The following is a 144,179-nucleotide window of genomic DNA, read 5'->3' as shown; positions in this document are numbered from 1 at the left end:
TAACCTCATTTGGGGGCTGGGGGGAGTAAAAGGTTTTCAGCTGAGGAGTTGGTAGATGGCTGCTCCATAGTTTAAAGCTGTTTTCCTCTCTCTCTTTGGAGCAAAACAGAGTGCTGAACTGTACTGTTTTGAGCTTGTTTTCCACTTTGGGGGAATTTCTGAAACTCGGTTGTTTTTCTGAGTAACACAGAGAGCACGAGCACCTTCTGTGTCTACCTTAGGCAAAGCCCTGGGTGCAGTTTCTCCACCGTGACCCTCAGGATTCTTTTCTGTCCTTTTCTTTTCCATTAATCAATCAATCATATTTATTGAGTACTTATTGTGTGCAGAGCACTGTACTAAGCATTTGGGAAAGTACAATATAACAATTTCACAGAGTTTGTCAGCACTTTCCCAGCCCCCAACAAGCAAGCCATGAAAAAATCTCTCCTGCTCTGCTCTGTTGCCCTTAACATTTTCTTATGCTTGAAGAGCACACAGAAACAACTAAGGACCAAACCACTGTATTCCAGTCTTATTTTTTGAGTATTCATACTTATCGAACCCAAGCGCCACCAATCCCAATACTTCTGTGTTAACAGAGAGATGGAAGAAATAGATGGGTTGATCCAAATAGTTCCCCCATCCCACCACATGTCTTTTCTATTATTCGAGAATAGTATGCCTATAGTTCACCATCCCATTCTCATCTTCACCTCCGAATTGTGACGTGATCTTAGGAAGACCCCATCTTCTCTGAGCCTTGGTTTTCCCAGTTATCAGTCAATTCATCAGTACTATTTATTGAGCACCTACCATGCACACTGCATCAAGTGTTTGGGAAAGTATAATAGAGATTAAAGACGCAGTCTTTGCCCTCTTGACTTTATAATCTAACAGAGGAGAGAGACCCCAAATAATTTACAAAGAAGAGGAAGAGGAGCAGGGAAAGATGGATATGTGGAAAAGTGAGGATATAAATAGTAGAATATAAAAATCAATGTGTACAGAAATGCTTCAGGTGATTTGAGTGTGTAACTGCTGAAATAGTAGTTGGGAGGATATGACCTAGGGAGAAGAAAAATTAATTAGGGAAAGTCTATTGGAGGAGGTGGAATTTCAGGAGGACTTTGAAGATAGGGAGATCTGGTGGATCGTGGACTTTAAAGGTGCTGGATTTGAAGCGGGAGGAAATTCCAGACAGGAGGAAGGACATGAGCAAGGAGTTAGAAGCAGAAGAGTCTAAAATGAAGCACTCGGAGCATGTTAGCTTGAATGGAGCAAAGAGTGCAAGCTGGAATATATAGTGGGATAACAGAATGGTTAGATGAGAGAGAATGCTGATGGAATGTTTTAGAACCAATGGTCAGGACATTCTGCTCGACATGGAGAGGAATGGGCAACCATTGGAAATTTCTGAGGAAAGGAAAAACATTTCCAGAACGATATTTTAGAAAAATGAGCCTGGCAGCAGAGTGAAGGATAGACAGGAGAGGAGAGAGGTTGGTAGGGAGGAGATTGATATAGAAGCCTAGCACAGCGATAACGAGCAATGGAACCAAGATGGTGACATTTGGATGGAGAAGGGGAGGATCCAAGAAATTTTGTGCAGGAAAATCAGGCAGGAGTTAGAAAAAGACTAAATGTGGGAAATGAAAAAGAGGAAGGAAGGTGGAGATGTGAGGGGAAATTCAGGCAAAGGTGTGCATTTAGTGGGGAAGACAAGGAGTTCAGTTGTAGACATATTGAGCTTAGTGTGCTGGCAAGACATGTTTGTGGAGGAAAAAGAACATTAGATTGCAGAGGAGTTGAGGGCTAGTGCAATAGATTTAGGAGTCACCTGCACAGAAGTAGCAGCTGAAGCTATGGGAGAGGATTAACTCCTCAAGGGAGTAAATGCAAGGAGAGGAGAGAAGGGGACCCAGAACAGAGCCTTGAGGGACAGCCACGGTGAGGGAGAGAGAAACAGAAGAATGAGGCTGAGAAAGAACATCCAGAAATGTAGGAGGAGAATCAGGAAAGGACATTGCCAATAAAACCAAGGTTAGATAGCATTTCCCACAGATCTGAAGTGTCAGAGGTGAAGGAGCATCAGGATAGAGTGCAGTTCATTAGATTCAGCAAGGAGGAGGTCATGGATAAGTTTGTAAAGCTGAGTTTCTCATTGATCTCTTTCTTATTTACTCCCAACCTTCCTCTGGCCTAGAACTCCCTCCACTCTCTTGTACAACAGACCACCGCTCTCCCCACCTTCAAAACCTTATTAAAATCACATCTCTTCCAAGAGACCCTCCCTGACAAAGTCTTCATTTCCCTATTCTCCCCCCGTTCTGGGTCACCCTTCTACTTGTTTAAGAACTGGACAGTCACCTCACCCTCAGCCCCACAGCACTTAAATACATAGCCGTAATTTATTGTAATGTTTGTCTCCCCCTCTAGTAATAAAAATTGTTAAGCACTTAGTGTATGGAAAGTGCTGTTCTAAGCACTGGGGTAGATACATGTTAATCAGGTTGGAAACAATCCCTGTCATTCAATCTTATTTATTGAGCGCTTCCTGTGTGCAAAGCACTGTATTAAACACTTGGGAAAGTACAATATAACAACAAACAGACACATTCCTGCCCACATGGGGCTCACACTCTTAATGCCCATTTTACAGATTAAGGAATTGAGGCCTAGAGAAGTTAATAATAATAAGAATTATTATGATATTTGTTAAGCACTTACTACGTGCCAAGCACTGTTCTAAGCGCTTGGGTAATTACAAGGTAATCAGGTTGTCCCACGTGGGACTCACAGTCTCAATCCCCATTTTACAGATGAGGTAACTGAGACACAGAGAAGTTAAGTGACTTGCCCAGAGTCACACAGCAGACAAGTGGCAGAGCAGGGATTAGAACTCATGACCTCTGACTCCCAAGCCCTTGCTCTTGCCACTAAGCCATGCTACTTAAGTTACACAGCAGACAAGTGGCAGAGCTGAAAACAGGACCCATGTCCTTATAACTTACAGGCCCATCCTTTATCCACTAAACCTTTCTGTAGGCAGGGAATTTATAATAATAATGTTGGCATTTGTTAAGCGCATACTATGTGCAGAGCACTGTTCTAAGTGCTGGGGTAGATACAGGGTGATCAGCTTGTCCCACGTGGGGCTCACAGTTTTAATCCCCATTTTACAGGTGAGGTAACTGAGGCACAAAGAAGTGAAATGACTTGCCCACAGTCACACAGCTGACAAGTGGCAGAGCCGGGATTTGAACCCATGACCTCTGACTCCCAAGCCCGTGCTCTTTCCACTGAGTCACGCTGCTTCCCATAACTTATCTCCCAACTCGGTTGTATTATACTATTCCAAGCACTTAGTACTGTTCACAGTAAGAGTTTAATAAATACTATTGATTGATTATTATTTTGGTACTTGTACCAAGTCCTGGGGGAGATATATGATAAGCAAGCGGATTGGTCGCAGACCCTGTCTCAGATCAGGCTTCAGACTAAACAGGTACTTAACCCCCACTGTACAAATGAGGAAACCGAGGCATAGAACTGTTAAGTAACTTGCCCCAGGCCACACAGTTAAAACCCAGGACTCCTGAAATCCAGTTTGATGCTCTTTCCACTAGATCTTCTAGACCATAAGCTCACTGTGTGCGGGGAATGTGTCTACCAACCCTGTTGTACTGTACTCTCCCAAGCTCTTAGTGCAGTTTTCTGCATAGATTAAGCACTCAATAAATACCACCGATTGATCAGACCTTACTGCTTCTCTTTCCAACAAACATTGTCCTCAACAAAACCTATCCTTGAAGCTTGTGAGGCTTAAGAACTTTGTAGCTCTCTACTGAGTGGCAGAGCCTATCCTTGAAGCTTGCATCAAAACTTAGATATAAAGAGGCTTAAGAACTTTATAACTTTCTACTGAGTGGCAGAACCAGATGCATTTTCCCTTGCTTTTGGCTTGGACACCCATCCAAGAAGCATAAGCATAAACTTTGCTATCGCTTTTCTACACTTCCATAATCTCTGGTTTTCCCAAGGGATTTATATTCATTTACTCATCTCCCCTCACTAAATTCCGGAAAAGTGACGGCACTCATCCTAGGAAACTAAAGCCCAGAGAACTTCAGTTCAGTTCCCCTTGGGTTCAGCCAGCCAATCAGGAGACTTTCTGCTCCTTCAGCCATAACCCCCTCTGTGCCTGGCCTAATGGGGAGGTTAGATGGGGCCTCTGACACGTTTTCATGCTGTTTTTATCCTACTGAATAATGTCGCCTTGGGCTGCTTTTTAGAATTTCAATTAATTGCATTTTAATTGAGCTTCGCCTCTGGGGTTCTGGGAGCAGGGGTTACAATTTTAAATCTTGAAGAACAAAAATAAATCCAGACCTGCCTCCTAGGAATTCTCCACCAATGAGATCCCGGTTGATCTGGAAGGTAACTCTGGCCAGGTATTTGGGTGAACATTCCAGCCAAGGGGAGGAAATTTTTTGCTGTGATAGGCTTAGTGACAAGGCCAGTTTCCCTTGTTCTGGTCACTCTGTCCTGGGGGTCTGTTACTTTACTTTGCAGAGAGCTTTCCTTGGATCTCAGAATAAGCAGCCTTACTGTCCTTTCTCCATTCTGATTTATGTTTCTGTTTACATCCCCCAGTGCATTAGTTGCTATTGAATTTCATCTTGTTTTTGTCAGTCAGGTCTTTTGCCTTTTTTTTCCTCCTTCTCTATCTTCCGCTTCATCCACCTCTCACTCTTCCCTGTTTTCTTCCTCCTTCTCAGTCAGTGAATTAATCAATCAGCAATATTGAGGGCACTCCATGTGCAGACCACTGTACTAAGCACTTGGAGAATACACTAGAGGAGGGAGGAGGTAGACATGATCCCATTCCTCAAAGATTTCTCCTTCTCATGTTGCTTCTTCTTCTCTTTCTTCTCTTTCTCTGCCTCCTTTTTTCCCTCCTTCTCTTTCCTCTCCTCCTGGTACATACCAGAATCCATCTTCAGCCAGAATCCATTCCTACTTCCTCCTTTAACTCAAAAAGTCCCTCCTATCTTTCCTTTTTCTCCCCCATACAACCACGCTCACAGAAGTAACCAATTTAGGTGCCTTACTAGAGGTTAAGAATGAGTGGATAGCTTGGTAGGAAACTGAAGGGCCAGAGTTGCTTTGCCTAGAGGAAAGAGTGATTACCTGGGATTCACCCTGGCTGGATGTAATCCAGTCCTGGCTGACACTTAAAGAAGTGTGACCTTGGACAAGTCACTTAACCGCTCTGAGGCTCAACTTCCGCATTTGAAAAATGTGGGTGACCCTTTCCCCTTTTTTTAGATGAGATATATAAGATCATATTTATGAAATGCCTTGAACTCTTTAGAAGAAGCTGCCTGTACCTAAAGGTAGAGCTCGGGATGTTACTGTGGTAGCCCATTTAACCCCATTTTTACTGCCAGTTCACTTTTAAATGTTGGGTTAAAGCCTTCCAGAAAAGCACAAAATTTCAATCATTTAATTTTGTTACCTTTTTTTTATTACTTCCTCTTCCTAAATAGAGCTATGCAGATTTACAAATCCATCCTAATTCTGTTGTGTTTGAAAAGTGAATTGAGTGCATTTGTGACTACTTTTACTCTCATTAATTGGACCAACAAGTATTTGGCATGTGATGTCTGAAATGTTTGAACTTTTGAAAGTGAATCCTATTCTTTTTCCCCCTGGGGCATTTCCCTTCTTTGTGCTCTGTAAAGATTCTGGGCTGTCCTTGGATAACTGACAGCAGTGGTCAGAGAAACAGCGTGTTCTAGAATAAAGAGCACAAGGGACCTTGGTTATACTCCTGGCTCTGCCACTTGGCTCCTGTGAGACCTTAGTGAGTCTCTAAACTTCTGCATTTCTCCATTTCCTTATTTGTAACATGGAGATGAAATATCTGTTGACCCTCCTTCTTACACTGTGAGCCATAATAATTATAATAATAATTGTTAAGCTTTTACTAGGAGCCAAGCGCTGTAATAATAAGAATAATTATGGTATTTGTTAAGTGCTTACTATGTGCCAAGCACTGTTCACCCAGCTGAACCAGGGTTAGAACCCACATCCTCTGACTCCCAAGTTTGTGTTCTTGCCAACAGACCATGCTGTTGTACTAAGCACTTGGATAGGTACAAGGTAATCAAGTAAAACACAGTCACTATCCAACAAGAAGCAGCCATGTGTGGGTCCAATACGATGATCTAATATCTACCCCGGTGTTTATTACAGTGATTGGCATAGGGTAAGTGCTCAGCAAATATGATTAAAATTAATGGTTTTTGCTTATTTCTTGGGTGATCGTCATCATTCCTTTTGCTCCAATATACAGCAGTACCACCCTCATGTCTCTTAGTACAGTTCTCTGCACATAGTAAATGCTCAATAAGTACCACTGATTGATTGGGTTTTGGATTGATTAAGGAATCAGAACCCAAATTACACCATGAAGTCTTAACCTTGCCATTTGGGCCAGCAGGGAGCTATGATGCTGAGCATTTGTTTAGCCATTTGTGTCATTTGGAAAAGAGTAATATCCTAAATAAAGTACACATAGTATACACTCACTTAATTGAAAAACACTTGCCTTGAAGATGTTCTTATATGTGCATCATAAAAGTAAGAGCTAAAATGAAATTTTGGCAATACAAAAGCCAATTTTTGTCCATATTTAAAATAATAATAATGTCATTTGTTAAGCATATGCTATGTGCAAATCACTGTTCTAAGCCCTGGAGAGGATACAAGGAGACACAAAGTCACACAAAGTCATACAGCTGATAAGGATTTGAACCCATGACCTCTGACTCCCCAGCCCATGCTCTTTCTACTGAGTCACGCTGCTTCTCTAAGTAATAAAATACAACCTGAAATATCAACCCAAAACAATCAATCAGTGGTATTTATTGAGCATGATCTGTTGTGCACAGCACTGTACTAAGCACTTGAGAGAGTACAATTACCACAGAGTAGTACAATACAACAGAGTTGGTAGACATGTTCCCTGTCTATGAGGAGTGTACAGTCTAGAGGGGACAATAGGCAAAAAAATATAAATAAATAATGTTCATAAGTGCTATAGGGCCGAGGGCAAATATCAAGTGATTAAAGGGACAGATCCAGGTGTTTAGGCAATGCAGATGGGAGAGGCAGTAGGCAGAAAGAGAACTTAATTGGGGAATAATAATATATGTGTGGTATTTGTTAAGTGGCTATTATGTGCCAGCGCTATATTAAACACTTGGGAGAAATCTTGTAGATCAAGAAAACTCCCAGCCTCCACCTTTATTAAGTTATGGACTAGTTTTCCCTTGGTAATTTTTTATTTATAGCATTTGTTAAGCACTTACTATGTGCCAGGAACTGTACCAAGTACTGGGGTAAATACAAAGTGATTGAGTTGGACACAGTCCATGATCCACATGGGGTTCACAGTCTTAATCTCCATTTTAAACATAGGATAACTGAAGCACAGTGAATTGAAGTGACTTGCTCAAGGTCACACAGCAAACAGATGGCAGAGCCAGCTTTAAAATCCAGGCCCTCTGACTCCCAGGCCTGTGCTCTTTCCAGTAGGTTTTACGGCTTCCCAAATTAAGCCGTTCTAATCTGCTGTTTTAGAAAGTCCCTGAGAATGTGAGGCAATAATCTAGTCTAGCCTAGGTGGTCCCACAGAGGGGAGGGAGGCAGCCATATTTGGACAGTGTTGTGGTTGGGTGGACAATCAAACTACGCCATGGCCCTGCCCTTCTCTCAATGGGTCCACATGGATGGTGAGTTTATTTCTGTTGAATGACCACCATCCTCATTCCTCTTTCTCCCCTCTTCCCCATCTCACCATCCATCCACGGGAGAGAAGAAACTCAAACACAATCCTAGAAATGTATTTTCCAACCTCCCTCATTTTTGACTGTCTATCGTGAGTATGGGTCAGCTTTTCCAACTGCCCCCCATGTTTGATTTTCTATCATGGGGGTGGGTCAGCTTTTCCAACACCCCACCCCATTTTTGACTTTCTATCATGAGGGTGGGTCTGAGGCTTAGTTTTTGGAATAAAATTCCCACCAAACATCTTTCCAGAGAGCTTGTGAGAGCTTGTGACAGGGAGGAGGTCTTTTGGCCATGTATTTCCAGCCCCTCACCCCACCCCCCCAAGTTTGCTGTTGCTGAGTTTCATGGTGACTGGCCTAGAAAGATAAAAAAAGCAGCGCAACCTTGTGAGGGAGAACCCCGCTGACCAAGATAGCCGTTGCCGGGGCAACAGTCACACAATTTCGGTCAATGCGCCCGCTTTTTGGGGAACCGAGACCAGAACCTGCAGCGCACCTGCCCGTGGTCTGGACAGCACACTCCACACCCTCTCGACAACTTCCATTTCAGAGCCGAAATACGGCACTGGGCTCGGCCACCTGCTCCCACTTTGCTCTCAGTCCTTTCCTGGCTCCACCCAGGTGCGATCTTGCCCCAAGACAGGGGGCCGGTTGCATTCAGATGTCAATAGGCACGGATTCCTTTCATCTCCAGGGCATTTGGCCAACATTAATTAATTTTTCCCTCTCAGTGCCCCTGCAGTCTGGCCCAGATAGGGCTGCTCAAACTCAGAGAAGTCAAAACTGCCTAAATTGCCTGAAATAACAGAAGCAGGGATGTGTGTTAGATAGAAGAATTTCCTGAGTGTGAAGGTTATCAAATATTGTGGCAAAATAGTAAGATAAATGGTGGTATCTCCACCCATGAGAGGATTCTGTGAAGAGGTAGGTATAATCCTCTCTGTCGGCATGGTGTAGGTTTGATGACACCCAAGTCCTAACAGTGTTGGAGGTTTCTGATCCCAATCAGAATTGGAAATAGAGCCCAGGAGTTCCTGTCTCCCAGGCTCAGGCTCAGTGGGTAAACACTGGAATCTATTTCTGATTAATAAAACAGTTATTCCTTCAGATCTATAACAGCTTACATTTTTCCGCTCTGTTATATTGTGCTCTCCCAAGCACTTAGTACAGTGAACTGTACACAGTAAGTGCTCAATAAATACAATTGAATGAATGAATATAACCTGGAGAATGAATGTCAGGGAGGGCAACCATGATGCAGTCCCTCTCATCGTCTGGAGACAGACCTCTTGACTGGATTGACTATAGGTTCGACCCAGGGTGGGACGGCTTAGGGTCCCAAGTTCCTATCTGCCTTCTACCCATGTGACACGTGGAGTCAACCAAATTATGGCTAAAAGATGAAAACACATGTAGTCTTCAGGTGTATATAACACTAATCAAAAAGCTTTAAAAATCTCCAAGTGGCATATAGATGGCAAACTGAGTCAGAAAGGTGAAATGGCTTGACCAAAGTCCAGCAGCATATCAGTGGCAGGAGCAAAATCGATCTCTCCAAGAATCCATTGTCCCTGGTGGTCTCGGTGTCTGACTCCAGCCCCCTCTACTGCATACCCTGATAGAATAAAGAGAAGTTCAAGTTCTTCAGGACTCAGATTCTGGTAGTTGGAAGAAACATTAGTGCTAATTGAGCTCCGGAGTAGTGTCATTTAGGGTCACCTAGCCTGAGACACCAGCACTACATTAGTGCTGTGTCTTACTTAGAAGTAGAAGGGACATGGGCCTAGGAGTCAGAGAAACTGGGTTCTAATCCTGACTCTGCCACATGCCTGCTGCATGACATTGGGCAAGTCACATAACTTCTCTGTGCCTCAGTGTCCTCATCGCAAAATGGGGATTCAATGCCTATTTTCCCTGCCCCTTAGACTATGGTCCCATGGGGGGACAGAGACAGTATCCAACTTGTGGCATTAAAATGAAATAAATCTCTCATCTTCTTCCCATGAGTTATAACAAACTGAAGCTTACTGTGTGCTGTTCCAAGAGAAATACTCTGAAATCTTCACAAATGTATCAGAAATCTGTCCCCATCAATTGGAACCAATTACAAAACCCTATCACTCTCTTCAACTCATGGGCATAAACGCTGCCTGTTTTTAAACGTGCATTTGTGCATTGGGCATTTGTGCTAAGTTCATTTATTCAATCGTATTTATTGAGTGGTATAATGTGCAGAGCACTGTACTAAGTGCTTGGGAAAGCACAATATAACCATAAGCAGACACATTCCCCGCCCATAATGAGCTTACAGTCTACGGTCTACAACCTAGTGTCTAGAGTTCCTTGTTCTGAGATAAACCAGCTCCCTCACTTACTAAGCCAACAAATACCATTTAAAAGAAACGAAACATGCCCATGTTGCTCCAGATTTCCACAGGGCACAGAATGAGGGAAAGGGGCCATATGTAAGAGAATGGCTCTCTCTACTCCCCATTCCCCTCCTGCCCAGGTTAACTGAATAATCGTGGTACTTGTGTCCTTACTATGTGTCAAGCACTGTCCTAAGCACCGGGGTAGATACAAGTTAATCAGGTTGGACAGAGTCCCTGTCCCGCATGGGACTCATATCTCAACCCCCATTTTACAGATGAGGGAACTGAAGCCCAGAGAAGTGAAGCGACTTGCCCAGCAGACAAGGGGCAGAACAGGATTAGAACTCATGACCGTCTGACTTCCTGGCCACGAAGCCATGAAGTATGCAGCAGCAGTTGAAGCTGGTCTGACCCACCCTGGATCCTGAACTCCTAAGGGTACCACTGCCCCTCAGCCCCCACACCTCCCCAAAGCTCTGGCCCAGGAACAGGAAACCCCCGGGCTGTCCTGATCCTGGAATTAAAGACAAGGCTGGGAGTCCTTTTCACTTCTGAGATCACTGAATATAAACAAATACTTATTTTTTGTGTGATATTTGTTAAGCGCTTAATAGGACAGCTTGGCCTAGTGGGTAGAGCCCGTGCCTGGGAATCAGAAGGAATTGGGTTGTAATCCTGGCTCTGCCACTCCTCTACAGGGTGACCTCGAGCAAGTCATTTCACTTCTCTGTGCCTAGGTTACCTCAACAAAAAATGGGGATTCAGACTATGAGCCATGAACTATGTCCAACCTGATTAGCTTGTATTTACCCCAGTGGGTTAGAGATAAGGAAATCAGGTTGTACACAATCCCTATTTCACAGGGGGCTCACAGTCTCAATCCCCATTTTACAGATGAGGTGACTGAGGCACAGAAAAGGGAAAGCCTTGACCAAGGTCACACAGCAGACAAATGGCAGAGCCAGGGTTATTCATTCATTCAATCGTATTTATTGAACATTTACTCTGTGCAGAGCACTGTACTAAACGCTTGGAAAGTACAATTCGGCAACAGATAGAGACAATCCCCACCCAACAACGGGCTCACAGTCTAGAAGGGGGAGACAGACAACGAAACAAAACCAGTAGATGGGCATCAATACCATCAAAATAGAACTATAGATATATAAACAGTTAGAACCTAGGTCCTTCTAACTCCCAGACCAGTGCTATTTCCATGAGGCCATGCTGCTTGTATCTACCCCACAGTTTAGTACAGTACTTGTCACACAGTAAGCGCGCTTAACAAATTCATTCATTCATTCAATAATATTGATTGAGTGCTTACTATACCATCATTATTATGTGCCAGGCAGTGTACTAAGCTCTGGGGTAGATACAAGATAATCAGGTTGGGTGCAGTCCCTGTCCCAACTTGTAGTCCCTGTCGCATTTTATCAGGAGTAATAATAATTATTATTATGGTATTTATTAAGCGCTTACTATGTATCATGTATTGTTCTAAGTGCTGGAGTAGATACTAGGTAATCAGGTTGGACACAGTCCATGACCACATGGAGCTCACAGTCTTAATTCCCATTTTACAGATGTGGTAACTGAGGCACAGAGAAGCTAAATGTCTTACCCGAGGTCACACAGAAGACAAGTGGCAGAGTCTGGACTAGAACTCAGGTCCTTCTGACTCTACAACCCATGCTTTATCCACTAGGCCACGCTACTTCTTAGCTTGTAAGTATACTAGAAAAGGTGAAACAGTGAAAACACTAAAACAACATAAGACAACAAATATATGCTGAAAAATAGCTGCCCAGAGTCCATGGTTGACAAAAACTGCATATGCCCCATCTGTCGACTTCTGGGGCTGACTTGTCAATTTCCCTCCACTCAATTGATAATATTTATTGAGCACTTACTCTATGCAGAGCACTGAACTGAGTGCTTTGGAGAATATATCTTGTACCTGTTCCAGTGCTTAGTACAATGCTTGACACAAAATAGTCAGCAAATGCCACAATAATGAGTAGTAGTAGCAGATACCTCCTCTGCTCTGAACACTCCAAAACACCACAGGATATTCTTAAAACGGCAGGGAAGATGTCCATGGAGTTAGGAGTCAATGTTGTGTGGGAAGAGAGGAAGGTAGCCACTAAGTCACATCATCCAGCAATGTCTTAAGCTGGCCTTGGTTATTAAAGCCCTGAAAATATTCCCAAAACTATATCTATTCACCTGACTTATTACTCCATCAGATAATCTCTCTCAAGGCAGAGCTCAAGCACCCCTCTAGGTTGTAAGCTCATTTTGGACAGGTAATGGGTCTGTTTATTATTGAACTGTACTCTCCCAAATGCTTAATACAGTGCTCCACACATAGTAAGCGCTCAAAAATACGGATGAATGAATCAAAGGAGTAGCGAAGTATCACGGCCTAATTGAAAGAGCACTAGCCTGGGAACCAGAGGACCTGGATTCTAATCCAGCTCTGCCACTTGTCTGCTGTGTGATCTTGGGCAACTCACTTACTTCTCTGTGCCTCAGTTTCGTCATCTATAAAATAGGAATTCAATACCAGTTCTTCCTCCTACTCAGAGTGTGAGCCCCATGTGGGACAGGGACTACTTCTGACCTGATTATCTTGTAATAATAATAATGATAATACCTGTGGTATTTGTTAAGCTCTTACTAAGTGCCAGGCACTGTATTAAGTGATGGGGAAGATACAAGCAAATTGGATTGGACCCAATCCATGTCCTGCATGGGGATCACATTCTCAATGCCCATTGTATAGATGAGGTAACTGAGGCACAGAGAAGTGAAATGACTTGCCCATGGTCACTCAGCAGACAAATGACAGAGCTGGGATTAAAACCTAGGTTGTTTTGACTCCCTAGCCCACGCTCTTTCCACTAGGCCATGCTGCTTGAATCGACCCTAGCTTTTAATACAGTGTTTGGGACATAGTAAGTTCTTAACAAATGCTATTATTATTATCATGTGCTGTGCGTGCTCACAAAATATATGTATATATTGATTAGTGGTCTGACTGATTGACTGAGAGGTGGAAATGCCAGTGGTGAAACAGGGCGGCTGAACCGAAGAGCCATTTGCCAGAAAGGTGATGCTTTTGGGATAGATGACGAACTCCAAATTCTGAATATAAACAAGGAACCGCCAACACGAATGGACAGAGACGTAGGGGATTTCCACCCATGCCACCTCTCGTGGAACAAGTCTTTCTATTTTAAGACCTGGGCCCTGCACCTGCTCCAGCTGGGCCTGGCGAAAAGAGAAACGAGAAAGGGTTTTCTCGTGGAGGCCTGGCATTGGCGATTGCTCACGGTCTGCTCTGTAGTGATGAATCACTGAATCTAACCCATCTGTGGAAGAGTTTTTCTTTAATATCTTCCTGATTTTCTTTAATATCTTCCTGATCTAACAATTCTGAATGCCATTGTCAGTAAGGTCTATTCCGGTAGTCAGTTTGTGAAAGGAGGGCAAGACTGTGAAACGAGGGCCATGTCAGAAATGCAATCCACGATCTTTGACTGACCTATGCTCAACCAACCCTCCCCACATTCCCTTCCACTCCAATTCCTCCTCTACCCGCACCCAATTTGTAGTTCATTTTAGGAAGAACTTCATAACAGTGAGGAAAGATGCCAAAATGAATTTTCCATGGAAAATATCAAATTTGATCTTCTTTCTTGAAGATGCTTTAGGATAGACAGCCATAAGCATACTGGTAGCAATAAGGATTATCATTTAGATATTACATCTATAAAACACTTGTTCTTCCATGAAACCAGGTCACTAACTTCAGCTACAGCTTCAGACCACCCTTCTTAACCAGTTCTAGTGATACAGTCTCTGCTGTGAATGGCTCTGGCCCACAACCCCCGTTTTTTCAAATTATACTCTACAGAGATAAGGGCCTGGCACTACTCAAAAAGTAGTCAGCAATTGGTTTTTGATTCCAGGACCTCAGGAGCTAATCAGCAGTTCCTGGGTAGAAGAGGAATAAACATCAAATACAAAATCTGATTTTGTAGTCAGTGCCTTCCCTGGGCCTCTCTGAAAACATCTCCAATCAAATGACGCTACCTGGTACACACAAAAAGCACTACAACACATCATAAAACCAATTGATAGGTGAGGGGATGGAGAATTTGAGGCGATTCAAATCAGAAAAAGAACTTTTATCCCTAGATTACAGTCTTACTAATTAAAAAAATATTCTGAAGCACCCTACTTAAAAATAAGCCTGCTTTGGGTTCTGGGATTAAAATAAAAGCAGCCAGACTAAAATGCTAGAAAAAGAACTGGAGTGAAAGCATGACAGCTCCTTTTCTTTGATCAGCATTTCAACAGATTTGGAGGGATTCTTAATGACACATTGTAAAATAGTACATTTATACTCAAAGAAAGATGCCATTTCAGGAATGAAAGAGAGTCTACCCTCTGAGGAAAACAAATCTATTTTCAACGATAATGCTAGCTTGCAAACTCCTTCCCTAGACTGTATATTACTTGTGAGCAGGTATGTCTACCAACTCTTTTGAACCGTACTCTCCTAAGTGATGATGATGATGGTATTTGTTACGCACTTACTTTGCGCCAAGCACTGTTCTAGGTGCTGGAGTGTTTAGTACAGTGCTCTAAACACAGTAAATGCTCAATAAATACCTTTGATTGATTGATTTCATTCTTTATGATAAACGAATGTTCTGCTTATTTCTGGTCCAGCAACTCTAATATACATTATTGAGTATCTGCTCTACTAAGTGGATTTACTATTAGCTTTAAGGCACTAAATCAGCTCACCCCTTCCTACCTAACCTCACTTATTTCCCACTGCAATCAATGCAAACACTTCATTCCTCCAACACCAACATGCTTGCTTATACCTCGAAATCGTCTGTCTTGCTGAAAGCCCCTTGCTCATGTCCTCCCTCTGAACAGGGAACTCCTTCCCCTTTCATATCTGACAGACCACCATTCTCCCCATCTTCAAAGCCATACTAAAATCACAGCTCATCCAAGGGACCTTCCTTGACTAATGTCTCATTTCCCCACAGAATTAGATGAAAAGTTCCCTGCCCATAACGAGCTTACAGTCTAGACATTAATATGAATAAATCATTTATAATATATAATTGAAAGATATGTACATGAGTCCTGTGGAGTTTGTGATGGGGAGAATATCAAATGTCCAAAGACCCCAGAATGAAAATACAAACTCATTAGTAGCAAGTACTTGTAGACAAGTTCATTTCTTAATGCTTTTTGGTGGTGTTGGGAAAAGGTTTAAAGCTATATGCTCAAAATTCATTCAGAATTAATTGACAGAGTGAAGTATTAGAGTTATGATGAGAATAAAACCCTGTCTGGGGCATAATTTGGCAAAAAGGGGTTTTTTTTACCATAATAAAAAATGAGCATAGCTTTTTCCAGCATGCTATTCAGCTACAGATAAAAGTTAATTGCCCTTCAAATCAGTTTGAAAATCTTATTCTGTAATTCTGAACTAGTCTCCCAATATACATTCGCTTGATGAATATAACATTATTGATTATAATTACATATGACTGATTGCTGTCCAAAGCAAAGAGCAAAATAAGTTCAAATGAGAATCCAGAGGACAACTAGCCATCTTTCTCTACATGTCCCTCTGGTCAAATTTATGGGGATGATTAAAATTCAGTTAAAAACTTGTTCAATATAAAAATTAGAGTAAACAAATGTTTGAATTAGTTAATTTAAAAATATTTTGAAAATGAAATTAAAAAGGAAAGTGAATCCTTTTAACACATACTAAAATGGAAAATCAAGTGGTGCTGTCAACAGCTTCTAAAGATGTATTTAATACTGATTAATATAAAAGCATGCAAAATTGTCATGGTTGATGAATTTTGAGCTACAAGAAATTATGTAGACTTAATTCTCTGAATTAGATGTTTTTGAACGGTCTTAAAAATGTTACTTGAAGTCCAAAGCAAAGATTTAACATTAGAAATGTTCAATCATTTCAAGATGATTATTTCTGTAAAGATTAAATTGTAAGAGAGTTCAATTTAATTTTTTTAAAAAAACTTCTGATTCCTGTGCTCTCTGAATTCAATCATTTCTTTGAATAAACATTTATAACTCTTTTTTTAATCTGAAAGGTGAATTAGGCTATAGCAAATTTTAGAAAGAAAGGACTGGTTTTAAAAAGCTCTGTGCATTAAAATCAAAGAATATCAATAATAAACATTTTATAATTACCCTATAGTTTGTTGATTGTCAAAATGTAATTAAGTCTTGTTTCTTGACTATAATGGTATGAAAATAATGATTTGATTGAATAGTAATAAATGAATGCTATAATTGAATTAAAGTTGACATTATTATCAAAGGCATTTGAAAAGAATGATGAATACTGAAATAATGTGTCATTTCCAATTCACTGTATTTATTGAAATGTAAACTGCTACATTTAAATGATAGCATTCTAACCTCCATATCAAAAAGTTCCAAAAATAATATTCAGGACAGAAGCAGTACAGTAAGGTCATCAATATGTTCATTCGCATGAACTTTGCAAAAAATTTATGGTATTTATTGTGCTCTCCACAAAAGGTAAACATGGGGTTCTAGAGTAGATATAGAACTACATTACTTTTTAATTCAGAGCAACGTAATTTCTTATTAAAGTCACGGATGCTCAATTCAATTTACTCAATTCAAGAGGAATTTTAATTCATCATAATTTTTTATAAAGCCAAAACAATATATATCATGCTCCCCTTGGGAAACAAGTACTTCATTTTTTCCTCCTCAGAATCTTTCAGGACTGAATAAGCATACTTTTGCCCACACAAATATTCACATACTCATATAACACAAAGCACAAAAGACACAGAACACAGAGATACAAAATTCCAATAATCAAAATACCAAAGAAAAGTGAATTTAGCTGAGAAAGAAGCAACACAAAGACAACAAAGTTAGCAGCTCAGTAAATTTCCCTATTTCCTTTGTTATTTCCAAATATCTCAACCAGTATTCTGAAGTACAAACTCTTTCCCGGGGTTCATGTTAAAAATAATACGTCTGGGTTTAATCGATTCTTCGTGCTTGTTGTAAAAAACCATTCATAGTAATCTTTCTAATGAATTCCATTATGGAACCTTTTTTTCTAACTACTTAATGCCTTACTTTATTTTTCATCTTAGTGATCTATTCGGCTATGTAGCCTAAACCAAGTTCCCCAAAAGACGTTGAAGTCAGATAGCTCTCTGCTTTTCAAATAGACTCAGAGTTCAGCAAAACAATCCCACAAGAAACCACTTTATTATATATTTGATCCTTTTCATCCTTGCCTTGGATGAAAAAAAATAGCTTCCTCCTGAAGTCCAACTATTCTAAATTTTTAAAGAGTCTTTAAAACCCAATCAGGACAGACATCACAGGCAAGATTCTTACCCCTGGGTTTCTGTAGAGGCAGTAAGTTGACAAGACTCACTGTGGGGCTTCCCAAGAGAACTACCAACAGCAGCACACTGCAGAAATTAGCTATTTTAAAATAAACACTCGTCATTCTAGCCCATTACTCTTTCCTTGGGACACTTGAGATTGAGAACCCTACTCCCTTCTGGAAAACTTCACTCACTGATAGAATGATTTCCCAGAGAACATATGCAGAAAGTATTCTGGAAGAGGATTTGGGGGGACAATGTGGTTAGCCATCAAGCATGTCACCTTCGGCTAACATAGAAGCATGGGTTTCCTCACAAACTTTCAATGTTTTTCAGATTAAATGAGGCCCACATATGGCAAACCTCACTCATTGGTGGAATACTTTCCCAAAGAACATATGCAGAACGTATGCTGCAAGAGAGTTTTGAGAAAAATGCTGTTAGTGACCCAAGTATGTCACCTTCGGGCCTGAAGAGAAGCATAGGGTTCCTCAGGAATTTTCAGTGTTTTTCAAATTAAAAGAGGCCCGCTTCTGGCACATCCTGTACCTGGGAAAGACGAGGCTCGAAAGAGTATCTGAATCAGAGGATTCTGTCAGCAGTGGGTGCCTGGGGGAAGCCAAAATGGATCAGTAAAAACCTTTCCTTTTTACTATGAGAATTACCAACAAATTCTAAACTAGGAATGATTCCAAGTTCAGAGGGGACATGATCTCCAAATATTTGTTCTTCAACCGCGGGCAACTCAGTACCGGTCCTTAGAAGTCTCTTTAGGCTAACGATGACGGTACCATCAGCTTAGACCACTGGCAACTGGCAGCCGCCACAAAGACCAGCTGTCTTCCCAGTGGAAATTCTGATTCAGCCCAGGCAAGTGTCCATTCTAAGGCAATGCCCAGGTGTGGGACTCAGTGGATTTCCCCTCCATTTTTCTCCACAAACGAATCGGAAACCAAGAGGCAGCTGATCAAGAAAGGATCCCCCTGGGGAGAAGCCACCTGGCTGACCCTATGGCCTGAATTCCCTCTGCCAAATCCTCCCCCCCGGTTCAGAGGGTCCCTGGCAGGACTCCCCCTGCTCTTGCTGAAGGAGCTTGGAGTTTATAGGTTGGGGCCAGAGGAAGCCCCCATATGCTGGTCTGGAGCACCCCCAGCTGGCTGCCAGGGGGTCGTGTGCCATTTTGAAGGGGGATTCTGTTCTTTTCGGGCTTTGAACCTGCCTTTGATAGGGGACTTTTTTCTGGTCAAAGTAATAAGGAGCCACTGCTTCAGACTGCAGAAGACAAGCCCTACATTCCATAAGTAACTTCTGGTCAGAGGAGGTAGTCCATCCTTCTCCAGGATCCGATCCTAAACATCCCCTCCACAGAAGGGGGAGAGGCGAGAGGGGCTGAACATGGGTCAGGCCCTCTGAATGGGTCGCTGGCCACTTAGCATCAGTTCCCACAGTACCTGCTCTAGACTCAGAAGTCAATTCTTTCCTAACACAGTTTTGTAAGCTCACTGTGGGCAGAGAAATCATCTGTTTACTGTTATATTGTACTCTCCCAAGTACTTAGCACAGTGTTCTGCACATAGTAAGCACTCAAATGAATGAATGAATAGACTTAGAATGGCTAGTCCCAGCTGCACCCCAGGCTGGGGCCATCTGAGAATCTGGAATCTCTGTGGCACCCCCAGCCTTACCAAAGCTAAAGAGATCTAGGAGGTGGTGTGTCTTCCCAAGGTGACTAAAAGCTGCAGAATAATAATAATAATAATAATGATAATACTCTCCCCAAGTGCTTAGTACAGCACTCTGTACACAGTAAGCTCAATAAATTGAATGAATGAACGAAAGAATGAATTAATAACAATAATAGTATTTGGTAAGTGCTTACTATATGGCAATCAAGCATATTTATTGAGTGCTTACTGTGTGCACAGCACTCTACCAAGTGCTTGGGAGAGTACAATAAGACAATAGAGCAGCCACATTTCCTGCTTACAATCTTACAGTCTAGAGGGGGATACAGACATTGATAATATAAATAAATAAATTACAGATATGTACATAAGTGCTGTGGGGCTGGGAGAGGGGATAAATAAAGGGAGAGTGTCAGGGCGACCCAGAAGAGAGTGGAAGAAAAGGAAAAGAGGGCTTAGGAATGACTTCTTTGAGGAGATGAGCCTTCTTCAATAAAGTTTTGAAGCAGGGAGTAGTAATTTTCTCAAGGATATGAAGAGGGAGGGCATTTCAGGCCAGAGGCAGAATATGGGAGAGGTTGGAGGGGTGATAGAGGAGATCAAGGTAAGATGAGTAGGTTGGCATTAGAGAACTGAGTAGGTTGGCATTAGAGGATTGAAGTGTGCTGGTAATTCCTAAGCCTCCACAGCTTCTTTATGGCTCTAGAATGCCTGATCTGAATGATCTGAACGATCCCCTCTAGGCTCCTTGTGGGCAGGGAACATATCTACCAAATCTGTTATATTGTATTCCCCCAAGAACTTAGTATGGTACTCTGCATACAGTAAATGCTCAATAAATACTATTGATTGACTGATAGATTGATAGAGGTGCTCTTGGCTAAGGTTCTGATCCAAGAGATCCAGGTATCCCAGCCCAAACAAGACTTAAAGTAGAAAGGAAAGCACACCACCTCCAAGAGGCACTCCTTAACTAAGCCCTCATTTCCCCTACTCCCTCTTGGATCTGTACCCTTTAAGCACTTGATATTCATCCCATCCTCACTTATGTACAGCACTCATGTACATATTCGTATTTTATGTTACTACCTGTCCCCACTCTAGACTGTAAGCTTCTTGTGAGTAGGGTACATACACATCAACCAACTCTTTTGTATTATACTCTCCCAAGTGCTTAGTACAGTGCTCTGCATACAGTAAGTACTCAATAAATATCACTGATCGATTGACTGGCGGAGGAGTCTTGAAACTGACACAATAGGTAGCCCAGAGTTACTCCAGCTTGGACCTGAACCCTCAAAGTTACTCCAAGGGCTTAACCCACACCAGTGAATGCCAGTTATCAATTAAGCCTGTTGTTGGGTAGGGATTATCTCTCTCTGTTGCCAAACTGTACTTTCCAAGCACTTAGTACAGTGCCTTGCACACAATAAGCACTCAATAAATAAAAATGAATTAAGGGGGTTCCCAGCTCCCCCAGGAAGTAAGAATCAGGCCATAACCTCTAGACTGTATGCTCATTATGGGCAGGGTGCATGTCTACCAACTCTGTGATATACTGTCATAGCATATTCTCCCAAGCAATTAGTATAGTGAAGCAAATGAGGAGAATGAGTGACTGAAGGATACTTAAATTACTGCTGTATATTGAGCTGAAATGGGGAAACTGAAAATAAAGAGCAGAGAGGAAACATTTAAAGGAACAAGTAAAACAAAGCCCCAAACAATGCAGCATTTCAGCTGAAAACTGGGAGACCACTGTCATAACTAGATGAGCATGGCACATTGCAGTCAAGAAGGTAGCAGCTCTGTTAGACTTGAAGCTTCATAAGGGTCACAGGACAGGGAGATATCAAAAAACACTGAGAAGCAGTGTGGCCTAATGGAAAGAGCATGGGTCTGGGAGTCAGCAACACCTAATCTGGGTTCTAATCCCGGCTCTGCCACTTGCCTGCTGGCGACTTTGAGCGAGTCACTTTACTTCTTTGTGCCTCAGTTACCTCAGCTGTAAAATGGGGATTTAGACTGTGAGCCCCATGTGTTCAACCTGATTAGCTTGTATCTACCCCAGTGCTTAGTACAGAGCTTAAGGCATACCATGGGGAAAAAAAACAAGCTTCTAGCACAACGAACAACAAACATAACAGCAAAGCAAGAGAAAGTCACTATGTGGACTAGGTATTCCACACTGTCCTTTTCAGTCACACATACACCCACAGATATATTTTGCCATCAGTGGCCTCTTTGGGCATGTTCAGACCATTCAGATGTGCCCTGGGAGAGGCCAGCTGAAATTAGGAAACCCCAGAATTGCTTAGGGAGTCCTGGCTTGGTGATGAGGCCTTAGAAGAAAAAAAACCTGTTCCCTTGTGGTTCAGTACCTGGATCCAGATCTCTGGTTCTTTCTTCTGGAAAGTTTTAAGTTTAAGTTGAAGCTGAGCCCAGCTGGGAAATTCCCAGGGCCTCCTGCCCACCCTGCATTTTCTGCTTCCTCATGATTCCCTGACAACTATCCAGGGAGCCCATTTCCAGCAGAGCTCAGGTTAGAGAAGCTAAACAGCTGGTTCATCTGTGCTCTCAGAGTGACTGTCTACTCTTTTTTTTAAATGGTATTTGTGAAGCTCTTACTATTCATTCATTCGATAGTATCTATTGAGCACTTACTATGTGCAGAGCACTGTACTAAGTGCTTGGAATGTACAATTCGGCAACAGATAGACACAATCTCTGCCCACTGATGGGCTCACAGTCTAATGAGGGGAGACAGACAGCAGAGCGAAGCAGAACAAAACAGAAACAAGACAACATTAACACGATAATCTTACTGTGTCAAGAACTGTTCTAATCACTGAAGTTGATAGATGTTTATCAGGGTGGACACAGTCTCTGTCCTACTTGGGGCTCAAAGACTAAATTGGAAGGAGAATAGGTATTTCATTCTCTTTTTACAGATGAGGTAGCTGAGGCACGGAGAAGTTGTGACTTGCCTAAGGTCACACAGCAGACAAATGGTAAATCTGGGATTAGAACCCAGGTCCTCTGGCTGCCAGGCCTGGGCTCTTTCCACTAGGCCATGCTGCTTCTGATACCACACAAACGCTTAGCAGCAAAGCTTCATTAAACTGTATACTCCTTTTAGGCAGGGAACATAATAATAATTATGGTGGTATGCACTTACTATGTGCAAAGCACTGTTCTAAGTGCTGGGGGGATGGAAGCTGATCAGGTTGTCCCACTTGGGGCTCACAGTTTTAATCCCCATTTTACAGATGAGGTAAATGAAGCCCAGAGAAGTTAAGTGACTTGCCCAAAGTTACACAGCTGGCAAGCGGCAGAGCCAGGATTAGAACCCATGACCTCTGACTCCCAACCCCGGGCTCTTTCCACTGAGCCGTGCTGCTTCTCTACATGTCACAAGCAAGGTGGTCTAGTGGAAAGAGTGTAGTGCTAGGAATCAGGAGACCTGGACTCTAATCTCTGACACCTGCTGTAGGACTTTGGGTAAATCACTTAACTTCTCTGAACTTCAGATCCTCATCTGGGGATTCAATTCCTGTTCTCCTTTTCCCTTAGACTGTGGGCCCCAAGTGGGACTCGGAGTGTGTTCAATCTGATCATTTTGCACCTACCCCAGTGTTTAGAGCAGTACCTGGCACACAGTAAGCACTTAATAAATATTACAATCATTATTATTGTTTTGTACCTCCCAGGAACCTACTGCAGTCCACTGCTCCAAGTGGGGGTCAGCAAATACTATTACTACTTAATGCTCTCGATATCAGAATCTTACATTGGAATTTCTTTTTCCACCATGCTGTTCACACCAGCACTGAACAGTGCTTGACACATAGTAGGTGCTTAACAAATCCTTTAATTAATTCACTAATTAACCTGCTAATTTTGCTGGCCTTCTAAGAGTTTCCTGCCATTTTTCTCACCTTTAGCCTCTTCTTCCGACCCCATGACCCATGTTAGGAAAATTAGTTTCATTTCCTAACTTTTTAAGTTGTGTTTGAGTGTCTTTATAATCAATCAATGGTATTTATTGAGTGTTTTCTATGTGCAGAGCACTGATCTAAGTACTTAGGAGAGTACAATAGAGTAAGTAGACATAAACCCTGCCCTTAGGAAGTTTACAGTCCAGTAGGAAACAAGAACACTTGTCTTCTTAGAGCTCTTTCATGTATATTGTCTTAATTTGTTAATCACCCCAGTTTCCTAAATCTACAGTTGGGGAAACTGATGCACAGAGAGATTACATTTAGTAATCCACACTAAGTACTCAGGATATTACTACTACCCCTACTAATAATAATAATTATGGTATTTGTTAAGGACTTACTATGTCCTAAACACAGTTCTAAGCACTGGGGTAGAGACAAAGTGATCAGGTTGTCCCACATGGGGCTCAAAGTCTTAATCCCCATTATATAGATGAGGTGACCATAGAGAAGTTAAGTGACCTGCCCAAGGTGGGGCAGTGGACAAGTGGCAGACTGGGGATTAGAACCCACATCCTCTGACTCCTAAGCCTATGCTCTTGCCACTAAGCCATCCTGTTGCTGCTACTATTCTACTACTATCAAGTGACTTGCCCAAGGAACAACAGCAGGTCAATGGCAGATCTAGGCCTTGAGTTAGGACTCCTGACTCAAAAACCTCTGCTGCCCTAAAGTGATATTTACTTACTGAGGTAAACAGAGACTCATTTGAATTCTGAGCTATATCTGCATGTTTTGCTGCCTTGCACAACAAAGTGGCTACAAGAGACATAGAAAATAAACATTAAAAACATCATCTGCTAAAGCTGACATACGAAGTTAGTGGAGGGTGAAGACTGACACAGCCCTTAAATCGGCTGCTTTGATTGCCGACAGGAAGTTAGCAAGGCTAAGTACCCAGGGCAGGTGACATCGTGACAGACGTTATCGGATTCTGGATGCCAAGGTATCTTCCAGGCTATGGGGGATGAGCTAGAAACAGGGAGCATCTTCCTCTCCTTTGTATCCTTTGCCGTTCTTCCAAAGAACACAGAATGCAGCGGCAGTTTAAGATCAAAACAATAGTCTATAATAAATACAAGTCTTGGATTTAATTTTATCAGTTCGGTTGCATGCTTCATAAATCTCTCAAGACACCCCAGGCTGTCCCCAAATCTCTTTGCTAACAGATAAAGCTCTAATCTTGGCTCTGCCACTTACCTGCTGTGTGACCTTGGGCAAGGTACTTAACTTCCCTCAGCTTCTGTTGTTCGTAAATAGGATAAAAATACTTTTTCTCCCTCTTTTCGTGAGCCCCATATGGGAAAGGAACTGTGTTCCAACTGCTTAGGCTGTATCTACCCGCTGTATGGCACAAAGTAAATGCCTAAATAGATTATTTTTAGTATATATATTTAAAATGGTATAATAGCGTGTGTTAAGGGCTTACTATGTGCCAAGCACTGTTTGAAGCACTGGGATAGATTCAAGTCAATCAGGTCAGACACAGTCCCTCTCCCACATGGGGTTCATAATCTAAATAGGAGGGAGAAAAAGTACTGAATCCCCATTTCACAGATGAGGAAACTGAGGCTCAGAGAAGTGAAGTGACTTACCCAAGGTCATACAGCAGGTAGGTGGCAGAGTCGGGATTAGAACCCAGATCCTTCTGACTCCCAGGTCCAGGTCTTTTCCACTGGGGCCATGTAGTAGTAGTAATTGTTGTTGTTAGTTTTAATTTCCTATGGGAAGACACACCATGAAACAAGAGTCTCTCTCATGGTTGCTAGCTACTTGATTTTTACTTGACATCCTAAAATGACATGCAAGTCAATGTCATGTGGTTAAAGTCACTGCTATGGAGGAAACCATAAAAAGATACTTCTCTGAAGCATGAAATATGCTCCAGCTGAAATCACCCAATTATTTTTTATTTTCTTTATGAAGAGATGGAATGTTTTGTTCAGCAAGTTAGATTTGGAAACACCACATAATATTCAGCCGGTCACTTGAACTTCTAAACTAGATTTAGTTTATACCATTCTGACTAATCAATCAGTTGTATCTACTGAACACTTACTCTGTGCAGGGTATTATATTAAGCACTTGAGAGAGTACAACAGAATTAGCAGACACATAACAAGCTTGCAGTCTAGAAGGGGAAGCAGACAATATGAGAAAAGTAATTTATAATCTATAATTTTAAAGTATGTACATAAGTGCTGGGTGGAACATATCCAAAGGTCACAGACTGAAGTGCATAGATGATGCAGCAGGGAGAGGGAGCCGGGGTAAAGTGGGATTAACTGGGGAAGGCCTCTTGAAGAAAATGTGACCTTAATAATGTTTTGAAGGTGGTAGAGTGGTGGTCTGGAGTAGATGGAGAGAGAGGGAGTCCCAGGATAGGGGAAAGACATGGGGAAGGGGTCGGCGGTGAGAGAGATGAAATCGGGACACAGTGAGCAAGCTGGCGCTAGAGGAGTGGAGTGTGCGGGCTGAGCTGTAGTAGATCAGTAAGGTGAGATAGGATGGGGCAAGCTGATTGAGTACCCTAAAGACTAAACTGCCTATTGAACTAATCAATAAATCTCTACTGAGACCATGAGACGCAGCGTGGCCTAATGGAAAGAACACGGGACTGGGAGTCAGAAGGACCCGGGTTCCAACACGGCTCTGCCATGAGCCTGCTGGGACCTTGGGAGAGTCACTTAGATTCGCTGGTTCTCAGTTACCTCATCTATGAGGTGGGAGTCCCATGAGGGACAGGGATTATGTCCAACCTGATTAACCTGTATCTACCCCAGAGCTTAGAACAGTGCTTGGCACACAGAAAACACAAGTACCACAGTTACTGAATAAGAAGACCTAGGTTCTAAGCCCAGCTTTGCCAGTTGCTTGCTGTGTGACCATGGGCAAGTCACTTAACTCCTCTGTGCTTCAGTTTCCTCAACTGTAAAATGGGAATTCAATACCTCTTCTCCCTCCTAGATTGTGAGCCCCATGTGGGACAGGGTCTCTGTCCAACCTAATTAACTTGTACTTACCCCCGCGTTTAGAAGGGTCTGACACATAGTAAGCCATTAATATCATAAAAAAAATCTATTTTATCAAGACACACTCATTACAGGTCTGTTAGTACACGTGTACAACAGCCTGTTCTGAAGTTGACAGGATGTGGTCAAGGCTTTTTTTTTTTCAGGTAATTAGACTAAAACCTTCATTTAACATTGAAAGGAACTGTAGCTCAGTCTTTCATGCAAATAGTGGTGAAGCCTAACCAATTGCATGTAAAGTGGTAACAACCACCAGCTGTTTTTCTATAGCTCTGATTAAAGGGAAAACAAAACTAAAATTTCTGAAGATTGTAAAACTTTCATCTGCAATTCTGCATAGTGCAGCCTAAAACACTAAAATAATACAACTGAAACGTGAAATACTTTGGGTACAGTGCTAACTTCCTGATTTATCGGTGGAATGAGCCATCTAAATTCCCCACTGACTGATCAGTGAGAATGGGGAACAGTGGAAAAACCTAGCGGAAAAAGCTCAGGCCCAGGAGTCAGAAGACCTAGGTTCTTACCTCCGCCACTTACCTCCTGTGTGACCTTGGGTGAGTCTAACTCCGTACCTCAATTCCCTCAACTACAAAGCGGGGATTTAATACCTGTTCTCTGTCCTCTTAGACTTGGGACCTGATTACATCTACCCCAGTGCTCAGTAATGCTCGGCGCACAGTGAGCACTTAACCAATACCCATTATGATGCTTGAATCACGGAAGCTTCCCTTTCCTGGGAAAGTCCAGCTGTGGAGAATAGTTTCTTTAGGAAGCACTCTCTGGGGATGGCAAACATGATCCCAAGAGGTCCCCGCAATTTACCTAAAAGTCCAGGTAACGCACAGTTATTCCAGACCTTGCAGTGGATTTTCCGTTTGCCTTCATCTCACAAAATACTTTTGTGACACTCTGCTTAGCAGCACCAAAGTGGGCAAAGGAAGGGACGTTAGTTTCAGGCCGTTAGAAGAATGGTGGAAGAAGAGTAATACCATTTGTTTAAACTGAACTGATTTAGATTTGTTGATTTCCTTTATTTCAGACTCCAATTCCCACTGATGATTAAGAGGGGGCAGTACTATAAGCGCTTAGTACAGTGCTCTGCACACAGTAAGCGCTCCATAAATACGACTGATTGAATAAATGCCTTGGACAAAGTGGATCCAAACAGAGGGCAATCTGTACCCACGTACAGATTCTCATGTGCCCATGACGTCCAACCAGACATTGCCTAGCAACTGGAAAAGCAGTGTGGCCTACTGGGTAAGACACGGGCCCGGGAGTCAGAAGAACCTGGGTTCTAATAACAGCTCTGCTGCTTATCTGCTGTGTGACCTTGGGCAAGTCACACCTTCTCTGGGCCTCAGCTACCTCACCTGTAAGAAGGGGATTAAGATTGTGATAGGGACCGAATCCAAGCTGATTACCTTCTATTTACTCCAGCACTTACTCTGGAGTCTGGCACATACTAAGGGCACAGACACCATAATTATTATTACTACTATAATTGGCCCAAATTTTCTTTGCATATTCAACTTCTTTCGAGTGATCCTTTGGAGCTGTTAGTGAGTGGAGGTAAAACCAATTATTCCTCTTTTTATGCCCCATGTTGCTCTCCTCCTCCGAGAATAAAAATGATCTCTGTTTCAGTGAAACACTGAATAAAGGAGAAAGACCAAAGTGGCACCAAGTTGCTTTATTCCAACATTCAGAATACAAATAGATGACTTGATTCCCGGGGTTGGAGACTGTGCAAGCCCGAGAAAGTTGTGTGGCAAAACAATGACATTGCTTAAAAGGAAAAGAAGGTTTTAAAAGTCTCTCAGCTGTGCTCTGCTACTCTGCAGTCATTCTAGGCAGGAAGACGGCAACGGTCTTTGACTTGATCATCTCAGACTCATGGTCTCATCTCCCAGTTGTTGCTGTTTCGAAGCAACTGCGGGTTACGTCACTTTGCTCCAAGAACTTTTGAAGCTCTAGATATTGTGCTCCATTAAAACATGATAAAATGTAAAAACCGAAAGCACAGAGAGAGGAAAGGTGAAAAGAGTAAAAGAACCTAAAAGGTCCCAATAAGGCATCAGGTTATAATCCTGGTTGTGCCCTCGGTGTACTTAGACTGTGAGATGGGGGTTGGATTTTTATGCCCCCTGCCAAAAAGACAAACTCTCCATCAAGTCTAAAAAGCCACCAGGAGATTCAAGTCATGTTTTTAAAAAGTGGTTTTTTTGGTAATGTTTCATATAAAACATGAAATCAAGCTCTACCTAATGGATATCTTTAAAAAAAAAAAAAAAAAGAAAAAGACAGCATTCTTGATAGAAAAAATATATAAATATACACTTGTATAATTTTCTTTTAAAAAAAACGATATTTGACATCATTCCAAGACCCCCAAAAATTTAACTTCCCAGGGGCTGACTGGTCACCTAGTCACAAACACGTTAAGGCAACGGCTTCTTCAAATGGCTCCTCCACGGCGAGGGTCTGAAGGCCAAGTTGGGCCCGAGGTCCCGCCAGCATCAGGGGCTCGTTCTCTCGCGCATGCTCACAGAGCCATCTTCCATCCCGAAGTAGACTCTCTCGGCCATGTCGATGAACAGGCCCGTGTCCACCACTCCTGCAGAGGGGCAAGATCCACAAGCCTGTTGAGTTCCCTCTAGCTAGTAGAGGAGCTCAAAGTCACACTCACGAACGGATCAGGAGTCCACTTTGTCAACTGTGGAGCCTTCAGTTTCTTCCAATCAATCAACGGTATTTACCGATCGATCGATCAGTGGTATTTATTCATTCAATAGTATTTATTGAGAGCTTACTACGTGCAGAGCACTGTACTAAGTGCTTGGGAGAAGACCATACTGAAGATTTGATAGACACGATCCCTACCCACAAGGAGTTTACAGATTAGAGGAATTAAAGGGGTTGGGGGCTCACGGTCAAAATTAGCGCAACAAATTCAGAGAAGGCAAGTGACTTTTTTGTAACTAGAGTCAGCCAGAACTGAACCCAAGTCTCCCAACCCCGCTGCCCCAGTTTCCGGCAGCATCTCCAGAACTATCTCGATCTGGATTCAGCCAGGTCAATAAGCGGCTGACAGGCCCGGCCTAAAAGGTTACAACTAGAAGTAGAGGAGGGGGGAGAAGGACGGGGGAACAGGTTTAGAGTCAGGGACCGACCGAGACCACAGACTAAGTCCTGTATATAGCAGAGTCAGAGTTCAAACTCATTGGCCATCTCCCCTTCTGAAAGTAGGCCCATCTTCCTGCTCCTGATCCATCTGGCCTCACAACTCATGCTGTCCATCTATCAATCATATTCAGTGACCACTTACGGTATGCAGAGCACTGTTCTAAGCACTCTACAAATAACATCCGACAAGTGTTTACAAAAAGTTATTTGTTTTTGCTCAAAAAGGGGAACTGAAGATAAGATGGGGTTGGGGGGGTATCATTTTGGTTTAGATAAAACATTTTACAATCCTCACAAACAAGGAGCCAGAAGTGATTCTCCTGAGCAATAATGGGATCACCATCATAGGCTGAGCCAACCCAAATTAAAGAGTAAATTGGTATCCAGTCCTCCTTGGGTGACCACCTGTTATATACAGTACTGCAACATCCTTCTTTTCCCCCACATAGACTATAAACTCGTTGTGTCCTCTACTCTCCCGAGTGCTTAGTATAGCACTCAAAAAATAACACTGATTGATTGCTCCAAAGTTGCTGAACTGGTAATGAGTTGATGATTGACACGGTCAAGGGTGTATTGGACTCTAAGCACTACGGAGAGCCCAAGGTATTCGCATTAGCAGCAGACGGTAAAAGTCGGTTCAGGTGAGCTAGCGACCACCTCCAGGCTCCAGTGGAATGGGAACTCTGTTTCCACCCTAGTGACCACACACAGCAGAATGCACGAGTACAAAGTGGACTGCACCAAGATGGCTCCCGACTCATGGCCCGGGACCCGGGAGATCTATGTTCTAATCCTGGCTCTGCCACTTGCCTGTTGGATGACCTTGGACAAGTCACTAAGCTGCTTTAGGCCTCAGTTTCCTCATCTGTAAAATGAGGGTTCTGTTCTTTAGAACTTGACTTTGTGCCCTCTTTGGGTCCCTGACCTGTGTCCTACCTGATTACCTTGTATCTTCCCCAGTTCTTTGTACAGTGCTTGGAATACAGTAAGTGCTCAACAAATGTCAATACATTCTGTCAGTCTGAAAACACCTTGGGATTTCATCCACCAACTCAGGTGTATTATACTGCGCCAAGCGTTTAGTGCAGTGCTCTGCACACAGCGAGCGCTCAATCTCCTTGACTGGCACCAGTGGTAAAAACGCATTTCCCTCCCAAAAATTCCAATAAAGTCAGGCTACCTCACCGTTACACCAGGCACGGGTTTCAACTGCTACGCTAGGCCAAAGTCTGCCCACAGGTAGCATTCCCGTGGGGGCTTCATCAAGTATCCGTTAGGACTGTGAGCCCATCACTGGGCAGGGACTATCTGTTGCCCTGTTGTACATTCCAAGCGCTTAGTACAGTGTTCTGCACAAAAGGACTTCCACAAAAAGGGGAAGGCGCTGAAGACCGGTGATATACTGCCACATTGTGGGGAGAGTGAGTAATCCAGGACCAGACGTCACCCACTGGTTAAGCGTTGTCAGCGGCGTCATTACGTTATAATATTTTTAGGGGGTACCAGGCACTGTTGATGATGTTGGTATTTGTTAAGCGCTTACCATGTGCACAGCACTGTTCTAAGCACTGGGGGAGATACAGGGTAATCAGGTTGTCCGTGAGGCTCACAGTTAATCCCCATTTTACAGATGAGGGAACTGAGGCACAGAGAAATGAAGTGACTTGCCCACAGTCACACAGCTGAAAAGTGGCAGAGGTGGGATTCAAGCCCATGACCTCTGGCTCCCAAGCCCAGGCTCTTTCTGGGGTAGATACAAGCTACAGATAAATCCCGGACCCGCAGGAGGCTCACAGTCTGTTGGACCATCACCAGTGGAATTTATTTAGCGCCCACCCTGTGCAGTCGGCCAGTCGTATTTATTGAGCACAGGCAAAGGAAAGAAGAGGTTCGCGGCCGCCCCGGAGGATTACCTGGTATCATTTTGATCGCGGTGTTCACTTCACTCCACTTGTGCACCCTGTCAAACTTCCAGTCCAGGAGAAAGTTCCCATTGTCGGTCACCACGGGGCCCTGTGGACAAAGGGCACCGGTAAATGGGGTGGCTCATTAGTCATTCATCTATATTTATTGAGCACTTACTGTGTGCTCAGCACTGTACGAACCGCTTGGAAAGGACAACACAGCACTAGAGAGAGAGAATCGCTGCCCACAAAGGGCTCACGGTCTAGAGTGTCCTTGGACACTCCAGATTCCCTTCGAGGGACAGGAAACAGTGTGGCGAGGTGGGTGGGAAATGATGGTGAAATTAGATTTATCGTACCTGCCATCATTTTAGCATCCCTACACCACCTGGAGAGTCACGCCACAGGCGGCTATTCACTGTGACTCCCTCTCTGAATTCTCAAGAGAAACACTGGTCAGAGTCTCCCCCAGCCCTAAGGGATCTACAAAGACCTTTCCCTTCAGCTTGGACCGGGTGGGAGGGGGGAACCTCTCCAAATTGCCACCCACCAGAATGTGTTCTTGGGTTGGAGGGCCGTTTTTTTAAAAAATGGTATTTACACGCTTACTATGGGCCAAAGCACTGTACTAACCACTGAGGGAGATACAAGTTAATCAGGTTGGACAAGATCCCCGCCCCACATGAAGCTCAGTCTTTGTTCCCATTTTATAGATGAGGTAACGGGCACAGAAGTTATCCCGACTCTGCCCCTTGTCTGTGTGACTGTGAGCAAGTCACTTCACTTCTCTGTGCCTCAGTTCCCTCATCTGTAAAATGGGGATTAAGACTGTGAGCCCCACGTGGGACAACCTGATTCCCCTATGTCTACCCCAGCACTTAGAACAGTGCTCGGCACATAGTAAGCGCTTAACAAATACCAACATTATTATTATTATTATTCTCTGTCTCTCAGTTCCCTCATCTGTAAAATGGGGGTGAAGACTGTGAGCCTCACGTGGGACAACCTCATTCCCCTGTATCTACCCCAGCACTTAGAACAGTGCTCTGCACATAGTAAGCGCTTAACAAATACCAACATCATTATTACACAGTAGACAAGCGGCAGAGCCAGGATTAAAACCCAGGTTCTTCGGACTCCCACGCCTGTGCTGTATTCACTAGGCTACACTGCTCCTCTGGTCCTCTGAGTCTCCCAGGGCAGCCCTCGCCTGTCCTGTGTTGCCTTCTAGTGACCTCTGTGATGACTTACCGCCTTGCTGACGGCCATTCGCAGCTCAGCTACTCCCCCGAACTTCCGGGCCAGCGCTCTGGTCACGGGCACATAGGCCATCGGGATGACCTCGATGGGGATTCCCTTCCCCCACTGGTCTCCGAGGTTCTTCGAATCTTTCCTAGAGGAAAGGTGAAGAAGCAAGGACGCCCGTTACATCTTCCCCGGAGCGTTGTAGCCTCCAACTCCCCACTGACTCACTGAGACTCAACACTTCTGTGTCCCATCTCCCCATCCAGGATGAAGACGATCCAAGATCTTTCCCCCACCCGACTAAAGCAGGCTGTAAGGTGCTCTGAGCCCAGTGAGGGTTTGTTTACCTGTAATCAGCAATAACAATAAAACGCTTGGCATAGCCGGCTACAATCTTCTCTTGGGTCAAACAGCCTCTGCAGAAAACCAAAAGAAGAAAAGGATCGAGGAGGTTAAGAAAACACATCCAAATTAAAATGAGAACTAAGTCTGGAAAAGCTCATCTCTGCCAATTTCCACCCCCTCAGCAAAAGCTCCCTAATTTCTAGCTCACTCAGCAGGCCACTTCTTCTACCCATCACGCTGCCTGAGGGCTGGCAAGCAGAAGAGGAAGATGCTGGGAATGATCCTGTAAGCTCATTATGGACCGGGAACGTGTCCACTAATTGGATTGTATTGTACACTCCCCAGCGCTTAGTACAGTGTGCTCTGCACACAGTAAGTGCTCAATATATATGACTGATTGAGGACCGAGCTTAGAGCTCTTTGCTTCACAAGATGTGACAGAGCCCTGTGTAAGATTTTAGAATCCCCAGAAAAGCGGGTTCTTCAAAAGAAGAGAAAGAATTCACAAGACATCAAGATAATCGTAACTATACTATTATGCAATTTACTACGTGACGGGCACAGGACTAAGCAATGGGATACACTCAATTATTTATTTTGATTGGTTTGAAAATACGTTTATGCCTGTCTTCCCCATTGGAGTATCACTTCCTTGTGAGGAGGCAATGTGTCACTTGCTTGTTTTGTACTTTCATTCATTCATTCCTTGTATTTATTAAGCGCTTACTTGTGTACTTCCCAAATACTCAGAAAAGTGCGCCGACCCCACTGGCCACTATCATCACAACTAGGTTTGTTGGCGACCGTGGGACTTAAGAAAGAATGTGACGAATTCCACCTGTTGCAGCTTCTAAGCAGCTAGATTACATCTTTAAATTATAGATTATAAATTACTTATGCATTTACATTAATGTCAGTCTCCCTCTAGACTGTAAGATCGTTATAAGCAGGGAATATGTCTGCTAATTCCATTGTATTGTACTCTCCCAAGTGCTCAGTACAGTGCTCTGGAATAGTAAGCACTCAAAACACACCAATGATTGATGCTAAATTGTTTGAAGCGGGGCCCATGACACTACCCCTATTAAAACTTCCCCAAGAGCTCAGGTCTGTGAACAACAGGCATTCAATAAATACTGACTGATTCTGGGCCAAAATCAAGCTCTTTATATGCAGAAGTGAACTGACTTGGATTAAGCTCACGCCTGCATCACTCACCCTCCACCCTTGATGAGATTGAGGTCAGAGTCAACTTCGTCAGCACCGTCAATGGCGAGATCGAGCTGTGGAGGAACCAGAAGGGGAGTGGGATGGTTGACATGCTCATTCGCTATTACAAAAGATTCACACAACAGTAAACCAACTACAGGCTGGGGGATCTAATGTTGCTGAGTCCAGCTTGCCGCAAGTACACAATGTAAATTCCCTACAACTATCTACTGTTCCCCACTGGCACTCTAAACTGTAAGCTCTTTGTGGGCAAGGAATGTGTCTATTATATTGTACTCTCCCAAATGCCTAGTACAGTGCTCTGCACAGAGTAAGCACTCAAAATATCACTGGCTGATTGACTGACATTAAAGATTTAATCTTTTATACACCACATGCTCTGAACTCAATCTCCGTTGACAAAATAGCAATCTAACATTATTATCTTCAGTACTTTCAGGCCTCTTTAACCAGTGGCATCGTGCCTTCTTGCCTGACACTCAACGCTTTCAGAAACACTTGTGCAGCAAATATCGGCTGGGCCTGTTTGCTAACAAAAACGCCCTTGTTCTTCCTCAACAGAGAAATACACCCTTGGCTGTCCATTTGCCACAAAGTGGCAAGGTCGAATGTGCTTTCATTTGTTGCCTCTAAGGATTGGAACTGAAAAATCCCAGAGTGGCAGTCTGATAGAATCTAGATCCATCACTGCCAGGTCAATAGAGCCAAGCTCTTTCTCTTCTTTGTTGCTTATGCATCTGAATCTGTACCCTTTAAGCACTTGATATTCACCCCACCCTCAGCCCCACAGCACCTATGTATAAAATCAAAATTTATTTTAATATCCGTCACCCTTTAGACTGTAAGCTTCCTGTGGGCAGGGAACGTGTCTAACTAGGTCGTCGTACTGTACTTCTCTCTCCTAGGCATTTAGTCCAGTGCTTTGTACATGGTAAGCCCTCAATAAATACCACTAATTGACTTTTGAAAGAAATTAAACTTACTTCAGGGTGCCGATCCAGGTCACTCAGGGTTAAACCATTCTGCAGGATCAACTGGCGAGCCTAGATCCCAAGGGAAAACAAACCCAAATTAAAAGTCCTCGAAAGATTCTTTTGGTTGTTAGAGGATGCTCTCCCAAGCGCTTAGCACAGTGCTCTGCACACAGTTAGCGCTCAATAAATACCACTTATTGACTGTAAACACCCGTCACTGACAGAAATTATTCCCAGTTTCCCAAAGGTTGGTAGGTGCTCTCCTCCATTGGGTCGGAACACTTCAGTCCTAAAATTGGACTGATAAGCCGCCCTTTGAGCAAAAAAACCAGTTTTAATTAAATGTGACTGGCAGGAATAAATAGAGATCAAAGGACTGTTGTGAAGGATTTGCCCCTCAGAGGGCCACCAAATCGAGCACACGGTGAATTGGGGAAAACCGAAGTCAAGCCGTTAATTTCACAACACTCAGTTTGAACATCTGTACTCTAAGGGCATGTGTAAGCAGCATGGCCTAGTGGACAAAGCACAGGCCTGGGAGACAGAGGCCCTGGGTTCTAATCCTGCCTCTGCCAAATTCCTTTTTGTGTGACGTGGGGCAAGTCACTTAATTTTGCTGTGCCTCAGTTTCCTCAAAAGTAAAATGGAGATTCGATACCCATTCTCCCTCCCACTTAGACTGTGAACCCTTAGAACATTTAGGACAGGGACTGGGTCCAACCTGATTACCTTGTATCTACCCCAGGTCTTAGAACGGTGTTTGACTCATATTAAGCACACAACGAATACCATAATAGAGATGTATACATTCATTTACTTATGTGTATGCTCTTTGTTCAGTTCTCTCATCCTGATAAGTTTGTACTGTTTCCTGTTTTAAACTTGTTCCTCCTCTGGATTTCATAATTTGTAATTTTTTTTTTGACTGGTATTGCTTATGAGCTTCCTATGTGCCGGGCACCGTACTAAGTGCTGGAGTAGATATAAGCTAATCAGGTTGTATACAGTCCATGATGTCCCACATGGGGCTCAAGTCTTAATCCTCCTTTTATGGATGAGGTAACTGAGGCACAGAAAACGTGAATGCCTTGCCTAAGGTCACATAGCAGACAAGTGGCAGAGCCAAGATTAGAACCCTGGTCCTTCTGACTCTCAAGCCCATGCTCTATCCACTAATTCTTTGTCCATCTCCCCTATTACACTCTGTCCTCTTTTATGGAAGGGGATGGGTACCTTCTCTTGATGAAGTCTCCCAAGTGCTTAGTCCAGGGCCTGTTCTAACTCTCCCTAAATAATAAAAAGATGGCATTTAAGTGTTTACTATGTGCCAGGCACTGTACTAAATGCTGGGATGGATACGTGCAAATCGGGTTGTACGCAGTCCCTGTCCCATATGGGGCTCACAGTCTCAATCCCCATTTTACATATGAGGTAACTGAGGCACAGAGAATTGAAGTGACTTGCCTAAGGTCATACAGCAGACAAGTGGCGGAGCCAGGATTAGAACCCTTGATCTTCTGACTCCCAGGCCCGGACTCTATCCACTATGCCCTGTGGCTTTGATTACTGATTGATGGGTAAAATGAGAACATCAATGTCAACCAGTTAACTAGCTGCCAAAACACATCCATCTGGACTCACTGGACAAAATCATGTGAGTGCTGAAGCAGTATACTCATTAAAACATCCTCACACGCCCTAATCAGAGCAATCCAACACCACAGATGTTTCCACTTGTCCGAGGATAGAAGAGACTGAAAAATCTAAATCAGTAGACTCGCAGGCCTCAAACTCGACACGACTGAGTCGTGCCTCAAACTTTTTCTCGCATTAAAATGGACCACCTCCCAACCGGGTTTGTCTCCTCACTGAGTTCCAAATCTCCCTCCTGACTTGGCTCTTAAGGTCTCCAATATCTAACTTGCATCAGAACCCATGAATTGTTTTTGAAGAAGCATGGCCTGGGAGTGAGGAAGACCTGTGTTTCTAATCCAGGTTCCATCACTTATCTACTACGTGACCCGTGGCAAGTCATTTCACTTCTCGGTGCCTCAGTTGCCTCACCTGCAAAATGGGGAGGAAAACTGGGAACCCAATGTGGGACAGGAACCGCATTGGACCCGATTAACTTGTATCTATTCAAGCTCTTAGAATAGTGCCTGGCACATAGTAAGCACTTAACTGATACCACTGAAAAAAAGAGGCTCAATTCAGGAAGAGTGTGCTGGAGAAAAAATCAAAGATAGAAGCAAAGATACGGGTGAGAGGAGAATGAAGGTCAATGAAGAAACTACGATGTCTGAGCTCTCTAATGACAATTTCCCGGGCTTTTTAGAACACTTGCATCCCAGTGTGGGTCCTCAGCACATGAAGTGGTTCTCCCCTTCAGGCACTGAAAAAAACCCTGCCTCCACACATGGTGTGCCCTTCAGAATGGTGTTTGCCACTGAAGCCCAATGAACAGACAGTAAACAGCAGCAATTCCTGGAAGACACTGGATTCGTGACAAGTCCCAAATGCCACTCAAGGAAGGCCTTTTCTTTCATTTAAGGGGAGGGGGAAAAAAGTAAGCTTCAGTGGGGACATACTTTCATATTTCTGGTTTGCTTAAACCTTTGAAGTCTTCCCTAGAAAGGAGGAGGCATACCTGGAAGGAGGTAGGGATACAGACGATGTTAAGATTCTCTTGTTTCACTCTTTCAGCTGTGGAGACAAAAACAACACATTGGGAATTTTTCTCCTCTATTCCCCCCCCCCCCCATTACCTAAAGCTGGAGACGGCAAGATCACAAATAAAACCTGGACCCTTGGTTAAAATCCTAGTGCTAACAGCCGGTTCAAAGCATTCCAGAGAGGAGAGCTGTTGCTTTACTTTACATAAAAGAATTAGTGCCATCAATCAGTGGAATCAACTGAGCACTTAGTGTGTGCAGAGCACTGTACTAAGCTGCACACACTAAGTGCTCAGTTGATTCCATTGATTGATGGAACATACATAAGGGTTATGGGGTTGGGTTGAAATTAAAGTGCTTAAGGGTTACAGATCCTAGTTCATAGGTGAGGGCTAATAGGGAAAGTAGGGACTTATCACGGAAAATCTTTTGGGGATCTGATAAGAGCAGGACTTTCAAATGATGGTCTATCAGGTATCGATGGGGAAGGAGTTTGAGGTCAGAGGAAGGATGCGGGCAAGGGGTTAGGCAATGAGAAAGAAGGTCTAGCGGTAGCTTGTTGCCAATAAAACGGACGAAAGCACTGTCTCCTTTCTCACAGCTAGAGCCCAGAATTGTATCACTGAACTAAATCACTGACCACTGGTTAAAGGTTTAACTCCCCAATCCAATATGAAACCTGACTCAATTATCCTCATGACCAATACACTTTTCTGATTTATACCTTGCAGGGAATTCCTGTCAAAATGAACAAAACTGCTTCAAATCAAAAGAAACTGGACAGCTTCCTTAGCACACTGATGCACACTTCACCACTAAGTGGCCTGCAATGAGAACAGGCTGTTCACTGAGAAGAAGGGTTAATTAGCACCATAATTGGAAGTTCTTCTGTTGTCAGATTAGCAGTGGAGACAAAGCTCAAGATGTCCACAAGCTGATTGCCTGAAGCTCCATAATCGCTATTTAATAGCACCACAAAAGGGGCATTTCAAGGCCATTATAAAATGTTGCCAAGTGCACCTAGCCTTTATCCCCACTAATAAGATCTTGAAAAACCAGTTGGGCAGCCCTTCAAGCTAAGAATTTCCAGGTGTTTGGCTTTATCTGACCAGTCCAGGACGGTTGAGGGGCCAGAGGGAAGTAGGAAGAGCCAAGCCTGATTAGATAAAAGAGCACAGGGCAACTGCGGCTTTCACAGGATAGGGTCTACCAACTCTATCATATTGTAATAATAATTATCATTATGGTATTTGCTAAGCGCTTACTCTGTGCCAAGCACTGTACAAACTACTAAACACTAACATACAAGATAATGAAGTGGGACTAGCCTCACACTTGCAGTCTGCCTTCCTGGGACTGGGGCAGAGCACTGAGCAAAGATCTCCGGCTGGACAACATGTTCCCAGGTTTCCCTTCTCAGCCCTGCTAGACAAAGCAGCATGGCCTACTGGATAGAGCACAGGCTTGGCAGTCAGAAGGACCTGGGTTCTAATTCCAGCTCTGCCGCTTGTCTGCTATGTGACCTCGGACAAGTCACTTCACAGCTCTAAGCCTGTTACCTCATCTGTAAAATGGGGATGAGCCTCATATGGCATACGGACTGTGTCCAACCTGATTAGTTTGTCTATTCCCCAGAGCTCAGTACAGTGCCTGGCACATAGTAAGCACTTAATAAATACCATTAAACAAAACAAAAACAAAGAGCAGAACGGGGGCAAGACCTTACCTAGTCGCTGTACCGCATGGACAATTGTGGAGCCACTTCCGATGCCCAGCACTTGATTATTCTACCAAAAAAGAAAAAACCCAAATCACTGAATACAGTAACAATCAATTCTGTCTCTTTACATGTCCTGTCTTCTAAGAAGACTCACAAAAGTCCAGCTTACAGTGTCCAGATCCAAAGACACATGCTAAAAGCTATAATCTTGTTTCTATGCAGTTAACTTGAAACACCACACTCTCCTCCATACTTTCTGTGCAAACTGCAAGCCTTATCCTTTCTTGCTTCCTTCCTGAGAAAAGAAATCAGGCAGGGCCAGGGAAGACAGTCACATCTATGCCATATAAACCTTAGGTCTCTCTGCTTGCACTCCGATCACCAGCTCAAGTGAGGGGAAAACAAACAAACAGGATTAAGGGGTTGGGAGATGCAGGGTGGAGAAAGGAATGAGGGCACCTCAGGCCTGTCTGCCCCTTGGCATCCCATGGGCAACTGAGAATCATAAGTATCGGGGTACGTCGGCCCTGCCGCTCTGAAACCAGGCCCAAAACCTGGTTTCTGACAGCAAGCCACTGAAGGAGCTGGGGCTTGGATTCTCCTGCAGTCTTCTCCCTAACGAGAAACAGTGCAGCACAGTGCTAAGCACTTAGCACTGCACATAGTAAGTGCTTAATAAACACCACTGGCTCACACCAGCTACAATTTATAAGTTTAGCATATGCAACAGAGGGTGGTAGTTTGAGTTGCCTTATCATTCATGAGTCCAGAATGAGAAAGCCAGAGAGGGCTTTGTGAAACTGAATAACTGAAACACTGTAATGATCAAAAGTGATGTTGCCTGGTGGCGAGTGGCTGCTCTGGGTCCAAAGGACAGGACAAGATTACAGCAGGAAGGACTGGGGTTAGGTACTTGGAAGAACTTAATGACTGCAAAGGTTGTGAAACACTGGTTCAGTTTTAAGGACCCTTAGGGCATTCCCAAAACTCTAGTTAAATGGCTTGTTGACTTGGTGATTGAGGTGACTTGTTTTCCTCTAAAAAAGAGAAGACCTTTAGGGGTTCAAAAGGCATAACAATCGGCAGGGCCTCATTTATTCACTGTTCGTGACAGCAGGACGAGATATGAGAAGGGAGACTAAATCCTCACAGGAAAGTCAAGTTTCAGAGAGTTGTTATGAGTGACTTTCAAGAGGAGATCATCAAGTAGCCAGAATTCCACAAGAAGCTAGCTCCTTGAAGGCAGGGATAGTGTCTATTAACTCTATCGTACTCTCCAAAGAGTAGAATACACTGCCTTACACATAGTACCTCCTCCATAAAATGACTAATAATAATAATGACAGCATTTGCTAAGTGCTTACTATGTGCCAAGCACTGTTCTTAGCACTGAGGTATATAAAAGGTAAGCAGGTTGTCCCACGTGGGGCTCAGTCTTAATCCCCATTTTACAGATGAGGTTACTGAGGCACAGAGAAGTTAGGTGGCTTCTCACATGGCTGATAAGTGGCGGAGCTGGGACTAGAACTCACGACCTCTGAGTCCCAAGCCCATGCTCTTTCCCTGAGCCATGCTGCTTCCCTGACAATCAATCAGTGACTCCATTAGGAGTGTCAGACTTCAGAATTAAGGGGAGGGGAAGCAGTTACAGGGAAAGAGTAATCAGGATCTTAGTCACATGTGCAAAAACTTTTCTTGAGAGGAATTCATCCCTCTACTGGAGACTTGCAGTGAAGCAGACTACAAACTCAACCAAATTGGGCGGTTTAATCACTTTCTGAGACACCAGAGGAAGTGGGTATCATTTTCATAGGGGCCTTGAGCTAGACAACCACCTGGAAATTTGGCTGGGCAACCTCAGAAAAAGAGTGCTGAAGAATACAAGCCTATCTTCCCTTTCATTCATTCATTCAGTAGTATTTATTGAGCACTTACTTTGTGCAGAGCACTGTACTAAGCACTTGGAATGTCAATTCGGCAACAGAAAGAGACAATCCCTGCCCAAAGATGGGCTCACAGTTTAAACGGGGGAGACAGACAGCAAAGCAAAACAGAACAAAACAAAAACAAGACAACATCATCAAGATAAATAGAATCAAGGAGATATACAACTTATTAACAAAATAAATAGGGTAATAAATAATATGTACAGATGAGCACAGTGCTGAAGGGAGAGGAAGGGGGAAGAGCAGAGGGTGGGAGGGGGAGCAGAGGGAAGGGGGTGCTCCGTCTGGGAAGGCCTCCTGGAGGAGGTGAGCTCTCAGTAGGGAGATCCCTACCGCCCTGATCCTGCCAGGAGATTCTGGTGCTTAAAGTAAGGCTAGGCTATGCCTCCATTAAGCACCGTGGGAGCTTTGAAAGGAAGCTGTTCAGTTAAAGACTCCTCTGGCCTTAGAGTTTAGATGATGTTATTAATTGAATTGAATTAATAACGTTATTGATTGAATTAATAACTGATATTAATTTATAATTGGCAAATAAAAGCGTGCATGATTACTTCAAAAACAGCACAAGGAAGGATGTTGTTTAGCAAGAAGTCCACGATCCCTGAGGCTCAAAACCGTTAAAGCCGAGAGTGCCCAGCTAACCGGAGTCCAGCCAGTTTTTCAGTGATCCAGCCAGACCCTTGATGGCTGTTTCTGGATGCCATCTCCTTTGGACTATAAAATCCTGGAGCTCAGAAATTCTAATTGTTTCCATATATTCCCCTGCTTCTTCAGGGCTCAGAGCATGGCTCCTACTCCTGAATAGCACCTACTGGTTTTTGCACACAATAGATGTTCAAGAATTAAGGATTCCAGTGTAGATATATGAATGTCTTTCTCCCCTTCTAGACCTTTTTTCAGGTGATGCAATACTAAGCCTATTTCCCCAGCTAGAAAGTGGCAATAAGATGATACTGATCTATTTCCCAAGCCTGGGATGAGGAATATTTTGGTAAAGAAACCATCTGGAAGCACTTGACCCAGGGAATGTGTCTACCAACTCTATTACAGTGTATTCTCCCAAGTGCTTAGAACAGTGCTCTGCACACAGTAAGTGCTCAATTTGACTGGTTAAATCATTAATTTCTGATGGTGAGTTTACAAGGGTCTAATGACAAATCCTAAAGCATACCGGGGACAATGCGCCAGATTATGACACAAAGGGATGAGGGAAAATGTTTAAATCTCCTGATTTCAACAGTGAAAGGAAACAAAGTACTGTACAGTTCCGAAAATGGGGAAAAGGTCACAGAACTTTTTAGTTCTCTATTTAGCCTTTAAGGCACCCACCTTGGTTTTCCTTCTAAATATAGCAATAAGGAATAATTAACTTGATTGGTGGAAACAATAAAGTCTCAACCTGATTATTTGGAAACTGCATACTGTATTTATGGAGCCCGTACTGTGTGCAAAGCACTGTACTAAGCGCTTAATTCCCACCCCTCCCAGATCACGGGTGGTGGAGTGGTTACCTCTTTAGAGACTCTCTGTTTACCAGGGAAAGTAGCAAGTAGAAAGTAGCAGAAGTTAGAAAGTAGTAGTTTCCTTCATCAGCAGAGACAGGACTGAAAAGAAACACGCTCTGACTTCAGCCCATTTTAAAGGCAAATTACAGAAGCAGGACACTTTCCCAGTTTGCCTCTTTGACCTTTAGCTTAATAACAATCCACCAGAAGTATTTTCTGAGCGTCCCTTGGGTGCAGAGCACTGTGATGAGCACTTGGATGAGTACAGAGTCAGGAAACAGACACCGGAATAAAGAAATGCATGTATGTGCTACAGTGCAGATAAAGAAAGGGCTAAGTGAAGTAGAAATGTTTAATGAGAGTTGGAAGGGGCAGTTGGTAGAAAGAGCGCAGGCCTGGGAGTCTAAGCACCCGGGTTGTAATCCCAGATCTGCCACGTGCCTGCTGTGTGACCTTGGGCAAGTCACTTAACCCTGTACCTCAGTTTCCTCTGTACACCGGGGATTAAATACTTGTTCTCCCTCCTCCCCAGGCTATGAATCTTAAGTGGATTGGGGACTGTCCTCTCTGATTATCTTGTATTCATTCAATCGTATTTATTGAGCGCTTACTATGTGCAGAGCACTGTACTAAGCGCTTGGAATGGACAATTCGGCAACAGAGAGAGACAGTCCCTGCCCATTGACGGGCTCACAGTCTAATCCCAGTGCCTAATACAGGGCAGGCCTCTAGTACATGCTTTTACAAATACCACCACGATTGCATCCACTTCCTGAAGTTCACCCTCTTCCTTTCTCTGAAACTCCCACGTCCTTCCTTGAGTTCCAGATCCCAAGTTGTTCCCAAACTGGCCTCTCTTGGCTCTTCCTCCTCGGAGGGAGGGCTCCTGTCTACTTACTCTATTGTACTTTTCCAAGCGCTCAGTCCAGTGCTCTGTCCCCAGGAGGCATTCAGTAAATACCACTGATCCGTGGAAGGGGGCAGAAACTCTCCCCAAGTTCCCACCCTTTTCCAAGACGAATCTTCACGCTGCAAATTTGCAAGAAGCAGCGTGGCCTAGTGGATAGACCCCGGGCCTGGGAGTCGGAAGGCCCTGGGTTCTAATCCCGGGTCCCCCACTTGTCTGCTCTGTGACCTCGGGCACATCACTTGCCTTCCCTGGGCCTCAGTAACCTCCTCTGTAAAATGGGGATTAAGTCTGTGAGCCCCAGGGGGGACAGGGACTGTGCCCAACCCGAGTACCCCAGCGCTTAGCAGAGTCCCAGCCACATTCTAAGCGTTTAACTACCATATATATTTTATTAAAAAGTTAACTGCTTGGCCCAGGACACGTTATAAGCCTACCTCGCCAAAAAAAAGTTGTGCAGCGGGCAACTCTGCACAATCAAAAGTTTTCCTTCCTCTCCGGGGGGACTGGACGGAACGGCCTGGGAGGGAGAGGAGGATGAGCGAGGCCCAGGCCTGTCTTCCCCATCGAGTTGCATGAAAATTGCACGCCGGCTGCACCGTTGCAACCCTCCCCCATGCCCCCCCATGCAAGAGACGGCCAATTAAGGATGACCCCGGGTGTCCTCACCTGCACGTGGTTCTCCACGGCCGCCCAGCCGGCCAGCCTCTTGGCTTCTTCGGTCTTGGACATGATGGTGGGGGAGGAAAGGGGGACGTTGGGGCTGGAGGAGCTGCAGGTGGAGCTGCACTTGGAGCTGCACTTGGAGCTGCAGCTGCTGCAATGTGCAGGCTGCAGGCGCTGGGGCGGCTGCACGTGCTTCTCCCTCCCCCCCCAGCTGCCCCCGCCCCCTCCAGCTCCTCCCCCTCCCCCGGCCCGCCCGGGCAAGGGGGCTAAGACCCGCCCGTAGAGCGTACTGAGCGGCCCGGACCGCTGCATCCCGCCCGTGCAACCCGCCCGGCTGAGCTTCTCCCCCCCCCCACCCGGAAGTGGGCGGTGGGAAACTCCGGCGCCCCCGGGGATCTCTGGGAAATGGAGTTCGGCGCGGGGGAGGGTCGGGCGACGCCTCCCGGGTGCCGGACTACCATCCCCACAATGCACCGGGGCGGCCGGGCCGCGCGGGCTTTCCGTTGCCAGGGAGATGAATCGATGGGATGGAGCGGGCGGGGCGAGCTGCGGCCCAGCTCGCGGAGGGACGCTGCCTGCGGCCACGAGGGGGCGCCACCTCCAGCCCTACTCTAGTGAATGAACGCTTTACATTGTTCATTCATTCATTCAGCCACTCATTCATCCATTTATTCATTCGTCCATCCATTCATTCATTCACCCATTCATCCATTCAGTCAGTCAGTCATTCAATAGTATTTATTGAGCGCTTACTATGTGCAGAGCACTGTACTAAGCGCTTGGAATGAACATTCATCCATCCATCCAACCATTTATTCATCCATCCATTTATTCATCCATCCATCCATCCATCCATCCATCCATCCATCCATCCATCCATCCATCCATCCATCCATCCATCCATCCATCCATCCATATTGAGCTTTTACTGTGTGCAGAGCACTCCACTAAGCTCTCAGGAAGTACAATTTGGCAACAAATAGAGACAATCCTCGCCCACAACGGGCTTGTCTCTGCTGCCGAATTGTACATTCCAAGCACTTAGTACAGTGCTCTCCACATAGTAAGTGCTCAATAAATACTATTGAATGAATGAAAAGCACTGTAGTAAACGCCTGGGAGAGTACAATAGAACATCAGACACATTCCCAGCCCACAACAGTCTTGAGGGGAAGACAGGGACTAATATAAATAGATAAATAAACTACACATAATAATTGTGGTATTTGTTAAGCACTTACTATGTGCCAGGCACTGTACTAAGCGCTGAGGTGGATACAAGTAAAACAGGTAGGACACAGTCTATTCATTCATTCAATAGTATTTATTGAGCGCTTACTATGTGCAGAGCACTGTACTAAGCGCTTGGAATGAACAAGTCGGCAACAGATAGAGACGGTCCCTGCCGTTTGACGGGCTTATGGTCTAATTGGGGGAGATGGACAGACAAGAACAAGTCTACCCAGAAGGGGCTCACAGTCTCAATCCCCATTTTCCAGATGAGGAAACTGAGGTACAGAGAAGTAAAGCAGCGTCGCTGAGTGGCAAGAGCCCGGGCTTGGGACTCAGAGGTCGTGGGTTCTAATCCAGGCTCTGCCACTTGTCAGCTGCGTGACTTTGGGCAAGTCACTTAACTTCTCTGTGCCTCGGTTACCTCATCTGAAAAATGGAAACAAAGACTGTGAGCCCCATGTGGGACAACCTGACTACCTTGTATCTACACCAGTGATTAGAACAGTGCTTGGCACATAGTAAGCGCTTAACAAATACCACCATTATTATTATTAATAAATACTACCACTATGTCCGGTATTTCTGTTCTAACTACCCAGTCTTCCTCCACCTTGGCTTCTGCATCCATGTCCCAGGGCTGGGGAGTGGCATCGGGTTTGCAGGAATCTGGAGGAGAATAAAATAAAACAAGGGAGGGTGTTAGTGGTTACCCGGATGACTCTTAATGGTCTTGCAGATGCTAAAGCAGAAAAACCTAATGAAATCACACACACCATTTTTTGGAACTTCTTCCTAGTTATATTGTTTTATTGCTCTCTCCCAAGCTCTCCGCCCATACGGACACACATACACTTATTACAACTTGAAGGGTTTACTATGTGTCAAGCACTTTTTTAAGCCCTGGAGTAGATCTAAGTTAATTAGGTTGGACACAGTCCCCATCCCACATGGGGCTCACAGCCTAAGAAGGAAATAATAATAATAATGTTGGTATTTGTTAAGCGCTTACTATGTGCAGAGCACTTTTCTAAGCGCTATAGGAGATACAGGGTAATCAGGTTGTCCCGGGTGAGGCTCACGGTTAATCTCCATTTTACAGATGAGGTAACTGAGGCACCGAGAAGTGACTTGCCCACAGTCACACAGCTGAGCTGGGATTCAAACCCATGATCTCTGACTCCCAAACCCGGGCTCTTTCCACTGAGCCAGGAGACCAGGCATCAAACCCCATTTTACAGATGAGGTAACTGAGGCACAGAGAAGTTAAGGGATTTGCCCAAAGTCACACAGCTGATAAGTGGCGGAGCCGGGATTAAAGCCCATGACCTCTGACTCCTGAGCCTGGGTTCTTTCCACTGAGCCACGCTGCTTCTCTATCTTGCTGCTATCTTGCTTGCTATAGCAACAAGGTCTATCTTGCCGCTGACCTCTCAACCACATCCTGCCTTTGGCTTGGAATTCTCTCCCTCTTCATGTCCGAAGACAATTACTCTACCCCACTTCAAAGCGTTATTGAAGGCCCACCTCCTCCAAGAGGCCTTCCCTGACTAAGCCCCCCTTTCTCTTCCCCTACACCCTACTGTGTCACCCTGGCCCGCTCCTTTTATTCATCGCCCCCCCCCCCAGCCCCACTTATGTACAGATCTGTAATTTATTGATTTATATTAAAGTCTGTCTCCCCCTCTAGACCGTGAGCTCGTTGTGGGCAGGGAACGTGACTGTTTACTGTTACACTGTACTCTCCCAAGTGCTTAGTACAGTGCTCTGCACACGTCGTGTTCGATAAATACGATTGAGTGACTGAATGAACGGATGAACCCTGGTCCTTCTGACTCCCCAGCCTGAGCTCTAGCCATGAACCACACTGTTTCTCTTGAGCTGTAATTCTGGTAGTTGTTGAGCACGGCTGTTGTGCCAAACACTAAACTCAGGGGTAGATACAAGATAAACAGGTCAGATATCACTAGAGCTATTTTTAGTGTCCAGCAGGGAAAGGCTTTGAATAAAAATGTCATCCACCCCAGGATTGATGACCCCACGGCCCAGCTGGCTTCTCACAGTCCGCCAGGTTGTCTGTTGCCCATTTGTGCCCCCTTTAGCGTCTGTTGTCTCTCCTGAATCTCAGCTGACTCATCTGTTAAAGTCAAATGAGGACACTGAGGAGATAACTGTTTGCAAAGCCCCGGCGGTTCTTTTTCCTATTAAACTGGACGGGGTTTACCGCAGACTCTTATCAGAGTTATAACATGGGAAATAACAATCTGGATGGACCAACTCCTCTCCTAAGCGCTTAGTATAGTGTTCTGCATATCGTAAGGGCTCAATAAATGTCATTGGTATATCACTTGGTCTTGGCGATTCAAATTAGAAGCTGTTTTCTGAGGCATTGAACTTTACCAAGAAAGAAAAAGAAGTCTTTTAGTTCTGCATTTTTGAAGAGCCAATTTGGCAGCCCTTTATTTCCCACATGCAGAGATAAGATGAGGAAAAAGGTCGTTTTCACATCATCCTTGTTACAGCCATTGCTTCCAGTTCTAGCCTGGGACAAAAACAAAACAGACATTAAGGGTGCCGTCTTTCCTCTCAGCTCTGAATCCAGAACAGCATGAGAGAAGGGGGGGGGGGGGAGGTTGCTGTCTAATACGGGGCTGATCCTGACCTCATATGTAATTCAGAGAAGCAGTGTTGCCTATTAGACCACAGGCCTGGGAGTCTGAAGGACTTGGGTTCTAATCCCGGCTCTGCCACTTATCTGCTGTGTGACTGTGGGCAAATCACTTCACTTCTCTGTGCCTCAGTTCCCTCATCTGTAAAATGGGGATGAAGACTGTGAGCCTCACGTGGGACAACCTCATTCCCCTGTATCTACCCCAGTGCTTAGAACAGTGCTCTGCATGTAGTAAGCATTTAAAGAAATACCAACATATTATTATTATTATTTTACTTCTAATGTGCTTCAGTTACTGTAAAATGGGGATTAAGACTCCGAGCCCCATGTGGGATATGGACTGCGTCCAACGCGATTAGCTTGTATCTTCCCAGAGCTTAGTCCTGGGTCTGGCACATGGCGAGAGCTTAACAAATGCCATAATAAAAGGTGAAAATATAATTAATTGATCTGTTTCTGCAGTTGCAGGTTGAAGTTTTCTGTCGACCTGAAGATTAAGTTGGTAAAATTGGGCTACTCGTGTGGCAGTGTGGGGAAATGGCCACCCAGTGGCAGAATACTCCTTTTCTTGCAAAATAGGCACTGGGTGCCAGTCACCAGCTATTTTCAGATGATGACGCTTCCTATTCAGCATATGAACAATTTCCTAAGCACCTCAGGTTCCTGAGCCTTTCTTGACCCAACCCGGCTGGATTTCCAGTACGCAGCCGGGTAAGGTTTCAAGACCCGACTACGGACTATGTTTGCTTTAAGGCTTCAAGTTATTCACCCCCATCAAGGCCTATGTTTAAAAGGGTAGTCCAAGAAAATGTTGCAACGAGTGGTTTGTTTGCTTTCTCGAAGATGCTGTCGCTTCTGTGACCTCGAGAAGCCAAACAGGAATCGGTCTTTATTTACTGAAGGTGATTCGGTCATGGGATCAAACCAGCTGTTGCATATTATGCAGTCACCACACCCGATCACCTGACGGAATCCCTCCCTCCGGTCTTAAGTTCCTACTGCCCAGGCAAGTCTTCCGTCCTGGCCACGTAGGTGCGTTGACGGCTGACGTGTACTCTGGAGCCAGAGAGGATGGAACCTTGGGCCGAAACTCAAGGGCTCTGGGCTGGGTTCTTTTCTTCTTATCTTGGGTGGGATGGCATTTGTTATCACGTGGTAGTCCCTTGTTGCCTTGATGGTAACCGTGGCTTCCCTGAACGGCAGTTTAGAAACAAATGTATGAGGGGAAAGAGAAGGTCGGAGTTCACATTTCCTGAACTGACTCTCCTATAATAATAAAAATGACTGAAGGGTTTATTTTATGGTATTTGTTAAGTGCTTACTATGTGTCAGGCACGGTACTAAGCACTTGGATAGAAACAAGTTAATCAAGTTGAACACGGTCCTCGTCCCACATTGGGCTCAGAGTCTTAATCCCCATTTTCCAGGTGAGGTAACTGAGGCACGGGGGAAGAGAAATGACTTCCCCAAGGTCACACAGTCAACACGTGGCAGAAATGGAATTAGAACACAGATCCTTCTGACTTCCAAGCTCATGCTCTATCCACTAGGCCATAGTGCTTCCCATCTCTGGCTTTGACTTGATGTGGGACATTACCCACTCTGTAATGCTACTCTCCCAGAGCTCTGCACACAGTAAGTTCTCAATAAATAGCCTGAATCGATTAATTAACCAAGTGACTTCAAGCCCGTGCCTGCCCTCTCTGGCTTCTGGAGCTTTCTGCATCCACGGCTTCATTCATTCAGTCGGTCAACAGCACTTATTGAACACCTCTGGAGTGAAGAGTACAGTTCTAGCCAGAGGGAAGGGAAACAAGTGCTTGAATTTATTCATCCTTTTGTCATTCCATGGGTTGTCCTTTAAACAAAGTAGTATGGGCCTGGCCAAGCTCATGTTTTTCTCCCTGACCACCTCTGCTTTTCTCATTTTCCATAATCCCCTACAGCTGAAACTCTCACCAGCAATTGTAAGGACTGCTTTCTATAGGGTTGAGCTAATGGCAAAAGAGCCTGGCCGTAGGGACGCAGCTGTTGAAAAAGCAAACGGATGATGCAGGGGAGGAGGAATAATAATAATCGTGGTGTTCGTTAAGGGCTCATCAATCAATTTTTATTTATTGAGTGCTTACTGTGTGCAGAGCACTGTACTAAGCACTTGGGAGAGAATAGTGCAGAGTTGGTTCCCCGCCTACTGTGAGTTTACAGCTGCCTGCTCCTAGTTCCCTTTTTTCCTTGAAACAGGAGTGAGATTTGGTTTCTGACCCTGTGGCTTCCTGAGTCCTCACTGCCAGACCGTGGTCTCGACTGTCACTCATCTGTCTGTTACTTGACCCTGACTCTCAAGATATTTGTGGAACCAAAGCAGGTAACATACAGGACTCTGGTGCCAGGAAGGATTCATTCATTCGATCGTATTTATTGAGCACTTACCGTGTGCGGAGCATCGTACTAAACGCTAGGGAGAGTACAAAAATAAACAGACACATTCATTCATTCTATCGTATTTATTGAGCTCTTACTGTGTGCAGGCTTAGAGTCTAGGGGTGGGGGAGATGGCATCAAAACAAGTAAACAGACATCATTATAAATAAGTAGAATTATAGATATATGCATAAGTGCTGTGGGGCAGGGAAGGGGGGAAGAGCAGAGGGAGCGAGTCTTGAAGCGGAAGGGAGGGGGAGCTGAGGAAAAGGGGGTTTAGTGTGGAAAAGCCTCTTGGAGGAGGTGAGCCTTTAGTAGGGCTTTGAAGGGAGGAAGAGTGATTGCCCACAACGAGTTTACGATCTAGAAAGGGAGAGGGAGGGGTGCCGGGTACCGGGAAGTGCTGGGCAGGGGGCCCGAGGAACTACCAAACAACATCGGGAAAGATAATGGGCAGTTTGGGCTCTGACTGGGTGGATGGTGAGATCAGATGAAAAGAGGAGACTTAGCCAAGACGGGTCCTGTAAGTAAACAGGGATTCAGACAGCGGAGCTCGGTAGAGCCAAGGTAAACAGGTCCCAGAGAATGCCCAACAACTCTGGGTTTGTTTAATGCTCTTCCAGGGGTTTGAGCTGGCAACAGGGACCAGACGTGGCTATCACATGGTAGTCCCTCATTGTCTTGAGGCGGCTGCCCTGAACAACAGTTTGGAAACAAATGTGTGAGGGAAAATAAAACATCTGAAGTCACATTTCCTGAACTGGCTCTCCTATGTAATAAAAATGGTTGGAGGGGGTTTTTTTATGGTATCTGTTAAGTGCTTTCTACGTGCTGGGCACTGTATTAAGTACTGGGGTATATTCAAGTTGCTCAGGTTGGACACAGCCCCCGCCCCACATGGGGCTCACAGTCTTAATCTCCATTTTCAGATGAGGTAACTGAGGCCCAGAGAAGCAAAGTGTTTGGCCTAAGGTCACACAGCGGACAAGTGGTGGAGCCGGGGTTAGAACTCAGGTCCGTGCTCTATCCACTGGGCCACGCTACCTCTCGCTCCCATGCTCCTGGAGAAATCATCTGGCAAGATGTTGATTCAGCTGGGCGTAGAACCCAGGCATCCTGCAGTTTAGAAAGAGCCATCCACCCCAGTTAGGGCTTCCACCTCAAAGCTCTACCCCAAGTAGATTCAGACACAGTACAAATGGGTCCTCTGGACCCCGGGAAAATAAACTCTAGCCAACTCTCCTGCCCCCCTAAACTGTCCAACCTGTGCTTTCTGCAGAGAGTGGCTGCTCATTCTTTAAAACAAAGATGCACCAGGCAGAGTGTAGCAACACGGGCCCGTCGCCAAAATCAGACCAATCCCTTCCAAAGGGCAGAGGAAGGAGCAGAGTCAGTGCCAAACCGTGTCAAACGTCGGTACATCTCCCTCTCTGCCAGCCTGCCGTTTACACGCCTGTAGGATGCGATCGGCGATGAGATCATTTTTCTAGCAGCTGCCGAGCAGATTGAATAATCCCCTGCTGGACACAGCGAGTGTTCCGTCTCCGGATCGGAGAAGCCCAGAAACCGGCACGGCCTCAAAACTCTGCCCAGGTGCTGTCTGATCTAAGCAGAAGACTTGAAGGGGCAGATAGGAATCCGATAAAGAGCAGAGCATAAGTTTCCTAGAGAAGAGCAGGCACTGGTTCTTTCAAGGGGGCAGGGGTGGAAAGTCGGGGTAGGGAGAGAGGAGTTTTCCGCTGATAAAACCAAGGCAATAAAAGATAGAAAACGTTGGCGCTTTGGGATCTGGAACATGGCCAGATCACTTCTCGGAGGTACTTTCCAGTCTTAAGTAACGTCTCTCCAGGTGATGGAAGAGGGTCTAGAGAAAGACTGCGAACAAACACTGAGTCCCAGGTGGTAAAGAGCACTGAGCAATGCAAATCGTGGAGGCTGAATCGAACTTTGCCCCCTAATGGCCTTAGAAAGCTTTTTGGAAAGCTGAGGAAGAGAGACTTGGAAGGGAGTAGATGGATTCCGGCATGATTGGCTATGCAACTTTTTCCCTTCCTTGAATTTCCCACGTGAACCTGGAGGGATTAACCCTTGCCCGTTTCCTACCTCAAGATCTTGTACCTATCCTAGCGCTTAGAACGGTGCTTGACGCATAAGCGCTTAACAAATACCATAAAAATGTGATAATAACAATTAACACAAATTAATAGTGAAGCATTACGGCATTATTAAGGGCTTTTTATGTGCTAAGGGCTGGATAGACTAGGGAATCGGTGAGGCCTAACGGGTAACGCATGGGTCTGGAAGGTGGAGGACCTGAAGTCTAATCCCAGCTCTGCTACTTGCCTGGTGTGTGACCTTGGGTAAGTCACTTCACTTCTCTGTGCCTCAGTTATCTCACTTGTGAAATGGAAATTAAGATTGGGAGCCTCTTGTGTCACATAGACTGTGTCCAATCTAATATCTTGTATCTAGTGCTTAGTATAGTGCCTGGCACATAATAAGCGCTTAACAAATGCCATAGAAAAATATATAAAGCTATGAATTTAGAAACAGTCTCTGTCCCACTCAGGGCTTGCAATTTATTTAATCCTCATTTTACAGATGGGAAAACTGAGACCCAGAGAGACACCTACCTGATTACAGATAAGAGGTGATGCAAAGATTTTTAAAAATCACATATTGATTCTTCTTCAAGCAATCAATCAATCAGTGGTATTTATTGAGCCCTTATATCTGCAGAGTACTGTATTAAATAGTTGGGAGAGGACAATACAGTCAATCAATCAATGGTATCTATTGATCCCTTTCAGGTGTGGAGCACTGTACTAAGCAATATGAAGCCCTGATCCCTACGAGCCTGGCACCCAACCCAGGAAATAGCTCCTTTCTGGGAAAGCCTCTTGGATTTGAGAATCTAGGCCGAGATGGACCCTGAGGTCTGTTCTGGTCTGAGGTAAAGTTAGATCAGCCTTAAGGTGGCCACCAGTGAGCCTACCAAATACAGGACAAAGTGATGCTTGTGATGCCGCAGAATAATAATAATAATAGTAATCGCATTTGTTAAGTGCTTACTAAGTGCCAGGCACTGTTCTAAGTGCTGAGGTGGATGCCAGCAAATCGGGCTGGACACAGTCTCTGCCCCACGGTGGGCTCACAGTCTCAATCCCCTTTTTACAAATGAGGTAACTGAGGTCCAGAGAAGTGAAGTGACTTGTCAAAGGTCACACAGCAGACAAGTGATAGAGCTGGGATTACAACCCATGACCTTCTGATTCCCAGGCCCATGTTCTATCCACCACGCCATGATGCATCATCAGCCCGGTCACACGGGTGACTTCAAGGAGTGAGGTGAATTTTGTGCACTCCTAGAACGTTGCCGTGGGGAGACCCCTCAATCCCCAATCTGGTCAAGAGCCTTTGCACTCCCCTCCCAGGTCAGTGTGAAATCTGCCATGGAGTCTGAGCTGCGGAACCTGGTGGCAGGATAGCACATAGAGGGTCAGGGCTGAAAATGTGAGCAACAGACACAGAGTCACGTGGTTCTGTATCCAAACTGGACTGTCCATCCAGGTTGGATGGTCACCCTTGTCAGTCCAGGGACCATCCCTGACCCACAGGATCCTAGAGAGCGGGGCAATTCCAGGATCCCCCTCAAATAGTAGCAGCCCTCGACTGAAGATTCTTTGAGCGCAGGAATCATGTTTACCAGCTCTTTTATTAATAATAATAATTACGGTACTTGTTAAGCACTTACTGTGTGCCAGGCACTGTTCTAAGCTCTGGGGTAGATAAAAGTTAATCAGGTTGGACACAGTCCCTGTCCCACATGGGCCTCCCAGTCTTCATCCCCTGTTTACAGATGAGGTAAGTGAGGCACAGAAAAATGAAGTGACTCGCTCTGGAGGTCACACGGCAGATAAGTGGCGGATCCAGGATTAGAACCCAGTTCCTTCTGACTCCTAAACCCACTAAGACTTGCTGCTGCACTTAATCCCACCCACACAGCATTTATGTACCTATCTTCTTACTCAGTCACTTCCCTTACCAAACAATCATACTTACTGAGCACATTAATAACAATAATAATAACAATAATAATAATTCTGGTATTTGTTCATTCATTCATTCAATAGTATTTATTGAGGGCTTACTATGTGCAGAGCACTGTACTAAGCGCTTGGACTGTACAAATGGGTAACAGAGATAGTCCCTGCCCTTTGACGGGCTAACAGTCTAATCGGGGGAGACAGACAGACAAGAACAATGGCAATAAATAGAATCAAGGTGATGTACATCTCATTAACAAAATAAATAGGGTAATGAAGATATATACAGTTGAGCAGATGAGTACAGTGCTGAGGGGGTGGGACGGGATTAGTTAAGCATTTACCAGGTATTTGTTAAGCGCTTACTTTGTGCCAAGCACTACACTCAGCAATGGGGTAGATACAAGATAACCAGCTCCCAAATGGGGCTCACCATCTAAGTAGGAGAGAGAACAGGTACTGAACCCCAACTTTTTGGATGAGGGAATTGAGGCACAGAGAAGTGAAGTGACTTGTGCAAGGTCACACAGCAGGTAGGTGGTGGAGCCAGGATTAGAAGCCAGAACCTCTGATTCCCAGACCCGTGCTCTTTCCACAAGGCCATGCTGCTTCTCTTCACACTCGCTGCGTGCAGAGCACTATACTAAACACTTGAGATAGTTCGAAGCATGAAGTTGATAGGCACATTCCCTCCCTGACCACGGTGAGTTTACAGGCTAGAGACGTTACTAAAAATAAATAATTTATAGAGACGTTACTATAAATAAATCATTTATAACACATCATATAGAGATAAGTACGTAAGTGCTGTGGAGTCGAGATGAGATGAATATCAAACGTCCAAAGGTCACAGATCCAACTGCGTAGATGAGGATTAATGTCTGCCTCCCCTGGTAGACTGTAAGCTCCCTGAGGGCTGGGTTTATGCCTACTTACTGCATTGTACTGTCCCAGGTGCTCAGTACAGTGCTCGACACATAGTAAGCAGGATCCATTGCTGGACTGACAGACGAGGATGACTGTACTGTCTCCCTCTTTTGGACCCAGAATCCCAGGGACCAGAATCCCAGAATTGAAGGGACCTCAGTGATTTAGAGTGAACTTGAACTAGTGTGGCCTAGTAAACAGAGCCCGGGCCTGGAAGTCCGAAGGACTTGGGATCTAATCCCTGCTCTGTCACTTGTCTGCTGCGTGACCTTGGGTTAGTCGCTTTACTTCTCTGGGCCTCATTACCTCTTCTGTAAAATAGGGAATAAGACTGGGAGCCCCTTATGGGACAGTGATTATCTTGTGATTAACCTGTACCTACCCTAGTGCTTAGTTCAATGCCTGGACCATAATAATCACTTAAAAAATTCCATTAAAAAACAAAAAAAACCCCTGATCTCTAGAGAAATCTACTGGGTTTCTGGTGGGCCCCTCAAACTGGGGATGGAGGAGGCCATAAGTTGTGGAGCTGAGCAAGTGTTGTTTTTTTATATATTTGTTAAGCGCTTACTCTGTGCCAGGCACTCTACTAAGTACTGGGGGAGATACAAGCTAATCAGGTTGGACACAGACGTGTCCCATATGGGGCTCGCAGTCTTAAACCCCATTTTGCAGATGAGGGAACTGAGGTCCAGAGAAATGAAGTGATTTACCCAAGGTCACATTTCAGACAAGTGGCAGAGACAGGATTAGAACCCAGGTCCTTTTGACTCCCAGGCCCGGGCTCTATCCACTAGGCCAAATGGCAGAGTTTATAGGGAGGTTATGAGCAGCTGCTCCCTGCCTGTTCAAAAACTTCTGGGCTGAATTTGTTTACACTGGCAAAGGAGCACTGGAAAAATAAGATTTTAAGGAGTAAGAAGGGCAGGGTGGAGGTTTCTTGTCCTGCTTGGAAAAGCAGCCAGCTGCTATTTCCTTGATAGTTTTGTCTCTTCAAAGACAATCCGTTCAGGAAGCAGCCATGACCCGGTGTACAGCACACGTGACTGGGAGTCAGAAGACCTGGGTTCTAAGCTTAATTCTGGCACTGGCTGGTTGGGTGACCTTGGGCAAGTCACTTAACTTCTCTGGGCCTCCGTTACCTCCTTTGCAAAATGGAGATTAGGAGCGTGAGCCCCACGTGGGATGGGAACTGTGTCCAACCTGATTAACTCCAAGCGCTTAGTACAGTGCTCTGCACATAGTAAGTGCTCAATAAATACTGTTGAATGAATGAATGAATAAACTTGTATCTACACCAGTGCTGAGAACAGTGCTTGGCACATAGGAAGAGCTTAACGAATACCATCACATCACATCATATGCATCCTCTCTGTGCCTCAGTTCTTTCCTCTGTAAAATGAAACCGAGATACCTGCTCACCCTCCGTCTTAGGTCGAGGTAGTGTATGGGAAGGCAGTTGTGTCTGATCTGATTATCTTGGCACACAGTAAAGCACTTAGCAAGCAGGGCGGCCTAGTGGAGCGACCATGGGCTTGAGAGTCAGAGGACCTGGGTTCTAATCCTGCCTCTACCACTGGCCTGCTCTGTGACCTTGGGCAAGCCTCTTAACTTTTCTGGGCTTCAGTTTCCTTATTTGTAAAATGGAGATTGAATACCCGTTCTCTCTTCCACTTGGACTATGAGTCCCACATGGGACAGTGATTGTGTCTGGCCTGATTATCTTGTATCTACCCCAGTTCTTAGTATAGTGCTTAGCTCATAACAGGCACTTAACAAATATCACAATTATTAATATTATCCCAGAGGAACAGATTGTTTTTTATGTTCTTCAGAGCCTAAATACTGCCTCAGTTTGGAAAAAAAACCCACCGTGGTTGCTGTCAGTGACTAATCTTGACAGTGACTAACCTTCACAACATCACTAAAATCCACCCTTTCCTCTCCATCCAAACTGCTCCCAAATTAATCCAATCATTTATCCTATCCTTCCTTGATTACTCTATCAGCCTCCTTGCTGACCTCCCTGCCTTCTGTCTCTCCCCACTCCAGTCCATACTTGATGATGATGATGATGATGATGGTATTTGTTAAGGGCCTACTATGTGCCAAGCACTGAGGGCTGTTCTAGGCACTGGAATAGTATGTGTTAAGCGCTTACTATGTGCCAGGCACTGTACTAAGCGTTGGGCTGGATATAAGCAAATCGGGTTGGACAAAGCTCACTCTGCTGCCTGGATCATTTTTTCCCAAAAACATTCGGGCCATGTTTCCCCCCTCCTCAAGAACCTCCAGTGGTTGGCCATCCACCTGCACATCAAACAGAAACTCGCTACCAGAGGCTTTAAAGCACTCAATCACCTTGCTCCCTCCTACCTCACCTCACTACTCTCCTACTATAACCCAGCCCGCATACTTCACTCCTATAATGCTAACCCTCTCGCTGTACCTCCATCTCGTCTACCTCACTGCTGACCTCTCACCCACGTCCTGCCTCTGGTCTGAAACGCCCTCCCTCTTCCTGTCTGACAGACAATTACTCTCCCCACTTTCCAAGCCTAAAGACACATCTCTTCCAAGAGGCCTTCTCTGACTAAGCCCTCGTTTTCTCTTCTCCCACTCCCTTCTTTGTGGCCCAGATTTGCTCTCCCCGCCATGCCCCACAACCCCACAACACTTTTGTACAAGCCCATAATTTATCTATTTATATTAATATCTGCCTCCCCTTCTAGACTGTAAGATCACTGTGGGCAGGAAACATCACTAGCAACTCTGTTATATTCTTCCAAGCACTTAGTACGGTGCTTTGCACAGAGTAAGTGCTCAATAAATATGATTGATTGATTGATTGATTGATTGCTCAGCTGATCCTTCCAAGGCATGTGGAAGAATATCAAGAATAGTGATGGCACTGACCCTCGGTGGAAAGCGAGGTAAGCAGCTGCATCCGGAAGTACCATTTTGGGGTGGGGTCAGTGACGGAAATGTAAAATATAAAAGTGCTTGCCAGCTGGTAGGAAAATGATTTCCTTCTTGTCAAATTCACCAGCCTCTATGCCATCCTAATCCTGTTATTTTGTACTCTCCCAAGAGCGTAGTACAGTGCTCTGCACACAATAACCTCTCAATCGATTTGATTGACTGACTGACTAGTATTAGCACTTGTGTAAATAGGGGCCCGGGCAAAGAATGTAAAGTCTCGGGAGTAGAGGAAGGATCGAGGTTCAGGGATTTAAATACTCTTCTGCATGACATCATCGCATTAAGCTGTGGGCACTGTGGCTAGGATTGTTCACCCCTGGCGGTCTCTGTGGCTAAGACTATCGGAATCCAAATAACGAGAAGCCCGAAGCTCTGCTCATCTAGCATCAGGACCCCCCACCTTCTATTATATTCTCTATCTATCCTTATCCTCCACAATGTTGATTTTTTTCTTTTATTCCTTCATTTTCTCCTTCTGTGTCTATCTTCGGCCTCCTTTTCACCTCATTCTCAAATAGTGAGACTATCTCTTCTGTCTCGCCTCCAACCTCTCATCCACGTCCTGCCTCTGGGCTGGAACATTCTCCCTCCGACAGCCAATTACTCTCCCAGCCTTCAAAGCCTTATTGAAGGCACATCTCCTCTGAGAAGCCTTCCCTGACTCAGCCTTCCTTTCCTCTTCTCCCTCTCCCTTCTGTGTCGCCCTGACTTGCTCCTTTTATTCATTCCCCCCTCCCAGCCTCACAGCACCTATGTATATATCGGTAATTTATTTATATTCATGTCTGTCTATGGGCAGGGAATGTGTCTGTTTACTGTCATAGTGTATTCTCCCAAGTGCTTAGAACAGTGCTTTGCTCACAATAAGTGCTCAATAAATACAATTGACTGATTTTGAGAGCCAGGGATCTTGAGAAATTCTCACCCCCTTAGTGCCACACTCAGTATACAATAAGGACTTAATAAATACTGTTACTATTTCTACTTTCCTTCTCTTCCTCCTTCTATTATTCATTTTTTCTTAAGGTATCTGTTAAGTGCTTACTGTGCCAGGCACTGTTCTAAGCACTGGGGTAGCTACAGGATAATCGGGTTGGACTCATATGGGGCTCATAGTCTGAATCCCCTTTTTACAGATGAGGTAACTGTGCCTCAGTGCCCAAGGTCTCCCAGCAGACAAGTGGGGGAGGCAGAATTAGAACTCAAGTCCTCCTGACTCAGGGCTGGGCTCTATCTTTCTGGCTCTCCATTGCTAGAGTAAGGAGCTCCTCGTGGGAGGGAAGGGGTCTTTGTGCAGACTCCATAGTTCCACAACTTCGCTCTCCCCAACATGCTAAATAAAATAGATCAGGGCTTAATTTGTACCGGGGCTTTCCAGGGAAGATCTGTAGCATCTCAGGGCTTTGAAGTTCACAACGCTGGCCCCTCTAAACTCGCTATTTCACAATATGTGTCTAGCTTTGTACTGACGCTTGGATGACACATTGTCTCCTTCATTTTGAATCAAATCCTGACTCATGTTGCTTAGTCCTCCCAGAATGTAACTGCCAGGAGGGATGGGTGGGTAGTAGCTCACTGCCCCTCAGTAGTCATAAGCTACTCGCCATTTAGCTCAGAAGAACCTAAGGCTATGAAAAACTGCGTAGATGGTGATGGAGAGAAGAGATATTTAGGAAAGCAATTATCCACACTAATTGGGAGCAAGAAAAGTTCAAATTATCCAAAGTTCAGAAAACTTTCATACGGTCGTAGCCCAATTTGATTAGTTCTCCGACATCTGAATAGTTGACAAGGAAGAGAGGAAGGGAAAGATGGAAGGAGTTGAGTCACAGAGAAAGTTCCAGTCTACAGTGAGCCAAATAAGACAGTGGCAGTGGAAGGGTAGAAAGTCTGGAATTCTTTTTTTCAGTTTTCTGCTAACCCTCTTATTAAATAAAGTCTTTCTACGTCTCCCAAGAAGCAACAACTGCTTAAATCTCCTAGTAAGCTAGATCCAGAGTGTAAAGCAGTGAGGTCTAGTGGGTAGAACACAGGCCTGGGAGTCTAGTTCTGGGTTCTAATCCCGGTTCCTCCACTTGTCTGCTGTGTGAACTTGGGCAAGTCACTTCTCTGCTCTGTGCCTCAGTTTCCTCATCTGTAAAATAAAAGACTGTGAGCTTCACTAAGTAAGGGAATGCGGCAGTGAAAGAAGAGAAAAAGGGCACAGTGATAGGTTGGTATTAGAGGAAAAAAGTGTGTGGACTGGGATGTAGTGGGAGAAGAGAGAGCTCAGTATAGTGCTCTACACACAGTAAGTGCTCAATTATTACAACTGATTGATTGATTGAAAGAGCAAGGGTAGATAGCAGGGGGAAAAAAGGGCATATTTATTCATTCTATCTTATTGTCGAAAGAAGAAGTAGCATGGCCTAGTGAAGAGATTCTGGCTGGGCCTGAGATTCAGAAGGCTCTAATCCTGGCTCTGCCAATCTGGCTCTACCAATCTGCCAAGGTCTGTGTGACCTTGGGTAAATCACAACTTATCTGTGCCTCAGTTTCCTCAACTGTAAAATGGGGATACCTTTTCTCTTTCCTACTTAGACTGTGAGCCCATGCAGGACAGGGACCGTGTCTGACCGAATTAACTTGTACCTACCTTAGAACAGTGTTCGATACAGAGTAAGTGCTTAATACCTTTTTTTTTTATAAAAAAGACCTTAGCTGGGACTCTGAAGTGACAAAGAGCAGACACTGGAGGCAAAGTCCGGGAGCAGCATGGCCTAGTGGAAAGAGCCAGGGCCTTGGAGTCAGAGGACCCGAGTTCTAATCTTGACTCTGCCACTTGTCTGCTGTGTGCCTTGGGTAAGTCACTTCACTTCTCTGTGCCCCAGTTTCCTCAACTGTAAAATGGAAATTCAATACCTGTTCACTCTCCTACTTAGATTGTGAGTCCCATGTGGAACAGGGACTCTATCTGACCTGATTAATGGTCCTACCCCAGTGTTTGACACATAGTAAACACTTAATAAATCCCATTAAAAAAATTCCTGGGGTGTGAGTGAGAGAAAAGTTAGCTTGCTGTTGTTTGGCGGTGACTCAGTTGGTGAAGACTGCAGCTCCCTGAAACATAAGACCCCCACTAGGTCTTGGAAGCAGCCTGGCTTAGTAGAAAGAGCGTAGGCTTGGGGGTCTGAGGATGTGGATTCTAATCCCGACTCTGCCACTTGTCTGTGAGTGACCTTGGGCAAGCCACTTAATTTCTCTGTGCCTCAGTTGCCTCATCTGTAAAAATGGGGATTAAGACCCCATGTGGGACAACCTGATTACCTCGTGCCTACCCCAGTGTTTAGAACGGTGCTTGGCACATAGTAAGCGCTTTACAAATACCATTATTATTATTATTAGGTGGTAAAAATAACTTCCTGGATGCCATCTATGAAGTCACCCTGTCCGGCAAATTCGAGTGTTGGGGATCGCTGAGGTTTCAGGGTGTCCTTCACCCCCCTTGGTAACCCATTCCAACACTTAACAACACCCACAACAAGGATCAGCAAGCAACATCTTCCTTGGATCTACTTAACTTCCTCCCCTAAACCAATTTCCCATTTACCTGTCCCCAGAAAGAGAGGAACTGGCCATTCTCCTCTCTCATGAGTCAATGATTCAGCTCTACAACTTTTCATAAAAGTCAAGAGTCTCCTCCCAAATGCAAGAGTACGTGCAGTGGTGTGGGAACAAAAGAAAAGAGTCCTGTAACACACAGTAATGAGTAGGTAGAAGAGGCCCTCAATATTAACACTTGAAACCACAACTCTCAGCTGCTTGTCTTCCTGCCTAGAAACTTTCATGCGGTGCCTTTACCTACATCTGGTGTAAATTGATACTGCATGTTCTCAGGAGCTTTGCATCTGTTATCTGGCAAGAGAGGTGGTGGGAAGAAGACAGAGATGCTGCTTCTGTTCCCCTAAGAATCCTGAGGAAATCTGAGAAAGATCCCAGGGTCATGGGCACAGGCACACCAACAACCAGGATTCATCATCATCAGTGGTAGTGCTTACTATGTGCAGAGTACTGTACTAAGCGCTTGGGAGAGTTCAGTACAACAGATTTGGCAGAAAAGTTCCCTGCCCCCAGTGAGCTTACAGTCTAGATTGGGAGACCGACATTTATATAAATAAATAATTTACAAGGTATAGTTGAAGTAGCAGGAAATATGGGGTTGGGGTCCGCACTGGTAATTGGGGGTCCGCACTGGTAATAGGGAAATAGGAGGAAGAAGACAGGCTTCACAGGCCTTTTTGCCCACTCTACTGGTCCTGCCAGCCGGGGGCATCTTCTTCAAATGCAAGGGGCAGTAGAGGAGGAGGCGAAGAAGGAGGAGGAGGAGAAGGAAGAAGAAGAGAAGAGGAGGAGGAGGAGGAATAGGAGGAGGAGGAGTTAGAGGAGAAGGAGAGGAGGAGGATGAGATGGAGAAGGAGGAGGAAGAGGAGGAGAAGGAGGAGGAGGAGGGAGAAGGAGAAGAGGAGGAGGAAGACAGGAGGTGAAGGAGAAAGAGGAGGAGAGAGTGAAGAAGAAGGAGGAGAAAGAGGAAGAAGAGGAGAAGGAGGAGGAGGAAAAAGAAGAGAAAAAAGAGGAGGATGAAGAGGAAGAAGAGAAGGAGATGGAGGAGGAAGAGGTGGAGGAGGTAGAGATGGAGGAGGAAGAGGAGGAGGAGGGCAGTGAGGGGAGCTAAGGCCACAGCACAGTGAGTAAATCTACTTGTTCCTATGTGTACTGTGTTCAGAGAACTGAAGCAGGCCCCTGGGAGAGCCCTAATGATGATGGAGACCCCGTCTAAAACAAAACCACAGATGAGCCGCAGGCCCTGATCAGATTTCACGACCTTGAGCCTGCACAAAGGAATTGATGACAACAGATATCAGACACAGTCTCTTCCCTTCTTTTACCTTACTACCCCTCCTCTTTTCTTGCTCTCCTTCCACCGCTTCCCCCATTGCCAGTCATCCATAAATTCATGGATGGCCTGAAAAATGACAGAAAATCAGGAATAGCCACGTCCCTAACTGCATTCGAGGGAGCACTACAGAGTCACGAAACATGTGCCGCAGGGCAGATTTAGAAGACCTGATCCCGGCAGCTGTGTGACTGCAAACACCCCTCCCTCAAAAACACATCAATCCTCCCCTGCCCCCTGCTCCATAAGCTACCCTTCCAATGGAGAACAATCAATGAATCCGTGGTATTTATTGAACACTTACCATGTGCAGAGCGCTGTACGAAGCACTTAGGGAGAGTACAGTATAAGTGGTAGACACGATCCCTCAGAATTTATAATCTACCCAGGGAGATAGACATTAAAATATATTATAGGAAGAGGAAGTAAGAGTATAAGGAGCTGTACATGAATGCTGTGGGGGAAGGGTGCCTGGGGGTATGGACTGAAGTGCATAAGTGACCCAGTAGGGAGGAAAATAGGGTAGGGAATTGAGAGGATAGTCAGAGAAGGCTTTCTGGAGGACGTGTGGTTTTAGTAGGGCATTGGAAATGGGGAAGGTGGTGTCCAGATGCAACTAAGTGAAACCAGATCCAATCGCAGGAGCCATTCTTCATCAGGCCGAACTAACCGGGGGAGAAGCAGCATGGCCTAGTGGAAAAAGCACAGGCCTGGGAATCAAAGAACCTGGGCTCTAATCCCAACTCTGCCAATCGCCTGCTTCTCTGGGCAAGTCACTTCTCTGGACCTCAGTTCCCTCAACTGTAAAATGGGGATTAAGACTTGTGAGCCCCATGTGGGACAGGAACTGTGTCCAACCTGATTAGCTTGTACTTACCCAAGTTCTTAATACAGTTGCCTGGCACATAGTAAGTGCTTGACAAATACCATAAAAAAAAAGAATGATTCTCTAGCTAGAGGGTGGGAGGTGGCCTTCGATTTCACCTCATTGAACAGATTGTGTTCTTTCCCTTTCTCTCTTCTCCTCCCAGCACTCACCCCCCTGCAAATTTAGGCTCTGGATCTCTACAACAGACAAATACTTAGGTCAACTTGAGGTGGAGCCCTGCTAGAAATAAGTCCAACTTTGCCCGTTTGACCCTGACACTAAGCAGAGAGACTCACCACAAACAAAGAGTGCGATGAAACATACCTAAAGGTGGAGAGCCGACTGCAACACTGATGGACAAAGCCGGGCAGTGTTTTGATTTTCAGTTGCCCTGGAGGTGGTTGGTCTTCTTGGAAGCAGATTCAGGAAGTAGACTCATGGTGAGAGGGTGGAAGGTGACTGGAATTGATATGGCGATGTTCTTCGGGGTTCATTTCCTTCACTCCCGAATGGAGAACTATTATCAGGTCTTGGGAGAGACCCAGGGCAATGATATCACTTCTCTCAGGCCTGTACCTGTAAGAGATTGAAGTTTTAAGCCAGTCAGTCAATAGTGTCTAGCGTCCACTGCTTGCAGAGTTTTGAAAGAAAAAAAAAATGCAGCACCTTGACCCTAAGGGAACTAACAGTTTAATGAGGGAGGCGGGGACAAACAATAGCAAAAGACATAGATCAACATAAAATAGAATTGAGAGAATATGGAGTGATCAGAGTTGGGGGTGGAGGGGTGGTAATTTGGTAGGGCTTCGGGGAAAACATTGATTGGACAGTAGTCTTGAAGAATGTGAGGGAGCTGGCTTAGCAAAGGTGAGGGAATTCATTCATTCAGTTGCATTTATTTAGCGCTTATTATATGCAAAGATATATACTAAGCACTTGGGAGAGGAAAATATAACAATAAACAGACATATTCTCTGGCAAAGATCATTCTGGGTATGTGGAGAGGTAGATGCAGTGGCACAGAAGAAGGAGTGTGGTTTGTCAGTTTACTTGACATGAATAAAGCTCGTTAGCCAGGTGTAGTGAGAGAGCTCCTTGAACACAGGGATCTATTTACTCTATCGTACTCTCCTAAGTGCTTAGAACAATGCTCTCTGCCCAGCAACTGCTCGATAAATACCCCTGAGTTGAATGGCATTTATGTTATTGTCTAAACTAGGATGAGCATTGGAACGTATCAACTGATACTTGCCTATCTCTGAACGGGAAGACTTAGATATGGGCAAATATCAAAGAATTACTAGAGGTTAGGGGAGGAGAAACATGAGCACAGACAGGAAGTATCCTAAAAGAAAAGGGAGAGGAGATCTGGAACCATGGATTAATTGAGCTTAAATAAGAAGAACCGGGATGTAAAGACCTGAAACAGCCGGGGGGATTCTCTATATTCTGCTTTTTCTCCAGAAAGAGGAGCAGGTCAGGAGGAAGAGATATCAGTGTTATGTCTGAATCTGTGTGAAGGGTTTTTTTCTCCTCTAAAGCACTTCAATTAACTTGACCCACCTCTCTGCCCTTGACTAATTGAAACAGAAATGATGATTCTTCCAGACATGTAATGCCCACAATTTCTTCTTCAATCACGAGTCCACTAAATGTGCATTTACCCCTTATCTTGCACTTCACATAAATACTTTATGGGTGGATTTAATTAATGGATTTGTTCATTGATAGACATCATTTAAATAACTGCCTGAATCTGTGTAGTCTGTTTTAAATTGTAAGGCCTGAAGAGGGCTAGGGAAGGGTCTATTCATTCAGTGCTAAGGGCTGATAGCTACTTAATACAGATTTATGAGGTTTGGATCGAAGTATCTGTAAGAACAGTGCCTAGGCCTTTTTTCTGTTAAGCTTATGAATATAAATCCCAAATGAACTACTCATGTTCCCCCACACATTCTCTTCTCCACCAAACTTTCCCAAAACAGTTGACAGAGACCGGGCCTGGGAGTCAGAGGATTTGGATTCTAATCCTAGTTCTGTCCCTTGTCTGCCATGTGGCCTTGGGCACGTCACTTCACTTCCCTATGCCTCAGTTCCCTTATCTGTAAAATGGGGATTAAGATTGTGAGCCCCATGTGGGACAGGGATGGTGTCCAAACTGATTATGGTGGTGGTGGTGGTGGGAGTTAGGGGAAACTGAGGATAAAGCCAGGGTTGTGAGCTCTGGGGATGAGGAAGATAGTGATGTTGTTTGTCTTTTTTTTTTTAATGGTTTTTGTTAAGTGCTTAATATGCCCCAGTCACTGAACTAAACCCTGGGTGGATACAGGCAAATCGAGTTGGACAGTCCCTGTCCCATGTGGGGCTCACAGTTTCAATCCCCATTTTATTGATGAGGTAACTGAGGCCCAGAGAAGTGAAGTGTCTTGCTCAAGGTCACACAGCAGACAAGTGGTGGAGTAAGGATTAGAACCCATGACCTTCTGACTCCCAGCCCCCTGCTTTATCCACTAGGCCATGCTGCTTCCCATCGGTGCTCTGCAAACAGTAAGCACTCAATAAATATGACCGAGTGAATTAATTTTTCCCTGCTACAGGGCAGTCGAATGTCTTTAGTCTCTCCTGCCACTAAAGTAAGATAATTGGTTAAAATTGCGGCATGCAAAACTTAGACAAGATCTAAAGAGAAACTTCCTGAGAGATCTTAAACACTGGAACACTTTATTAGTGGATGTTTGGGGATCTCTTTCCTTAGGGGTATTTTAGATGATATACACAGATTATCTTTTCTCAATAATGGGCTGAGTAGAGCAGTGTGGCATAGTGGACAGGCACAGGCCTGGGCACCAGGTCATGGTTTCTAATCCCGGCTCCACAACTTGTCTGCTGTGTGACATTGGGCAAGTCACTTCACTTCTCTGGGCCTCACTTCCCTCATCTGTAAAATGGGGATTGAGACTGTGAGCCCCATGTGGGACAGGGACTGGGTCCAACCTGATTTGCTTGCATCCACCCCAGAGTTTAGTACAGTGTCTGGCACACATCACAAATACTGTAATGATAATAAGAATAAGAATAATCTCCGCTTTGCCACTTGTCTGCTGGGTGACATTGGGTAAGTAACTTCACTTCTCTGGGCCTCATTTCCCTCACCTGTAAAATGGGAATTGAGACTGTGAGCCCCATGTGGGACAAGGACTGTGTCCAACCCGATTTAATAATAATAATAATGTTGGTATTTGTTAAACGCTTACTATGTGCAGAGCACTGTACTAGGCTCTGGGGTAGATACAGGGTAATCAGTTTGTCCCACGTGAGGCTCACAGTCTTAATCCCCATTTTACAGATGAGGTAACGGAGGCACAGAGAAATTAAATGACTCGCCCACAGTCACACAGCTGACAAGTGATAGAGCCGGAATTTGAACCCATGACTTCTGACTCCCAAGCCCATGCTCTTTCCACTGAGCCACGCTGATTTGCTTGCATCCACCCCCACGCTTAGTACAGTGCATGGTACATATCATAAATACCGTAATAATATTAAAAAAAGAAGAATCCCGGCTCTGCCACTTGTCTGCTGTGTGACCCTGGACAAGTCACTTGACCTCTCTGGGCCTCAGTTCCCTCATCTGTAAAATGGGGATGAAGACTGTGAGCTCCATGGGGGACAGGGACTGTGTCCAACCTGATTTGCTTGCACCCACCCCAGAGCCTAGTACAGTGCCTGGCACACATCACAAATACCGTAATGATAATACTATTAAGAATAATCCCTGCTCTGCCACTTGCCTGCTGTGTGACCTTAGACAAGTCACTTCACCTCTCTGGGCCTCAGTTCCCTCGTCTGTAAAATGGGGATGAAGACTGTGAGCCCCATGGGGGACAGGGACTGTGTCCAACCCGATTTGCTTGCATCCACCCCAGCGCTTAGTACAGTGCCTGGCACACATCACAAGTACCTTAATGATAATAAGAATAATAATACTCCTGGCTCCGCCACTTGTCTGCTGTGTGATCCTGGACAAGTCACTTGACCTCTCTGGGCCTCAGTTCCCTCATCTGTAAAATGGGAATTAAGACTGCGAGTCCCATGGGGGACGGGGACTGTGTCCAAGTCAGCTTGCTGAGTGCTTAGTGCAGTGCCTGGCACCTAGTAAGCGCTGAAGAAAGGCCATCATCATGATTGCTATTAGTTCTTCTCTAATATGGACGCGGCTCCTTTAAGATAGGCCCCGCCCCCTTGAGGAGGCCCCGCCCCCCACCCACTTTCCCTTTCACTTGGGACCGGCCGGATTGCGTCAGGGCTCCGGCCCCTCTTCACAGTCAGAATCGGCCACGTATGAGGTGCCGGCTCCAGCCAATCAGCTGTGGAGCAGCTGCGTCCCCCCCCCCGCGAGGAACGTTCACGGCAGCCAATCGCCTTCCTCTCCAGCTCCAGCCGCACGACCGAGGAGGCGACCCTGCCCGTCGCGGCAACCAATCCGCCGCCGGCGCCCGGCCCCCTCCCCTCCGCACCCGCCAATCAGAGACGAGGGACCCCCAGGGGCTCGCCTCTCATTGGCCAGCCCCGCACCGACGGGCGATGTTGACAACGGGGGAGCGCCGGCCCCGCCCCTCCAGCCCCGGGTGGTGAGTGACGGCGGAGCGGGCCAATGGGCGCGCAGGCCTCGGCTGGGAGGCGGGGCCCGGGCGGAGGGCTTGGTCCAATGGCGGCGGGCCCTCCCGCGGAGGGGGCGGGGCTTAGACGTGGCCGCTGGTTTGGAGGCTCCGCGGCGCGTGCGTGGCCGCTGATGGAGCGCGCGACGCGGCCGGGCCGCCTGGGCCTGGCGCTGCTGCTGCTGCAGCTGCTGCAGCTGCTGCAGCTGCAGGAAGGCGCGCTGCAACCGCTGCAACCGCTGCAGCGTCCCGTGGCCGCCGCCGAAGTGACGGTGGAAGACGCCGCCGGGGACCAGGAGCCGGACGACGAGCCGGACCCGCGGCCGAGCAGCAGGTGGGACCCCCCCCCCCCGAGCGCTTAGCACAGTGCTGTGCACATAGCAAGCTCCCAATAAATATTATTGAATAAATGCATTCATTCAATCGCCAAACTAACTCTCTTCAAAGAGCTCACCTCCTCCAGGAGGCCTTCCCAGACTGAGCCCCCCTTTCCCTCTGCTCCTCCTCCCCCCAGCACTCTGCTCATTTGCATATATTATTTATGACCCTGTTTATTAATGAGGTGCACAGCCCCTTCATTCTCTTTATCTCCATGATTGTTGTTTTGTTTTGTGTCTGTCTCCCCCGTTGAGGCTTTGAGCCGATCATGGGGCAGGGCTGGTCTCTAACTGCTGCCCAGTTGGGCAGTCCAAGCGCTTAGCACAGTGCTGTGCACATAGCAGGCGCTTAATAAATATTATTGAATAAATGCATTCATTCATTCGCCAAACTAACTCTCTTCAAAGCCCTCCTGAGAGCTCACCTCCTCCAGGAGGCCTTCCCAGACTGAGCCCCCCCTTTCCCTCTGCTCCCCCTCCCCTCAACACTGTGCTCATTTGTATATATTATTTTTTACACTCTTTATTATGTTAATGAGCTGGCCATCCCCTTGATTCTGTTTATCCCGATGATGATGTTTTTGTTTTGTTCTGCTCTGCTGTCTGTCTCCCCCGTTTAACTGTGAGCCCAGCACTGGGCAGGGATTGTCGCTATCTGTCGCCCAATTGTCCATTCCAAGCGGTTAGCACAGTGCTGTGCACACAGTAAGCGCTCAATAAATAGTATCGAATGAATGCATTCATTCATTCGCCAAACTGACTCTCTTCGAAGCCCTAATGAGAGCTCACCTCCTCCAGGAGGCCTTCCCAGACTGAGCCCCCCTTTGCCCCCTGCTCCTCCTCCCCTAAGCACTGTGCTCATTTGTATATGTTATTTATGACCCTATTTATTTTGTTAATGAACTGTCCATTCCCTTGATTCTATTCATCTTGGTGGTGGTGTTTTTGTTTTGTTTTTTGCTCTACTGTCTGTCTCCCCCGTTTAGACTGTGAGCCCATCATTGGGCAGGGACTGTCTCTTTCTGGCCCAATTGTCCATTCCAAGTGCTTAGCACAGTGCTCTGCACACAGTAAGCGCTCAATAAATAGTATCGAATGAATGAAGGCGCCTGTTATGGCCCCCCCAACCCCTGCTGAGGTCAGGGAGCAGAACAGGGAAGTCGCCTGACCCGGGACCTGGGTTCTGATCCCGCCCCCCAGCCGCTTGGCTGCCGTGTGACCTTGGGTCAGTCGTTTTCCCTGGGCTTCGGTGACCTCCTCTGTAAAAATCTTATTGTTATGGTATTTGTTAAGTGCTTACTCTGTGTCAAGCACTGTTCTAAGCAGTGAGATGGATGGGGACTGACTGGTTTGTATCCACCCCAGCACATAGTAATAACGACAGTAGTATTTATTAAGCACTTACTATGTGCCAAGCACTGTTCTAAGCAGTGAGATGTGGGACAGGGACTGATTGGCTTGTATCCACCCCAGCGCTTATTAATAACAACACTAGTATTTATTAAGCTCTATGTGCCAACCAGTGTTCTAAGGGGCAGGGACTGATTAGCTTGTATCCACCCCAGTGCTTAGTAATAATAATATTTATTAAATGCTTACTCTGTAACATACTTTAACTTACTATAACAGCCAAGCACTGTTCTAAATGCTGGGGTGGATGCAGGGTAAGCAGATTGTCCCACATGGGGCTTGCATTATTTAATCCCCATTTTACAGATGAGGTCACTGAGGCCCAGAGAAGTTAAGTCACTCGCTTAAAGTCACACAGCTGACAAGTGCAGAGCCGGAATTAGAACCCACATCCTCTGACTCCCAGGCCCAGGCTCTTTCCCCAAGCCACGCTTACTATATGCCAAGCACTGTTCTGAGCTATGAACCCTATGTGGGACAGGGACTGATTAGCTTGTATCCACCCAAGTCCTTATAAATATTAACAATAATATTTATTAAGCGCTAACTGTGCCAAGCACTGTTCTAAGCACTGGGGTGGCTACAAGGTAATCAGGCTGTCCCACATGGGGCTCACAGCATTGACAGATGAGGTCACTGAGGCCCAGAGAAGTGTAGTGGCTTGCCCATGGTCACCCAGCAGACAAGTGGCGGAGTCGGGATTAGAACCCACGTCCTCTGACTCCCAAGCCCAGGCTCTTGTCACCAGGCCTTCCTGCTTCTCATAGTAAGTGCTTAACAGATACCATTACAAAAAAAAATAAAATAGGAAATTAGTCACTCGGGTGGGGTGGTGGGAGAGGAGCAAAGCGGAAGATTTCTGGTTGTTTCTGTTCCCCAGCACTCCCTCCCCAATCAGTGGTATTTACTGAGCGCCTACAGGGTGCCGAGCACTGTAGTAAGCGCTTGGGAGAGTAAGTGTAACATCGTGAGCTTGCATCGCACTCTGAGCTACTCACAGAGCTCTGATCAGTATTTGAAAGGAAAGTGCACATTTCCTCTCTTCCTCTTTTTCATCCTCAGTAATGTTAGGAGCCTCCCAGACCAGATTTTTTGTTTTGGTGCATGTTGGAGTGGCAGGAGAGACAGCGTCCCTTTGATATCAACATTGTTTTTAAAAGGGATGTGAGAGCGAGGTATTTTCTGAACGGCATCCTGGCCTGAAGAGTCCTTAATTTCTGCCTCTGTTGGCTCTCCGAGTTTCTTTTGATTCTGAAAATAATGTGCTGCAGACAAAAACAGCCTTTCTTAGCCACCTCAGTGACTGTACTTTGTTATTACACTAGAGTTGGAGAAAACGGTTTTCCCCGCCAGTATCTTGCCCTGGAAGGGTTTTGTTTTGACTTCAGCCTGTTTTCCAAACTCCAACCAGTGGTATCTAAATGATTTTATTTAGTACTGTTTTTTCAGATCATTCTGCAGCTAATTAAACCTCCCATCATCTCTGGTTCAGTGTGCCAAATCTCCAGATGAGAAACTGCAGTTGGAGGAATTAGGAGAACTGCAGAATATCAGTGGTTAGAACCAATAATGTGGAATATACCGAAAACCAATAGCTCCCAAATGATTGCACAATAACCTTTTTGTGTTAAAAACCCAAACTCTTATCAGGAGACAAATTATTATTAGCTTAATCCCGATGGTATGTAGTTACTGTTTAAGTATTTAGTATGAAGAACAGCTTAGAGAAGACAATAAGTTGCATATGTTTATTTCTCAGAAGTGCTACCGTAGTTTCATAATTCGTATCTTAGACCTGCTTGCAATTCTTCCTACAGATCTTTCAACCGATGGTTGTAAGCAACAAAAAGAGAACCAAAGTTTTTGAAGTCAAAAAGTCTAGATTCAAATAAGCCAAGGAAGATTCTTTCAAAGCTAACTCTCTTTTTGCTGAAATGTAACGATCATTCAACATTCTTAAACACAAGTTTTTATAAAGCAACAAAACCAGAAGACATGAGTGCACAATAACAAGCCAACATCCTGTGGGAAGTCGAGGAGGTGGAGCAAAGGAAACTAGCTAACCCAAGCGTTCATGACAAAACAGCTGGGGAGAGTAATTGATGAAATTATGGAACCCAATTTAATTCTGTGCACATTATTGAATATTTTGTTTATTCCTGTTTGTTTTTGATTACTGGGTTCTCATCCCGGCTATGCCACTTGTCTGCTGTGTGATCGTGGGCAAATGATTTCCCTTCTCTGTACCTCTGTAAAATGTACCTCATCTCTAAAATGGACATTAAGATTGTGAGCCCCAAGTGGGACATGGACTCTGTCCAACCTAATTAGCTTGCATCCACCCCAACGCTCAGTACGATGCCTGCCACAGGATAAGTGCTTTAGCAAATACCATAAAAGTTACTATTTATTTTTCTCCAATGAAAGAACATAGGCTTGATACCCAACCCTGGAGAAAACATAAAATCAAAGCAGACATGCTTATTTGTTTCTGGACTGGTCTTTTTCTTACTGGAAATGTGCCATTGTGAATCCTACAAGTCATTTTCACTGAAATTTTTAGTGCTTACCCTGCATAATTTGTCTTTGAAGATGAGCTAAAATAAATTCATTTTGGCTGACAGTCTCATAGCAGGTTCCTTCCCTAATTAAAGACAAAAATTTCTGGATTTTAATATTTTACATGTGGCATTATAGTTGGTGACAGATTACCATATATACATTCTTTCTTAGAAGTTGAAGTAAAATATCAAGAGTTCTGTTTTTTCAACAGACAAAACTTTGACTACTCAACTTACTGTGTTTGTCCACATAAAGTTTAGCTATTAATGTATGTTGGAATGTTTACACTTAAGAGCAATTTCAAAAGGTGTTTGGAAAAACCATTATGAACTTTAGTATTGCTTATCCCAGCAATAAGTAGGTCATAACAATCATAAAAAATGGTATTCTAACTTACTATGTGCCAAGCACTAAACTAAGCACTTGAATAGATTCAGCATAAGCAAATCAGACCTGGCACCTGTACCACCTGGGGTTCACAAACTAGAGAAACAGCGTGTCTCAGTGGAAAGAGCCCGGGCTTGGGAGTCAGAGGTCGTGGGTTCTAATCCCAGCTCCGCCACTTGTCAGCTGTGTGACTTTGGGCAAGTCTCTTTACTTCTCTGTTGCCTCAGTGACCTCATCTGTAAAATGGGGATTAAGACTGTGAGCCCCAAGTGGGGCAATCTGATCACCTTGTATTCCCCCCAGCGCTTAGAACAGTGCTTCACACATAGTAGGTGCTTAACAAATACCATCATTATTATTATTATTAAAGGAGAACACAACTACTTTTTCCCCATTTCCACAGATGAACAAACTAAGGCACAGAAAAGTTCAGTGACTAACCCAGGGTCACTTAGCAGGCAAGTGGCAGAGGTCAGATTAGAACCCAGGTCATCCGACTTCCAGGCTTATGCTGTTTCCCTTATGTCACACTGCTTCTCTTGCGAAAACCACAGGGGCATGGCCACCCAGAGATTACCACAAGAGAGTGTTTGGTAGAACCGGGAACTCACAAGTTTCAGATCCACAATTAGTTGTATCCCAGAACGCTGCTTGGAGATCCAGGTTAGGCTTTGGTATCCTCAGGACCAGAAGATGCTGCCAAAATGAAGTCAGTAGAAACAGGAGGCCATATTCTAAAGGAGGAAGAATGGATCTGACAGATATTTATGAGGAGGAGGGAACAGGGAGATCATGGAAGGAAGAGACTGAACATTCATGTAATGGAAAGAATTACTGGAATATAAAGCAGACGGAAAGAAGGAGAAATTTAGGAATGAATTTAGGAATGAAAAGTGACCTACAAATTTGTATCAGGACCAAAGAGGGGAACCATCCTACAAGACCTGTACTTCTCTTCTCATGTGTCTCAATGGGTAGGTCACTGAGTTGGGGATTTCTCTTTTCTGCTCTCAGGATTTGTTCAGTCAGTCGTATTTATTGAGTGCTTACTGTGTGCAGAGCACTGTACTAAGAGCTTTAGAGAGGATATTGCAACTATAAACAGACACATTCCCTGTCCACAACGAGCTTACAGTTTAATGGCATCATTTAAGCTCTTACAGTGTTCCAGACACTGTTCTAAGTTTTGGAGTAGGTTCAAGGTAATCAGATTGGACCCAATCCATGTCCTTCACAGGACTCACAGTCCTAATCCCCGTTTTACAGATGAGGTGACTGAGCCAAAGAAAAGTAAAGTGACTTGTTCCAGTTTACACAGCAGACAAGTGGTGGAGCAGGGATTAGAACACAGATCCTTCCAACTCCCAGGCCTGTGTTCTATCCACTAGGCCTTGATGCTTCTCCTGAATGTTACTTTACCTCTCTGCCTCAATGCCCTCTCTCTTAAAAAAAAACACACAAAACTATCTTTATATAATAATATTTTTGGGAAAAGACTGCTAAATAGGATTTGCCATTTTTCTTTGTTCATAATAAAATATAATGTTCCCGTGAGGACAAATTGAACTCCGTATTGATGATGAGTTTAAAATGTCTTAGCCACCAATTATATTTTACTTTAAAAACTCTTGTGATCCAGAAACACTGGCTCTCTAAATTTGTTTTAATTTGGGGCATGGTTGATCTTGTGATGATGGATAATCAAATAAAGGTGGAATGATTTGGAAAATAATGTTTGCTTATTAGGTGAGGTCTAGGAAATAGAGTCCAACCAGGGATAGTTTAAGAGTTTCCCTGGACAGGTACTCAACAGAAATGTCAAATAACTGGTTAAATTGTGCAAGCATTTTTTTTAGCTTTATATTTTACGAGGACAAAGGATGCTTGAGAAATTTCAAAATAAGATGATCAAATGTAAGAAATTCATATTTGTAGTTTCTATCACCTTTTTTTGTTGAAGTTGCATGGTGCAGTGGGTGAAGCCAAAACTGTTCCCTTTTCTGACTCTAAAGAGGGAATTCAGGAGAGTTAAGGGCATGTAACTCATCAGGAAATAAGAAGCAAAGCTGTAAATAGAATTGGAGAAGATGAGCAATAGGTGGTTGTTTTGGGAAGCTCAACAGAAGTTTATTTTATAATCCACCCTATGATGGTGAGTAAATGACTGGACAGTGAGCTAAATTGGTTGGGGGGGAAAGTAAAACAATAGGGGAACTGGGTGAAATGAAAGTAATTCTGAGGAGAAAAGTATCACTCTCTGAAACAGTTATAGACTTATGGTATACAGTTGTAACAGTTCATATAAAAAGCACATTCTCCCTCCCCTCCACCACCAGGTGGGAAACAGAAGCAGTTGAAAGTTTTACAGATAATTACTAAAATTGTTTTAAGTTTGTCCAGATGTTTTTAAGTCTTTAAGCCATATAGCCAAATGCACTTTTTTCTTTGAAAGTGCCTTAAACACCTTTCTTAGCCATCAGCTAGAATATTATAAATAAGATAGATCAGTCATGGAGAGAGGACAGATGCCCTTGAACAGGTCTTTTTAATGCCCTGTTTTCACCTTAAGTTAATTTTCATTTTAACCCATGTTTACCCACATCTTCAATCTTTCCCTCTCCTTTCCTGGTGGAACAAAATCCAACTGGTTTTGTTGTTCTTCCATAATTGTTTTAGGTCCTGTATTGGACTGACTGAAACTTAAATAAGTATTTGATCTTTTCAGAATTTGTAAGGTATAATCATTTAATATTTGGTGCGTGACTTGTTTTTCTTTCAACTTCACACAAAATGAAGACCCTGGTAGAGATTCAGAAAGCAGTGTGGCCTGGTGAATAGAGCATGGGCCTGGGAGTCAAAAGGACCTGGGTTCTAATTCTCGCGCTGTCATCTTTCTGCTTTTTGACCTTGGGTGAAGTCACTTGACTTTCATTCATTCAGTAGTATTTATTGAGCGCTTACTATGTGCAGAGCACCGTACTGAGTGCTTGGAATGTACAATTCAGCAACAGATAGAGACAATCCCTGCCCAGTGTCGGGCTCACAGTCTAACTGGGGGAGACAGATGGCAGAGCAAAACAGAACAAAACTGTGCCTCAGTTCCCTCATCTGTGAAATGGGGATTAAGGCTGAAGAACATGGACTGAGTCCAACCTGACTACCTTGTCTTTACTCCAGCGCTTAGTACAGTGCCTGGTACATACTAAGCACTTGAGTACCATTAAGAAAAAAAATGTGGGGGCAGACTGTACAGGATTATTTCTATGCCTTTCCAAATGGACATGGGCTACTTAAAACTAAGGGACTGCTGCTTTTCAGATGCAGATGGTGAAACTGTCTTCACCATCATATTCTTGACTTAGCAGCTCTTCTTGGTTGGAGATAGAACTCCTGAATAATGCCAGGAGTCTGATTAGCTAATGGTAGTAGAAATAAAATTGGCCAAAATAGGAGATATGGGAGTCTCTTTCTCTGGCTTTGGTGTGTTGGGTTTTTTTTTGGGTATTTAAGAAGTTACTATGTGCCATTCATTTATTGTCATATTTATTGAGCACTCACTGTGTGCAAGCACTGTATTAAGTGCTTGGGCGAGTACAATGTAACAACAGATTCCCCATCCCCAACGAGATCACAGTCTAGAGAGGGAGCCAGGCACTATGCTAAGCACTGGGGTAGATAAAAGCTAATCAGGTTGGACAGAGTCCATGTCCCACATGTCCCCATGTCTTAATCCCCATTTTACAGATGAAGTAATGGAGGGCCAGAGAAGTTAAGCGACTTGCCTATGTTTACAGAGCAAACAAATGGCGGAGCCAGGATTAGAACCCAGGTCCTTTTGACTCCCGGGCCTGTGTTCTTTCCACTAGGCCATGATGCTTCGTTAGTTCAGTCTCTCTTAACTCTACCATGTCCCACGTAATCCCTGCCCCCAAATGCTTTCCGCATCAAACCTGTGTTCCAGGAAGTGTTATGAATATATTCCCACACAACATAAGTGGAAACTTGCTTTTCATATTGAAAGCTGATGCCACTGATGGTACATGTTCATTTGCGTGGGAAGAACCAGGTGAAAAGTCTGATACAGAGCCAACGATTCTTGTGGAGCCACCATTTGGAATGATCTAACACTGCAGCAGAATTTTGTTAGCTGGGAAAACCAGTCTTAGCAATAATTAGAATTGCAGAAATAAAGCTTTTCTCTTTCCTTCTGAAGTATTTTCTGAGTTGCTAAAGCAGTGTTAGAGACTTTCTTATCCTTAACATACCCCCTAGCAAGACTACTTTTTCTGCAGTGCTGGGGTTATCTGACAACATCTTTGTGCCTGGAGTTTTAGGCTTGTATAATATCTTGATTTTATGCAGTATTTATATTTTCAAAGTGCTTTCACGTAACCTAACTCATTTTTTGACCTCACAACATCCCTGTGAGGTAGGGAAAGGCTGGTTTTTGTTATTCCCATTGTGCAGATGGAGAGCTCCCTTCCTCCAGGAGGCTTTACCAGACTGAGCCCTCCCTTTCCCTCTGTCCCTCCTTCCCTCCGCATCGCCCCTACTCCCTCCCTCTGCTCTACCCCCTTCCCTTCCCCACAGCACTTGTGTATATTTGTGTATATTATTTATTACTCTATTTTATTAATGCGTATCTATCTATGTATTTATTTTGATGGTATTGATGCCTGACTACTAGGGTTTTTTTGACTGTCTGTCTCTCCCTTTTAGATTGTGAGCCCGTTATTGGTTAGGAATCATCTCTCTATGTGTTGCCAAATTGTACATTCCAAGCACTTAGTACAGTGATCTGCGCACAGTAAGCGCTCAATAAACACAATTGAATGAATACCCGAGGTATGAAGAAGTCAAGTGACTTGCCCAAAGTTCTCCAGCAGGCTAGCAGCCAAGTTGCTTCCATTGCACCGAAGTACCTCTCCCTGCTTTTTGCATAGAGGGATAGATGTGTTTGGAGCTTTTTGATTAGTCACTGGTATTTATTGAATGCCGAGTATTTGAAGTTTGTGAGCTTTGACTTGCTATTCTTGAAATTGTTCAAGATCCAGCATGTTCTTTGAGACAGATTTCAAAAAACTCCAAATTTTGATTGCTATTGCCCAAGTTTTTTTATTGTTTTTTTTTGTTGTTGTTATTTAGGTATTTAAGCACTTACTATGTATGCACCAGGCTCTCTTCAGAGAGCTGGAGTAGATATAAGAGAATTAAGGCTGTGAGCCCCGTGTGGGACATGGACTGCATCCAACCTAATTCCCATTTTACAGATGAGGTAACTGAGGCACAGAGAAGTGAAGTGTCTTGCCCACCAAGGTCACACAGCAGACAAGTACTGAAGCCAGAACTAGAACCCAGGTCCTTTTGACTTCCAGGCCCAGGTTCTATCTACCAGGCCGTGCTGCGTCCCTATTAGTTTTGAACTAAATAGGAGAAATACAGCTGGAATAACCACTTTATTTACAAAAAAATCCATCTGGTTCTTTTTTTTTCCAAATTTTCTAGTTAGAGTAAATATTTGGGAATTTTCTCAAATCATTTTTAATAAGAATGCTTTTGGAATTTGCAGGTCATTAGTAATCATCAGTACTCTGGATGGCCGCATTGCTGCACTTGATCCCGAGAATCGTGGTCAGAAGTACTGGGATTTAGATGTGGGATCTGGTTCCCTGGTGTCCTCTAGCCTCAGCAAACCAGAGGTAAGAATCGCCTACTAAATGTTGACCTGCCTTTTATTTTTTTTAGTAGAAAAAAATCGTTCAGTTAATACTTAATTTTCTTGGGTTGAGTATCGGCATACAAAACAAGGCCATTGAATTTTAAAGGTTAGAAACCCAGGTTGAAGAGGGACATAGGTCCCTACCTCCCTTTCCTCTACTTCCCTCCTATAAAGCATCATTCACTGTTCAGGACATCAGCAGTGTCTAGCGTTATTTCAGAAAGTCTATTTGCGGTTCGCAGACCCTGTAGATGGTAAATATCTGACTTGAAAAGTAGATTAGAAGTTATTCATGGTGAATTCTAGGCCCCTCTCTTCCATGGATTCATGTCCTGTTATAAATCATTTGATTTTTTTGGTGGCGTCGGAGTGGCTTTTTTCCTCTGTTGACTATTAAAAAATGTCAGACCGTGGCTCCTTCGTTAAGAAAGAGCCAGTCACGAAACAAGGAAGTGCAAAGGAGGGGTCCAGCCATTACTTACCTTGCCACCTGCTGCTCCTTCTTTGGCCTCCTGCTCTCCCTGCCTCATGGGTTGAACAGGTGACCTAGAGAAGCAGCGTGGCCCAGTGGATAGAACCCGGCCCTGGGAGTCAGAAGAACCTGGGTTCTAATTTCGGCTCCACCGCTTGTCTGCTGTGTGACCATGGGCAAGTCACTTCACTTCTCTGGACCTCGGTTACCTCATCTGTAAAATGGGGATTAGGACCGTAAGCCACAAGTGCAACAGGGACTGTGTCCAATCTGATTATTTTATATCTACCTCAGCATTTAGAACAGTGTCTGGCGCATAGTAAGTGCTTAACAAATACCATTTAAAAAATAAAAAAGTGGTGATAGTGGCTTTGAGGGGCACGTCCTCACCCGTACCAGTATGTCTCTCCACTGCATGTTCTTCCCATAACTCCCATGCCAGCCGAGCGAGCCCCCAGTCGTAGCCCAAATACTGTCGAAGCTTATCCGGTTTGGGGATGCAAGAATCCCTCAATCTGAAGAACTGTTTGAGAGTCCATAGGGAGAATTGGAGAGAGGGGGCTATTCGTGAATTTTAGGTGGAATCCCTGTTAATCGGAGGACTGCTATTATTCCCATGCTGGGGGGACGGAGAGGTTGATTGTCTCCTTCTCTTTCATGCTGTCTTTTCGCCTATATTTCTTGGTCAGGGAGAGCGTCTACCAACACTGTTATACTGAGCTCTCCCAAGCACTTAGTACAGTGCTTCTCCCACATTAAGTGCTCAATAAACTCCATTGATTGACACTAAGTGGGCTGAAAGTCCACCATCCTTCTCTCTGCATTCTAATAGCTTTGTTGAGAGCAAGGGGTAATATGATGGTGTTTGCATTAGTGGGTTTTATTTAGTATCTGTTAAAGTCAACAGTGAGATCAGAAAGAGGTTCGGCTGAAAAATACAAAAGGATAATATTAAAATTGATATTGAGTTCACCAGAATTTTATCTTTTTAAGTTAGCTTTGAGATGAGCGGCAAGCATTTGAGTTCCTTCCCCCACCCCCCATCCCCAACAGAAGACTGTAAGAGCTCTTGACACATGAGGTAATAAAATAGAAGTAATGCATTGCATAGCACGTTGCATGCAAACTAGCCCAGTGTGTTTTATAGAAACATAGCCATTTGTTTGCATGAAAAATGGAAGTGGAACAAAAATGTCGTAGAAAGACTGAAGCCCCGTAATATGTTAGGGAACTATATTAAAATGTAAAAAATTAACTTGGTGTGTTCAGTGAGCTTTAATTGCAAATAACTTGGTTAAATGTGTATGCCGTGGGAATGACATGAAGAATATTTTCTGGAATTTGAGATCATTGAAGCTTTGGATTGTGGCATAATAGAAGTTTGTGTAAATACCAAAACAATTGCTTTGATTTAAATTGCTGGTTTTCTGTTTTGGCCGAGTCACCCATGGAAGTTAAGAAATTAATGTTAAGCAATAGTGTTTTACTGGGAGGGGAAAAAAAAGTACGATAGTTCTTGGGACAGATCTAATGTACAGAATGCTGATGTTTACTTCAATTGCTGTGAGCTTTTCACCTTGAAGAAGTGTGGCCTAGTAGATAGAGCATGGATCTGGGAGTCAGATGGACCTGGGGTCTGATTCTAGCTCTGCCACTTGTCTGCTGTGAGACGTTGGGCAAGTCACTTCTTCCAGTAGGCCACGCTTCTGCTACTTGGTAATTAGACTCCCAAATGACTTGAAAGCAAAGCAGGGAGAGTCAAAAAAATGGGGTGTCTTCATTAAGGAGATGCTGTTGATTGTTAAGCTGAGGGACTGACCATTCAAATACAAAAGGAGGGTGTACCGAATAGGTAGCGATAATACGGTAAACCCCGATCTGAACCCGAGTTAAAACTGCCTTGTGATTTCATGAAAGATAAAATGGCATTTTGGAATTCATCAACCTGAGTCATGCTTTAATGAGTGAAGTAATCCTACTTCTGTATTCATAGTCACTGGGGAGAGACCCCCCAGAGCCATATGTCTAGTTTTAAGTATCTCAGTTGGTGCAGATTGAAAGATATTTCCAAGAGGATATTGATGAACTCCATCAGAAAGGATTAAAGGGTCTAGAAAGCCTGACCTGTGGGGCAGGATGTTAGGCTTGATGAGGCCAAGGCAAGAGAAGATTGAAGGGGCTGTGACAGCCTGCGGATTTATTAAGAGGCCCGAGTTTGTTGGGGATCACGGCAAGTCGTGTAACTGGTGCGAGAGGGCAAAGAGGAACCATTCAAGGAGTAATATCGTTAATTGGAAAGATCAAGGGCCTGGGAGTCAGAGGCCGTGGGTTCTGATCCCGGCTCTGTCATGTCTGCTGTGTGACCTAGGGCAAGTCACTTCTCTGGGCCTCAGTTACCTCATTTGCACAATGGGGATTAAGACTGTGAGTCCCATGTGGGACAAGAACTGTGTGCAACCTGGATACCTTGTATCTACCCCAGTGCTTAGTCTTTTGTATGTAGTAAGCACTCAACAAATACCACAGTTATTAATACCATCAAGAATATTGTCCCAAATAGGTCAGTGAAATTTCCAGAGCTGCTGTGTTCAGTCTGAGTGTCTGGTTTTCACTGCTAACACTACATTTCGGCGGCTTTTGGAAAATAGAACTAATCCCTACCAAAAAGGCCACCTCCATTCTAACCCTTCCCCTCTAAAGTTAACTTGTTCAAATCCAAAAGACTTAAAGCAGCGTGGAATGGTTTCTCATTCTGTTGTTGAAAATAGTCTTTGCTTATGAGTCTCTCCGTATGGCTTGGTAAGACTGACAGTTCACTTACAAATGCAGAGTGGTGAAAGACAAATTCTCTGTGGGACAGTAAGACTAAATTATCTGCGGAAACAAAATTTTGATTTTTGCCTACATTATCCAGAGTCGACCAGGAGGAGAGAAGATTGGAAATTAGTTTTTATTTATTTATTTTTTTCTGGACAGGTAATCATCAGCCAAATCTTGCCCCTGTGAATTTATTTCTACAAATCAATCTATCATATTTATTGAGCATTTACTAAGTGCAGAGCACTTTTGTAACTTGAGAGAGTACAATAGAGTTGGTAGATATGTTCCCTTCCCACCACAAGCCTATAGTCTAGAGGGGGAGACAGACATCATTATAAATAAATAACGGATATAAGGGCTGTGGTTCTGGGAGAAGGGTGAATAAAGGGCGCAGATCCGTTTTCAGAACTCACAGAATATATGTTATTTATTTTGACTGCTCCAGTTGTAAATATTTTTGTTTGTCATCCCTGTTAATGTGAACTCGTTGTAGGCAAGGAATGTGTAGTGTGCTGCATCAAGTGGATTCTCTAAAGAAGCAGTGTGGACTAGTGGAAGGTGCCTGAGCAAGAGAGTCAAAGCACCTAGGTTCTAATCCCTGCTCTGTCATTAACCACTGTGTGACGTTGGGCAAGTCACTTCCCTTCTCTGAGCCTCAGTTCCCTCATCTGCAAAATGGGGATTCGATGCCTGTTCTCCCTCCTACTCAGAATATAAGCCTCATGTGGAACCTGATTATTTTGTATATACCCCGGTGTTTAGTTCAGTGCTTGGCACATACTGCTTAAATACCACACTTGCTTGGCACATAGTAAGGAGTTAATGAATACAACCATTATTATTATTAATAATGTGTCTCTCCTGCTCTAAACTGTAAATTTGTTGTAGGCAGGGAATGTATCTGCTATCTCTATTGTAGTGTACTCTCCCAGGGGCTTAGTACAGTGCTCTACACATAGGTGCACACTAAATACCTTTAAGACCATTACCAGTATTATTATTAATAATAACTATTGCTACTTCTGTTTTACCTTCTTATTTCCTTCTGCTCTATTTTCAAGCTTACTCAATGGAGAAACACTGTTGTGTGTGTTCTTTTTTAATCTATCAAAATTCAGGCCACTTTGTGGTCCAGAGTGGCATCTAATTGGGATCATCTAAAGATGGTTTACTGTGAGCAAAGCACTGTACTAGGCAATGGGAGAGAATCTACAAGTATGATGTAGACACAGGCCCTGTTCTTGGAGGGTTCATGGCCCTCGGTAGTTTTCTCAGCAGAACAGGTTTATTCATTCATTCATATTAAGCGCTTACTGTGTGCAGAGCACCGTACTAAGTACAGTGTAACAATAAACAGTGACAATCCCTGTCCACAATGAGCTCACAGTCTCGTGGGGAGGAGGGATGGCGGTAATAATAATAATTATGGTATTAAGCTCTTACTCTGTACCAGACACTGTATTAAACAGTGGGGTGAAGAAAAGCAAATTGGGTTGGACACTGTCCCTATCCCATGTGGGGCTCACAGACTCCATCCCCATTTTACAGATGAGGTAACTGCGGCCCAGATGAGGGAAGTGACTTGCCCAGGGTCACCCAACAGACAAGTGGCAGAGCTGAGTTTAGGACCCGGGTCCTTCTGACTCCCAGGCTTGGGCTCTTTCTAGTAGGCCATGCTGCTTCTCACCTCCTTCCAACACAGTGCTGTGAGCTCCTTGAGGGACAGGGTCTGTGTTTAATTCCCACCTACGTACTCTTTTCCAGTGTTTAGACTAGTGCCCAGCACACAGTAACGACTTAATAAACACTCTTGTAACTACTACTACTTCTGTGGAGCCAGCCTTCCAGCATGCTGCAAGGTACAGTTTTCATTTCCAACCCAGAGAAGCAGCATGGCCTATAGGAAAAAGCACGAGCCAGGAGTCAAAGGACCTGGCTTCTGATCTTTGCTCTGCCACATGTCTGCAGAGACCTGGCCAAATCACTTCTTGGTGCCTCAGATACCTCATTTATGAGGTATTCCTACTCCCTCCTACTTAAACTCCGAGCCCTATGTGGGACAGGGAATGTGTCCAATGGGATTAATTTGTATCTACCCCAGGACTTAGAACAGTGCTTGACACATAGTAAACACACAACATATAACATAAAAACAAATGAACACTGGCCTCCAGGGAAATCCGTGGGTCTCCCAAAATTGGGGTAGCCAAACATATGCTTAGTGGCCTTCAGCCACCCGATTATAAAGAAAATTAGCAGGTCCTCCTGAACTGGATGGGAATGATTTACAGTCATTAACTGAGGAAAAGTATTTTGAGATACTGTAGTGCATTCCCCCAAGCACTTAGTACAGTGTTCTGCACACAATAAATAACAGTGATTGATACTGTGGGATGTAGTATCTCATTCCCCTTCCTCTGCCAAGTAATATACAAATGCTACTTTGAGAAAGAGAACTAGTAGACATAATGGTATTAAGTGCTTACTGTGTGCAGAGCACTGTATTAAGTGCTGGGGGAGAATACATATGTGGGAAATTAGCCTTGGCCCCTGTCCCTCTCTGATTGCTGGGGGTTAAGCATTAACATCAGTTGTAATAAATTATTACTGAAATCTTCATTGGGACCCTGGACTACTTTCAAATCAATCCTCCAAAAAAGTGCATTATGCAGGGGGGTAGGGAACCAAGGAAACATAGCTCACTTTGAATGAGGTCATTGGTTATTCTTCAAAGTAGGATCTTTGCATTTTTAGATCTTATCTGCCTGGCTTTGGCTCGTGTTAAAGTCTAGCTGTTCCCAGCCAAACTGTTTGGTTTGTCCTGCTTTGTCTTGTTGCTTAGATCTAATATTAAGCACTGACTTTATGTGCTAAGCATTGGAGTGAATACAAGCTAAACAGTCCAAAGCGCAGTCCCTGTCGCACCTGGGGCTCCCAGTCTGGGTGGTGGGCTGGAACAAGTGGAGGGGAGCATTTCAAAATAGATAAAATGAAAGAAGGCCAGGCTAGATAGATGAATGTACTAAAGTGAGCAGTAATGGTTTTCCTCAGTCTTTGCTTCCACACTGCTAAAGCTTTTTTACAAGGGAGATGGATGGCTGTTTCTGGGAGGGAGAGTTGGGACCACAAGGTGATGGTTGGAATGGGGACCCTGATGCGAGCACTGTAAGCTTGTTCGTTCATTCATTGTTGTAGCACTTGGAAAGTACAATTAAGCCACAGATAGAGACAATCTCTACCCAACAATGGGCTCACAGTCTAGAAGGGGGAGACAGAAAACAAAACAATTAGATAGGCATCAATAGCATCAAAATAGATAAATAGAATTCTAGATATATACATCATTAATAAAATAGAATAATAAATATGTACAAATATGCACAAGTGCAATGGGTTGGGGGGTAGAGCAAAGGGAGGGTGTAGGGGCGATGAGGGGAGGAGGAGGAGCAGAGGAAATGGGGGGCTCAGTCTAGGAAGGCCTCCTGGAGAAGGTGAACTTTCAGCAGGGCTTTGAAGGGGAGAAGAGAGCTAGTTTGGTGGATGTGAGGAGGGGAGGGCATTCTAGGCCAGAGGTGAGACATGGGCCAGGGGTCGACGGCGGGACAGGCGAGAACAAGGCACAGTGAGGAGATTAGTGGCAGAGGAGCGGAGTGTGCGGGCTGGGCTGTAGAAGGAGGTGGTGAGGGAAGGAGGTGAGGTAGGAGGGGGCAAGGTGATGGAGAGCTTCGAAGCCAAGCTAATTGCCCTCACTGTGGGCAGGTAATGTGTCTGTTTATTGTTCTGTTGTATTTTCCCAAGCGCTTAGTACAGTGCTCTGCACACAGTAAGCACTCAATAAATACCATTGATTGAATGAATGAGCAGGAGCAGCAGCCTCCTCAGTCCAGTCAGTGGTATTTGAACACTGGGTGTTGAACACTGTACGAAGTGCTTGGGAGAGTGCAGTAGAGTTAGCAGGCGTGATTCCTGCCCTCCTTGAGCTTGCAGTTACATGGGTCAGGTCACTGTCCCAGCTGTTTGCATGTTAGTATAAATGTTCAGTAAGTTGCCTTAATTCTTAAAAAAACAACAACACCCAACCAAATAAACCTGAAGAAAACCTTTGATTTCAGTGTCGGGGAAAGAGATGTTTTGTGGGTAGTATCTTGGGTTTTGACTTACTTTGTAAATTGACATGCAGTATGACCATATCCTGGCAAGGTTGTGTAGCAGTGGAGATTTGCAGTTGTCTTTTCTAATAAATTTAGCCAATTCAGAACTGTGATTGCTTTTGCCATTTGAGTACAGATTAGTAATTCTTATCTAGAGTGTTTCTTCATTTTTTTTCCCAAAACACAAAATGTTTATTCACTTTTGCAAAATACCAAGGGAGTATTGATACTTTGTAATTGGGCTGTTTCCACACTGGATAGATGTATACTGAATGTGCCTTTGTAATTTTTTTTTAATGTATAAATTGGATCAGTAGGACAGTTTAGTTGCTGTATTTGTGTGGCATTTTCTGGTTGTCTAAATTAATTTCTCACTTGTACAAAATTAAACTGTTTATGAACATCTTCCTAAGATTGGGTTGCAATTTATTTTTGAAAATGACTGTCAAAATCATGTGGTGAGGCAGCACTTGAATAATTGCTTGGATAATTGACTTGCATATCTAGTAATAATTGAAATGAAAATCATTTTGTTTCATTAGTCCCTTGGAAGAGTTTTACTGTGTGATTTAGTGGGATGCTATGAAGTGGACTAATTTAGGCTAAGCACGCATGATGCCAAACTAAAAATGGTTTTGACCCAACTATCAGGAGAGGGCTTTGTGCGTTTTCGGCTAGTTTCAGTAACGTCTTATGAATGCTTATTAGTGTTCCCCGAAGCCCAGAGTGGTGAAAGGTCGGGTAAAACAATAAGGCGAATGTGTCTGGTGAATATTCAGTAAATATTTAGTAATGGATTGATCAAGTCCCCCACTTACATGATTGTGTGAAGCATTCTTTGACAGGGTCAGCCATAGCAGAAATCATTGTTATCCTTCTTCATGAATAGAACAAAGACTGAAAGTTTGACTAACGTTGAGCTGAATCAGTGGGAGTTGTTGTCCACTTTAAATTGTGTGTGAATTGGCCTTTGTTTGGAAGACACAGCAGCTGTGATTACTGTCCATTAATTGAGCAGTCTATTAACTGTAGTCCAAGAAATTTAACTGTCTACCTTGTGTCTTTTTCCCCTCCCCACAAGGCCTCCTGTTTTAGGTATTCTTACTTAGCTTATCTCTTTAAACTTTACACTATTTCCACTATCTTTATTTTAATGCCCATCTCCTCCTCTTAACCATGAGTTATAAATGATTTATTTAATGTCTGTCTCCCCCTCTAGACTGCAAGTTCATTGTGGTCAGGGAATGTGTTCGCTGACTCTCTCTCTATTGCACTTTCCCAAGCATCTAGTACAGTGCCTTAATTGATTAGTTCCTCGTGGGCAGGGATCACACCTGCCAACTCTGAACTCTACTTTACCAGTTGCTTATTAGTATAGTGCTCTGCACACAGTAAGCACACAACAAATGCCGTTGATTGACTGGCAGACTTTATATTTACAGGTGTGTTAAATTAGGTTTAAGATTGTGAGCCCCGTGTGGGACAAGGACAGTGACCAACCTGATTAGCTTGTTTTTGCCCCAGCGCTTAGTACGGTGCATGGCACTTAGAGAGTACTTAACAAATGCCATTTAAAAAAAAGTACAGCATAGTATCAGCAGTGTGCTGCAACCCTACCCTCTTACCGGTTGCACTCCATAACCGAGCAGAGACGTGATGTGACTGGCAAAGATAAGAGCGGACAAGGCAGGTGGCATTGGGTAAAACCACTAGCAGTAGAATCACTTCCTCCAAGCCGGTTCTCGGCCCTGAATGATAATGATTTAGTCATTTGTGAAACTTGTACTATGTGTCACTTACTGAACCTCAGTACTTGTGTGGATAATCAGATCAGACCCAGGCTCTGTACCACGAGGGCCTCAAACAATCAGCTATTGACTGATTGAAGATAATCAGGTCCGACACAGGCACTGTCCCACATCGGGCTCTCAGACTTAGTAATAACATTATAGTAGTAATAATAACAATTGTGATATTTCAGTTTACTGTATGCTAAGCTCTTGGCGGGGGGTGGCGATACAGGCAGGAGGAGGGAGAACAGGACCAGGGGTCTCAGGACTAGGGGTCATTCACCAATCCCACTGGGAGACTCCATCGTCCTATTAGAAGGAAATGATTGGCAAAAATTAGTTTCCAATAGGACTATTCCTCATTCTTTTTTTAATGTTCTCCTTCCAACTAGCCCCCAACAAATGAATTGCAAGCCTATTGTAGAAAACGTTCATCAGGGTTTTACGTTTTCAGTAATGATAATAATAACTGTAGTATTTGTTAAATGCTTACTATGTGCCAGGCACTCTACTAAGTGCTGGGGTGGATACAAGCAAATCGGGTTGGAACAGTCCCTGTCATGCATTAGGGCTCACAGCCTTCATCCCCATTTTATAGACAAGGTAACAGAAGCATAGAGAAGTGAAGTGATTTGCCCAAGACCACACAGCAGACAAGAGGTGGAGCCGGGATTAGAACCTATGACCTTCTCACTCCCAAATCGGTGCACAATCCACTACGCAATGCATTACCCCGGATTGACCTAAGACTGGGAAGGTGGGTTAATACTGTGGTGAATATTGTGTTTCCTGCCTGGAGTTGGAAGATAAGGACTGCCTAGCGAAGGTCACAAGTGACACAAATACAATTTTTGCATTGAGCTAAAGGAAAGTAGGCTATAATAAATTTGACTGGCATTTCCTCCCCACCCCCAAATATCCAGAAACTATCACCCTATTCCCTTTCCCAGTTGGTGTCCCTCCTCCCACCTGCACGTTAATTTGGAATGTTAGCTGAAGCGCGGCTTGAGGGGGGCAGGCGGTGAATTCCCTAGTAACCTGTGCCACTTACATTCATTATGCCCCATCGGTTTGGTTTGGAATTTTAGAGATCGAATTACCTCACCGAGATGTTTTAAGTGGATGTGTCGATAGAGATCAAGATGGGCTACTTGGCTCTAGGTCGCTATTCAGATCGAAGAGGCTTCATTTCCATCAAATCACAGCGCCGATAAGATCCGTATCTCAGGTATTTAAAATAGCAGGAAATCACGTTTTGCCACGGGAGCTGGGAAAGCAAACCAATCAACAATTAGGGGCCCTGTTGCCGAGCAGTGAAGTCGAACAAATAGCTATTTATGTTGACAGATCAGTGGAATGTGTGAAGGCATCGCAGTAACCTACATTTTCCCTACCAAGAGATTTGCAGCTGACTTATGGGGGTGACTCATTCCTTAGCTTAGGAGGTGAGGTAATGCTTTTGTGAGAGGATTATGTCATCTCTCTCTACCTGAAGTGCCTGCCTCTATGTTTCACATCGCTCTCAAGGAAAAAGGACCATCTGCTTTCACAGATGTACGCGGCGAGAAGTGGAGACGTGTTAACAGTCCCGAATGTCTGAAAAATGAACTTTTTTTTCAGAGCTGTACATGTGGAAATTGTCTGCAGTTTGGTAGAAAAGAGTAGCAGCAGATTGGTCGGTAAGCTGCTAAGAAATGTGTGATTCTAAAATAAATATACAATTCTAGATCAATGACCAATTGTACAATTGGCTTTTAAGACACGTACTGTGGATGGATCTGTTTGTGATTTGGTTTTCAGTTTGAAATGAGACACTAATTATAAATGCCGGGTGGTCACTGGAAATACGGTATTGAATATCTGAAATGGCTACACTGTCCCTTGTGCTTTCCCGATGCTGTATGATTGTTACCTTCCAGACCTATTTGACTTTACCATTCACCCTGTCCTGATTCTGGTTTTTAGTCTGCTTTAGCATATCTTGAACTGTCAAGATTTTTGAGTTACCTTGTTCTGTTTGGCAGGTAAATGGGTCAGTCTCTGTGAAAAGCAAAGTTTACTTGTTCAGAATGAATTACCGTGATAAAAAAAAAACAAACCAGGTTGCTACTGATTTGATGTTTCTGTCTGGTCTGACTTTAGGGCACACTCCCCCTTTCCTCCAAGCTAGTGATCCCAAAGAGCCTTTCCCTGAAGCCTGGAGGAGGTAGGGTTATCGGCGGAGGGTGGGTGGGGGAGCCCTCAGTGGACTGTGGGAATATGATGGAGCAAAGTAGGATTATGAGATAGGAGCAGCATGGCCTAGTGGATAGAGCACGAATCTGGGAACCAGAAGGACCTGGGTTCTAATTCTTGACTCCACCACTTTGCTGCTAACCCTCAAGGATTTTATACTGTAGTTGGGAAGAACAGTATAAAGATAGGTACATAATTGCTATGGGGAAGTAACAGTTCTGGTTAGGGATTGGGGAAGTGCCATTTTGTCAGTTGGGGGAAAATATAGGGTGGGAAAATGAGAAACTAACCGGGGGAAGCCTTCATGAAGAAGGTGGAGTAGGTGCATTAGTTGAGTGCTCACTTGATGCAGTGCATTGTCCTAGACACTTTGGGAGTGCAGGCTAAAGGAGAGAATTGTTCTCTGCCCACAGCAGTTTAAAGGGGAAGGCAAACTTAAATATTTGCAATCAGCATGGTCAGAGTAAATAGATATCGTACATATGCATGAGTGCTAAGGAGGGTGTTAAGTTTACTGGGCGGTTGCCCAAGAGGAAGAAAACAGTGGTCTGCCAGAGTTGAAGCAGGAGGGAGAGTGCCAGGAGAAACTGAGCAAGGCACAGCGAGTAGCCCGACTGGACAAAACAGAGCATGCAAGATAGGGGCAAGTTGGAAAAGAGAATAGGGAGGAGGGAGCTGATCCAGTGCCTCTTTTACAAAGTTTCTACTTTAGGGGAGGAATTGGCCATCATTGGAGGTTTTTGAATGGGAGGTGTATGCAGAATGATGTCTCAGAAAAATGAACAGGACAGAAAAGTGAAGAGTGCACTGGAGAGGCCGAAGGCAGAGAGGTTAGGGAGGAGGCTGCTGCAGTAGTTCAAGCTGGGATATGACAAGCGCCTGGATCAGCGTGGTGGCTTTTCGGATAGAGAGGAAGAGAGGGGATTCTAGAAATGTTGTGGAGGAAAAAACAGAGAGGATTTAGCAACAGGGTGAATATGAAGGTTGACATGGAAGTGTTAGGGATTACTGCAAGGTGATAGGTTTGAGAAATTGAGGGGGGGAATGTATATATCTATAAATTGCATTCTATGAATTATTTGTATTCATGTCTGTCTCCCTCTAGATTGTAAGTTCGTTGTGGGCTAGGAATGTTTCTACCGACTCTGTTGTACTCTCCCAAGCGCTCAGTATAGAGCTGTGCATACAGTAAACACTTAATAAAGGATGAACACTTTACTAAGGATGATTGGGAAGTCAGTTGGCAAACTCAATCACATCCATCAGTGACATTTACTGAGCTCTTACTCTGTGCAGAGCAATGTGCTGAATGCTTGAAAGAGTATGATAGGTATTAGACACAATCATCGCCCTTAAATTACAGAGAAGCAGCATGGTGTAGTGAGAAGCAGAATGGTGTAATAGAGCATGGGCCTGAAAGAAGGTCATGGGTTCTAATTCCACCTCTGCTACTTGTCTGCTGTGTGACCTTGGACAAGTCGCTTCACTTCTCTGTGCCACAGTTACCTCATCTGTAAAATGGGGATTAAGATTATGAGCCCTATGTGGGACAGGGATTGTGTCCAATCTGATTAGTTCATGTCTACCCCAGTACATAGTACAGTGTCTGGCACATAGTAGGCATTTAACAAATACCACAATCTAACGGGATGACAGATGTGAAAGTACAGGACCAGTAGGAGAAACAGTGAAGCTGAAAAATGTACGTAAGTGCTGTGGGGTTAGTGGCAGGGTGAAGTATCTAAGTGCTCAGGGACTGAGGTCTGAAGGGCATAGGTGACACACTAGGGGGTGGGAATAGGGAGAGGTGGTAGAGAATAGGGAAGGCTTCCTGGAGGAAACATAGGACTTTGTAGATGGAAAGAGTATTAGTCTGGATTTGAAGGGGGTAGGTGTGGCAGGCAGGAGAGAGGGTGGGTGAGAGAGATGAGAGCAAGGCATAGTGAGTAGATTGGCATTACAGGAGCAAAAAGCAGAGTGTGCAGGCTGAGGTGTAATGGGACAGGAACTCAAATTATCTACGATTGTCAGTTTTACAGAGAATTTGCTTTAAGAGTTGGAGTTGCTCAAAGAAGTATGTGACCTTAGAAGATCTTTTTGTATCGTCAGATGACAGCAGGATGGTATTCTTATTTTAATATGCCCATTTGATTGGATTAGGAATGTCATATTAGTATGTTTTCATGCAGAGTAGCAGAATGTCATCTGGAAACCCCCTTTTTGAATTTTCATTTAAGATTTGGGTTTTTTTCCAATTGCTGATGTGAATTTTCTAAAAGGCTTAGCCTGTGTATTTGAATTAAGGAATATGTGGTTGGAGAGGACTGTGAAGGAATTTCTCTCTCAGCTTTGCCAAGTTGCGATTTCATTTTTAATCACTTAGGGTTTTTTTACCACAAAATAGGTAGACTTTGCCTGGTACACATCTCTACAAGATACACCAGGGCTCTGAGGGTGTGTCCTGACCCAGGGTTCATGCCATGTGTGGCCAAGACCTTCAGCTTGGCTCCCACCACACACCTAAAATCTGGGTTGGTTCCAGAGTGGCTGGTGTCACTTTTTATTTGGAAGTCTGGCGTAATGCCTTGCCAACACCCCTGCTGAGTTGAGGATTACATTTGGAATATCTTTTGTGATTTTCAAACTAAAGGCACTGTGAAAGTACAAAGCATTTTTGATTTGGGCAAAATTATTTTAGGACCTTTTTTTGTGGTACTTAAGTGCGTAATATGTACCGTACTTTACCAAGTGCCGGGGTAGGTACAAACTAATCATGTTGAACGCAGTGCACGTCACACATGGGGCTCATAGTCTTAATCCCCATTTTACAGTTGGGATAACTGAGACACAGAGAAGTGAAGTGACTTGCTCAAGGTCACACAGCCAACAGTTGGCAGATCTGGGATTAGAACCCAGGCCTTTCTGACTCCGAGGTCCAGGCTCCATCCACTGGGCCACGCCACTCCTCCCCGCAACATTAAGCCATTTGAGGTCATCTAGTGGCAGTGGTTTCTAGGCAAAACTTCAAGAAGGCAAGTCAGTCCAGTGCTCTGCCTTGTTGTAGCTTTTTCACTTTCCCTTCCTCTTTGCTGGTTACTTCATTAGCGGCACAGTCCTTGTTCTCAGGCAGAACAGCTTACATTTCTGGAAGGACAGGGCTGGGTTTTTTTACTGACACCTAATACATTTTAAGCATTTAAGTATGAATTGATCATGAGTGTCCCACGGACCAGAGATTGCTATCCCGTTTCCCACAAGTGTTAATTCTGTTATGAAGATGTCTGCCAAAACCACATTTTCCCCTTAATAATTGCAGATTATGAGGGTAAAGTGGAGTTACCGTTGTCTGCATCAATTATCCCCAGTCTGCTATCTCTCGAATGGCTAGATGTAATAGATTGGTAGATTCGTGAGGCTTTCAGTTTATTGATGAAGTCTTGTTTTGGAGTTTTTCCTAATTTAGAAACACAAAGCAAATGTCAGTAAAATTAATGTTTTCCCCCTTTAAATTGGGAAAAACTAAGAAATATTACTAATGTGGTGTTTAAGTGCTATGTGCCAAGACTGTACTTACTATGTGCTGGAGTAGACACAGTACAATCAAATCAGACACAGCCCCTTTCCCATATGGTGTTCACATTCTAAGTGGGACAGGAGAACAGGTATTATAACCCCATTTAACAGATAAGGAAACTGAGGCACAGAGAAGTTAAGTGGCTTGCCCAAGGTCGCACAGCAGGCGGTGGAAGAGCCAGGGTTTACAACCCAGGTCTCCTGCCTCCCAGTCCCATCATCTTTCCACTAGGTCATGCTAACGAAGAACTTTTAGTGACTTTTCTCTTGGTACTTGAACATTTTTGGGCAGACAGAATTGCCCCAGTTAAGAAAATTTCGACAAGCCCAGTGAAGGAGTAGAACAGACCGCTGCAACTTCTTCTGAGAGTGTGTGTGCTTTTGTAAATGAATTCTCGTCACGAATAGGGAGTGCGTTTACCAACTCTTTTGTACTTTCCCAAGTGCTTAGTTCAGTGCTCTGCACACAGTATGTACCCCAATAAGTGCGATTGAAATTATATAATAATAATTGTGGTACTTAAGCGCTTACAATATGCCAGGCACTGTACTAAGCCCTGGGGAGGAAACAAGTAAATTGAGTTGGAGACAGTCCTTGTCCCACATGAGGTTCACAGTCTTAATCCCCATTTTACAGATGAGAGAACTGAAGCACAGAGAAGTGAAGTGACTTGCCCAAAGCCACACAGCAGACAACTTTTAAGGATAGTAGTGATGGATTTCAGACCAAATTTTATGTAAAAACACAAGTTCTTAACATGCGAATTGAGCAGGGACAGTACTTGCATATTATTTTCCTTTCATTTGAATAGCTTACCTGTGACTAAGAGTGTAGATGGTAACAAAATTTGTGTCGAAATCAGCAGCTAAAGAAAGCAGACTCACTCCTTAAACCCAGTCATTAAACTTCATAAATTTTTAATTAAAATATTAACCCTTAACTTGTTTGGTTTTACTTGTGGCATCTGTAATTTTTAACTTTCATTAATGTTTGAAATTCTTAAACCATTATTCCTGATGCCCCTAAATATGCTTTTGTTCATAACAAGGTGACCCTCAAGAGGTTTTTTTAAACCCATATGCTTATCGAAAACGATTTACATTTTTAGGTGTTTGGGAATAAAATGATCATTCCTTCCTTGGATGGAGACCTCTTCCAGTGGGATCGAGATCGGGAGAGCATGGAAGCGGTTCCTTTTACGGTTGAATCTCTGCTTGAGTCATCTTACAAATTTGGAGATGATGTTGTTTTGGTTGGAGGAAAGTCTCTTACTACCTATGGCTTAAGTGCATATAGTGGCAAGGTAAGTAAAGCCGTGGAATCTGTCTTTTGGGGTTAGAGAAATAAGCAGATGGAAAGAGGAGTTTGGAAGGAAGTCCACAGACACAGAACATTAGGTCATTGGCTAAACAAGATATACAAAAAATACCTTTCTTTCTTTCTCTCTTCCTTCTTAACAGGCAGTTTGGACACTTAATGTGCTATGATTGGATTTAGGTTAAAACTGAATGGGTGAATTGTATTTTACCCTTGTGATTCTGGGTCCTATTGAATTCCTTTTTAGGTTCTGAGCCACATTACAGTTTTGGAGAACAGTAGTTCGGTAGCATAATTACTCCAAGTCTCCCATTCCCTGCCCCAAATCCCTGTTTTCCCCCTCCGGTAAAACAGGAAGCAGAAATGGAGATGATCCAACTTTGTTGGTCCCTGTTTGGATATTTTATTTTCTGATGGCTTCAACTGAGGATCTGTGGAGAGTCTTTTACCCTTTATTGAATATGGGAGAAGTATTTTTCAATACTAAACTTCCACTGTAATAAGTTGAAATTATTTGTCTTACTCATTTAGAAAGGAAATAATGAGGTCAGAGTTAAGAGGTCATCTGGTCCAGCCCCTATTTTCCACTTATAATCGTATAAATTAAAAGAGCAAAAGCACTAAAAAATCAATCTGTTCCTTGGGGGCTTTAGTAGAATGAGTCACATGTGATGTGTTTTTCCGGTACTTTACATGGTTTTAAGTAACTTGGGGAATAGAGCTTCTACTTCCCTTAGGAACCAGAAATCTAATTGAACCAGCTTGCTGGAAGGAAGCCCTTGCCTTGTGATGCTTCCTAAATTTCTCTTTCCTTTATTACCTCTAAAACTGAGGGTAAAATATTATTTCTTGGATTCTTTATCTCCTTTGAACGTCAATATATCAATGGTGGGTTTTTTCGCTCCTCAGGTGCGTTATATTTGTTCAGCGATGGGTTGTCGCCGTTGGGATGATGATGAAATAGAACAGGAAGATATTCTCCTCCTTCATCGAACACAAAAGACTGTCAGAGCTGTTGGACCCCGCAGCGGCAATGAGAAGTAAATGTTCAGTTAAAGTCGATGACTTGTATGCTTTTTTCACTTATTTAGAACTTCACTGAAGGACCAAAGTTGTTGTTTTTTCATCTTGAAGATTGGATTCCTTAGATTTAGTGTGCTAATTTACTTAGAGTGATCTCTAAAACTTCAATGAAAAGTTCCATGCTGGTAGAAATGGTCTCAAATTTTTCGGGGACCTTAAAGCTTTGGTTGTCATGTTTCTCTTTAGTCCCTTGTCAGAGCCCCAAATACTGATAGCCAAGAAGAGGCCTCCCGGAAATTCAATTACAACCCAAAGCCATTTAAATCAGACCTTGCCTACCCTCTAGACTGTAAGCTCGTTGTGGGCAGGGAATGTGTCAGTTAATTTGTTATATTATACTGTCCCAAGTGCTTAGTACAGTGATTTACACACAGTAAGCGCTCAGTAAATACGATTGACCCTATACTTATCTATTCTTAAAATTTTCAAGGCTCACTCATTATGCAAATGATAGCCTTTCTTATATCAGGAAAAGGTTTTAAAGCAAACAGTGAAACATTCATTTTCAACTTGAGAATATTTGTCAGTTTCTGCTTAGGAGGCATTCTCATTTGACATTGCTATACGTGGAATTTAGATGAAATATATTTTCTTTTATCATGTGTTTCTGAATAACAACCAGCACTTTTACTGTTTTAGGGTTTCCCAGTGATTTTAGCATGCCTTTGTTTTACCCCTGGTTTTAACCAATTGTGTAATTTTTAAACCATCTCAATGCATTTCGGCCTTAAATTAGCTGGACAATAGAAATGTCAATCAATTGTATTGAGCACTTACTATGTACAGAGCATCGTACTAAGCCCTTGGGAGAGTACAATACAACAGAATTAGCAGTCACGTTCCCTGCCCATAACTAGCTAACGTGATTTCAGATATCACGTACTCTTATGCAGCATTCATTTTCTACAAAGGCAACAAAATTGTAATTACGATGTATTGTTTGTAATGAGGGTATGGGCATGAGTAGTGTTGGTTTTAGACGTTTTCATGGCTGGCAAAGAGAACCTTTTAGTGGCATTCTTTTTCCTGATGATCCTCTTCAGGAAATGACTTATGACTCAGTGCAGTTTTAAGTTACCTGATCAAGGAAAAGCTCTTAAAATGGAGACAACTTAAGACTTTAAAGAGAAGATAATAATGGTTTCTATTAACCATCTTTTGTCTGAAAAGAATTAGTTGCTTATCCCTCTTCCACTCCTTATCCAAGTGGAAAAGCGGTACTCTGTCAATGTATTCAGTTTCAAGTCTTTACTGAAGCACTGATCCTGTTCCGTGCCTTTCTGGATTTATAACCCGATGAAAGCAAAACCTCATCTTTGTCATGAAAGTCAGTTTGAGCTGGCTTCTGATAAACGGCACCGGAGTCAGTGGTATACTTAAAAAGAAACACAGGATAGACCACCCTGATACAGAATCATCTGGAGTTAAAACACTTTCAATCTGCCTTTAAAAAAAAAAGGTATTTGTTAAGTGCTTATTATGCGACAAGCACTGTTCTAAGTTAATCAGACTGAGCACAGTCCTTGTCCCACATGGGGCTCAGTCTAAGTAGGAGGGCATTGAATCTCCATTTTGCAGCTGGGGAAACTGAGGCACAGAGAGGTGAGTGATAGGTCACATAACAGGCAAGAGGCAGAGCCGGGTCCTTAGAACCCAGGTCTTCCGGTTCTCATGCCTCTACTTTTTCCACTAGGCCACGTCTTCAATGTAAGGGAATGATGATGGTATTTGTTAAGCGCTTACAATGTGCCAGGTGCTGTCTTAAGCACTGGGCAGTGTTCTAAGGGAATACTGAAGGATGCGGGGGGTGGATAAAGCCGGGGAAAGTAAAAATTGGGGAAAAGAACATGGTGACAGTGGAGTCGGTCTCTGGGCAAACAGAAGAAGTATTCATGCGCCCTCTAGTGAAAACTGAATTACAGAATTTTTTGGTTGATCCCAGAAGTTTCATTACGCAGTTCTTTAAATGTACAGGTGGACAGACGTATGATTTGTGGCTTTGTTTTGCGTAGGTCATTTAAATGTGATTCTTTAAACTCGTGCCTCTCTATTTAAGGTGGAATTTCAGCGTCGGCCACTTTGAGCTGCGATACGTACCAGATGTGGAAACCCGAGTTGGATTTCTTGAAAGTAATTTTAAATCCGGTGTAAACAGAGAAGAGTCCACCATAATTTCCGACGTGGAAGAACAAGAAGCCGTCATGAAGGACACAGTGATAAAGGTCTCAGTTGCCGACTGGAAGATTATGGCTTTTAATAAGAAGGGAGGTCATCTGGAGTGGGAATACCAGGTACTAGAGAGGACGTATTACGTTGAGAATTTTAATAGATCATTCTTTTAATGTTTAGATAATATAACATGTATTCCTGAAATGCCACCAAGAAAATCTGATCCCTAGTACCGCTCTGTAAATCGAGGCAGTATTTCGTAATTTCATTCTCAAGTGCTTAGTACAGTGTCCTGCACATAATAAGTGCTCAAAAAGGACCATTAATTCGGGAATGGATCTCCATGGGGTGGTCTTATTAAGAGCAACACTTGGATTGTAAGCATTAAGGCTACCGTTCGTTTTTTTTTGTTTCAGTTTTGCACGCCGATTGCTTCTGCCTGGCTGGTTAAAGATGGGAAGGTCATTCCGATCAGTCTTTTCGATGACACCAGTTACACGTCGGACAGCGGAATCCTAGAGGATGAAGAGGACATCGTGGAAGCCGCCAGAGGAGCCACGGAGTCTAGTGTCTATTTAGGTGAGGGAGCCTGCTCTCGGCCTAATGGGTAGCTGGCCTGGAGACTGCTTCTCTTCTCACCGATTCTCATGTCAGTTCAGTTGTACGTGTAGCACTTCTGAGAACTATATTCATTCACGTCCAATTTTCCAGTTGGTAAAGTAGAAACGATGCTGCGATGTTGATGATGAGCTCTACTCTTCTCTGTGCTCTGAGGAATATGTATTCCTGGACTGGAGGAGAGGAGAGCCTATTTTGCCTCCCCGCTTCCCCAACCCCAACACACATTTCCTAGCTTACGATTTGCCCTAAAATTTACACCTGGACAGAGAGAATAAATGTGGCTGCGCACAGAACTCTAGCTTTGATGGTAATAGCAGCTCACAGTGTCATTTCCCATTCAAGCTCATCGTATATGTAGAGAAAGCTGTCAGTGCGTGCCAGAGGCAGCCAGAATCACGGCCTCTGAATAGGGAATTTAGCAGCCCCCTGGGTATAGCTCTGCTATATTAATGTGTATCAATATCTGTCTCCCCTTCTAGACTGTGAGCTCGTTGTGGGCAGGGAGTATGTCTGTTTTATAGTTATATTGTACTCTCCCAAGCGCTTAGTACAGAGTTTTGCCCACAGTAAATGCTCAATAAATGCGATTGAATGAATGAGTGAATGAACAGAGTTAGTAGACACGTTCCCTGCCCACTACAAACGTTCAGTCTAGAGGTCTGATTGTCCAGATGGATCCATTCGCACTCGAGCTTCTCAGAATTTTCTTAGTATCCTGGCGGGCCACTTCAGCCCTGAACACCACGCCATCGTTGTAGGTGCCCTGTAGGACCCTATGCACGTCTGTCCTGTTCACCCTTAGTGACAATTCTATTTATTTTTTTAATGATGTGTATATTATCTATAATTCTATTTATATTAATGCCTCTGATGCCTAGTTACTTGTTTTGATGTATGTCTTCCCCACTTCTAGACTGTGAGCCCGTTGTGGGCAGGGAGTGTCTCTCTTAACAACAGCCAAACTGTACTCTCCAAGCGCTTAGTACAGTGCTCTGTGCACAGTTAGCGCTCAATAAATACAATTAGATGAATGAACGAATGAATGAAGGTACTCTTCCCATCCTGCAAATAGGCACATTGCTCAGTTTAGTGCACCTGTCCATGAACCCAGCCACCCACTGTTCTGCAGACAGTGGTGTGTCTTTGAAGAGGATTCAGAAAGATGGAACAAGAAGAAATGGCTGAAAATTAATCGTACTCTGAAGGAATTGCATTTAAAAGGTTAGTTTAGGAACACATTTCTAAGCATTTGTCCTATTTTATGGGCGGGGATCGCGTCCACCAACTCTGTTGTATTGTACTCTCCCAAGCACTTATTACAGTGCTCTGCACACAGTAAACATTCAGATACCACTGATTGATTGATTAATCGGTTTGTTCTTCAGGAATGTACAGAGGCCAGCTGTACCTGCAGTCATCAGTCAGGATTTCTGAAAAATTTCCCACCAACCCGAAGGCTTTGGAATCTATCAATAATGAAAATGCCATCATTCCTTTGCCCACCATCAAGTGGAAACCTTTAATTCGTAAGTACAATCCAGATGTTTGAATGACATTCTAAACAGTTTAGGCTCCTGTGGCTCTGTGGTGATCATCTACTTTGCTGTTGTAAATTGTAAATTTCAAACCATCTCTGGACATAGTACTTCAGGACTTCATTTAATAGAAATACTTCTTTGGAGTGTCAGTATGAGATTAATAATAATAATCGTGGTATTTGTTAAGCACTTACTATGTGCCAGGCACTGCTCTTAGTGCAGGGTAAATACAAGATAATCAGGTTGGTCAACAGTCCCTGTCCCACACAGGGCTCACAGTCTTAATCCCCATTTTACAGATGAGGGAACTGAGGCGGGGAGAAATTAAGTGATTTGCCTGAGGTCATGCAGTAGGCAAGTGGCACAATTGGGTCAGGAACCTAGGTCCCTCGGAGTCTGAGGCCTTTGCTCTATCTACTGAGCCACACTGCAAAAATAAAAAGTGTTTTTTTGTTTTGATTTGGGAATGATGGTTCAAAAAATGTAATAATAGGTATGTAATAATTAGCTATGTTCCCTTAACTACTATAATAGAATGTTCAGTCTGATATCTGTCAATCAATGGTATTGAGCACATACCATGTGCAGAGCATTATACTACCTCAAAATAAGTAAGGTATATAAATATGAGGGGCTTATTAAGATCTGGATTAAACATTTTTTCTTCCATCTGAAGATTCTCCTTCTAGGACTCCTGTTTTGGTGGGCTCTGACGAATTTGACAAATGTCTTAGCAATGACAAGTTTTCTCATGAAGAGTACAGCAATGGTGCCCTCTCAATTTTGCAGTATCCATATGGTGAGTATTCTTGTGTAGAGTTAATGGAATGAAAATTCCTCAGAAATTTCCTCTAGAAATGAAATAAGACATTAGTATAAATAAATATTTTAGTTATAATAGGTATGGACCTATTCAGAAATTGAGGACGATGGGGGCACCAGACTAAAAAGCAGAAATTTCTTGTGGCTTCATGAAGTCTGTGTTGGGTGAAGCAGTTTGAATTTTATATGCTTAAGAGCTGGGAACCCGGTACAGAGGTCAAGGAGCATAGAGATTTGGAGATTTAGTCAGGAAAACTCACCATTCTGAAAAGGGGATTAGTTGAAGAAAATATCTGGACATGAAGATCGGGGGGGTGGAGGTTGCAAGTAGGGATAAAGTAAGAGGAAAAAACTCTTGAAATCTCTAATAAAAACTCAGTCCATCTTTGCCAAGAGCTTAAAAGAAAGAGCAAGCTCAAGGTTTTTTGGCAAAACACAGTGATGGTTGAAGATCCAAATGAACTAGAAGACTCCAGAGAAATTTTGTTTTGGGAGGTGGTGTATGAGTAGGGATTGTCTCTATCTGTTGCCAAATTATACATTCCAAGCGCTTAGTACAGTGCCCTGCACATAGTAAGCTCTCAAGAAATACTATTGAAGGAATGAATGAATGAAAGCTCCATGAAGTGGTTGAACTGTAGCGGAAAAAACCCTCAAGCAACAGAGAAATACAAGTTAGGAAAAGATGTGGATTAAGGAGGGGCTCCTTTGGTTTAAGAGAAGATACCCTTTAAACCTTGCCATGTAGATAAGGACCATAGTAAGTTCCTCACTGAGGTCAGGTAAAAGAAGAACTACAGGAATCAAAGGGAAGAAGAGAAATTAATTTCAATCATTCAGTTGATTCGTGTACAAGAAAGAATGGAAGAAAATAAGAGACACAGAGAAGCAGGTAGAATAAAAGCAAGCTTTATCGGGTTCTTTTAAAATAAGAACCGGGCCCAGTAATTCAGGCAGGTCTGAAATTTGTAACGAGAATATACGGACTAGCACTAGAATAAGGGGTCTGAAAGGAGAAGGACATTTGAGGGCAGAGGTCATGGGAGGAGGGGGGAAGTTGATATTTAACTCTGAAATAGGCCTGTCCTTGCATCTTGATCTTTATAAACAAACTTATGAAGAATTTCTGTTTTTAAAGACAACGGTTATTATTTACCATACTACAAGAGGGAGAGGAGCAAGCGGAGCACACAGATCACAGTTAGGTTTTTTGACAACATGAACTACAACAAGAATGTGCGTAAAAAAGATCCTGTCCTCCTGCTACACTGGTGGAAGGAAATAGCGGGCACCATTCTGTTTTGCATCATAGCAACGACTTTGATCGTGCGCCGACTCTTCCATCCTAATCCTCACAGGGTAAGTACATCTCACAAAAAAAAAGGGTTGACCTGTTGAAAAGTAAATTGTAGCAGAAAAAACAACTCTTCTACAATCTTTTAAATGCAGATGCACGTGTCTTGTTAGCTTGTAGAGACTATCAAAGCCCAAACAAAATTCTGATTTTTATACTGTTAGAAGCCTTTACCTTTAATATGTACTAATAGAATATAATAATAATAATAATATTGTATTTTTAAGCGCTATGTACCAAGCAATGTTCTAAGCACTGGGATAGATAAATGGTTATCAGGTTGTCCCATGTGGGGCTCACAGTCTTACTCCCCATTTTACAGATGAGGTAACTGAGGCACAGAGAAGTTAAGTAACGTGCCCAAAGTCACACAGCTGACAAGTGGCGGAATTGGGATTAGAACTCATGACCTCTGACTCCCAAGCCCGTGATCTTTCCTCTAAGCCACGCTGCAATTGAGACTGTAGAAGCAGGAAGCTAGGTCTTGTTCTCCTGGAAGAAGTTTCTCATCCAAAAAAGGCAAGATTGAGAAATTAAGCACAAATGAAGTGGTGTGAGGAAAGGAAATAGATTCAGAGTGTGATCTTTGACTATCTTCCAATAACTGATAGGCCTCTGTGAGCAGTAGAAACCCATGTAGGGTTTCTATAGTAGTAATCAAAGGAAAAATATAAGCTTTTCTACAGATGTAGCTTTACTGCTGTATACTTTTTTATAGTCCAAGAGTATCAGCTAGTTTCATCTGGGCTTTCTTGAACTAAGGACCTGTGGTTTTTCTCCCAAGCACTTAGTACACAGTAAGCACTCGCTAGGTAGAATTGATTGATTGTTTTGTAATCCCTAGCAGCAGCGGAAAGAATCTGAAACCCAGTGTCAGACTGATAATAAATATGATTCCATAAGTGGTGAAATAAGCGACAGTAGCTGGAGTGACATTAAGACCTCTGGATATGTATCAAGGTAAGAGCCAGTCTTGGACTTTTTGGCAAATATCTTTTACATAGGAAACTTGTATTTGAAAAGATATGGAAAGACAGAATTTGTCTTGTGAAACAAAGCTTATGTGGGTTTGGGGAGCTATCCGGAGTCACATTTATATGGATTCATTTTATGTTGATTATTGTGTTAAATGGGAGGGAAGACTTTTGGTTGGTGTGGGTGGCCTCAAGTAGACCTTACTGGTACATACTTCACCTATTTCTGTGCACAGGAAATGAAAACAGCCACATGGCTGAGAGAAATCCCTTTTTAGAACATGGAGAAAGCAGTAAGAAAAAGTAGGATGCTGTCCGCTAATGTTTTGGGGGCAAAAAAGGCCAGTGAAGTACATGTTTAATTAGGAGTCATTCTGTGGGATTTAGCTAAGTATCCGGTTTGGGCATTATCCTGGCCTCTTGCTTTTCAAGGCTGAGGAGAAGCAAGTAGTGCAGTGAGATGAACAGCTATTGAATGGCTGCGTTCCCCTGCCCAATCTGTTTCCGTCTTACCCCCAGTAACCTAACGAAGGTGGTCCCAATTTTCTCCTTCACTTTTGGGTGTCTTTAATTATTTAACCCACCCAAAGCCTAAAGTTCTGCTAAATTTGAAAGCAGATCCTTTTGGACAATCTGCAGTACTTCCTGATGGGAAAGGGGTAATAATGAGAGGCCACTTGATCTAAATGAGACATTAACAATTTATTTAAATGTCTGGCAACTTTCTATTTTAGATACCTAACAGATTTTGAACCAATACAGTGTATGGGCCGTGGAGGATTCGGAGTGGTCTTCGAAGCCAGAAACAAAGTAGATGACTGCAATTATGCCATCAAGAGGATCCGTCTCCCCAATAGGTGATGCATGGTGGCTTTGGAGAGTTGTGGAAAATCAACCTAAGCTATTACAAATCAGTGCCAAATAAATTTATCAGACTAGATTTTCATGGTCACCTTTCGAGCTAGCTGTTATCCTTGCAAACCCATTGGGTGCTAAATGCTATTAAGGAGAAGAGCCTCTTTTCTAAAAGTTTCTTTTAAGGGATATGGGTGCCAGAAAACCATCTTGTCTTAAAGGAGGAAAAAGGCATCACTTTATTTCCTAATTTCCTAAGGTAATTGAATCAGTATCACATTTGGAATGAGAGCATGGCAGATTGCCCTTCAAGGCAGTTTGTTCCAGGCAGGGGCAGTCTGTGGGGAGACAAGGGACTGCCTCCACCCATGAATCTCCTCTTCCTTCCCTGCTTCACCAAATTTAGGGGGTTTTCATGGATTTCCACCACCAGGTGAAGTTTCCACAGGGTAAACCCCTAAGAACTAGTTTTCATGTTTGTAAAGACAAAGTAGACTAGACTGTAAGCTCGCTGTGGGCAGGGAGAGTGTCTGTTGTATTATGTCATACTCTCCCAAGCTCTTAGTACAGTGCTGTGCACACAGTAAATAATCAATAATTTCGATACTTGCTTGCCTGGGGACTGTGGAATTCAGGTTGCTGTTCCCAGGGCAGTGATTTACCAAGGATCAACCTAACCAGAGTCCACAAGTTCAAGGGCTTAAAATAATTTCTTAGGCCCTGACTGAAGTGGAAACTTTGTGTCCTTGAATTTCCTTTCTTCTTGCCTATTAATCTGCTTTGTTTCTTCCACCTTTCCAACTTCATTTCTCCTTTTGCTTAGCTGCTCGGCTCGAGCTCTTCTTTATGTTCTCCCCTTCCAGTCGTAGTGGTCAGGTGAAGTTGCTCTCTTCCTGTCCAGAAATGAACTGTAGTGGACCCAGCACTCCCTTTAGTGACGGATGGGAGACGCTACCTCTGAAAATCTATGTAGGGCAGAAGTAGGCAGGTCAACAAGATTCTATTTATTTGCTGTTGTTTTAATGAGATGTTCTTCCCCTTGATTCTATTTATTGCCTTTGTTCTTGTCTGTCTGTCTCCCCCGACTAGACTTTAAGCCCGTCAAAGGGCAGGGACTGTCTCTATCTGTTACCAATTTGTACATTCCAAGCGCTTAGTACAGTGCTCTGCACATAGTAAGTGCTCAATAAATACTATTGAATGAATGAGACTTGTTTAATCATCTAGGCTAAATAGAGATGAGTGAAGGGTCACTCTATCACCTTCCTCCCCAACCCCAAATATTTAGAGTTCTCTGTTTTACCCCACATATTTACCCAGACCTGTAAACATGGGACCAGAAGACTGTTGGTTTGAGAATGAATTTTGTGGAGCAGATGTCTTCCCTTTTGGTTATGCAGAAACTTTTAGGTGTTGAAACTACCTTTGTGGAGTTGATGTTTACTTCATGATTCTACAATTGAGTGGCTCTTAAAGGCACATTTATATAATTGCTGTTTAAATATTTTTATTTTTTTTAATGGCATTTGTTAAGCACTATGTGCCAGACACTGGACAAAGCGCTAGGGTAGTTACAAGCTAATCAGGTTGGACACAGTCCCTATCCCCATGGAGCTCGTAGAATTAATCCCCATTTTACAGCTGAGGGAACTGAGGAGTTTGGTTTAGATATCAATATCTCCCAGTATCTACCTCCTTCCTGATTGCTTTCTCTTATTGAGAAGTGAAACTGGATGAAAATTCTTTTTGGGGGGTGGTGGAGGGGAAGAGAGAGATGTTTTGGTTTTCCTTACCACTTGTAATTTGGGAGAGAGCCTAGAGCATTCCACTAAACCTGTGTATATAGTCTGATTTGGAGGAGGTGGTTCGAAATGGGAGCTCTGAATTGCACAAAGTTTCATTGCTCAAGAATGTTTTTCAAAAATAGACATCTTAACGCTTTATGTTTTTAAATCCAGGGATTTGGCCCGTGAGAAGGTGATGCGAGAAGTTAAAGCTTTAGCTAAGCTTGAGCATCCAGGAATTGTGAGATATTTCAATGCCTGGCTGGAAGCACCACCTGAAAAATGGCAGGAAAAGATGGATGAACTGTGGCTGAAAGATGAAAGGTAATTTCTACTATCTTGTTAATGGAAGGAGAGGGGAATTGAAGTTCTCTTCTAAGGAGCTGGCTTGGATTGCCTTAAAGTTGGGCTGTTTGAAGGGTCACTGGCTGGTGTACTTTTAGGGGGCAAACGCGTGGCTCAGTGGAAAGAGCCCGGGCTTGGGAGTCAGGGGTCATGGGTTTGAATCCCGGCTCTGCCACTTGTCAGCTGTGTGACTGTGGGCAAGTCACTTAACTTCTCTGTGCCTCAGTTACCTCATCTGTAAAATGGGGATTAACTGTGAGCCTCACCTGGGACAACCTGATTACCCTGTATCTCATCCAGTGCTTAGAACAGTGCTCTGCACATAGTAAGTGCTTAACAAATACCAACATTATTATTATTATTATTATTAATAAAATGATCATATTAGGCCTAAGCTAATTCGTTTTTGGGGTTTTTTTGAGGATATGAATTTCTTTTCCTTAAATTTGACCCTCCCCCCAATTTTATTTGGAAAATGTTCAAGGCATTTCTTTTTACAAGTTACAGCCTGCCTCTCTGCCTGCCTTTTGGGAACTTAAAATTCTCTTTGGAATTTGAAATTACAAGCTGTGGGAAGTTTGTGAGTTTTTGCTAGCTTCAGTAGTGTATTCACTCTATGCCACATTTTACCTTTAGGATGAAGAAAGGGAAAACTACAAATGATATTTAATGAACAATTTACTGTGTGCTGAGCAGTGTTATAAACCCTTGGTATAATACAATAAAGTAACTAGACACAGACCCTGCCCTCAAGGAGCTTACAGTCCAGTGGAGGAGACAGACATTAAAATAAATTACAAATTTGGGATGCAGCCAAGTATAAAGATATGCATGTAAGTGCTGTGGGATTGGGGTGAGTGTTTAAGTGCTTAGGGAGTAATTAAAAACAAAAACAAAAAGGGAGATTATGAAAAGTTGGGGTCAAGAGGAAAATTATATTTGAGATTGGTCCAATTACCTTGTCTGTACCCCAGAACTTAACAGTGTTCTAGCTCATAGTACCTACTAAATAAATACCACAGCTATTTTAAGTAATGAGAATGTACTGCCTCTGGATCCGCTTCCTTTAGCTGGCAGCATTTGTTGTTACTCATGCACTAATTAATGGAATATTTACCTGAAAATTATAATCAGTCTTTGCTTTTTTTGTCTCTAAGCTCTTGGTGCACAAGGAACGTTGTCTACCAACTCTGATGTATTTTTCCAAATGTGTAGTACAGTACTCTGCACATATTGAGCACTCAAATACCATTGTTTGATTTGTTGGGCATTTCTGCTGCTTTTTGTTCCTCCTGAAGTTACCGACCAGTCAGTAGTTTTTGAGTGCAGACTCTGGGCAGAACACTGTAGTTAGAATTTGGGAGAATGTGATAGCTAGATGCAATCTCTGCTCTCAAGAATTTTGGAGTCTAGTGGGGGAGTCAGACACTGAAGTAAATTACAGGTAGGGGGAAGGAACAGAGTTTAAATATATAAAGTCAAACTTTCAGCATGTTTTGTGCCCCTGATTAATCATTCAATGGTATTGAGCACTTACTGGGTACAGAGCATGTAATAAGTGCTTGGGAAAATACAATGTATAATACTTAAATGCAATCCCTGCCTAAGGGAGCTTAGTCTCCAGAAGCATGGGACCAGAAACAATCTTCAGGTTAAAATAAAATCAGCATAAATCTATCCCCATGAACTAAAATATTAAACAGTCTTGAGAAATGTCCAAAGACTGTATGTGTTAGGGTGGAAACCGTCTAAGTAGCCACAAGGAAGGAGTGAACTTTCTGCCCTTTGTTGAAAAGTCAAAAAAAAGATAGAAATGTGATGCTTAGCTTTTCAATAGAGAGAGATAGACGCTATTAAGGATCAATACTAGAGAAGAATGGTGAGTTTTACCTTTCTTCTTCCTTCCAGTCATTGCTTTCTTCTACTTTTTCATGAAGAATTCTGGGACTCTATATTTGTGCTATCAGGGTAGGGAAAGATAATAGGCCTCCAGAGAAAATTCACAAGTAGAGTGGAATGCAAGAGGGATAGTGATAATTCAAGGTAAGGTCAACGTTCATTTAGATTAACAGTACTCTCCAACATGTTGGCATAAATCAAGTAGACCATCTAGCCCCAGAGCTGTGGAGGTAACCGCTCATTTCTATTCAAAGTGTAACTTTAAATCGCTAATCCGGGGCCCATATTCTGCTTAGAAACTGTTAAAGATACCATGGCCCAGAGAACTACAGTAGAGTCTGGGAAAGCAGCACAGAAATTGCTGCTTCTCTTATTCCTGGGTTCCTTAGAGTAGCCCTAGAAATGCTCATTCTACCCCAAAGTAAAAAGGAGATTTGCTTTCTCTCCCATTTTCTCCAGGGTCCTGAATGTTGTCACCCCAACTGTGACCTACTATTTCCCCCTATTCTTCAAATAGGTAGAAACAAAGTAGGAAAATCAGGAATTCAGAGTTAAGGGCAAACAAGATGAAGATCCCCTAGGAAGCTTGGTATGTTTGGACTCTGAGTAACATACACCTCTCATCTCTCCCTAAAAGATCTTCATCTTAGCAGAGAACTAAAAATGCATTCCTGCTAACGGGTCCCTAACTTGGCGGAAGTCAAACAGATGTTTGCTGTCTGAAGTCCGACTGTCCAGAAATTTTTTGCTTGCTCTGACCCTGGTTAATTACTTTTCGGGCATAACAAAAGCACATCTTTTAAATCTGCTTATATGGTGGAATTGCACTAGCTTTAGTTTCGTGTTGAAAGCGATTCTGGGTTTTTTTGGTTTTGGTTGGGTTTTTTTTAGTGGTACTTGTTAAGCGCTTACTATGTGCCAAGCACTGGGATAGATACAAGCTAATCCAGTTGGACAGAATCCCCGTGTTGTGACCTGAGCTTTTTTTTTTAAAAGCAAAAGGCGCAATTACAAACAGACTTAAAATGAATCCTTCTTTTTCTTTTTAAGCACGGACTGGCCTCTCAGCTCACCCAGCCCAATGGATGCACCGTCCGTTAAAATCCGGAGAGTGGATCCCTTCTCCACGAGAGAACGTGTTGAAATCATAGCCCCTTCACCTCAGAGAAACAAATCCTTTTCCGTAGGGATTTCCTGTAGTCAATCAAGTTCCTCAGAGAGCCAGTTCTCACCCCTGGAATTCTCAGAAGTGGAAAATGGCAACAACAGCGAATCAGAAGATCCAGGGTTCAACCTCCGGGACAGCTGCCTCACCGACTGCGATGTTGAAGATGGCACTGTCGATGGGAACGATGAAGGGCACTCTTTTGAACTGTGTCCTTCAGCAGCTAGCCCCTACGTGAGGTCAGGCGAGAGAACCTCCTCTTCCATTGTATTTGAAGATTCTGGTTGTGACAACACATCCAGTAAGGAAGACCACAAAACCCTGGCATTGCATAATGGCAACCGCTCTCCTGATAGACTCATCAGTACAAAAGACTCTCCTTCTGAAAGCCTCCTGTCCATTTCTCCTCCAAGACCGACGACCTTAAGTTTGGACCTCACCAGAAACGTCACGGAAAAACTTCAGCCCACTTCACCAAAGGTGTACCTCTACATTCAGATGCAACTGTGTAGGAAGGAAAACCTCAAAGACTGGATGAACAGACGGTGCAACATCGAGGACCGAGAACGGACGGTGTGCCTGCAGATCTTCCTGCAGATAGCGGAGGCTGTTGAGTTTTTGCACAGTAAAGGCCTAATGCACAGGGACCTCAAGGTTTGTATCGCTGGGACATCGTAGGGGTTTTCATTTCTACTCTTCTATAGCAAGAAAACACAAGGACGTGTCGTTGATCATGAACAAGAGTGACTCAGCAGTCTCTGTGTGTACTGTTCTGTTTCCAAACATGAAGCACTTCCTTCGTGTACATAAGCTACCGGGCGCAATGGCCACTCCTTGATTATCTAGTTTGTTGCTTACCCATCCTTGCCTTTTGTTCATATTCAATTTTTTTTTTGCTGACTGTCTTTTGTCTGTCTGCTTTCTTATTAGTGGTGGCGAATCACTATATCTCTGTCAGGAGAATGATAGGAAATTGCAGCAATACTGCCAGGACGTGACAGGCCAGTGGATCACCCTGCAGCCTCCATGAGGCTGCTGCTTCTGGCCTCTCTTGACCCTCCCTGATGCCCCTACATACACACACGTATGCACATGTACACATGCATATGCACATGTGCACATAAACCTATGCACACACCCTCCCCCCACCACACCTCAGGGAGTAGAGCCAAGTTTGACCCGTGTAAAATAGTATAGGCCAGGATTGTATCTGTCTGTCCACTGCACCCTCAATTTTAGGCTGGGGGGTGATGGGGGAATCCTGCCCCCAGTATACCCAGAAGCTTTACTCTGTGTGTGTGTGTGTGTGTGTGTACATGCACGAGAACACACAAAAAAAATCACATATGGATAGAAATCCCTATGTACTTATGGGGACCATAAACCCCAGCAGCTCTCAAGGAAAGGGTAATGTGCATACACTTCCATTCCTTTTTACAAGTGAAATTGGGTTGGGTACAGACCAACACTCTACAGTTGACTGGATGTGGCAGGGGGAGGTTATCTTTGCTTTTCTGCCTGAGTTTCTCATTGCACTACAGTTCCTAGAGTAAAGATTGGAAAACAAATCAAACTTAATAAGCCCTTTTGCGGATTTGAGCCTTAAACCGCAGTGTGTTAGGAATGATTAGAATTCAATTCATCATACTGTTACTCTGCTCAATTTTGAAATCAGGGATTATCAAGCCTGTTGTAAGGGTAAAATTGCTTGGCATTTTTATTTGCAGACAGACTGGAGCTTCAGGTAAGTGTGAATGTAGGCCAACGGTATCAATGTAAAAAATTTCTCTAGAATAGCCTTCACTTGATAAGGGAGACACACCGCCTGTTCAGAAGCTTCTCTGGTACCAACAATATAGCCGAGCCTGTTTGTTCAATTTTGTCGGGTATGGCAGTGTGTTTTCTGTCTGATGTTCAGAGAGCAGTATTTGGAATAGGACCTCTCTGCCTACTTACGATCGTATAGGATTTGGAATAACAATGATGAGCACAGGTTATCGTTTCCTCTTTCTGAAAAAATCGTACTTTGTTCAGTAAAGACTGACAACTCGGAACTAAGTCTTGGAGCAATTGTAATTTGGCTTCAGTTCATCATTTCTGAGTCAACACTTTTGATGTTGTTGTCTTAGACTGAAGATCTAAACGCTCCTGATCCAAACTTCCATCACGAAGTGGCTGCTAACTTGGCAGTGGCATACTGGGTTTTCCGGGGGTGGGTATGCAACACCTCCCTATGTGAGTGCCTACAGATTCTTTGGTGGTTTTGATATTGGTCCAGGAGGAAGGAGCCATGAGCTTTCTCTATGTTGAAAGCAAAGAATAACATGATAGAAAAAAAACAAGAATCCCATTGGAGAGTTGTGACTTTGCTTTCCTTGGTCTTTTTTTTAAGAAGTGAAAGATCAATCTCTTATTGGGACTGCATCTCCATCACCCAGTAGAGAGAGTCATTGTATAGGTGGAAAAAAACTTCTAATTTGAAGATATAAGAAGCCAATTACAAGGAAAAGAACGGTTGCTATTTATTGATTAAGAGCTGCCACTTCTTGTTGGAGGGTCGTCTTACCTCGTGTAAATTGTGTGATCATAAATAGGAGATTTAGTCTGACATATGTCCTCCCTGAACCTCTGTTTCTCATGAGTTCTTTCTGCCCAGAATCAGCTATCAGGGAGCATATTCTAATGGGATAGGTTTGGGAGTCACCCTTGGGGTCTAATCCCATCTCAGCAACTGCTCTGCTATATGACTTCAGTTTCCTCAGGGGTAAAATGGGGATGGATATCTTCTTACCTGGCTGAAGATTCACAGGGCAGTTCTGGCCCCTGACCCTCTTGTTTTTGGACACAGGCTGGGTTTCCTCTAGGATACGTTCATTCTTTGTCATATTTATTGAATGCTTACTGTGTGCAGAGCACCTTACGAAGCCTTTGGGAGAGTACAGTACAACAGTAAACAGACACATTGCTTGCCCACAACGAGCGCACAGTCTACAGTTTGCATTGTCTATCCAGAGGTAACTCCTGTGTAAAGTAAAGACAATCAGCCAGCTCCTCCCATTTGATTATTAGTAGACAAGAGGTAGCTTGGGAAAGTCGGAAAGACTTTTGAAACTGTGACTCATCTGATAACTGTGGTTGAACACAGCTAGAGTTGCTCAAGAAGAATTGGGGGAACCCCCAAGGTGGTCCTCACGTAAGGTTTACTCTAGTTCCGTGGATTTTCCGAAGGTTGGCAATTCCATTTTTTTAGCCTCAAAACACACAGAAGAGCAAGTTTCTGGCTTTCTGAATTTTTACATTATATAGTAGCATTCTAAACGTTTGGTTTCTCATCATCACCTGGTGTGTTCTGGGTTTCAGCCTTCCAACATATTCTTTACAATGGATGATGTGGTAAAAGTTGGGGATTTTGGACTGGTGACTGCTATGGACCAGGATGAGGAAGAGCAATCGGTTCTTACCCCGATGCCAGCTTATGCCCGACACACTGGTCAAGTGGGAACCAAACTGTACATGAGCCCAGAGCAGGTGAGTTTGTTGTCTATATGTATTTTTTTAAAAAAAAAGAAAAGGAAAATAGGTGGGATCTCCTCACAAAATGAATTCAGAGGAATAGCTTTTAGATCCTGATGTTCTGATTTTCATTAAAACTAAAGGGCCACTTCTTTTCTATCGAGTTGGCAACCACAATGATGATCAATACTGTTATTATCAATAAGCTTTTAAATTCTCCAGAGACTTTCTAACAGTGCTACATATTTCTGTGCTCCTTTTCCTCCCAAAATCTAAATTAACAAGAAATTTTGGTTCTTGGGGGAGCTAACGTGGAGAAATGTTCCCTAGTCAGAATTGTGACCAGGTCCAAGCAGGGATTTGTCTGGAGGAATATAAGAATCGGCTTTACTTATTCCTTGACAGCAACTCCATTTAATGTGTGGTGATTAGCTTGGGCATGATTGTATTGATTTACTGCAAAATGTCACTTTTAAAAAGCCTTTCTTAATCACTGTGCTTATGTGAATTGCTTTGTGTAAGTCCTAAGTGGAGAGATTTATTTCCATAACATTTCTCCTTCCTGGAGTAGATGACCTTGGGCTAGCATATGGCTGCAGTTACGTCAGTATTGACTATCATTGTGGTTACCAAGAAAGAAAGCTCACATTCTAGGTCTGCAGGATGCTAAATCTAGAAATCAAATTCCTGAGGGTTTTGGGTAAATGATTCCTGTATTAAAATTCTCATGGAGGAACATGGGCCTGGGAGTCAGAAGGACATGCCCGGCTCTGCCACTTGTTTGTTGTGTGATCTTGGGCAAGTGATTTAACTTCTCTGTCCCTCAGTTACCTCATCTGTAAAATGGGGATTAAAACGGTGAGCCTCATGTGGGACATGGACTGAGTCCAACCTGATTAGCTCGTACCTACCTCACGCTTAATACAGTGCCTGGCACATAGTAAGTGTTTAACAAATACCATAAAAAATGTGTAGTGGAGAATCAAATTCTGATTCATCAATCTGATCTTCCTCTTATGTTGATGTTATGTTGAGAAGCAGTGGAAAGAGCCCAGGCTTGGGAGTCAGAGGTCATGGGTTCTAATCCCAGCTCTGTTACTTTTCAGCTGTGTGACCTTGGGCAAGTCACTTAAATTCTCTGTGCCTTGTAAAATGGATGCTCCATGTGGGACAAACTGATTACCTTGTATCTACCCCAGCGCTTAGAATAGTGCTTGGCACATAGTAAGCGCTTAACAAATACCAACATTATTATTAGTCACTTTCAAAATGTGTAATGTTTCCCATTGCTCACTTGTAAGAATGTCTAAATCTAATTTCAAAGATCCTCAGATTTCGTAGTTGAGAGACACTGAATCTCCCTGAGCAAAACAACTTGGCTGATTTTATAACCTTGGAGTTGCTACTAGTTAATTGTGTAATCCCCGGGGAAGCTGGGAAACTTCTGGGGGATCTTCATTTCTTCGAATGTAGAATGGAAATTAGAATGTTAACAAATGGTCAAGAGTTTGTGGAATGCAATAGCTAATGAAAAGGATGATCGATCAAAGGTGCATTTTTCTTTGGCTGTTTATGTTTGCAGACACAAGTGATTCATAGTTATGCCCCATAACACTAAGAGCAAGCTGGCATCTTACAGTGCCATAGAAAGACTCTGTGTCATGCAAGAAGAGTGGTTTTAATTTGAGTAGCTCTTCCTCTTATGTATAACTTCAGTTGTGCTTTTAAATGTCTTGAACATTAAGCCTTGATTTCATTTATTTCATTGTCACTTGGGATTTCAGATTTGTGGGAACAGTTATTCTCATAAAGTGGACATCTTCTCTTTGGGTCTGATTCTGTTTGAATTGCTCTACCCATTCAGCACTCAGATGGAGAGAGTCAGAGTAAGTATCCTACTTGCCAGAGATGAGATACAAGAATAGATGAGGTTCACTTAATTTGTTTAAATGAGAAACGGCACTGAGAATGAATGATTATAGATTATGACATTCAAAGTAGTTGGCTCTGGTTCCTTTCCTCAATCTCCTTTAAACCATTTGTTCCAAATCACTCACCAGGCTCTCGCCCTATCCTGGATCCTGAGTCCCTCTTCCCACCCTCCCTGCCCTTCCCCCTTCCCCCCGAAACCCCACCATTAGACCCAAGAGCCTAGATGAGGCAGTTGGGAAGGTGACTAGTGGGTATATGAGTGGGTTAGTCCGGGAAGGCTTCTTGGAGCAGATGTGATTTTAGTAGGGTTTTGGAGATGGGGAGAGTGGTGGTCTGATTGATATGGACAGGGAGGGAGTTCCAGGCCAGAGGGAGGATGTGGGCAAGGGGTTGACAGTGAGACAGACCAAATTGAGTTACAGTGAGAAGGTTAGTGTCAGAGGAACAAAGTGTGCGGTTTGGGTTGTAATAGGAGATAAGCAAGGTGAAGTAAGATGATGGGGAGAGCCGATAGAGTGCCTTAAGGGTGAGGAGGTGGATGGGCAACCACTGGGTGTTTTTGAGGATTGGGGAGATGTGGACTGAGTGGTTTTAAAAAAAAAAAAAATCTGAGCAGCAGAGTGAAGCATGAAATGGGGGGAGGGAGGAGAGGGAGGGAGGGAACCAGAAGAGGACAGTGTCCGTGAAGCCAAGGTTAGATAATGCTTCCAGAAAAAGTGGGTGATCCACAGTGTCGAAGGCAGCCGAGGAGTAGAGGAGGATTATGATGGAGTAGAGGTTATTGGATTTGGCAAACTTGGTGACTTTTAAGAGGGCAGTGGAGTGAAGAGGGTCGAAACCAGATTGGAGGGGGTCATGGAGAGAATTGGAGGCGAGAAAGTGAGACGGAAGTGTAGAAACTCATTCAAGGAGTTTGGAGGGAATGATTGGAGGGCGATGGGGCAATATTGGGAGGAACCGTGGTGTTAAGGGAGGTTTGTTTTTTGTTTTTTTAGGATGGGGATACATAAACATGTTCGAAAGCAGTGGGGAAGAAGCTATTGGAATGTGAACGGTCGAAGATGACAGTAAGGGAGGGGGTCAAGTGTTTTAATGTATGAAGGGCTGGGGTCAGAGGTGCAGGTGGAAAGGATAGAATCTGAGAGGAGGTGATAGGTCTCTTGATATACCGCTGGGAATATCGGGGGAGTCAGAGAGGGCTCAGGAGAAGGGAGGAACTGGAGAGAAATGGGAGATTTAGGGCGATCATGCTTGATAGTTTCCATTTTGCCAATAAAGCATTTGGCCACGTCATCGGGGTGGGGAGACAGGCTGAGGGGTTGATATAAGGAGTACTGATAATTGGAGAAAGTTTGTTGGAGGGGGGATTTTATGGAGGCTTTGAAGGTGGGGAGGGCTGACTTTTTGAGGGGTGTTCTTGACTGGGGAAGCAGCATGAGCAAGGGGTTAGAGGTGAGTTAGGAGAGAGCAGGGTGGAATTAGAAATTAATTTTAGGAGGAGCTAAGAATGGGAGATTGATGTGGAATCACGGGTGTAGAATGAGGAGGTAGAGTAACATCCTTTCCTTAGACCATAAACGTGAATGGTGATAGTTGTGGTAAGATGGGAATGCAAGTTGAAATGTACTGATTGCTCTGATTGAGGAGCAGCTTGGTCTAGTGGGAAGAACACAGCCCTGTGAGTCAGAGGACCTAGGTTCTAATACCGGCTCTGCCACTTGCCTGTTGTGACCTTGGGCAAGTCACTACATTTAGAGAACCAGCATGATATAGTGGATAGAGCACGGGCCAGGGAGTCAGAAGGTCTTGGGTTCTAATTCTGACTTTGCCACGTGTCTGCTTTGTGACCTTGGGCAAATCACTTCACTTCTCTGTGCCTCAGTTACCTCATCTGTAAAATGGGGATTGAGGTAGTGAGCCCCACATAGGCCAGGGATTGTGTCTGACCCAATTTGCTTGTATCCACCCCAGTGCTTACTACAGTGCCTGGAAAATAGTAAGCACTTAACAAATAGCATAATGATTAATAGTCTCTGTGCCTCAGTTTCCTCTTCTGCAAAACTGGGATTAAAAAAAAACACCTGTTCTCCCTCCCTTCCTCCTTGCATGTGGAGCAGGGTAAGTGTCTGACCTGTTTATCTTGTATCTACCCCTATACTTAGCGTATAGTAAGCACTTAACACGTACCATAATTATGATTATTAATTGAAGGATTTCTGTTTGTGAAAGCTACGCAAAAGGTAAATGCCGATATTTATAGGTTTTTGTATTGAACTTGTCCTGTCTTGCTCCAGTGCTAAACGAAGAGCTAAAACCTGTTATAAAATCAATGGCACTTAATTTTCCGAACTTCAGTAGAGTATTGCAGGAGACAGCTGTTTTTTCCAGGATCTACAGGGAGAGATATGTACGGTATTAGGTCCTTAAAGTGCATAAGCCTGTGCTCAGTGTAAGCCAAGGATTTTTCAGATTTTGAAAAATGCAATTTGGGAATTTTTTTAGTAGATCAAAATCAGGTTTAGATTGCAAACTTTTGAGGTTTATTGTAGTAAGTCCATAGTATTTGATTGTTCTGTGCAGCACTCTGCATTAGGCACTTGGAAGCGTCCACTAGAATTAGTAGACATGTGATCCCTGCCCTCAGTTTACAATCTAGAGGAGGTGGTGGACTGAAATAAAGATAGGAGGAAGTCCTGGCATATAAATACATAAGTGCTGTGGGAAGGTGTGGGTAAGCAAGAGCCGCAGTGTAATAGACAAGCAGCATAGACTAGTGGTCCCTCGTTCTCGCCTGTCCCACCGTCGACCCCTGGCCCACGTCCTACCTCTGGCCTGGAATGCCCTCCCTCCTCACATCCGTCAATCTATCTCACTTGCCCCCCTTCAAAGCCCTACTGAAAGCTCACCTTCTCCAGGAGGCCTTGCTGGATTGAGCCCCCTTTTCCTCTGCTCTTTCTTCCCTCCGTGTCCCACAGCACTTGTGTATATATGTACATATTATTCTATTTATTAATGATATATATATATACACACATATATATAACTATTTTGATGCTATTGATGCCTGTCTACTTGTTTTGCTGTCTCCCCCCTTCTAGACTCTGAGCCCCTTGTTGGGTAGGGATTGTCTCTACCTGTTGCCGATTTGTACTTTTCAAGTGCTTAGTTACAGTGCTCTGCACACAGTAAGCGCTGAATAAATACCATTGAATGAATGAATGATAGACCACGGGCCTGGGGGTCAGAAGGATCTGAGTTCTAATCCCAGCTCCATCACTTGTCTGCTGTGTGACCTTGAGCGAGTCACTTAACTTCTCCGTGTATTGAGCTTACAGTTCAGAGGGGGAGACAGACAAATGAATAAATAATTTATAATAATTTAAAGATATGTATATAAGTGCTTTGTGGGTGGGGGCGAATGTCAAAAGTCCAGGCTCCTTAGATTGCAAACCCCATGTGGGAGAAGGGATTGTGCCCACCCTGATTAACTTATATCTACTCCAATGCTTAGAGCATTGCTTGACACATATTATGCACTTAAGTACAGTAATGATAATGTAAATCCAAAACTGAATAGTGTCCTGATCTGTTTGGAGTTGAAGCCTCTGTCTTAGAGCAGGAAAGTAATAACTGGTGCAGAGACGAGCAAAAACTGACCACAGGTTTGAAAAATCAATAGTATCTATTGAGCACTCAGTGTGTGCAGAGCACTGTACTAAAATGCTGGGAAGTGTATAATCTAACAATACAACAGACACATTTCCTGCCCACAATGAGCTTACAGTTTAGAGGACCCAAAGAAACTTGCAGACTGTCTGAATTAATTTATTGGCTACTGGGGAGGGGGGGAAAGGACAGCAGGAAGGGAAGAAGGGTGGGGAGGGAGAAGCTAACACACTGTGTCTCTTCTAATCAGTTAGTTTCTTTTTTTGTTTTTTGGCAGAGGGTCATTGTTGTTTTTAATTGTGATCAATTGCGAATCAGAATTTTGTGGGTAAGAATAGGATTAAATTTAATACAATCCTGAACATTCATACTCCTAAGGATTTATAAATAACTATATTAAATGTGGCTCAAATTCATTAATTGCTAAAAATCCAGATTTCTTTGAAATTTTGCCAAAGTTGATGATTTGATGCAACACATCTTCCAGAGACCATTTTGATATAAGGTGTTTTGGCCAGAGGTTATGCTGGTTGAGTAGTTGTTCATTGTTCTAATTTTCACACCTCTGAAATCATCTTTTGAAAATGTTTAAGTAGATCTTTAGTGTGCAGGAAAACAAGTCAAATGACAAGCTGTTTAGCCATTTTTTCTCTTCCTTTAGATTTTAAGTGAAGTAAGGAATCTCAAATTTCCACCACTCTTTGCAACAAAATACCCTCAAGAGGTAAGTATAATTGAACTTTGCCTCGTGGCATGTCCTGTCTTCCCAGAGCTTCCATAAAAAAGTCCAAACCACCCAAGGAAAAAAAATGAGTTATCGTTATTGTTGTTATGAGTTATTGCTCTGCTGGTTGGAAGGTGCCTCTCCCCCTATTCAACAAGCCCAAATTAGGGAGGTTAGAGGGGCTTGGAACACCCAGCCAAGCCCACACTGGACTGCAGATAACTAGAACAGTTCCTGAACTCGCCCTAATGCACAAAATTCCTTCCCATTTTCTCTCAACGTATCATTAAGGCTGTATTTAGAGTTCCAAGTTCCAGGTTAGCTTCTTGAGAGTGAGTCATTTGATATTGTATATGGCACTGGGCAGCAAGCATATCTGAATCATTTGGTTGTATATTGAAAAATGAAAAAGACAGTAATGGTATTTGTTAAGCATTTTCTCTGTGCCGAGCACTGTACTAAGCTCTGGGGTAGAGACAAGATAGGTTGGACACAGTCCCTATCTCGCATGGGGCTCACAGTCTGAGGGAGAACAAGTATTGAACCTCATATTATAGATGAGGGATCTGAGAAGTGAAGTGACTTGCCCAAGGGTACCCAGCAGGCAAGTGGCAGAGCTGGGATTAGAACCCAGGTCCTCTGATTCCCAGATTGGGGTTTTTTCCACTGGGCCATGCTGCTTCTCTTCTGTGAAGGAGGACCTATTTTTTTTCAAACACCTGTCTGCAGGCTCACTCTCCATCTTGAAAATATTTATAAACTTCCAAGTGGTAGTACAACTTAGAATTATTTGGAATTTTGATAACATTTTTCTATTGTACCAGCCATGGCTAGAGAAACTTGCTCAGAAATTTAACTTCTGTGCCTCCGTGAAATGGGGATTTATTAGCTGTTCTCCCTCCTATTTTGACTGTTAGCCCCATGGAAAAGGGACTGTGTCCAACTTGATTATCTTATATCTATCCCAGTGGTTGGCCCACAATAAGTGCTCAACAAATAGCACATTAATTATTCAACTGTTTGAAAGTAATTAAACTATTAAAATTCACTTTAATTGACAAAAGACTATCTGATAAAATTTATTCTCCCATTTTGAAGCTAGAAAATGCTCTAGAAAGATAGCAAATCAAAATGGCCATCAAGAAGAAAGCCTTCTCGTTTTCTTGAGGCAATTGGAAAATTAAGAGTGTTGGTGGATGAAAGCTGTGTATTCATTGTCTCAATATCCACTTGGGGCCAAACAGGTTCTGTCTTGACCTTTCTGTCAAATTACCTTTTGACCTTAAGCATACAATCTACAAACTGTAAATCAGTTAACCAGTCAATCTTATTCATTGAGCACTTACTCTGTGCAGGGCGCTGTACTAAGCCCTTGGGAGAGTACAACACAACAGTATAACAGCTACATTCCCCATCTAAACACTCCTTTTACTGTTTCAGTACACCATGGTCCAGCACATGCTCTCTCCATCTCCGACGGAGAGGCCGGAGGCTACAGCTATCATTGAAAATGCCTTATTTGAGGACCTGGAAATCCCAGTAAAGACAGTGCTCAGGCAGAGGTCCCGCTCCCTGAGTTCGTCAGGAATGAAGCACTCGAGACAGCCGAGCAGCAGCTGAACCAGGCAGAGAAATCCACGTCGGCAGGACCCACGATTTGGAAATGAGAGCCTCAGTTCTCGGTTCCCTCTGACCCCTTCCTGTATGTCAGGAACGGTCAGGCAAAGATAAGCCGGGAAAATTTTTCGATCTCGCCACACCAGACGAAAGGTGATGACTAACCTTTTTTCAAGCTGCCCTTCCGCTGCTTTGACGACCGAAGGATGGCCAGTCAAGCCCTCCGTCTGACTCCCCCGGCCTCCTTTTCCTTTAGCCTCTCTTTGAAGCTATGGGATCTTCATGAATGCTCGGTGCCTGGAGCACCCGAATAGATCCCTGAAATGTATATAGAATTCAACTATTTTTCTAGCACAGATGACAGCCTCAAAGCCTGGTGGATAAAATGTCCTAGGAAATGCCCTCCGAAGACATGAGGATGAGCATGAAAGCGGCTTCTGCCAAGCTGACTCCCTTTTTTTTTGTCCCCGGTGGGTGAATTTGGAATCTGCACTATTTTAAAGGGAGAGTAGCACAAATGTACATAAATCTCTATCCATAGGTAGTTTTTTAGTGGTATCTGTGGTCTGTATTGCCACAAATTGGAAGGTTCTAGGAACATTTAAATACATTTTGTACTTTGTTCCCTAGTTGGGGAAATGGTTTTTGGATGGAATTGAGCTATAGGTACTGTAAAAAAAAAACAAAACACAAAAACCTTAAGAAATGAAGTTTATACTGAAATCCTACAGTTCGAGAATTTATAAAACTTAAGGAGTCATAAGTGTTTTACATAATCTTGTAGACTTTGTTATTTCCAAAAACTAATTGTAGGCAACTGTTTAATCATCTAACTGAACGGGCTAATTTGCTTTCATTTTCCACTGTAAATATGTTCATTTTTATTTATAAAAATGCAGAATCAATCCATTTGGGTTGGTGGTGTACAGAACACGCTTAAGTGTGTTAAATATCGTGACTTCTTTCAAGTCTAAATGATTTAATAAAACTTTTGTATTTAATGTTTGTCTCTGAGTGTTTAATTAGCCACAAAATAAGGAGCCATAAATTAGTCTCTGCAAAGAAGGAAGAGGCTTGTAAGAATGGACGAGGTTTCTGGCAGTTATCAAGACCTTGGAAGCTCACTGTGGACAGGGATCACGTCTACCAGCTCTGTTGTATTCTCCCAAGCACTTAGTACAGTGCTCTGCACATACTAAGCGCTCAATAAATACCATTGATTGATTCATCTCTTTGTAGGCAAAACTATATCCATTGCACCGCATGCAGGTGGATGACTAATCCTACCAAGATCTCCAGGTAAAGAGATGCTATCTCCTCCAAATAGCCTTTCCTTCTGTACCTTCAGGTGAACCATAGTTGAAAAGATTGGTATCATGAACCAATAAGCACGTTTTTCAGCTAGATCCTTCTCTCCTTCTAAACTATCTGGATCCTTTGATCCTTGCAGCTTGAGCCTTTTGGTGAAACTTTTTGGGGATCTGAATGGCTTTTCAAAGCCTGTCGAAGCACTGGTGTTGGAAAATTGCCCACTCTAAGGGGAATGTACCGTTTTCATTTTAATTTGTTGAATTGAGCCGGTGGATGTGTCCCCTTACCATTTTGGGGCGTTGTAGCTTGTATGTGTCGAGTAACCTGTCGGGGAGGAGGCAGGAGGAGGGAGAGTGACCTGCACTCAGTGCTCTTGTTTCTCTTTAATCAATCAGTGGCATGCATTGAAGAGCTAACTGTATGCGAAGCACTGTGCTAAGCACGTGGGAGAGTACAAAATAACCAAGTTAGTAGATAATCTCCTTGCCCATTAGTCTAAAATAATAATAATAGCATTGTTAATCAGGTTGGATGCAGTCCAGCTCCCACTTGAGGCTTACACTCAATCCCCATTTTAAAGATGAAGTCACTGAGGCACAGAGAAGTTAAGTGACTTACCCTGGGTTGCAGAGCAGGCTATTGATGGAGTCAAGATTAGAACCCAGGTCCTTGTGACTTCCGCAACACTGCTTCTCAGGATCTGCTGAGGTGGGAGAGACGGGCAATAAAACCAGGGCTAAAAATCATTCTTTCGTTCATTTTATCAGAACTTTAAGAGGGCATTACTGGAAGGGGTTGGATGAGGGGGTGGGAGGAGGGGCACGAGGCAGTGTCCTATTTCAAATCATTAATAACAATGTCTATATGGTTTAATTCCTGCAGAAAACTCACTCTGCTAATAAAATAATCCCAGGACTTTAGCAGTTAAGTAAATAATCTCCTCTATATTCTCTCCTTCTAAGCAAGGAGTCCCCTGATCACTTAACTTCTTTATGCCTGGAAAATGGGGGTGAAATACCTGTTTCCCCTCCCCCTTAGACCGTGATCCCCCTGAGTGACAAGGGTTATATCTGACGTGATTATTTTATACCTACCCCAGAGCTTAGTACAGTGGTTGGCACATAGCAAGTCTTTAAATATCACACTTAATATTGCTCTCATCATCATCATCATCATCGGTTTCCCCAGGTCCTTTTCTCCATGACAGCTGAAAGGAATTCTTTTCTGCAGTTGGAAGATGCCCAACCTGAGTCTCTCAGAGATCAGCATTATTTTTTCTTTCCTAGATGGTATTTGTTAAATGCTTACCCTGGGCCGGGCACTTTAGTAGGTGCTGGGGTAGATATAGGTTGGACACAGTTCACGTCCCACACAGGGCTCACAGTTTTAATCCCAATTTTACAGGGGAAGAAATGGAGGCACGGGAAAATAAAGCGACGCCTAAGGTCACACAACAGACAAGTGGCGGAACTGGAATTAGAACCCTCTTTCTGATTCCAAGGCCCGTACTCTATCGGCTAGGCCAGGCCACTTGGCCAAGAACACAGGCCATCCAGGAGCCTGAGGAGGGGATGGAGCAGCATTAAGGAGAAAGAAAAACAGTATGGCTAAGTGGAAAGAGCACGGAGACGTGGGTTCTATTCCGGGCTCTGCCACTTGTCTGCTGTGTGACCTTGGGCAAGTAGCTTCATTTCTCCGTACCTGCGTTACCTCATCTGTAAAATGGGGATTGAGACTGGGAGCTCTACACGGGACAACCTGATTACCTGTATCTACCTCTGCTTAGAACAGTGCTTGGTACATAGTAAGTATGTAACAAATACCATAGTTGTTATTATTATGATGATTATTATCGTGGGGCTGTGAATGGCTCCCGTGTAAGGAGTGCCAATATCTGGCCAGGCTGAGCTTGGGTTGGCCACGAGAGGGCGACCCGACCCCAAAGAAAGGCCACTTGGGAAGGGGAATTGGAATTCAGTTTGTTTGAGGTTTTTTTCCTTCACGGTATTTATTAAGCGCTTTAGATGTATAATAATAATGTTGGTATTTGTTACGTGCTTACTATGTGCAGAGCACTGTTCTAAGCGCCGGGGTAGACACAGGGTCATCAGGTTGCCCCACGTGGGGCTCACACACTTTTAATCCCCATTTTACAGATGAGGTAAGTGAGGCACAGAGAAGTGAAGTGACTTGCCCACAGTCACACAGCTGACAAGTGGCAGAGCCGGGATTCGAACCCATGACCTCTGACTCCGAAGCCCAGGCTCTTTCCGCTGAGCCACGCACTTTTCTAAGCAGAAAGAAGAACAGGTAATGAACCCTATTTTGCAGTTGAGGAAACTTCAACCTTCCCCATTTTAAGCCCTCTTTTCCCACGTTGCTCTCCCTCTGTGTCATCTCTGCCCTTGGATTTGGGACCTATGGACATGTGATATTCACCCCAGCCCCACAGCACTTACGTACGTATCTTTATATATTATAAATTATTTATATTGATGTCTGTCTCCCCCTCAAGACTGTAAGCTCATTATGGGCGGGGAATATGTCAATGCTATTATATTGTACTCTCCCAAGCACTTACTACAGTGCTCTAGTTACCATTGATCGATTGATATTATTTCTATTACTACTACTATGCTCCTTGGGATATGATTGTGTGGGAGAGGGTTTTATTAATAATAATTGTGGTATTTGTAGGTGCTATGTGCCAAGCATCACACCTGGGGTTGGAGTAGATGCAATATAGCCTAGTAGAAAGAGGACAGGATTGGGAGTCAGAGGACCGATGTTCTAATCCCAGTTCCACCTGCTGCATGACCTTGGGCAAATCACAAATCTTCTCTGTACCTCAGTTTCCTCAACTGTAAAATGGGGATTCAATTACATTCCCCGCCCCCCCGGCATAGACTGGGAGCCCCATGTGGGTCAGGAACTGTGTCTGACCAGATTAATTTATATCTACCCCAGGGCTCAGAACAGTGCTTGACACATAGTAATCATTTAAATATCATTATTATTATGCAAGATAATCAGGTGGGACACAGTCCCTCTCCTACATGGGGCTCACAGTCTGAGTTGGGAATCCAGGTTCTAGAAGAGGGTGAAAATTAGGCATTTTGGTGCCCATTGCCCAGTCTGAATTTTTCAGCCACTTTTCTGCTGATGTGCTCAGCTTGGAGAAGGGAAGATGAAGACCAGGGATGTTCCCCTCTCATTCCAGCTGACTCCAGTTCATTCATTCATCCTTAAGCAGTGTAGCTTAGTGGACAAAGCCTGGGCCTGGGAGTCAAAAGTTTTAATACCGGCTCTGCCACATGTCTGCTGTGAGACCTTGGACAGTTACTTAACTTCTCTGGGCCTCCGTAACCTCATCTGTAAAAATGGGGATTAAGACTGTGAGCCCCATGTGGGACAGGGACTGAGTCCAACCCGATTTGCTTGTATCCACCCCAGCACTTAGTACAGTGCCTGGCACATAGTAAGCACTCAACAAATACCATAATTATTATTACTTTATAGAAAGTATTTGAAACAGGCAATGCTTAAGGGTGCTGATAGCTGAAACCAGATAGAATGTACCAGTGGGCTTTCTTGTGCATGGGTAATATGGAGGGTTTCAGAAACTGGTATCCATGAGGAAAAGAATGGCTAAGTTATATTGAATTTATCATTCAAAGTACATCTTCTATCGACTGGTGAACACAGCCATGGGCTGTTTGATTTATTGAGCTGTATAAACAATAATTGTGGTATTTAAGTGCTCACTATATTTCAGACACTGTACCTAGCATTGGAGTAGATACTAGGTAATTGGGTTGGACACAGTCCCTGTCCCACACTATGTTCACAGTCTTAATCCCCATTTTACAGAAGAGGTAACTGAGGCAGAGAGAGGTAAAGTGACTTGCCCAAGGTCAAACAGCAAACAAGAGGCAGAACTGGGATTAGAACCCAGGTCCTTCTGACTCCCATGTCCTGCTCTTTCCACTAGGCCATCCTCCTTCTTGGTCCTGGGAAGACTGGAATTTCACCATGGAATTTGACCCACTCCTTGCATGCCACCACCTGGAGCGTGATTCGTGATTCGGTGTGGCCTGGCCCCTGAGAATACAGGTCCGGCTCAGAGCCGTCCTGAGGGGTCTGCTCCCACCAGAGGGTCCCTGGAAGATCCAGCTCAATCTGGGCCAAACCGGTCTGAAGGACCTGGAGAAGCTGGAGTGACTTGACCCATAGTAAGTACTTAACAAATACCATCAGAGAAACAGCATGGATAGAGCACGGGCCTGAAAGTCAGAAGGATTTGGGTTCTAATCCTGGCTCCGCCACATTCATTCAATCATATTTATCGAACACTTGCTGTGTGCAGAGCACTGTATTAAGCACTTGGGAGAGTACAGTGTAACAATAAGATTTTGCACAAGTCACTTCACTTCTCTGGGCCTCAGTTACCTCATCTGTAAAATAAGGATTAGTGTGAGCCCCATGTGGAACAGGGACTGTGTCCAACCTGATCAAGTTGTATCTGCCCCAGCACTTAGAACAGTGCTTGGAACATAGTATGCACTTAACAAGTACCATAATTATTATTATAATCATTACAGGGCTCCTGGGGTTCAGACTCCCTTAGGGAAGCCTAGGGGTCCTGGCTCCAGATTCCCCCACACCCAAATTTCCAAGGAGTGTTTATGTGTCTGTTTTTTTAATGGCATTTGTTAAGCACTCACTATGTGCCAAACACTGTTCTAAAAGCTGGAGTAGATACAAGCTAATCAGGTTTGGACACCGTCCCTGTCTCACATGGGGCTCACATTCTTAATCTCCATCTTACCAAGGAAGGAACCGAGGCCCAGAGAAATGAAGTGACTATGTCTGTTTATTGTTGTATTGTACTCTCCCAAGCACTTAATACAGTGCTCTGCACTCAGTCAGTGCTCAATAAATAGGAATGACTGCCTTGCCCAAGGCTACCTAGCAGATAAGTGGCGGAGCTGGGATTAGAACCCAGCTCCTTTTGACTTCCAGACCTGTGCTCTGACAACTAGACAACGCTGCTTCAGTAGTGGGCGTTATTGGACGAGAGCTAACCCAGGGTCATGCTACATGGCAGAAGACTTCTCCTTCCTGGCCTGCTCTGGGCCCAAGTGCTCTAGAAACCTAGCTTCTGGAAATGGAGAGAGAACATTAGAGAGTCAAAACCTTGATTAACTTGTAGCCTCAGCTGTGGCACCCAGCCTTCTTCCAACTGAGCTTTTTTCTTTTTCTTTTTTCCATGATATTTGTTAAGCGCTTACTATGTGCCAGGCACTTTTCTAAGCTCTGGGTAGATACAAGCTAATCAGTTTGGACAGAGTACATGTCCCACACGGGGCTCACAGTCTTATTCCCCATTTTACAGATGAGATAAATGAAGTGATAAATGAAGTGACTTGCCCAGGGTCATAGAACGGACAAGTGGCAAAGCTGAGATTAGAACCCAGGTCCTTCTGACTCCCAGGCCAGGACTCTATCCATTAGGCCATGCTGCTTCCCATTGTGCATTGCACATTGACTGGCCATGGGGAACAGTGATGGACAGTGACCATCATGGTTTTTGTTCATTCTTCCTCCCCACAGGACTGGATTGATCCAGTGGGGACCCCTTGGTATGTGTTGATTATGGGCAGAGGGCATTATCAATCTACTGTATTGTACTTTCCCAAGTACTTGGTACAGTACTCTGCACACAGTAAGTGCTCAATAAATACGATTGAATGAATGAACTTGCCCGAGGTCACAGAGCATACAAGTGTCAAATCCGGGATTAGAACCCAGGTCCTTCTGACTTCCCGGCCCGTGCTCTATCCACTAGATCACGTTCTCCCTCCTATTTAGACTGTGAGCCCCATATGGGACCTGATTATCTTTTATCTACCCCAGCGCTTAGGACAGCACCTGGAACATAGTAAGCACTTAACAAATACCATAAAAAAATTAAAAGAATACACCGCTAAAGCACTTAGAGCAATTCCTTGCTCTCAAATAGTACCAGATCATTCCCAAGCACAAAAATCACTCTTTCAGGAGAAGGGATTGTACTTTGTCTTTCTGATATCACTTCAACACCTGCTCTGAACATGGTGATCACTTAAACTGACTGACTGACTGGCTCCAGGCCTCTAACTGCCAAACACACACACACACACACACACACAATCAATCAGTAATATTTATTAAGCACTTACTATGTGCAGAGCACTATACTAAGCACTTGGGAGAGCACAATACAACAGAATTACCACTTTCCTTGCCCAAAAAGAGCTTATAGTCTAGAGGGGGTGAAAACACACACACAAACACACAGACATTTTTAAAGTGATCATCATCATTATTGAATATTTGGGAGCATATAAGAGTCATAGAAGACAGGATCCTTGCCCTCTAGACACAATCTAATGAGGAGGCAGTATACTGTACCTACAATGGGACAAAAAGGAAAATACAGATATACCTGGTAACAATCAAAGTTGCAGTTAAAAGAAAAGTGGAATAAATACATCAATATATTAAATGCTTAAAGGTGGCTATTGGAATGACGAAGATGGAAGTTAGGAGGAGGTGCCTTTTGAGGAGGGCTCTGAAGGAGTGAAGGAATAGATTTTGCAGATTCAAAAAGTTTTGGAAAAGGAAGTGTGGGAATGTGAACCTGGGAGAGCTGAGAGCAAGGTTTAGCTTGGGTCATTGGGAAGGAAAGAAGAGGGTGAGCTGGGTTATAGAGGGAGAAGGGAGCAGAAAACAGCTGGTTGAGATCATTGAATCCAGTGGTCAGGAATTTGATGAACTGCGAAGTGTTTGTGCCTGTGTGTATATATGAAATATATGTTAAGAGGGAGAAAGAACTCTGTCATTTATATTCGCATATATACATTTCCACAGAAATCCTAGCCTAAATGTAAGAGTATCAAACCTAGAAGGTGGGAGACAGAAGTTTGAGTAGTATGAGCAGTAGCATGGCCTGGTGGTCAGTCAGTCAATTGTATTTATGGAGCGCTTGTTTAGTACAGTGCCTGGCACATAGTAAACAACTTAACAAATGCCACCGTTATTATCAGTCAGTCTCTCCTCTGTTTTGCCTTCCCTTTTTTCTGTGGTTTCATTCCTCTCTTCCAACATCCTGCCTTCTGACAGCAGAATCCACTCAAGCACTTAGGCAAATGAAGTCCCTTTTTCTTCTGAGGCCACCTAGATTAACTCATAAACTAGGAAAGGGCAGGTATTTTTTTAACCCCAATTTTAAGGATGGATGAGGGGATTCCCCAAATTCATACAGCAAGTCAGTAGTGGAGCAGAGTCTGACTAAAAATAACAATACTAAAAACTGTGGTCTCAGATAAATGCTTACTAGATGCCCCACTAGAATGAAGCTCATTGTGGGCAGGGAATGTCTGTTACGATATGTAAGCTGGGTCCAACTCAGCACTTAGTACGGTGCTTGGCACATCGTAAGAGCTTAACAAATACCATCATTACTATTATTATTAATACAAACAAGTCAGGTTAGACAGAGTCCCTGTTCCACGTGGGGCTCACACCTTCAAGCCCCAATTTACAGATAAGGTAACTGAGGTCCAGAGAAGTGAAGTGATTTGCCCAAGATCACACAGCAGACAAGTGGCAACATCAGGATTAGAACCCATGACTTATTCACTCCCTCAGGCCCTTCCTCTATCCAGTACACTGTGCCATCCTTCCTCTGACCAAGAAAATGACGTTTCACCCTGACTGCAGTCACCTCATTCCAGACCCTTTGTTCGGTTTTTCTAATCTCCTCCCTTTCCTTCACAACTGGTCCAAGAGAATTTGGCAGCTCATCTCCGGAGAAAGACCCTGACAGATTCCCATCCCCTCCCTGGCCTGGAGGAAGGATTTCTGGGACCAGGCCCTAGAGGCAAACCTCCCGTCCAATGAGCAAAATGTCAGGTGACTGACATTCTGTTGGATGATGTATCCAGGGGTTGCTGAGACCACCCACTTGGGCAATGAGGTTAATAATTAATAATAATAACTATGGTGCCTGTTAAGTGCTTACTATGTGCCAAGCACTACTCTGAAGTATATACTAGGTAATCAGGTTGTCCCACATGGGGCTCACAGTCTTAATCCCCATTTTACAGATGAGGTAACTGAGGCACAGAGAAGTGAAGAGGCTTGTCCCAGGTTACACAGCTGACAAGTGGCAGAGTGAGGCTTAGAACCCACGTCCTCTGACTCCCAAGCCCCTGTCTTTCCACTAAGCCACACGGCTTCTCTGATAGCTTGCACTATCTGCCTCATCTCCCTCCCCCTTAGACTATGTTATATTTGGACTTGGCACAGACTAAGACTTCATTCAGTTGTACTTATTGAGCGCTTACCTTGTGCAGAGCACTGTACTAAGTGCTCCGGAGAGTACAATACAACAATAAACGGACACATTCCCTGCCTACAGTGAGTTTACACTTAATAAATGACAATTATTAGTTGTACAAATGGCTCCTCGAAGCCCCATGAGATTAAGACCTAGTTTTCAGAGAAGTGTTGGGAGTAGGGAGTGCATTTGTGTATGTCACAAATGGTAACTCTTGACTGAAAAAATGAACATTGCCAACAATAATATAATAGTCATTTTTGTTAAGCGCTAGGTCATCCTCTACTCTATAAGCTTTTTGTTGGCAGGAAATATATCTACTAACTCTGTTATATTTTACTTTCCAAAGCTCTTAGCAGAGTGGTCTGTACACAGTAAGTACTCAATAAATACAACTGATTGAATGATTGCCAAGCACTATACTAGGCGCTACTGGGATAGATACAAAGATAAGCAGGTCAAACATAGTTCCTGTCCTACCTGGGGCTCGCAGTCTAAGTAGAAGGGAGACTAAGTATTAAATCCCCATTTTATAGAGCTTACTATGTACCAGGCACTGTTCTAAGTGCTGGTGTAGATGCAAGGTAATCCAGTTGGTTACAGTCCCTATCCCACATGGAGCTCACGGTCTTAATCCCCATTTTACAGATGAGGGAACTGAGGCACAGAGAAGTGGAGGGATTTGCCCAAGTTCACGCAGCTGACGAGTGACAGAGCCAAGCCTAGAACCATGTCCTTCTGACTTCAAGAACTGTGTTCTATCCACTAAGCCAAATTGCTTCTCAGCTGCTTCTCCTTTTAAGTAGCCAAATGCTCAAAGGTGAGGAGTACAATTCTCCTCTTCCACCCCCTACCCTGCCATGGCCCCTACCCTAAGGGGAGATGCAGGTCGATTGCTTAAAAAGGTCTCCGAGTTCCTAAAATAAGAATAATAATAATAACTGTGTTAGTTGGTACGCATTTACTATTTGCCAGGCACCGTTCAAAGCCCTGCAGTAGATAGATATCAGACACGATCCCTTTCCCCCATGGACCTAAGGGGAAGGGAGAACAGGAAATTGATTCTCCATTTTACAGATGAGGAAACTTGGGCCCCGAGAAGTGAAGCGACTTGTCCAGGGCCACACAGCAAGTAAGTTGAGAAGCAGCGTGGCTCAGTGGAAAGAGCACGGGTTTTGGAGTCAGAGGTCATGGGTTCGAATCCCAGCTCGGCCACTTGTCAGCTGTGTGACTGTGGGCAAGTCACTTAACTTCTCGGTGCCTCAGTGACCTCATCTGTAAAATGGGGATTAAGACTGTGAGCCCCACGTGGGACAACCTGATTCCCCTTTGTCTACCCCAGCGCTTAGGACAGGGCTCGGCCCATAGTAAGCGCTTAACACATACCAACATTATTATTATGATTAAGTGAAAGAGGCAGGATTAGGACTTAACAAATACCAACTATTATTATTATAATTATTATTATTTAAAGCAGTCCATCACCTTGCCCACTCTTACTTCACTTTGCTACTCTCCTACTACAACCCAGCCCACACACTCTGCTCCTCTAACGCTAACCTTCTCTGGGCCTCGGTTCCCTCAACTGTAAAATGGGGACTGTGTCCAACCTGATTAACTTGTATCCACCTCAGCACTTTAGAACGGTGCTTGGCACATAGTAAGTGCTTAACAAATACCATAATTATTATTATTATTAACAGGGGGTCTTAGAGTATTAAGCCACTTCTGCACGTGTCTTTTAGGTGATCTCATGCCTCTTTTTCTCATGTTAATTTATGAGTCATTGGAGTATGCTTGAGAACTACCTACCAAAGGTTCACATTGGATTCAACTGCCCCCTGCATTTGTGGCGGGGAGAAGCATTTTCTGAGGTAGGTGAGACAAATTGGCCCTTCTGAGCATCTGTGAGCTTTATGGGACTCTCTAAGAGGCCTTGGGGAAGATTGGTGGGTGTTACACATTTTCTCAAGAAGCCTAGAGAAAAGAGCAAGGGTCTGGGAAGGGCAACTGCTGGAGTTTTCTGAGGAGGGGCGTGACACGTCCTGAACATTTTTGTAGAAAAATGATCTGGGCGGCAGAGTAAAGTGGGGACTGGATGGAGGTCAGCTAGGAGGTTGATGCAGTAATCCAGGAGGGATAGGATGAGTCTTTGGGATTAACGTGGTAGTAGTTTGGATGGAGAGGAAAGGGCGGATTTTAGCGGTTGTGAAGGAGGGACCGACAGGATTTAGTGACGGATTGAATATGTGGGTTGACAGAGAGAGGGGAGTCAAGGATAACTCCAAGGTTATGGGCTTGTGAGACAGAAAGGACAGTGGTGCCATCTACAGTGATGGGAAAGTCATGGAGAGGGCAGAGTTTGGGTAGGAAGATAAGGAGTTCTGTTTTTGGACACGTTAAGCTTGAGGTATCGGGAGCCCACACAGTAGGTGCACACAGTAAGCACTCAATAAATACGACTGTACTGAATTATCAGTGAGTGTGCCTAAGGGACACACACACAGACCCCACAGTCTCCTCTCTCTTTCCCTGTCTCTCTCTTTCCCTTTGCCCAGTAGGTGCAGTAACTCGCCAAAGGGCCTTGAGAGCTGGGATTTAGGCTCCAGCCTCTTTACGTACTGTCAGGGTCTGGGCCTGGCCTTGCTTTCCTTCACCGGGGGGCTTTGGAAGGGTCCGCCACATCTCTCCCGACTATCTGGCCCCTAATGGGGACGAGCCCGGCATCAAAGGGGGCCAGTTGGTGTAGCCCCCAGCCCCCAGTGGGACAAAGAAGCTCTAAGTACCGCCTGGGGGCCCAGGGGCCTCTGGCAGCCGCCCCACCCCAGTAATGAGCTGAGGCAACTACAAAGAGCCTTTGTTCAGGAGGAAGGGGTTTGAATGCCTTTGATATTAAAATGATGATAAATCAAGGAGGGTGAGGGTTCCTCCCCTGGGTTTGACATTCCTGAGTTCTCCAGAAGGCCCCCCCCAATTCCCCACCCAACTCCTCTGCCCCTTTCCCTACCCGCAAGCCAACTAGGGAGACACGACCTTAGGGAGGGGAACTGTCAGTCAGTCAGTCGTATTTATTGAGCGCTGACTGTGTGCAGAACATTATACGAAACATACTAAAATACTAAGTTACCTCTAGATTGTGAGCTCCTTGTGGGCAGGAATCGTGTCCATTGTTGAATTGTACTTTCCCAAGTGCTTAGCACAGTGCTCTGCACACAGTCAGCGCTCAATAAATACGATTGGGTGAATGAATTAGTGTTTACGATTGATTGAATGAATGAATGAATAAGCTTTGGGGGAAGTACTGATCTGGGTCTCTGAGCAAGCCTTATTCCTCTGCCCCAGTTTACTCCTCAGCAAAAGTGGGGACATTCATTCTAACCCCCCCATCCCAATCCTTGATTGTATCCATGACAAGTTGCTGCCCAGCGGTTTGAAAATGAGAAAAACACTGTACTAAGCGCTTGGGAGAGTACACATGCAACAGAGTTGGTGGACACATTCGCGGCCCACAAGGAGCTCTCAGTCTCCAGTAGAGACATTTCCTTTTCTGCCGGGGAAAACCAGGATGTTTGAGGTCCACCAACCTAACAACTGCCCTTAGCATTTACCTATCTGGATCCCATCTTCAGCACCTACATAAATATCCATCGTAGATAATAATAATAATAATAATGGTATTTCTTAAGTGCTTACTATGGGTCGAGCACCATCGTAAGCACTGGGGTAGATACAAGGTAGTCAGCTTGTCCCACGTGGGGTTTACGGTCTTAATCCCCATTTTACAGATGAGGTCACTGAGGCACAGAGGAATGAAGTGACTTGCCCAAATCACAAAGCTGACAAGTGGCAGAGCCGAAATTAGAACCCTCGACCTCTGACTCCCAGGCCTGTGCTCTTTCCACCGAGCCACACTTGCTACTTATTTTTGCTCATTCTATCTCTCAATCCTGATGCTACAACATAATAAAAATAATAATAATGACAGTAGTATTTGTTAGGAACTTACTATGTGCCAGGCACTGTACTAAACACTGGGGTGGATACAAACAAACCGGGTTGGACACAGTCCCTTGTCCCACATGGGATTCGGTCTTAGTCTCCATTTTATAGATGAGGTAACTGAGGCCTAGACAGGGCTAAGTGACTGGCCTAAGGTCACACAGCAGACAAGAGGCAGAGCCAGAATTAGAACCCAGGTCCTTTTGATTCTATCCACCATGCCATGTGACAGATGAACAGAACTGAGACACAGAGAGGTTAGGCGATTTGCTCAAGGTCACACAGCAGGCAGCCATTGACTGTATAGGCTCCACTCCATTGGGGAGGCAAGTCCTCGATGCCCTGGTGAAGGCATTTCAGGGTTTTCTAACCCCCATCCAGCACCCCTCCCTTCACACACCTGGGGAAGATAAGCCAGAAGCAAACCAGGGAAGGAAGTAAGCTTCTCATGGGCAGGAAACTTGTCTGCTAATTCTATTGTATTGTATTTTCCCAAGCCCTTAGTACAGTGCTGTGCACATAGTGTGACATAGTGGACAGAGCACGGGCCTGGGAGTCAGAAGGACCTGGATTCTAATCCTGGCCCTGCCACTTGCCGGCTATGTGACCTTGGGCAAGTCATTTCACTTCTCTGTGCCTCAGCGTCCTCGACTATATATTGGGGGTTAAATACTTGTTCTGGCTCCTCTTTAGACTGTGAGCTCTGTGAGAGCCAGAGCCTGAGTTGGATCTGATTATCTTGGACCTACCCCAGTGCTTGACACATAGTAAAGCGCTTAAATTCCACAACCATTACTCGGGAGGTTCCCACAGTGCAGTGTGCCCCAGGGCTAACCCTAAGGGCCTACAGGGCTACTTCTGGACTAGATAATAATAATGATCACTGTGCTATTTGTTAAGTGCTTACTATGTGCCAGGCATTGAACTAAGCTCTGGAGTAGATACAAACTAATCGGGTAGGACACAGTCCCTGTCCCACATGGAGCTCACAGTCTTAATCCCCATTGTACAGATGAGGGAAGTGAGGCACAGAGAAGTGAAGTGACTAGCCCAAGGTCACATGGCAGACAAGTGGTGGAACCAGGATTAGAATCCAGGTCCTTCTGACTCTGTTTTCTATCTATTAGGCCACGCTGAGAGTATCTGCGCCCAAGCCTTCTAGATGGTTGTTTCCTGCAGGAGCCTGCAAGCACCACGCTAGGTCTCTTCTTTTTCTCTGTGGTTTACTGAAGTATGGAATTAGCATGGGAAGCAGCATAGCATAGTGGATAGATGATGATGATGATGGTATTTGTTAAGTGCTTACTACGTGCCAAGCACTGTTCTAAATTCTAGGGTAGATATAAGGTAATCTGTGGGGCTCACAGTCCTTAATTCCCATTTTACAGATGAGGTAACCGAGGCACAGAGAAGTTAACTGATAAGTAGCAGTGTCAGGATTAGAACTCATGACCTCTGATTCCCAAGCCCATGATCTTTCCACTAAACCATGCTGTTTCTCACAAGTCAGAAAATCGTGTGTTTTAATCCAGGCTTCGCCACTTGACTGCTAGGTGGCCTTGAGCAAATCACTTCACGTCTCTGTGCCTCAGTTACCTCATCTGTAAAATGAGGATTAAAACTGTGAGCCCCATGCGGGACAGGCAGGGTCTCAAACCCAATATGCTTATTTCCATCCCAGTGCCCAGTACAGTGCCTGGCACATAGTAAGCACTTAATGAATACCATCATTATTATTAATATTGTTATTATTAAACATCTTGGTAGCTTAGGATCACCAAAAGTCATGGCAAACTTCTCGTTTTGCTCTGTGGCCACAAGCCCACATACCTGCAGGTGCCCTGGGAATGGGACCGGAAGGATTCACCTAGAAGACGCCCTGCCGTGGCTGGAAGGACCAAGCAGACACTCCTCATTTCAAAGATCTCATCTTCAGTCTGCTTCTCTCATAAATTCTGTGACCGCTGCGTGTTCCTGGACAAGTCACTTGACTTGGAAAAGCGCAGAAGAAAGAGCACAGGCCTGGGATTCAGAGGATGTGGGTTCTACTCCCGGTTCTGCCACGTCTGGTAGGTGGCCTTGGGCAAATCACTAAACTTCTTGGAGCTTCAGTTTCCTCATCTGTAAAATGGGGATTAAGACTGTGAACCCCACATGGGACAACCTGATTACCTTGTAACTACCCCAGCATTTAGTACAGTGCCTGGCACATAGTAAGCGCTTAACAAACACCACAATTATTATTACTATTATTCTCTGGCCTCAGATTCCTTATCTGTGAAATGGGGATTAAATACCTGTTCTTGCTGGGGAGCCCCAGGAGGGCCAAGGACTGTGTCAGATCTGATTATCTTGTACATACCCCAGTGCTTGATACATAGCAAGCACTATGTCTCACTGTGTCCCACTTGATTTTCTTGAAATAAATAATTATAATTATGGTATTTGTAGAGCACTCACTATGCACCAGGCAATATGCTAAGCGCTACAGCCCCTGTCCCACATGGGCTCACAGTCTCAATCTCCATTTTACAGATAAGGTAACAGGCACAGAGAAATTAATTGACTTGTCCAAGGTCACACAGTGCTTTTATCTACCCCAGTGCTCTGTACAGTGCCTGGCACACAATAAGCTCTTAGTAAATGCCACATTTTTTTGAATCAATACTCCTGACATTGACCACCCTTTAAGGCCCTGCCCCAATTTTCCTCCCTTTAACCGTCACCTCAGCCTACTAGACCCCAGTTCACACTTTCTGGTCTAGCCAGGTGAACACCTTTGCTGACCCTTTCCTGAATCTTTACCCATGACCATCCCCTTGCCCACAACACCCACCCATTCCTCCACTGAGGAATAACGATGGTATTAAGTGCTTATTTTGCATCCAGCATGGGGGTTAGATACAAGACCATCAGATGGGACACAGGAGGGAGAATTGGTATTTCATTCCCACTTTACAGATGAGGAAACTGAGGCACATTAACGTCCAAAGTCACACAGCAGGTGGATGGCAACACCGCTTCTCCCGTCACCCTTCCATAGCTTCCCTTCTCCTCCTCCCTAAAATTGTCCCAGGCTGACACCCCTCCAACTCCAGCTCCAGGCTCTCTAAACACTCCAGTAGCATCCCTCCTCCTTTCCCCCTCCCCGCTTGGTTACTGTCATGCATCCGTATCCCTGGAGTGTTTGTGGACAATCCCGTGTTTCTGCCACTTGTTTCCCTAGGTCTTGGGGCCAATTCCTCTCCCACACACCTCAACTCCCTCCACCTGCAAAAACGGACGCTGTGTGTGGTCTCGTTTTATCTCCCTTTTTCAAATCAGTCTCTCCCCACCCTAGAATGTTTAATAATATCTTACATGTCTGTCCAGGTTGCCACGGTCTGCTCTACAGTGTAAGGACGTCTGGGACCCAGTCTTTCTGTGTTGCCTGCCTTAGAGCTATGCTTGTGAGGGCGCTTGGCAGAAACTGATTGATCGAATGAATAGAGTGACTTAAACAGGAAAGGGAGACATTTTGCTTCCGCTCTGTCTGCTGGAGTTGTTCCAGAATATCTGTAGCTACGGTGAGCTTTGCAGTCCATCTGACCTGCTTATTGTTATATTGTACTCTACCAAGCGCTTAGTACAGTGCTTTGCTACAGAAAGCGCTCAATAAGTACGATTGAATGGATGAATGAATGAATCTGATTACCTAGGTTGTCTTGTTTTTGTCCCTCTGTCTCCCCCGATTAGACTGTCAGTGGGCAGGGACTGTCTCTATCTGTCACCCAATTGTACATTCCAAGCGCTTAGGACAGTGCTCTGCATAAATACTATTGAATGAATGAATGAACTTGTATCTACCCCAGTGTTTGAACCGTAGTAAGCGCTTAACAAATACCATGATAATAATAATGATAATCAAGATCATTGATCAATCACTCAATGGTATTTATTAAGCGCTTATTGTGTGCAGAGCACTTGGGAGAGTATACTCCAATAATGATACTTATGGTACTTGTTAAGTGCTTACTACGTGCCAAGCACCGTTCTAAGCGCTGGAATAGATACAAGTTGATCAGGTTGGACACAGTCCCCGTCCCATACGGGGCTCACACTTATCCCCATTTTACAGATGAGATAACTGAGGCCCAGAGAGTGAAGTGACTTGCCCTAAGTGACACAGAAGACATGTGGCAATGCTGGGATTAGAACCCAGTTCCTTCTGACTCCTAGGCCCACGCTCTGTCCACTGAGCCATGCTGGTACTCAATAGATAGGTCCATGCAACCCTTGCCCATAAAAAGCTCACATTACAGAGGGGAGACAGACATAAACTAATTCTCTTCCCTTCTTCAAAACCCTACTTAAAGCTCACCTGCTCCAAGAGGCCTTCCCAGACTGAGCTCCCCTTTTCCCTCTGCTCCCTCTACCCCCCCCCCTTCTCCTCTCCCCGGCTAAACCCTCTTCTCCCCCCTTTCCCTCTGCTCCTGCCCCTCTCCCGTCCCATCCCCTCAGCACTGTACTCGTCTGCTCGACTGTATATATCTTCATTACCCTATTTATTTTGTTAATGAGATGTACATCACCTTGATTCTATTTATTTGCTATTTTTTTAATGAGATGTTCTTCCCCTCGATTCTATTTATTGCCATTGTTCCTGTCTGTCCGTCTCCCCCGATTAGACCGTGAGCCCGTCAAAGGGCAGGGACTGTCTCTATCTGTTACCGATTTGTACATTCCAAGCGCTTAGTACAGTGCTCTGCACATAGTAAGCACTCAATAAATACAAATGAATGAATGAATGAATTAAAATAAATTACAGATGAATCTATTCATAAGTGCTCTGGAGTTGGGGTTGGGGGTGAATATCAAAGTGCTTAAAGTGTATAGATGGAAGAGGTTCAGAGAAGCAGTGTGGCTTAGTGGAAAGAGCCCGGGCTTGGGAGTGGGGTTCTAACCTTTAACCCCTCCCCTTGGGGGTGAATTTCGGGTGAGGGGCACAGCTGACCTTAGAGGCTGGTCATAAAGGAGGTCATGAGGCAGCCCAGTTCAGCACTACAGAGCACCCCAAATCTAGACCCATTTAGAAGGTGAGAAGTCCTGAAGGCCCACTGCAGAGGAGTAGCACGGCTTAAAGATAGAGCACAGGCCTGGGACTCAGAAGGACCTGGGTTCTAATCCCAGCTCCACCTCTTGTCTGCTGTGTGACCTTGGCCAAGTCACTTAATTTCTCGGTGTCTCAGTTACCTCATCTGTAAAATAGGGATTAGGATGGTGAACCCCATGTTCATTCATTCATTTATGCATTCAATCGTATTTATTGAGAGCTTACTTTGTGCAGAGTTCTATACTAAGTGCTTGGGAAAGCACAGTACAGCAATAAACAGTCACATTCCCTATCCACAGTGGTCTTTCAGTCTAGTGTGGGGAGAGACAGACATCAATACAAATAAATAAAATTATAGATGGACTGTGTCCAAACTGATTTGTTTGTGTCCACCCCAGTGCTTAGTAAAGTGCTTAACAAATAATAATAATAATTGTGGTACTTGTTAAGCACTTAATATGATCCATGCACTCTTCCCTGAGCCCCACATGGGATAACCTGATTACTTCACATCTATCCCAATGCTTAGAACACTGTTTGGCTCATAGTAAGTGCATAACAGACTGTGAGTCCATTGTGGGCAGGGATTATCTCTATTTGTAGCTGAATTGTACTTCCCAAATTCTTAGTAGAGTGCTCTGCACACAGTAAGCACTCAATAAATACACTGAATGAATGACCAAATATCTTTTTTTTAAACACACACCAATCCCCTACTCCCAACCTACTTCCTGTGACCTTTTTTATGGTATTTGTTAAGCACTTACTATGTGCCAGGGACTGTTCTAAGCACTGGGGAAGATACACGATAATCAGGGTGGACCCAATCCATGTCCCACATGAGGCTCTCAGTTCTAATCCTCATTTTACAGATGCGGTAATTTAGGCACAGATAAGTGAAGTGCCTTTAAGGCAGAGAGGAGTGACTTGACCAAGACCATGCAGCAGATGAGTGGCGGAGCTGGGATTAGAACCCAAGACTCCCAGGCCCATGCTCTTTCCATTAGGCCACACTGCTTCTCAGAAAACAAAGCTTTGCTTACCTTTTCCATCTCAGAACAGAAGGCAATTTCCTACCTGCTCTGGAGTCCCAGCCCAGCACAGGATGACCTCAACCTCACTCGACCCCTCAGTCACCCAGAGTCCTTTCAGCGCAGCTGCTGAAAAACAAACAGATCGAGGAGGCTCAGGGGGCGGAGGGTTGGTTTTAGGGAATTTGGCCTTCTCATGGAGTGACACTTGGTGACAAGCCAGTATCCTGCATAATGAAAATCTTCCTGTCCCTCAAGTAGGCCATCCGAATTTATAAACCAGATCCGTTCCATGCACAACTTTCCAATTCCAATGCTCATCCTGTTTCTTCCAAGAAAATGGAAATCCACGTCCTCCTGATTTGGTAACAATCCAGAAGGCGTCTTTCAGGACTCATGAACGAAGCAGCTCTGAATCTATTATTACTATTATTATGATATTTGTTAAATGCTTACTATGTGTCAAGCACATTGAGAAGCAGTGTAGCCTCGTGGATAGACAAGAGACCTGGGAGTCAGAAGGACCTGAGTTCTAATCCCCTCTCCGCCACTTGCCTACTGTTTGATCTTGGGCAAGTTACTTTACTTCTCTTTACTTCTCTGTGCCTCAGTTACCTCATCTGTAACATAGGGATTAAGACTGTGAGCCCCATATGGGACATAGACTGGGTCCAACCTGATTACCTTGTATCTACCCCAGCGTTTAGTAGAGTACCTGGCACATAGAAAGCACTGAACAAATACCACTGAAAAGCACTTTTTAAGCACTGCGGTTGTTACGATTTCATCAGGTCAGATGCAGTCCCTGTCCCAGCTGGGGCACAAAGTCTAATTAGGAGGGAGAACAGGTATTGAATCACTATTTTTCCACTTGAGGAAACTGAGGTTCAGAGAAGTTAACTGACTTGTCCAAGGTTACACCGCAAGCAAGGGGCAGAACTGGGATTAGAATTCAGATCCTCTGTCTCCCAGACCTGCGCTTTTTCCACTAGGCCATGCAGTTTGCACTTGGATCTCTTGGTATTCACCTTATGTGAATGCACTTAGGTAACCTATTTTTAATTTATCTATTTATATTAATATCTGTGTCTCCCCTTCTTAACTGTATGCTCAGTCTGGGCAGGGAACCTGTCTACCAAATCTGTTGTATTTTTTCAAGCGTACAGGGCTCTCAACAACAGTAAGCACTCAATAAATACCACTGATTGATTTGACTGTTTCTCTTCATGCCACAAGTTCAATTGGAGAAATTCTTCTCCTTTCACAGACCTTGGCCACTTTACTATTAGACCTTTTCTTCACTAACTCCGCACACTCTTACCAACTCTAGACTGTAAACTCACTGTGGGCAGGGAATGTGTCTATTATTGTATTTTACCCTCCAAGTGCTTAGTACAGTGCTTTGCACACAGTAAGCACTCAACAGATATGACCGAATGAATGAACTCCCTAAAAACGGCATGGAAGAGAGAATTGGACTCAGAGGACAATTGCTGGTTCCGGGAGCCAGGTTAACACTTTGTTTTCAGGAGGGTACCTTCCTACTTAGACTGTGGGACCTGATTGTCTTTTATCTATCCCAGTTCTGAGTACAGTGTTTAGCACATAGTAAGCACTCAAGAAATACCATTATTATTAGTCTCTTCCCTTCACCCTCACCCCAGGCATGAATGAACAGGATACTATAAAAACAGGTCTCACCATATCCAAGTCAGAAAGAACGTTTCTGCACTTGTCCCTTCATCCATACCTCACAAAGGAATATCTATGAATTGAACAGTTTATAACCATTTTATTAATAGCATTTTGAGAATAATTAACCTCCAGGCTTGCTCTTCATAGAGCGGGAAAAGCTGGTAAGGTGAAGTTAAGCAACTTGTGTGGGGCCCAGGGCCTAGGGCACATTGTATGGGGGAGGGAGACTTGATCTCAGAGACCCAGATCCAGTTCCTTACCTTATTATTATTAAGTGCAGTCTTTCCAATTCACGACGACTCCATGGATATACTTTCTCCAGAATGTCCTGTCCTCTGCCATAATCCACAACTTTTCTAATGGTTC

The 144,179-nt window shown here is 44.0% G+C and overlaps 2 protein-coding genes across 3 annotated transcripts; one reads left to right on the top strand and one right to left on the bottom strand.

The window, feature by feature from the left end:
- Positions 1-28,066: 28,066 nt before the first annotated feature.
- Positions 28,067-45,032, bottom strand: RPIA (ribose 5-phosphate isomerase A). The gene is made up of 9 exons (XM_029082938.1): positions 44,695-45,032; positions 39,674-39,734; positions 37,923-37,978; positions 35,285-35,344; positions 34,290-34,354; positions 33,074-33,142; positions 32,733-32,874; positions 31,491-31,590; positions 28,067-29,005 (listed from the first exon to the last, which is right to left on the bottom strand). The coding sequence occupies exons 1-9, from the start codon at positions 45,001-45,003 to the stop codon at positions 28,908-28,910; spliced, it is 960 nt and encodes a 319-aa protein (XP_028938771.1). The 5' UTR covers positions 45,004-45,032; the 3' UTR covers positions 28,067-28,907.
- A 24,584-nt stretch (positions 45,033-69,616) lies between these two features.
- Positions 69,617-123,303, top strand: EIF2AK3 (eukaryotic translation initiation factor 2 alpha kinase 3). 2 transcript variants are annotated; one of them, XM_029046491.2, is made up of 17 exons: positions 69,617-69,761; positions 79,733-79,862; positions 96,033-96,227; positions 97,151-97,281; positions 99,381-99,615; positions 99,910-100,072; positions 101,500-101,640; positions 102,329-102,451; positions 103,613-103,833; positions 104,673-104,788; positions 105,537-105,659; positions 107,616-107,765; positions 110,736-111,504; positions 114,211-114,378; positions 116,148-116,249; positions 120,623-120,685; positions 122,126-123,303. In XM_029046491.2, the coding sequence occupies exons 3-17, from the start codon at positions 96,048-96,050 to the stop codon at positions 122,303-122,305; spliced, it is 2,865 nt and encodes a 954-aa protein (XP_028902324.1). In that variant the 5' UTR covers positions 69,617-69,761; positions 79,733-79,862; positions 96,033-96,047; the 3' UTR covers positions 122,306-123,303. The 2 variants fall into 2 exon arrangements, with proteins under 2 accessions (XP_028902324.1, XP_028902325.1); XM_029046492.2 differs by having other exon boundaries at positions 69,618-69,761; positions 104,676-104,788.
- The last annotated feature ends 20,876 nt before the right edge of the window (positions 123,304-144,179 follow it).

The sequence above is a fragment of the Ornithorhynchus anatinus genome, chromosome 18, assembly GCF_004115215.2.
Source record: "Ornithorhynchus anatinus isolate Pmale09 chromosome 18, mOrnAna1.pri.v4, whole genome shotgun sequence".
Taxonomy (NCBI): domain Eukaryota; kingdom Metazoa; phylum Chordata; class Mammalia; order Monotremata; family Ornithorhynchidae; genus Ornithorhynchus; species Ornithorhynchus anatinus.
Note: the sequence above shows the minus strand (reverse complement) of the source record. Positions and strands in the feature narration are given on the sequence as shown.

Excerpts from the sequence above, each read along its gene's own strand:
- RPIA (XM_029082938.1), bottom strand. The coding sequence starts at position 45,003 with ATGCAGCGGTCCGGGCCGCTCAGTACGCTCTACGGGCGGGTCTTAGCC. Across the intron at positions 37,979-39,673 it reads CCATGCGGTACAGCGACTAG|CTGAAAGAGTGAAACAAGAG; the intron begins GTAAGGTCTTGC and ends TTGTCTCCACAG. Across the intron at positions 31,591-32,732 it reads GAATGGCCGTCAGCAAGGCG|GGCCCCGTGGTGACCGACAA; the intron begins GTAAGTCATCAC and ends CTTTGTCCACAG.
- EIF2AK3 (XM_029046491.2), top strand. The coding sequence starts at position 96,048 with ATGATCATTCCTTCCTTGGATGGAGACCTCTTCCAGTGGGATCGAGAT. Across the intron at positions 102,452-103,612 it reads AATTTTGCAGTATCCATATG|ACAACGGTTATTATTTACCA; the intron begins GTGAGTATTCTT and ends CTGTTTTTAAAG. Across the intron at positions 103,834-104,672 it reads TCCATCCTAATCCTCACAGG|CAGCAGCGGAAAGAATCTGA; the intron begins GTAAGTACATCT and ends TGTAATCCCTAG.